This window comes from Hevea brasiliensis, chromosome 4 (genome assembly GCF_030052815.1).
Source record: "Hevea brasiliensis isolate MT/VB/25A 57/8 chromosome 4, ASM3005281v1, whole genome shotgun sequence".
NCBI lineage: Eukaryota > Viridiplantae > Streptophyta > Magnoliopsida > Malpighiales > Euphorbiaceae > Hevea > Hevea brasiliensis.
Window position 1 is genome coordinate 108623734 of NC_079496.1, and position 144179 is coordinate 108767912.

A 144179-nucleotide genomic window follows, 5' to 3' on the forward strand; every position below is an offset into this window, starting at 1 on the left:
AAATATGGTGTCGACATATATATAATGAAGGGTCACATTTTCAAGTATGCAAATTAAACAAGAAACTCAATGAAATCCAATTAGAAGAGAAAGTTTGGAGTAGAATATAAGCTCTTCTAATGGAGTCCTTTGAGTCAGATACAACACATTCAGAATTCTTTGAAGATTTAAAACTTTCTTTGCTGCTTTGGGTTTTTTACGATTCCTTTTGAGGGAAGCTCAACATTTTTGTCTTTAAGGTAAGACAGATCTCCTATGAAATGCAATGAGATAACATAAATCAAAGTTGCCACTACATTTTGTATTTGTTTCCCTTCTTCATCATTCATTGTTGGCATTCAATTTGACTACTCCAAAGATTTCCATTTTCTCAAGTGTAGTTAAGTTAAATTATATATATATTAGTGTTATAAAAACTAGACCAACTTGACGGATTAGCCTGAAGAACTAGTGAACCAAATTAAAAACTGGGCTAATTATATAATTAAACCACATAAGAAATAGAATAGAAAAAATCTACTGACCTAGTTGGTTTTCATGTAAACCTTTCAACTCGGTTAAACCTGCTTGACTTGGACAACCTCTTTCGTTAACCTAAATAAACATCCATCATATAAGAAATTATTCTACTCAACCAATTTATGTACAATAGATAGCTTTTGACTGCTAATTATGATGAGAATTATATGGGATCCATTCTAATCAATAATTATAATAAAACATTGCACATGCAATTGATGTTGTTCTTGGATTTTTTTTTTTTTTTTTTTTTTTTTTGCGAGTCTATACCTGTAAAACAAGAGAGAAAACACCAGGTGGGGCAACCTCTTCGATGCTTATGTCAGTAATTGGAACTGAGATTGAGAATAATTAACTAGAGAGAATAGCGTACCTGACTATAAAGGCTTGAACCCCTTTATATAGGTATCAAGTAGACTCCTATTTGGATGAGAAGTGTGATTATAGTAGTTTCCTATCTTAAAAGAAGTCCAATTAGAGTAGAATTTGGGATTTAGATAAATAGGGATGCTTATCCCTAGTGGATAATGTTTATATTTTTAGAGTACTATTGTATCAATAGTTCCCTCCTTCAAGTATAAATCTTTAGGTTCGATGTCAAATGATGTATTGTATGACAAAACTCTGGCCATGTGATTAAACTTTTTGAGATTTTTGGGAGAACCATTATCTTAAACATTTTCATTAGTATACTATCGCCTTAAAGAGTGGCTTGTCAATGCCTCTTTAGGTAGAATTATGCCTTGAATGGCTTGTCAATGCCTATTTAAGTGGATGTGTGCCATGGTAGGCTTATCGACGCCTTTTAGGGCAGACTTATGCCTTAGGCTCTTTACAAGTGAATAAATGCCTTGAGTTCTTTGCAACTATTGGCTCTTTAGTAGGCATTGTATCATTTAGAGATTTTCTCAAATACTTTGAAGGAATTATTGAACAACAGTGGTAAAATTTTTTTGGTAGATTGTCACAAATCACAAACTATCCACCTGCTTGATTTCTTCCCTTGTTCTATGTTCAAAATATAAATAATATGAGGAAAAGACAAAACCTTTTTTTTGTGTCATTCTCACAGACAGTGCCATTGATGTTGTTCTCCTCTTCTGCTGGTATAAAATGATGGATCTGGGTGTTGGATCTGTAAAATAACAATGGAAAAACCCATTGGGTTAGTTAACCACCGCTTTGATGCTTAAGTCAGTAATAGGAACTGGACTTGCGACTTTATGTAGGCTTTGTTGTAGATTCCGATTAGAATTAGGAGTTTGTGATTGATTAGGGTTGGGAGTCCACTTTGTCTGAGAGTCCTATGAGTATTGGGACTGTTACTGTAATTATTATCTCAGAGTCCACATCTTTTTAGGTGATCCGAGTATTGGAAAATGTGTTGGGCAAGTGACTTTTAAGCAAATGTGGAAGTGAATGTCTGAGCTATTATGAGTAGTTCAAACTCAAGCTGGCCTTTTAGGTGATCTGAGTATCAGAAAATATAGTTGGGCAACTGACTTTTAACCAAATGTGGAAGTGAATGTCTGAGCTACTATGAGTAGCTCAAACTCAGTCTAGACCTCATTGCTTATTACTCGGTTATCCATTACTCGCCTTTTAGTACTATTTTTAGTAGCATCAGCAACGGTGGTATTTTAAAATTTCTACCATTATACATGTTTGAAAGGAGTATAAAAATATGAAATCCATAATTCCCAAACCATAATTCCAAATTATATTCATTTTACCTTCATTTAATCTTCATCATTTGTTTATTAAATGCTAACTCTTATTCATTCATGTTGCTTTGAAAGAGAGATTGTCTCACACATCCATACTTATCATCCAATTAATCATTTGTTGTTCATCATCCTTAATAATATTCTTCATCTAATGATATTACTATTATGTTCAAGAACTTGTGATTTAATTTCCCATTTATGATTGAAGTTTTCTATTAAAAATCCGACAGAATCTCTCATATAAATAGAACCTTCAACCACACATAAATAGTAATATGTTGACCAACAAATCCTCAATAATCATTGTCATAACTATAACTATGTCATTTCACCACGTAAATCATCAATAACTATTAAATATAATTTAAATAAACTTATTCCTTTGAAAGAAACTTGTTATATTAATAAACTAGAAAATTTAAATTAATTCTTAATAATAATAAATTTTATCTAAAAATAATGTTTAAGAAATAAAGATTTTTTTTTTATTTTTGGTTATTAAGTATATTTTGAAAGTTAAGTGTAAGTGAATTTCAATTATTAAAAAAAAAAAACAAAGTGAATTATAAAGACTTCAATTGAATTTCATATTTTAAGTTGTATCATACTAAACATAAAAATTTATTCCCAAATGAATTCTAATTAGAATTCACTCTAAATAAATTATACATCTGTAGTTCATTTGAACCAAACATGGTATAGGTTAGAGTTTGAGAGAGTTGGATTTGGTTGCAAAAAGCTTTGAGAGAGTTGTGTTTATTTGATCTGCCGAGCGGAAGGGGAAGCTAGAGTTTTGACAATGCCAAAGTGAAGGGAGACTATTGTGTTTAACTTTGCCCAAGCTTATACTTGATTCAATTGATTCAGAATTCCATTGAATTTCATATTTTATATATTTGCTTTGAAAAATAAAATTTAGACTTCAATTTTAGATATTAAATTTTATAAGATTACTTATAACTAAACTCAAATTCTATCAAAAGTGATGTTTGGTTGAATCGGGGATGGCTTAGATGATGCCATGTGTATAAGAATAGAATTACTTATAACTAAACTCAAATTCTATCAAAAGTGATGTTCGGTAGAATAGGGGATGGCTTAGATGATGCCATGTGTACAAATGCGAGTGCTATGATTGCTAAAGGTAAACAACTTTTTTAGCAGTCGCACCGACCTCTTACGAGACTCCATGACCTTCCTAGAATCTTTGAACAACCTACAGAGCAAACAAGGTTAGAGAACCATGAGGGGTCTTCTCCTACTAGCACTCTGATTGTTAAGTTAATATAGGTAATGGACAGAGAAAATGTGGGTAGTAAATGAACTGGAAGTTATGGTTCAAAATCCTACTTGCCTCGAACTCACAATTTATATACCATTTGTCCTCCAATAAAAATAGGCCAAGTGATTGTAATAGGAGATGACTATTTTAGGTGAGGTAGGTCTCTGCCTCTAGGAGTATAATCCTATTAGTAGACTAGTTTTGTCTAGTCTACATACTCCTAAGTGATGATGCTTGGAAGGTGTCAAAGTGAATCAAGTAAGGAATATGTTATAGGGCTAAGTTTTTGGTGTATTAAATACAGGCAGTCATACATATTCTTTTAGCTAGCTTAGCGCGATACAATGAGTATAATACCAACACCTTAGGTTTTAGGGCATTGATTCATTATTCGTAGACTTTTCGGTGGCATTAATGAGATCGTATTTAATCTAGTGAATGTTCAAAGTGTTTGAGCTATTCAAGTTGATCAAGGCATTTGCCTCAACCTCTTTCGATCTATTAGAGGTCAAGCAAGTCTGTGGGGGTCATATTAGACGACAGTGATTTTTTCAAAGGTTGCATAATGATCGCGAAGTATGGGCACTGTATATAAGGACACTTGTCTTCATTAGATTAATTAAGTAGTTAGAATTATATTAAAAAGAAATAGAATTTCAAATGAATTCTACGAAATTAAGAGTATTTTTTTTAATTAAAATATCTATTCATCCTCACACACACACCCCCCACCCTTCCTTTTTTTTTTTTTCCCTCCTCTCTCTTTTCTCCCTCTCTCTTACCTTTCTCTTTCTCTTTGGTCTCTCTTTCTCTCTTTCTTTCCTCACTCTCTCTTAATTTTTAAAATAAATGTTTAAAAATTAAAAATTAAATGTAATTTATGTTTAATTAAAATAAACTTATTGCTTAAAAAACTTATAAAGAATATTTTAAAAATAAAAACAACTTAAGTTTAAATTATAAAATAAAAATAAAATTTATCCAATATAATATCTAAGTAATTTCTTTTATTATAAAATTATTTTAAAAAATAATAATAAATGAACTCTATAATAAAAATTAATAATATAAAATTTAATGAAATTTTATATTTTAAGAATTTATTCACAAATAAATTTAATTAGAATTCAATCTTGGTTAAAGAAAACCAGAATTCAATCTTAATTTAGATGTAATTTATTATAAATTTAAAACTAAGATTATGTGAATTTCATATACTTCACACATCAAACTCCACAACAATTCATGATTTATGTTGGGTATACAGTGGACCGGTCGAATTTCCCCAATTCCATACCCTCTACTTCATTTGAACCAAACGGGTCAAATAGAACTTGCGAAGACCCTAGAGCTTCTGTAAGTGTATCTGGTGGTGGTGGATAATGTCGTCGGTGTATGTGCTCGAGCCGCCGACGAAGGGCAAGGTGATTCTAAACACGACGTACGGGCCACTGGACATCGAACTCTGGCCTAAAGAGGCCCCAAAGGCCGTCAGGAACTTTGTCCAGCTCTGCCTGGAAGGGTATTACGAGAACACCATCTTTCACCGTATTATCAAGGGCTTCCTCATCCAGGGCGGTGACCCCACCGGCAGTGGCACCGGTACTCCCACTTTTGCATACAATTTTTACTTCTTTTAATTGTCTTTTTGGAATTTTGATTGATGATTTTTCTGTTTTGCTTTGACTGATATGAATTGTAAGTATGGGATTTCAATATGTGGTTGGGCTCTCCAACCTCAACTGGGGTGTGGTTCTCCTAAGTTCCGCTTAATGGTTATAGAGCCGTCCACTATGCCTCCGGGTTGCAATTAGTGCGGCGCAGGTGGTGACGTTGGAATAGCAGCCAGCCTGCGTGGACGCCGTGGCTGCTGAGTATGGTGGAATGTTACGGTCTCATTGCAAGGAGACTTGTGTCCCACATTGTAAGGATGGGATTTCTACATGGCATATATGGACTTGAGCTGGCCAACCTCAACTAAGTTGGGGTTGTTGTATTTTTTAGCGTACTTGTGTTGTAGAAGCTGTGATTTTTCTCTACTGATTGAGTTTCGGTGCTGATTACCGGTTTTAATTTTCTCATTTTGGTCATTTCTTTATTGCAATTGAAATTTAATTACAGGTTATTGGATTTGATACTGGTGCGTTTGCTCCTCTTGAACTGTGGTTACTTTTTGAGAGAGATGAAATTCACTTCGTAATTCACAAATTATGGAATTTTAAATTGAATCCTACTAGTTTTTGGCTCATGAGTATTGGAATGTTACCAATCTTCAGCAATCAAACAGTATTTTTTTAAGGGGAAAAAAAAAAAAAACCTTCTTGGAACTTCCAGTTCTCTGGCATTATCCTCTCCTAATATTCCCAGCGCCGCTGTAATCCCAAGTTTATCTGGATAACGGTAAACACAAAATGCCCTTGTCTAGAAAGGTGATGTGGTGGGTTGCTTAAGGGGAGCAATATATGTTAAGGTGATATGGTGGGTTGAGCAATATATGTTAAGGTGATATGGTGGGTTGCTTAAGGGGAGCAATATATGTTTATCTAGAATATAAAATGCTTTTTTGGATTGCATGTTACATGCATGATAAAATACAAGCAAAATACAATAATGGATAAAAATAACCACAAAAACTAATATTACAAGTATAATAATTGAATTTTACTTCAAAATGTTGTTTAACCACTCCAGTGCTATAAAAAAATATTCAAATCTGAAAATTTGTAGATTATAGTAGCAAAATTATCTAAAATTTGTATGACTAAGATTTTTTGATTCTCTGAATTTGGGTGTTTGCATTTTGGTATACTTGTTTTGAACTTACAAATTGCTGTCAATCCATAATCCAGATCATATCTTCTGGATGCAAATTGCCAGGAGTTTAACATTTCTTGTAATGCTTAATTCACATTGGTGCTTATTGATATCTGCAGGTGGTGAAAGTATATATGGAAGTGTTTTTCCTGATGAGTTCCATTCACGTCTAAGATTCAACCACAGGGGGATTGTTGCGTGTGCAAATGCTGGTACACCACATTCTAATGGGAGTCAATTCTTTATTTCCTTGGATAAGTGTGATTGGCTTGATCGAAAGAGTACCATTTTTGGAAAGGTAATGGTCATTTTGATTTTGAAATTTTTTTTTCCTCATTCATTTGGCTTGATCAAAAGAGTACCATTTTTAGGAACATAATGGTGATTTTTATTTTGAACTTTTTTCTCATTCATCTAGATTGTCAATGGAACTTTTTTTTTTCTTTTTCTTTCTTTAGGTGACTGGAGATTCAATATATAATCTTTTAGCCATTGGTGAGGTTGAAACTGATAAAAATGATTGGCCATTAGATCCATCCCCAAAAATCAAATCAGTTGAGGTATGCTTTTCTCTGTGTTTTGAAATGTACGTCTTTCTCTGATGCAGATGCATAGCAATATCTAGTGCCGTTAAAGCTTTGATGCTTATGGCATTTGAGATCAATGATCCTGCAAATGCTTGCAAGTTGTATAGTTGTTAATGTTTTTGAGCACCATAGACTTATATACAACATTATCTAGATGTTATAGAGTTATGATCTTGTTCACCATGGATTTTCATGCATCTGTTATTTAGTCTGTCTTCTATCTTTTATTTTCATATTTTTGGTATCAATTTGTATGATTTGTCATAGTCCTGATAATATTGTTTTCACTAAGAAGTTTTGAGGGAGTTTAACCACCTTGACTTATTCTTCAAATCTGTCTTTTAGGTATTATGGAACCCTTTTGAAGATATTGTCCCTAGGGCGCCCTCCAAGCCTTTAACACAATCTGCAACTGATATCGAAAATAAAGATTCAAAGAAGAAACCCGTGAAGTAAGTTCCTCCACCCTTTGTGAGCTCATGTAATGTCTTATTTTGGAAATGGAAAAACATTTATTGCCATCAGTGTTATTATTTAAGGTGTGCTGTATCTGCGCATTGCAGAAAGTTGAACTTACTTTCGTTTGGAGAGGAGGCTGAAGAAGAGGAGAAGGAATTAGCAGCTGTAAAACAAAAAATCAGGAGTAGTCATGATGTATTGGATGATCCTCGTCTCCTGAAGGGACAACATCCAAGTGAAGAATTGGTGATGGTTCAGTATTCTTAGTGTCTAAAACTTTTTATGGTCATACTAGGCTGTGAGTGTAAAATTGATAAAATTGATAATGTCCAATATTTAGTATTTCACCTTTGTATAATTATAATCATAGAGAACTAGGATATGACCCAAAATTATGGGGAACAAAAACTGCTAATAATCAAGACCAACGTTCATGAATTCATGTCTGCATATATTTCCATTTTTTAAGATTAATTGCAATAGTCATAATGTCTTTAAAGAAGGAAACAAATGTGAGACCACTAATTATGCTTAAGCCTTTTCTTCAATGTGTAACACCCTCATAATCCTAAACACTTTTGGCGTAAATTAAGGTGGATTCGCATACGGTTTTTGTTTGTGTCAGCCTAGAACAGGTTAATAGCCTTTTATTTTCCCTTTTTCTCATCAAACATGGGTGGGCATTTCATGCCCTTGAGTATCAAACATGTTGAATTTTCAGCAGGAGAAGTGTCATATAGATTGCAGGCACAATGAAATATATAGGTCTAGAGTTCAAGCTGTCTCTTTTGCTTGGTAAATGGACTGTACTCGGTGATTATACTCTTAGAATTGATATTATCCTCAGAGATTGATTGGCAAGTCAGATATTATGCAAATGCAAATGCTGTCATTTTTTATTTGAGATGTATTCAATGATCTACAGTACATGTCCTTAAGACTACTTCAATGCAGAATTCATCTGAAGCCAAAGCAACAAGGGATCTGCAGTTATCTGTAAGAGAAGCATTAAGCTCAAAGAAGGATGTATCACAGAAAGATTTAGATGCCGAATTTTCTAATAGTGATGATGATGATGATGAGGTCAACTTTGATGCACGAATGCGCCAACAAATACTTAGAAAAAGAATGGACCTGGGAGGTCTCTCATCTAAGCAAAAGAAAAATGGTACTGTAATTTATCTTCGCAAGCTTTTCACTTTAGTAAAATTTTCTACGATGATGAATCAGCATGGATCTTCTCTTTTCTTCTGATTTCATTACATGTTCTGCTGACAGTACAAAACTTGAGTTACATCTGCTCCCTCTCTCTAAAGATTTTGAATTCCCCTTTTGCTGAAATAATTAGACAGCAACTATGATATGTAAAATGAGGCAGGGAAGATCTTGCTAAGTGAATATGTCCTGATATATTGATGAATTCATTTTGAAAGTCATTTCTCCTTATGAAACTCTAAATGAATGGTTGCTTGAGGCACATGAGCATGCATACTTATGCGCACAGATACATCGGAAGAATGCTGAGCTCACAGATCCCTTGCCAAGTTTTAGAAATTTGTGAATGAATAATTTGTAAATTGGATGACACCAACTAATATGACACTTGGTTTTTGCACATAATAAGTTTTGTATACATTAATGCTATTTCAGTTTTCTGAGCAAAAGTTGTCTTTCTTAAGAAAATTGGCTGGGCCTAAATCACCCTCAAAAGCTAGCTCAAGAGGGAAGGAGTGCTTAAGGCTTTATAAAGGCACATTACCTCTTATCTCAAACCGACGTGGGATATTAACACCCCTCTCACGCCTAAGACTGAACATCTAGAGCATGAAACACTTATGGGAGGCTCAATATTGGTTGGGAAGGCTCTGATACTATCTTAAGAAAATGGGCCAAGTCTAACTCCCCCCAAAAGCTAGCTCAAGGGGGATAGAGTGCTCAAGGCTTTATAAGGGCACATTACCCCTATCCCAAATCGATGTGGGACATTAACAGTCTCAAAGGAGGATTGTCACTCCTGGAATTATTCTTCACTAGATATTCCAAATATGTTTCGAAGCCAATATCCTTTTCAGAATTTTGGTGCTAACTCATGAAAGTGGTTTAGTTTTTTGTAATATTTTTCAACTTTTGCTCTTCAAATTTGAGCCACATCCTAATATGTGCTCATCATTACTTTAAAATAGCTTGGGTTTTGGATATCATGTTTATGTGTTTGGCCATTTTGGCATTTATCTCATCTCCTCTATATGTCCTTTCATTTTTTATTAATACCTTTGAACAATGATTGCCTTTGTTATTAATGCATATCTGTTGAATTTATTTTTGTGTGCAGGGAGCACTAGCCCAAAAGATCATCAAATTTCTGTGCCCAGGTAAGATGACTTTTTTTGGGGGGGGGGGGGAAGGTTGGGGGGGAAGGTGGTTCATTGTTGTCTTTGAGGTAAAATGTCATTTTCTGGGCACATTTTGTGTAGGAAATAATATATAACTTGCTTGCAGGAGTTTGTGATTGCTAAACAGATTCCATTTCTCAACACTTAGGTGGAGAACTAGCACTCCACAAATATATCACAATGGACTCATTAATCAAAAGAAATAAATGACACCTTGCACTGTCAAGAAGATGGAGCAATGCTTTGAATTTTAATGGCATACCACAGATCACTTTCAAGCAGTCAATGAATTTTGAACATAAAACATGAAGCACATTCAGAAAGTAACTGTAAATTTCATGGCTAACTCGTTCATTACTTTTGTACGTGAATTAAATCATATGAGAAAATTTTAGTGTCTTGTTGAAAAACAGAAAGACCATTGCTTAGGCATTTTCTCATTGCAGAAAATTTTAGTATCTTGTTGAAAAACAGAAAGACCATTGCTTAGGCATTGTCTCATTGCAGCAAACTCTTAGTTACTTTTTCTTGTTGTACAAAAAGAGATAAGTTCTGCAGTGTTTGGTCGGAAAGTGTCATAAACAAATTGATGCACAGCAACAGATACCATAAAACACTCAAAAATGAAATTCTTGTTAAAAGTTTCTCAAATAATGAAGTGATGGAATTGTAAATTTGCAATCAAAGGGGAAACATTCATCTTTTTTTTTGCACTTAATTCAGAGAAAGATTTATGTATGAGTTTCTATCTTCTTGAACGAAGAAGCATTACTTTTTTAAAATGTTAATAATACTTTTCCCTCTTTGTGCAAGGCTTCATTTTCTGCTGTGCTACAGAATTACTTTTATACCTAATATCGTTGCTTGTTATCTTTATTATGTTTATTCTTTGGGATCAAGAGCATCATTGTCTGGTCTTGTTGATGGCCTTTTTCCTATTATACCACTTAAAATATTTCTTGGATTTTCAGTCTGAGCCCAAGGTTGAACCATGTGCAACTGAATGAAATAACCATTCTGTGCTTAATAGACCTGTTTTATTCTTGCCAGGTCTACTGCTGAAAGCATTGATGATGACCACCCAAGGGTGGAAAAGCTGTCACTGAAGAAAAAGGGAATAGGATCTGAAGCCAGAGCTGAACGCATGGCTAAGGCAGATGTAGATTTACAGTTATTCAGTGAAGCTGAACAAGGAAGACTATTGCAAAAACAGAAGAAGCGCAGAATTCAAGGACGTGAGGATGAGGTATGTTACATGATTGTGGTAATCTTAGCCTTTTTTAAAATCTATTCTTTTTTATTTTATTTGGCCGTAGGCAATATCCCTAGTGATCCATCTTGTTAGACTATCTGATCTTAATTGATAGGGAAATGAGGAGGCTAACAAATTATGCAGAGGCATAGGCCAGGATTATACATCCTTGGTAATTATTACTCAGTCTGGGAACATTCAAGGAAACTATGTCTGGGAAGCAGGAAGTGGAATGAAAATGTTTGGAAACTTATAAATTATGGGGTTTACATGAATTTTTCAAATACTAATTGTACATAAAGGTATATGATGTAGAATAATCTCTAATACCAAATTGATGTACAACAAACTCTGATACCAAATCGATGTAGAACAAGAAGAACACAAAAGGTAGAGAAACAAATTTTCAGAACCAAAAAAAAAAGAAAAGAAAAAAAGAAAAAACAGATTTTCGAATTTTATTAATTATCAACAATAATATCATAAGAACTCTAATAAAATACCTAAAAGACATAGTTATTTATAGTACAATATTAATTCTACTATTATTAGAATTTGGAATTCTTAAACAAGAAAATCCTAATCAAGTTACTAATTAGGAATCTCAAATCAACACAAAATTCCTAAATATAAGAAATACTAAACCTAATAGAACTCTATAAATATTCCTAAATAATAATAGAATTCGTAAATAGTAGAAATCTAAACTTCCTAATTCTATTATGAATATAATTCCTAAGTTGAGTCATCTTTCAATACTACATTAGTATATTCTCTAAATGCCAAGTGAATGCTTCATTTGGTTGCTGGGAGGGGAGAAAAATAAAAGAAAAATTGAAATAGAAGGACTATTATCCATATTGTTTATAATTTGTAAAATTGCCACATTTCCTTCATCTTCTTAGTTGTTATCCACTCAGCTAGCAAATAAATATGTATTAATTATTAACCTAAACAAATATGAATTAAAGTGGACGTATAGAGGGAAAACTTTATCTGCTTCAGTTTTCTCTGAATCCTCTGTATATTCACATATAATGATCTTTATATTAAATTGGGATGTGTTTATATAAATCTTTTGTTTTTTATTCTGGTTTCATTACTTCTAGGTTTTAGCAAAACTTGAGAAGTTTAAGAAGGCTGTTTCTGCAAAGGCTGATACCTCAAACAGTGAGACCGGAGGTGCTTATAAAGAGGATTTGTCTGACTGGAGTTCTGTCCGCCTAAAGTTTGCACCTGAACCTGGCAAGGTAAGCTTCTCCTTGCCATATCATTTCTCCAGTACATGTTTTGTCATTTCTTGGAAAAATTTTTAGAGACCACACGAATGTTTTTCCCCCTTCAATCAATGAAATTTTTGTTATTTAGTTCATTTATGAAGGTACTACAGATAAATATGATGTTAAAAGCGGTACAAGTTCCCCTCAGAGAATTGGATTTAATTTAGTTTGAGTGAGAACAGTACATAGATTATGATCATCACAGCATGAAATTGAAATTGCATAACACTTTTCCAAAATATTTTCTATGCATGACAAGGGGTAGGCAATATTATGAAGTTCTCCACTTTTTAAATTGTAACAGGATCGTATGACTCGCAAAGATGACCCAAATGACTATGTTGTGCATGACCCCCTTTTGGAGAAAGGGAAAGAGAAATTCAATCGAATGCAAGCCAAGCAAAAAAGGCGAGAACGAGAATGGGCTGGCAAATCTCTCACTTAGTGTCGTCTCTGCAAAGTACGCACAATGGAATTGATGAGTCATTTTAGGGGGGTCTCCTTGTCTTTGCTATGTAGTTTAATTGCTAAACGTGTTAACCCAAAAAAAAGAAAAAAGGAAAAGAAAAAAATAGCCCTATCTTGCCAGCCAAATTCCCAAGAAACTGTGGAAGCTGGTGGTGCATTGTTGACCTATACTCCGTTCCTATACTCTAGGTTCATTTCATCTGGAAGGGCATCTTTTACCAGTAAACGAAGTTTACAGAGGAATATTGCCATCATCTATGGTGTTTTGTGCTCATATACTGTTCCTTGACTCAGCTTTAATCTGTCTAATTTATCTTCTGTAAGGGTACCATTCATTGTAAATATCTCTGCTAAATATGTCATAATCAAAAAGGTTTTAAGAGTCAAATTAGGTGCTTGATCAGTTGTAGTTTGTCAAATTGATTGGAATGATATATGGATGCTGGCCAACCCAACTAATTTAGTTCTGAAATTTGAAAATAATTGCTTTGGAATTAATATTGGAGAATTGACATTTCTTCATCTGAACATGGGAACAGGAATCCAATGTCTTTATATTTTAGACTCTTAAAAAGGCTTGTTAAAGGGCTGAAACCCGTGTAGAAAGCAAACGCACGTTATGTTTGTTGACCAACTCCAATTTTAGACCTGACCTTGTGGTTTTAATTTTCTTTTTCTTTCAAGTTTTGCGGCATATTTTCTGGAATTCTTGCTTTCACACTGCAGAGAAACACAGGCTGTGATTTTCACCTAAAAAATCTCTTAACTTGGGCTTATCCATTTTACTTTGTTTCTAACAAACAGCCAACTGCAACGTGTTTCTTCTTGTGGGAAGCTAAGCCTTTGGTTTTTGACTGCTGGCAGGAAACGCCTGGCCACCTTTATTCTATTTAATTTTAATCATTAATTATGATAAAATTTATATAAAATTTACTATAATCAATAACTATAATAAACTTATTATATATATAAAATAAAATCATTATATATACATTAATCGGATAGAGTTGCTTTCACTTAATGAGCCAGTACTTATCGGTAGTGGCAAGGTCAAAAGCAGTGGATAATGTTGAATTTCTTAGCATACTTGTCGAGTGCTACCATGGCCCCAGAAGTCTATATTTTTTGTTTTGTTAGCATGATTACACTTAAGATTACAGCCATAGAAGCCATTAAGTAATAGATAATTTTTTTTATGTATCTATTATCTAATATCATCAAATCACTTGTGAATTCCCCTTGGAAACTACTGTTACCAATTTGATAGATACTCTTTTGTATTCGTGGATCGATTTTCCCTCAGTAACAATAGAAAATGAAACCTCAAATCTAACAAAGTTCAAAACTGCTTATTACATCTCAATGAGAAATAAGCTTATTGATATTACTCTACTTTTAAAGTATAGAGAATGGGAAAACCTTGAATTCGAATATCTCATTGACTTATTTTAAGATTTTAATTTATAATTTTTTTTAAGTAAAAATATAAGTTCACCCCAAAATTCTATTAAAAAAATTTCGTGATACCATTAATTTTTCAAACGTTTCATAATACATATTAACTCTTATAAATATTTCATGACATATAAAATTAAGATATCTTTTAAATTGTCAGTGCTATTGGACTTCATATCTTAATTTCACTTTATAAGAGTTTAAATATATCATGAATATTTTAAAAATTTTACGTGTCGTAAATTTTTTCAGTAAAATTTAAATGTGAAAAGATTTATTCAAAATTTTTTTTTATAATGAAATTTAAATTATTGAATACTATTAAACTAAACCTTAATAATTTCGTGTATGTTTTTAACCAACACAAGTAAAGAATAAAATCTTCTAGTTGCCCCCTTTTTCCTTTTAATTTACCATCATATCGTATGTCATTTTTTCAACAAAACCCATTTTTCCAAAGCAAAAAAGGCATTATCACATCAAGCGATGTAGAAAAACACATCCGACAATAAAACATTGATTATAACAAATTCTAATCAAAATACCTTGCTTTTCTTTTTTAACTCAACATGAATGAATATATTGATCATGAAAGAATGCCTTCACAATTTTCTTTTTCTTCAAAAAAAAAAAAAAAAAAACTTGTTAAAAATTAAAACCAAACACCCCCTTATTCATGAGAGATTATTGAATGTAGATTAGATGTAATATAATGAAATCATATAATTTTTTTAATTATAATAATCTTATTATATTTTGAAGTAAAATGGTAATAAGATCAATCAGAGGCAAGAATTACTGCTCTCATCGCTGCCCCATAAAAAATTAGAGTCAGAGGAAAAGTTTCTCGTTGAGGTGTAGAACAAAACGAGTTTCTTTACGAATATTATCTTTTTTTTATTTTAATTTATTATTATACAATATAAATGTCTAATTCATTAAAAAATAAATTATAAATTTAAAATATAATTTTAATAATATATATTAAAATTATAATATTTAGATACTTAAATACATAAAATAAATTAAAATTTTCTTAAAAATTATATAATATATTATTAAGCAAAATGGATCAAGTGTGAGATGAGTTGCGTCGGTACCGACAATAATTGTCATCCCTATTTCAAGCCATCCATGGTCGGCGTTTAGGCCCAATAAATTATAAGACCCCACATGGCCTACATGGCCCACAAATAAGCGGCTACACTTTGACAAATTCCAAACCGCAACACTTGTGAATTCCATGCCAGCCACGGCAGGACACCGAACCTCTAAACCTTATAGCCTCCGGTCACTGTCCCACAATTATTGAAATGTCTCTAAATTTTGATACCCTTCAAAGCCGCGTTCACACTAGAACATGTACCCTTCAGGTAAATATATTTTGTAAGATCTACAATGACGTGTTACCGCCCATCATATCTCAAAAGTATTTGACCCTTTCCGGACAAAATTGTTGTCGCTTCTAAGAACCATCCATACCCAATAGTCAAAGGAGTAAAATTTGATTTGTATTTGCAATTTTGAATCAAACCCAGTTGTCATTCAGTGTGTTATGATCAAATGTGTAATGGGTTAGAGCTGGAATTAATGGAAATGATAGAAAGATTGGCGCTTTATAATAAAAATTAGGGGAATTGCCAAATTAGTGCTCAGCAATTTCAGGTCATAAACCATTATTGTCAATGGATTTGTGTTGTGTTCACACACTTGGCTCACACATTCTTTGAAAAGCCAACAAGAAGAAGACTTTACTATTTCTTCTTCCCTCTCTCTTCTTCTTATATGAATCTCTCTTCCTCTCTACCTAACTCAGAACAATTTACTCTTTTTCTTATACCTTGCTTCCCTATTCACTCAACCAAATGAATGAATCCAACACCACCAGGAAGAGGCAAAGGAAAGATAGGCAAGAAAGCGATGGGGAGGACACCAATTCTTTTGAAGAAGGCAACAATACTAGCATTAGCAACAAGAAGAGAAAAGAGTTGAAGGGTATAATCACATCATGGATGTTGCTGGAAGAGCAAGAAAAGTGCGATCAAGATGAGCAAAACAAGGCCACATGTGAGGAGAAGCAATTACTCGAAGCAAATCATAAGAAAAAGACTAGAACAATGGTCGAATATTATTCCAATATTCAAGATTACTACACAGAAATTGAAGAAACTGACCGAATGAAGCGCAAAAAGTCCAGGGCAATAGCTGGTGCGGTCGCTGTTTCTGCTGCCTCTAATGGGCTCGCTAGTAAGGGAATTGGTGATGCAAAGCAAGGGAGTGGTGGTCAACATAGACGATTATGGGTGAAAGACAGAGACAAAGAGTGGTGGGATGAATGCAATCGGCCAGATTATCCTGAGGAGGAGTTCAAGCAAGCGTTTAGAATGAGCAAGGGTACTTTTGACATGATATGCGATGAGCTACATTCATTTATTGCCAAAGAGGATACCACTTTGCGAAACGCCATTCCTGTCAAGCAAAGAGTTGCAGTCTGTATTTGGAGATTAGCTACTGGTGAACCACTTAGACTCGTCTCTAAGCGGTTTGGTTTAGGTATTTCTACTTGCCATAAATTGGTTCTTGAAGTATGTTCTGCTATTAGAAATGTTTTAATGCCCAAGTATTTGCAATGGCCTGATGAGGATAGATTGAAGAAGGTAAAAAAGGACTTTGAATCAATTTCTGGGATACCTAATGTTGTTGGGTCCATGTATACTACTCATATTCCTATTATAGCTCCAAAGATTAGTGTCGCAGCTTATTTTAACAAGAGGCACACTGAGAGGAATCAAAAGACATCCTACTCCATAACTGTTCAAGGTGTTGTTGACCCAAAAGGGGTCTTTGCTGATGTGTGTATTGGTTGGCCTGGTTCTATGCCTGATGATCAGGTGTTGGAGAAGTCTGCTTTGTATCAAAGGGCTAATGGAGGTCTTCTAAAGGATGTTTGGGTTGTTGGGAGTTCGGGGTACCCTTTAATGGATTGGGTTTTGGTCCCTTACACACAGCAGCATTTGACATGGACTCAGCATGCTTTTAATGAGAAGATTGGGGAAATTCAAAAGGTTGCTAAGGATGCATTTGCAAGATTGAAAGGGAGGTGGAGTTGCTTGCAGAAAAGAACGGAGGTGAAACTACAGGACTTGCCAGTGGTTCTTGGAGCATGCTGTGTGTTGCATAATATCTGTGAAAGGCGTAAAGAGGAACTGGATCCAAAGCTGAAGATTGAGCTTGTTGATGATGAGATGGTGCCTGAGGTTGCCTTGAGATCAGTAAACTCAATGAAGGCTAGGGATGCTATTGCTCATAATCTTTTGCACCACTGTCATGCTGGCACTGGTTTTCTATAATTCAAAAAGTTTCATTCCTCCTGCTATTGGAATTCTTTTGCCTGTTTTTTCTCTATTTGTATTGTAGAATTTCACATTTGTCATTTATCATATTTGTCAAAGGGGCTTTGTAAGCGATGTGTGCCCCCCAAAACAAATAGCTGATGGTAGACTTGATAGGTTTAAGTTATACATACAGGTCACGGTAACAGCAAGACACATTACTCAAATTAAAAATAAAAAATGGATGAAGTTGACTTTGTAATATTATTTTAACATGACCTTATTTTTAGTGCTGATGTCAAATCTTAAGAAAGTTTGTTCCATGACTCTCACTTCTTGTTTTCTTGAAAGCTTTGGCTTAAATAGTAAAGATCTGCAGGAGTGTAATTGGTGATATTAGACTGGCCTACATGAAAGTTATGTGGAACTCAATATGCATTGTACCTTGTTATAAGTTTGATGCTAATACTTTTTCCCTTTTATTGTTAATTTCTAAGCAAATGTATTCTTCATTCTACCAGGAATCTTTCTATTTACATGCTTGCAAAAGCTTCTATCCTTAACTGTCAGTCACTGAATGATGAAGTTGCATAAACGACTCACAAAATTCCAGTCAGTCTTGTTTCTCATTTCTTCTGATTGCTACACTGAATGAGAATGTCAAACTGTGACACTGTTTCTTTTTCCGGATAATCAAATAAGCTGATATTTTCTACACTGCTATATTATGCAGTGGTTAGTTGATCATTTTGAATTCCATGATGTGTTAATTTTGCATCTGAGTTCATTGAGATGAGGCACTATTTGGATGGTTCATGTCCTCAGAGCCTGTTGATAATCAGCCGGATTTTTAATGTCCTTCCTCAGTTTTCAAGATCATGCAACCTGGATAAAATGTTTGTGAGTGCTGTGGGGGAATAGGTGTAGCTAGCTTGAAAATTACATTTTATTAACAGGTTCATTCTGATTTTCTGCCCATATATCTATTCTTTTTTGTTTACCAATTTGAATCATGGATTATTGCGAGCATAGCTCACAAAATGATGAATGATTTCAGAATTTGTACATCTTATGTCTTATTAAACTATGTACGGATCAATCTGCTTGTTTGTCAGGAGTAGAGGGATGCTTAATATAACTGTAATCTCGATCTTCCTATTCTGCATAACTTATTCTGCATAACTTTATGAATTCATTTATCTTAGCTCCCTACCATACCTATGATCTGTCAAGTATCTTGCCACAATGATTTTGAGAATAATTGATAGTAGACAGATAATCATCAACAGTTCTCAACTGCCTTGACCGTTATATTGGATTCAACTAGAATGTGTTATGCAGATTCGATTTATTTGACAATATAATACTTAGTGCATCATATTCATCAAGTTAAGAGATTCAGAGGGTCCTTTGTTTTACTACCGTATAAAGAGAGAGATTCTAATTTTTAGATGATATTAGGAAGACTTGTTCTATCATATTTTAATTTTGAGAAAAGCAAAATATGATGATGGACTTACTGGAAGAGATTGGTTTTGTATTGTTTATTACTAGCTGCTACGGTCTACTACAGGGAAACCATTAAGAGATGTTTATGTAATTGATTTGGTTGCTTGGTGGTTGGGATTGCTTTCTTTTTTAAATGTCTAGAGATAATGATTTGGGTAGCTTTTTGTGCTTTTTCTTCGTTGCTTCATATGCACCTTCAAAGATAATGGATTGAAAAAAACAAATCATTTGATATGTATTCATAAGCTAGTAGACAGGTATCTAGGGGACCTACCAAGTTACCCACCTTAATAAATCAATATTGGCCTGCAGAAATGCAATGTCTTTGCTTCTTGCTCAGATAGCCTGCAGTGAACATATCAGGCATTATGAGCCATGCAGGTTCTGCAGTTTTGAATACCCAAACTTAATAAGCCTTGGAAAGATTCTAGTTGCTAGTTCTCCCCTCGTTATAACAGTTTTGAATCCCTGAAAAGGTACTTGGGATGCAAGCTTAAAACAAACAAGCATTGTGACCTGAATAGTTAAAATTTCTAATACCAGTTAATCCTATCCTTCTCTAGATCAAGTCCATATTGCCTTAATGGTTACTTGAACAAATCACAACATAAAGGAGAAATCACCAAATGGGCTTTGGACAGAAATATCTTTGACTCTCCGATGTCGATTTGATTAAAGTCTAAATCAAACCAAATCACCAATTACTGTAGAAATAGTTAATTCACAAGATTATTGTCGCGTTAAAACTAGCTTATTTGCAGCCACCGCACAACAAGAATGTAAAACTTAGTGCAGCATCAATGGCAAGAGGATTAGCTAAGCTAACCCCTGATTGTTCTGAATCCAGGCTTTGCAGTCATCTAATCATACAACAAATATGTAAACCAAACAAGGAAAAAAAGATAAAATCATAATAGTACGATAAACATTTAAACTCGCAACTGGGAAACATTGACCATACCTTAAAATTAATTCATCAAAATGAACTGAAGTAACACAGCAAAGTTTAAGGTCCACAATATCACAAGATTGAACCTTCAAATTCTACAAAGTACTGTGTAGGCTGCCCACAGCACACCTGTGTGAGAAACAAGCTTTTCCCTGGATGCTCTAATCCTTAGAATTTGCATATACAACAGTAGCAAACTATCTATGTAATTTAGAAAAGGAAGGCCTGCATCTTTTTGCATCATATCAAATGCAAGGCAACCAGTTCTACTCTCAATTCACCAATAAAGTTGTGATTAACGCGGGATTCCAACACACTGCTCATCCCGATCAGCTGGAAGACGGAAAGGAAAGCTCGCAAAGTGGATCGTCAAGACAGGGGACTCAGGATTTTTATCATCAAACTTGTACCCTGAAAAAATCCACATTCCAGATCCTGATATATGAATTATTTCCATGCAGAACTTTTATTGGTTGAGAATTTTCAATATCTTTAAGAAGATTACTGCAAGTTGCATATCAAAAGAAATTATCTGCAAACATGAAATATGTGATATTGAATTGAAATACACATGTACTTCAATTGCATACCAACCAATCTAAAATTATATGGACTGAAGACATTGGCTACCTTGTTCCATAATTTCCAAAAGAAAAGGTACAAAATGTAAAATATTTCAACCCTAAAAAAGTCAGTTGAAAAATTTAAACCAAAAAGAAGCTTATTCTTATTTTCGGTGTACCTTGAAGAGATTCCATAGCAGTGACAGCAAACTTTGCATCAATGAACTCCACAAAGCACAAGACAGCAGCCCTATCTCCACTCTACATTGTAGTATTATATACAGAACATTATTTTAGATAATAATAATAATAATAAAAAGAATCAAGGGAATACATCGTTCGAAGAAAGTAGAATTAGGCAAGATTTGCCACACAAAAAAAAAAACCTGCTCTGGAGAACATCTTAGAGTATCTACACTAAACTCCTAGTTTCAACTAGGCAATGACATAAACACAAATATTAAGTACCTTCAAAATAGTAATCAAATGCATTTATATTCTATTCCTTTTAGCACTGTAAACCATGCATTGAATCATACTGAATAAAGCATTGGGAAGTAGAAAACTTACACGTCTGGGCTCCTTGTGAATAACTTTGATGTCTTTGTAGCCAATAAATGGACGGAAAAGATCTATGATTATAAATCAAGGAAATGAATATAGAAATAATAAAATGAAACAATTTTAATTAATAATTTTTCAGATGTACTTGCTTCTTGCAGGTATGGTCCCTTCCTTTCAGATAGAAATATTGCCCAAAAATAATATCAAACAGGTAAATTCTAAAGCACTTTAATTGAAATGTACAAATTTCATCTCCAAATTCCCCTAACGAACTACAACAAGGATACGGCCTACTTCCCTTCTAGTGCAATTGGTAGGGAGCCCATCAACAAACAGAATGTTTGACTCTGCCCTTGGGGCTGAAGGACCATCAACATTTCTCAAAGAACTGGGCCTGTCATTGATCTTGTCAGGAATGGCTGGAGTAATGTTAACTGATGCATCCCGTCTTTGGCTTGGCAAATTTGGATCTTCTAGAGGAGATGGGTACCGCTTTCCACTAGCTCCTGCTATTACTCCACCAATAAAAGGCTCAGAATGAACCCCAATCCCCGAAACATTATCCAACCCATAAGACCCAGGCTGCGATGGATTTATTTGCTGTTAAAATTAAAATTTTAAAAGGGAGACAGAAAGTTTGTGCAATTCAAGCACACTGAAAAGTGAAGAGTGAACTTCTGACCTCTCTGTGCGGAAAACCTGCAGCAGCATCCCGCAACTCATTAGAGAATGGAATATGACGAGAAGCCAAAGATGGTACTTCTGATGACATGTAGCCATGAAAATTAGGCATACCTGTAACAACCAAGAGATCTGTGTCATATGTAAAACAGCGAATGAGCATAGTTATTAAAGGCTCAAGGCGCACTAAGGCGCAAAGAGGTCCTGAGGCCTAAGCACAAGGCGCAGGCACGCGCTTGAATGAGATGAGGCTCAAAAATATAAAATTTAATAAAAAATTAAAATTGAAATAAAATAATAATAGATGTAGCTCTATTTAGCCAAACTTATCAATACCTTCTACAAAGCATTAAAAAGTATAAAATAAATATAGACATTACCATTAATATCATTTTTTTAGAACTTGTTAGAAAATAAAACAAACACAAATTTTGGACATTAAAAAAAACCTAGATTTTTTTATATTTACAAACAAATTCAAATAGTACTATTAGTATTGTTAGAAAAAATGAGAAAAAAGCGATTTTAAATAACCTAGAAATAGATGACCCAAATAACACGTTAATACATCTTTTCTTTACAAATAGATGGCAAATAATAAAGAAATAAATTACCTAAATAGCATGTTAGTGTCCTTTTAGACCAAAATAATAATAATAATAATAATAATAATAAAGAAGCAGTATCCAAAAAAATTACTAAAATAAAGGACCAACGTAGCATTGTCAATTGTATTTAAAAAAGGAAAATTTCAGATAACATAGAAACAGAGGAGCCCAAAAGGTAGTTAAGATGAGAAAATAATAACAACGTATGAGGAGAGGAAATAAATGGACCATGAATGTTAAAAATGAAATGTGGGAGGTTTGCAATCCTAGGAGTGGTGGGTTGATAAGATTTTGATGACTAATTATCACTAGTAATATTAATTCCAAAAACTTCCTTAGAAAATTTTGAGTAAAGAAGTAGTGTATTTTGTCAATGGAAGTGCTCACTGAAAATTGAAATAAAGAATGCGTGCCTTTCTAAAGCTGCACACTTGGAATAAAGCGCACGTCTAGACACATAAGGAGAGTGCCTAGTGAATGTTGTGTGCCTTTCTCCTTTAAAGGCATTAGGGTTGGAGCTTGGTGAGCCTTGAGCCTGAGGCACGCCTTTCTTATGACACAAACAAGGAATGAAAAACAAACCAACGAGGCATCACAAGCACACATGGAAAAGGTTCAAAGTAGAGTAACTAAATTTGGCAAAAAAAAAAGGCTGGAGTCATCAGTTGTAATGTCTCAAGTTCAAGTTCCAATCAGAGCCAAATGAACCCAAAAAAAAAAAAAGCCCAAAAGTAAAAAAAGACTGCACTTTCATGAGTGGAATTGTAAACAATGGTAACCTTCAATTGTTTGTTTATCCATCCTTTCCCTTAGTTATATCTGCTACTGACTGGCAGGGTGTAAATTGGGTATCAATGAACACTGATCCCTCCTCTTTGCAGTGCCCCAGAGCCACTATAAACAGACACTCACTCAAAAACCTTATCCCTCTACATAGGTGGAGTTGCCCTTCTAAGAAATATACTGATTTATGGTTATGTATTTTGGTAAAATAGAGACACAAGCCTCAAAATTCAGCACCTGAATATAGCCAATACACAAAGCAGGCTAACAGCTTTTGCTTCAACAAGGATGAAACAGAGTGACTGAATTACCCATTACCCATAAATTGAAAATCAACAACCCTAAACCGCGAAAATTTATATATATATATATATATATATATATATATATATATATATATAAGATGATGTTTCTGAACCCAAACTGAACCCCAAATCCGCTACGGCACATAATCTATGATATGGTGATTCACTGTTTCCCCAAGATTTTCGAAGCATTTTAATCATATAACAATCAAATCGACAAAAAGTAAACCATCAATAGTTTCAATAATCAAAATAGGACGTTGAGTAAAAAATTTCCCGCTCTTTTCTCGCAGTTGCTTATCAGCCAAGCGGACAAACATCAATTTCAGTATTCGTAGAAAGAAATTTCGAAGAACAGTGAAATTCTAGAGTTAAGGAAAAGTGCGAGAGATAAAGATTACCTCTGCCTGCGAAAGCACCATATCGATAGTAAGGATCGGCCATTGTGGTTTTTCTTTCAGGTCACTCGCTCCCCACTTGTCTTCTAACACTGAAGTTAATCGCCTTAGACCACGTATGTGTTACAGGTAAATTAGATTAAAAATGCTAAACCCTCACATATTTACACTATTCAGTTATTAAGTATAAAACTAACATTTTACAAAAATTATCCAAACTAATCCTAAAAATTCTATAATCATATCCTACAGTCCTAACAATGCCATTTTACTATTATAAAAGGAATTATATTTTTCTAGCTGCCCACGAATATTTTATAAATTTTAATTCTAAACTCAATCTTAGGTGAAAAATGACATTTGGAGTTCGGGTTTATCTACACTAATTTGGATGTCTAGAATGCATCCGAGGCATTAGTGGGAAGCATTGTAATATTGACCCACTCTTAAAGTGGGTTAAACAGCCCACATGTTTGCTCTGAAATTACAGTCTTGGTTGCTGATGGAATTTCCTCGAAACGAAAATATCTACACGAAACCCCCAACACTAAGAGTTATAATATAATTTTTATTTAATTAAAAATACTCATTAAAAACCTGACAAATTACTGATAAGTTCATGGGGCTTGCCAAATTTTTAGTGTTAGAAAAATTCCAAATTGGTGTCGTTGTAAAGCTATCGACGAGTAGGATGCACTAGTAGTCTTAGAATTTCAGTGGAATTTATGGTTTGGGAGAAATCTAGCTCAAAAGTTGAAAATGGCTAAAACTTTCCAGACTCGATTCACACAAATCACCTGATGAAAATTTATAAAATAGGTGTCTATGGAAAACTCTCAAATAGTATAACAAAATAGGGACCCAGTCTGATTGATGGCCGAAATCGTCGGAAACAGCAAAAGAAAGTGAAACGGCATGCATGGAAGAGGGGGGTATTTTGGGCCATGATTCTGGCTGGAAAAGGAGGCGGCCACGGTAGGGAAGGCGTGCCGGTGGTGCCCCAGCGAGGGAGGGAGGAGGGAGAGGTGGTGGCCAACAGTGGAGAAGGGGGAGGAGAGAGAAAAAGGAGAGAGAAGGGGAGGAGGGCAAACGCGCGAAGGAGAGGAAGGGAAAAAAAAAAGGATCCAGTCCGATCCGATAGGTTTGGTTTGATTCAATTGTTTCGATTCAGGATACTCGAAATTTGATTTTTGTTCTACCTTGAGGCCCAAAATTAGACTCGAAAATTCTAAAAAAATTATAAAAAACTCAAAAAATTATAGAGTTCAAAAATATTTTTAAACTTGCCATGTGATCTTTAAATTAATTTTTAAAAATCAATAAAATTAATTATCTTCAAAATTAAAAACCTTATTTTAAAAGCCCAGAAAACTCAAATTAAATATCATAATATTTAATACATTAAAATATTACATTTTACACATAAAATAATTATTTAAAAATTCTGGATATTACAGTATAAACATAGGCACTTTGTTATGCCACTATCAACCCAAGTTCTAATTGTGATTCTGTAACACCCCCTTACCTGATATACAGTATGGTCAAGTAAAGGAATGCCACATCTTGTACCAAAGCACCTAATCTTGTCTTATTTAATTGAATATCAATTTAATTTCTTCATAATTTAAATCAAGGAAATTTTAAATAAAAACTATAAGAGTTTCCGTGTATTTTTAACATTCGACCTGTTAAAGAGTTGATCTGTTTAAAAATATCCATATGGGAAAATCTCAATTATACAACAATTTCCAATCACAATTCATATTTCCATTTCTAATCACATCCATTTCTATACATAAAATTTTTCCTTCATTACATTCATTTACAAAATGTGTACATTTATCATACATCCTAAAATTTAATTATAACTTTGTGTTTGATTTCAATACACATAATAAAGCACTATTGTGGGCCAATAGTCTATACCAAAATAATGTGTTGAGGTGACGAAGACTACTACTGCAGATCCAACCAAAATCCCCATCCAACTTCTATTGGGTCTTATCGTCTGGACCTGCACAAGGAGAAACCATCGCGCTAAGCATTTCTGCTTAGTGGTGCACTAGCATAATGAAAATACTATATACAAATAAAAATAATTTCATGCTTGTATGAAATAAGAAAATGCATGTTTAAATATTTATAAATTATTTTAAGGAGAATGTAAAGTTTATAACATCAAAATTTTTGTAGTCATCTCATGTGTTTAACTACATAACTAATTTGGATACCTTTTACAATATTTATTTCTTGTTTTTTCATATTTCTATATTTTCACAATCTTTGAATACTATTTTGCTAAAACTATTCAGGTGACTAATTTACAGTTTTCAGGTCACTTTCAGAATCTAAGCAGATTTCTATACTCACTTTGCCAAGCAAATTTGGATAGGTTACAGTCATAATTTACTATAATGGTCTTCATATGAATTGTTTTTCTGCGTCTCAGGATTACACAGGTTCAATAATTACTCAATTTGGAGTTTTTTGGAGTAAGTTATGCTCAATTTAGTGTGTACTATTCATTTAGCCATTTTTCAGGGTTTCAAATTTGTATTTCCGGATTTTAGCCCTAATTCAGGTATCTTCTAGTCAGTTTCAAGTCAAGTGTTCTTCATGAAAATTATTCCTCTTTGTCATAGCTTTCCAATAAGGTAAAATTTACCTCATTTGAAATTATATACAATGAGTTATGTCAAAGTAAACAAGACATGTTCAGGTGCATTCTTTACTAATCGTAGGACAGAGTCTGGGCAATTTTTGGAACCCGGATTTAAACAAATAGCAATTAGAATTTTTCATTTTGTTCTTCATAAACGTTTTTTTTTTTTATGTTTTAGCTTTTCAATAAATCCATAATCACCTCATTTGGAGTTTCCTAGAGGGATTTATACTCATTTAATCCGGACTGTTCAGGGTGTCCTACTCCTAGGTTCCAAGTTGTGTAACTCAATTTCTAGTAATTATTCAAGTTATCTACACATAAAATTGGGGCAACTTGTCTTGATAAAAGTTTTAGTATATTGTCTTATTTTTAATTTGCCATTAGTTTCACATCATTTGGAATTATGTAGCTCAAGTTATGAGCATTTAATCTCACTAGACTCAAGCTGTCCAGAATTCCCACTCAATGTAAATTCCAATTCATTTGGTTTCTTCACCATGTCTTTAATGCATCTCAATAAATACACATTAAATAGTCATAACATAAACATAATAGCATTAAAAAGGCTTCATGAAATAAAAACCCTAATTGTATAAAACCCTAACTTAAGGAGCAAAAACTTTGAAAATTCAAGGGATGTCTTAGAACTAACCTTGATTTATAAGTTCTAATCCACTTCAATCCACATTCAATTCACCAAAACTTTGATTCTACTTCTTGTTCTTCCCTAAACCGAATTTTCCTTCCTCAATAACATACATGATTTCAATCAATTCTCATAGAAATCCCCATAATTAAACTTAAATTCCATTAATTCATAACTAAATAAGCTTAGATCACAACTTACCTCAATTGGCCAATAACCCTTCTTCTCTAATCTTCCAATTTCCTTGTAATCTTTGCTTGCTTTCTTCAATTTAGGGCTTATTTTCTCTTGATTTCCTATGAAAATTATGGGAGAATTTAAGGGTTTTGAAGCTTGGAATGAAGCTTTAATGGAGGATTGGGAGAGAGAATGGGGATGGCAAAGTGAAGAAAGAAGGAGATGAAGATGAATTGATGATGATGGTGATGTATTTTAATGAGAATTTATCTGAATTAATAACTTTTATCTTATTTACAGAATATCTAAATAATTATAATTTTAATTACAATTGTTACAATTTAATAATCTCATTTATGTCCCCATTAAATTTTAATACTCCTTTCAATTAATTAAATCCCATTCTAATACACTAATCTCATTAAATTTAATTGACATTTTGGTCAAAAGTCAACTCTTCAAGTGAATTCACTAAAAATGCCCTTAATCGGGTTATAGTTCATCAATACTAATTAAATCCATAACCCGATGATCATTTCGGTTTTTATTCTGTTAATCTTAATTAATTTCCATTTCATTTTTAGTTCTCAAGTTGACTTTAAATAATATTATTCACAAATCGAAAATAGTACTATTTGGAGCTCAGAACTTTCGGGACATTACAGATTCGATGATATGAGTAACTCACAATCTTAATTATTTGCTAATATTCAATTTATCCATAAACATGCTGAAAATACATTAACAGAAAAAGAAAAAAAAAATCTCAAGACTTTGAAGTTAATATGCCTATTTCTAAATATAAAATTTCTTCTATGTTATCTCTCACCAATAAGGAAGCTCTGATATACTTGAGATTTTAAGGAAAAATTAAATTAATTATGATAAAATTAAAATATAAAGAGTTTATTTAACCAAACTGACGTATGAGAGAATTATTTAATGATAAATATTTTTCTTGATTCAAGGATTATTAATCATAAATTTAGTGCCCAAAATAGTAGGGCTGAGCAGAATTCGGTTCAAATCGAAAAATCGAATCAAATCGAGTCAATTCGATTCAATCGGTTTGGTTTTAAAATTTAATCGGTTCGATTCGGTTTTAATTTATAAAAATTTCGGTTATTTCGGTTCGATTTGATTTTGAAGAGAAAAAATAGGTTAAACCGAACCAAACCGAATAGTGATTTATATAGTCAAATCAAACCGAATCGATTTTTGAATTAATTTATTTTTATAGAAAATTTATGAATTATATTTAATTTTATATATATTAATTGTTTAATTTTATTGATTAATGGTTATTAGGTTCAAACCAAAGTTAAAATTAGACCAAATAACTTGAAAATCAAGTCTAAATTAAAAAATAATCAAAAATCAAACCGATCGGTTTAAATCAAATCGAATCAAAATAAAGCGGTTCAATTCGATTCGGTTCGATTTCTAAAATTGACAATTCGATTTTTATAATTTAATTCGGTTCGGTTCGGTTTGAACCGATTGCTCACCCCTGCAAAATAGTGGACTATGAAATTAATTTATACATCGTGTGCATCTCCAATACATATATAGACATATATATGTGTTCAATTAGTTGAAATTCGAGAGTTTTACTCACTTCAATATACCCCATATATTGACCCATTCAAATGATAATAATAATATTTTAATGCAAATGTTCATGATGTGAAATATATTTTCCTTTTAAAAATAAATTTATCAATAAATTAATTTATTAATATAATAAAATTTTAAATACTATATTATAATTTATCATTAATTTTTTCGATTTAATTTCATTTTTATAATTATAATTTAAAAAATTTAAATATTTCATATAAAATTAAAAATTTTAAATATAATCATCGTTTCATATAAGGGCTTGACATTTTTATCCAATTGTGTGTGATTTGGGGATTCGGTTTTCAAGCTCCGCCCAATTTGTCTCCGCTTGGAATTTGGAGCGGAAGGCCTGGCCCAGCTTGTTTACTTTGGGATCTCATGTCTCTAAAACGCACCGCACACAAATTAACCAAATTGAATTAATTTAATATACACAAATACATATATGCTAATACTATGTTATTTACTGTCATTAATTTTTTTAAATAATTTTTATTTTATTAACTTATTTTATGGTAGAGAGTTAGAAACTAATTAACAGATTATCAAAATAAACTTAAAATAATTTTATTTTGATTAGCTTAAAAAAAATAGCAACTCAATTAATTGACCCATTCAATTTATTTTTTTAAAAATCTCTCTCTCTATATTTATATATAATTATTTATAAAATCATTTTTTCACACACTAAAATTTTTAAAATATTATTATATTTAATCAATTTAAATTTGTTAAAGCTTTATTTATTATTTTAATTTTTTAAAATAAACTAAGAAAAATTAAAACATATTAATTTTAAAATATTCTATTATTTTATTGAAAAGACATTTTCTATGATAAAAGTTTGTGAAAACTTAGTTACGAAATCAAATGAAAAATTAATTGTGAAATGATTATCAAAAAAGATGTATTTGATAATGTTATAAATAGCTTGTATGTTAAATAATAGAAAGAGAAATAATTCACACATTATTGAAATACATGAAAAGAAAGAAGTGAAAAATATATATAGAATCATATATATATATATATATATATATATTATTCGGTTATGGCACTTAGCACGCATGTGTGTGAAATAAAATAATTATCTTATTTTAATTCTCATAAATAAATTACGAACAGATGTATTTGTTAACAAGTAGATGTGTCTGCTACTAAATAGACATGCCTATTACACATAAACAATTATAACTGTTAGAAGATGTGTCTTTTAAGGAACGAATATAGCTACATCTGTTAGAAGATATACCGATTTAAATAAACAGTCATATCTGTTAGAAATAGACACATATGTTTGTCTAGAATAGGTGCCATGACTTTTCATCATCCATAAATATGGATGAGTTTTTCATTCAGAAATATACTACTTCTATTTATTATTATTCTTCTTCTCTTCTAGTCTCTTTAAATTCAGTTCGTATAAATAGTTCTTAAGGGAAACCTTCAGGAGTTGCTGTCTGTAGATTTTAGGCTTTGTTGTATCATGGAGATATATTGCCATAACCTTGCAGCAATCTAGTAAGGGCAATTAATATATTAAAGATAGTAATTCATCATGCCTCAAAGTTTATTCTATATCCACTGCCTCAACAATTTTAAGGTATTAATAGCAATAGAGTTGAAAGCTATTTCTATGATGAATCAAGAATTCGTAAAACTGGTTCGTTTTAAAGGAACAAATTATATTAGCTGAAAAAGTGAAAGCAAATAAAAAAAAAATGAAGAAGATGAATTGCTGTGCAGAGGTTATATTCTCAACAACTTGTCAGATAGGATGTATGATCTATTTGCTTCTATCAAGTTTCTAAAGGAAATTTGAAATTCGCTAGAGTTCAAATTCAACACAGAAAAATAAGGTGTGAATAAATTTCTTATCATAAAATATTTTTGAATTCCAAATAGTTAATAATGTGTCTATTATCGATAAGTAACATATCCTTCCATGAGTTACGTATCCTTGTTTCAAAACTTAAGAATTTGAAAGTAGTGGTTCCTAAGTCATTGCAAATAGGAGGAATAATAACAAAACTTACTCCTAGTTTAAATGTTTATAGGAAGAAATTTTTGCATACTACATAAGACTTTTTTCTTAAACAGATTCAGAAACACTTGCACATTTTAAAAGTTTTTTTATGTGATAAAATATAAAGCTATAATACAATGCTAAAGCTCACGATGAATGTATTAAAAAGTTAATAAGATTTATGTGTATAAGTTGAAAGACACATTTTGTATGTGTAAATATTAATTCGTGTTGATTGTATTTATTACTAACAAAGTGGAGAATATTGTTAGAAATAGTTAGTAATAGGAAAAGTTGTCCCATAATTGAAAGAGTTATGTCTGTTCATTAAAAGACATCAAAATGAACTGATATTATCAATAATTAAATCTCTTCTAAGAGATATAAGTAAATAAATATAATTGTTCTAAGAGATATAAAGTGAACGGTTGTATTTGTTCTAAGAGGTATAAGTGAATAGATATAATTTTTCTAAGAGATATAAAGTGAATAATTATTTTCGTTCTAAAAGGTATAAGTGAATATATATAATTATTTTAATAGATAAAGTGAGCTGTTCTATATATTCGAAGAGGTACAAATGCTTTATAAAAAGCAGGCTGGAATATCAATTTATTAACTTTTCTCTTTTATCTCTTCTCTTCTCTTCATTTCTACCCACAATCAATATTATTATTCTTTAATTTATTCTTAGGAGAATTCTAAAATTTATTGTCTAAAATTTTGTTTTGGCTGTTATCCTGAGGCTGTTATCCTGAAAGGATTTGCCAAAACTATCCCGAACATAGGCATTGGTCTATAGTGATGACTGTTGTGGAACCTCTGCAAGAATTAAGTTACCATCCATGACCCTATCAAAAATTGACGCCTCAATTAGATGTCTCTCGAAAGAAATAATGAATTTGTCTAGTTATTATTCCGGTGGCAACTCCTGTCTATGTATGCCTTTGTGGCATAAATCCTTAGTACCGTGGTAGTGGTATGGGAAGACGGTACTTATCAGTAGACTTGATTCTATTAAGATTATATAAATTGCATGTCTAGAAAATGTTGTCTAAGGAAGTAATACTTAAGTGAGACCGATGTGACTCTACCATCTTTTTTGGGCATTACCTGATGCACTTTATGCGATTCTAATAGATAATCTTTCACCTAATGGCACATGACTGCCCATGCCACATAAGATATATTAGCAACCATAGTATTAAACCTTGGAAAAACTTTCAAGGGTTTTTTGGATATTTAAAAAGAACTAAACTACGGATTGTTTTGTAATAAACTTCAAATTGTGTTAAAACCATATAAAGAGTTGTATCCATGCAAAGAGTTGTGTCTATTGGCTAAAAGATATAACTGAATGAAGAAATGCAATTATTCTTCATAGTTATATGCATGAAGGGATGAATTTGTTAGTCAAAATGTTGGTATACTTTGAGTAATAAATATAAGAGCTTTACAAGTCATCTATAAGAAGTGACAAAAGGACAAATGAGTGTGTATTTGTGTATGTATAAGTTTGGCCTGTTTCTTAATTTTTGGAGACTCTCATTTTAAATAAGTTGTAGAGCAATTTGTTTTTACAAATAAGATACACATCTAAATTGTGAATTATTTATGGTAGACTAGTGAAATAAATATAGTAGAGATTTTAGAGTTACACAGATGCCAGTTAGATAACTAGTACAAAGGATAATAAGTCAACTTTCGGTTGAGTGTTCACCTTGGGTGAAGTTGTTAGTTCTTGGGCATCAAAGAAACAAACTTGTATAACTCATTTTACAATGGAATCTGAGTTTATAGCTTTGGCAGAATGGCTGATAAATTTGTTATAGGATATTAAGTTGTGACCACAACTACTGCCATCTATTTCTTAACATTATGATAAACATGAATATAAGAGACAATTAGTTTCTGATGGTGTTATTACCATATTTATGTTAAATCCTATAATAATTTAGCAGATCCTTTAATAAAAGGGCTCTCGAGAGTTATAATCATAAATACATGTGTTGGATTAGGATTTAGAATATTCCATTAAATTTAAGAGTGATAAGAATCCTACTTTATAATATTATTACTGAATAAAGTTTAAAGGGTAACAACAAGTCATTAGTAAATATTATAATTAAGTACTTAATTTACTAAGTTAATAAAATGAGGATGAATATTTACACTCTTAATGAAGTTTAATATTATTATAAATGAAACTTCACCTCTATGAATATAGGAAGTGGTGGCCCTTCAACAAAAAGTGAAAATAACTTCTGTAAATATTCATGAAAACAAGAGGTAGCACAAGGCCGTATTCGTGCTAAAATTTTGGTGAACTTTTAATTCGAACTAATTGATTCATGTGTGTAGTATTTCCGATTTTATTTAATAGGAATCTAGGTTTAAGCTAAGGCCACTATGATTTATTTAGAATTTTGAAATACTTACACTAAGAAAAAGTTTAAATCAAAAGATACTTTTCATTATACATGAAACAATGGGATCTAACAATACAAGCTAAGTGGGGGATTGTTATAAATAGCTTGTATGTTGGATAATATAGAGAGAAATAATTTCCACATTATTGAAATACATGAAAAGAAATAAGTGAAAAATATATATAAAATCATATATATATATATATATATATATATATTATTTGGTTATGGCACTTGGCACGTATATGTGTGAGATAAAATAATTATCTTATTTTAATTCTCATAAATAAATTACGAACAAATATGTTGTTAATAAGTAGATGTGTCTATTACTAAATAGACATGCCTATTACACACAAACAATTATAACTATTAGAAGATGTATCTTTGAAGGAACGAATATAGTTACATCTATTAGAGGATATACCGATTTAAATAAACAGTCATATATATTAGAAATAGACACATATGTTTGTCTAGAATAGGTACTATGACTTTTCATCATCTATAAATATGGATGAGTTTTAAATTCAGAAAGATACTACTTTTATTTTTTCTTCTTCTTCTCATATTCTAATCTCTCTAAATTCGGTTCGTATAAATAGTTCTCAAGGAAAATCTTTAGGAATTGCTGTCTACAGATTTCAGATTTTGTTATATCCTGAAGATATATTGTCATAACTTTGCAGCAATCTAGTGGGGGCAATTAATACCTTAAAGATAGTGATTCATCACGCCTTAAAGTCTATTCTACACCCACTGCCTCAACAGATAATATTAATAATGAAGCGATCATGCAATGTTTTCAAAAATTTTTAAAAAAAACTTATCAAGTATAATTATAAATTAATTTAATATTATAATAAAAATTTATTATTTTATAAAATTATTTTACTCTTATACTCAATTATAGTTATATATTAAAAATTTATATGTATTATTATATTTTTTAAATAAACAATTTATTATTGTATATAATATTTTTTTACATTAAAAAAAAAATTTTTTTAACTCCACTCACTCAATTTCTTGACTCTGTATATTAGCAAATTATTTTTTCTTAGAAAAAGAGTTATTATCTAAGAAAATTAGAATGGTGTCAATTGGGGTAACTGGTTGGTTTTCCTTTCCCTTTAAGAGGTAGAAAGTGAGAATGTTTCAAATTTGAATTTCTATATCTACTTATTCTAGTATTATTCACAACGACGAACCTAAAAAAAAAAAAAATCTTTTTAGAGGTCAATATACAGTCAAATTATACAATATGTTCAATGTACTAAAAATTAATACATTGAATGCTTGTATAAAAACAATTAACTCTTAAATTTAAAAAGATGAGAAACACACTTTTATGACTGAGGATATACATACACCAGAGTATATAATAATTTGCTCAATATATAGGTGTCAATTGACTTTTTATTAGTAAAAATATATTATTTATTAAAAAATATAAATTATTTATTAAAAAAAAGAGTTCCATATTTAAATTTCTAAGGGGTCAGCTTAAATTAATAAATGTATAAATATATAAAATTAATTTAAGAAAAAAAGAATTAATTAACCCTCTTTTAACATAGCAAATCCATGAATAATTATTCATTTTTATTATAAAAAAAAATTACTTTTCAAGACACTAATAAAGGTTAGTATGTTTGATATGAACATGGTAAATTATAGTGAAGAGAAGTAGGTAGGTAAGTAAGCAAGCTTGCTTCTCCGTGCTTGTAGCTTCTGAGGCACATGTTAGCATTGTTTGTAATGCATATTTTTAATAAAATCTACTTTATCTTTGGGGGAAAAGTTTCCCAACTCATATTCTGTTATTATTATTATTAATAGAAGTCAGTCAATTAATTTGGTTATGGTATCTATGCTTGTATTCTTGTTGTGTCCGCTTTGGGACACATCTCTAAAACCCACCAAACCCAACAGCTGTTTAGTCTTTACACCTCTCCTCAAATAAATTCTGCTTTTCTTTATTGTCCACTCAAAAGACACCCCATGTTAAAAGCTTTAAAGTTTAAACAAGTAGAAGAATTAAAAGTATGAGTGCCCAATCTCAATAATATGTTGTAAAATTTTTATTTAATATTAGGAGAATTAAAATACTAGAATTAAAATTTTACATGTATTATTATTCTTATAATAATAATAATAATTATCTATGGTGAGACTCTAAACACCTAACGCTGAACAATGGGTTTAGATGTGAAGATTAAGAGCAGAGTGAGAAAGAAAAAAAGAAATATGTAACCCAATACGCATTGGTAGAATTTAATTACACAAATCATATAGCTTTTCAAAAGAAGTTATTGAAAGAAAAATATACGATATGTAGATGATAATATTGATACCGCATGAGAGGTAATGGCGAACTAGTTAGGAAGGTAGCAATGAATATAATTGGCAAATTTAAAGATAAAAGGCCATGTGTATAGGAATCTTAGTGGTGAAGTGAAATATTCAAGAAGCTATTAAAATGAAAAGAGAATGCTATAGAAATTTACCAATGACAAAACATGAAGAATCCTTAAAAAATTATAAATTAACAAAAGAAAAATTAAGAAAATAATTAGTGAAACTTGCTCGTTATAAATCTCTAATGAATTTGTATATAAAACCTAAATCAAATACAAATATTAATATATAAATTTAAATTAATTTCAAATTTAATTATATATTATAATTACATATCTATTTAGTCATATTAGGCATAAAAATATTAGGCATAATTGCAATATTCTCAATTTTCCTAAATTTTTTACAAACCCAAACATACGAGCAAGCAGTGATAATTGCCATTTATTATTTATTTATTACAAAAAAATATTATTTAATTTTATATTTTAACAAAATTAACTATTTAATTTTTATATTTTAAAAATATAATATTTTATTTATATATTTTACTTTTATTATATTATTTAATTTTTTTATTAATTTTTTTTGTTAATTAATATATATGAAATTACTATTTAATCATTCTACTTTAATAAAACTAATTAATTAGTTTAGTTCATTTAGTTTAATAAAACTAATAAAACTTTAAATTTTTCTATTTAGTTTATTTATTTTAAACTACTATTTAATTCATTTATTTTAAATTTTTCTAAATTACTCTATTTTAATAAAATTAATTAATCAGTCATTGTATTTTCAAAACATAATATTTTAAAAAAATATTTCTAAATAAAAATAAAAATTTTAAAAAAATATTCCTAAATGAAAATAAAAATTTTATTGTGTAGAGAATAAATTTAAATTTAAATTTTTTTTGAAATTGTTCAATTATTTTTATTCAATTTCCTTATCATCATTTTTGTACACATATAATTACTTAGAGATTTTAGGGAATTAATTAATTTATTTTTACACATATAGTTTATTCAAATTTTTATAAAAAGAAAAAAAATAAAAAAATAAAGAGGAGAAGTAAGAGAGAAATTAGGAGGACAAAATCCGAGTAATTTAGATATAAAAAAATAACAGAATGCATGATAACTAATTAATTAGTAATTTTATTAAAATAAAAAAAATTAAATAATAATTTAATTAATATTAAAATTATTTAACTAATGTTAAATTTAATAAAATAAATAAATAATTAAAAAAATATAAAAATTAAATAATATATTTTATAAAATACAGACTTTATATATAGTTAATTTCATATAAAATATTAAATTATATTTCCCCTTAAAAAAAAAAATATTATAACAGGTTAGGTGGTGATTATTTTTGTCCATTATTTGCAAGCAGACCACTCCGGATCTGCCAGATCAGAGGGTGGAAAATAGAAAAACGGTCAGCGTTTCAGAGGATCTGTCAACACAGCGCAATATGACATTATAATGGCCACATGTTGCCTGTTCACAGCTAGATTTGTCTGGAAATTCCGTATTTAAATCACAACTTGTGTGCGCACACTGATTAATTTTAATATTTTCCACACAATTCATAAAAAATATTTTTTATATATAAATTATTTTTTATATATTATTATTATTATTAAGTTAAAAATATATTTTAATTAAAAATTCTCATAGCTACATATTAATTATTAAATTATCATAATTATTAAATAGGTTTAACTTTAAAACTATTTAATAAATTTGATAATGAATTTATATTTTATTTATTAAATTTTAAAAATTTTCTTAAGTAATTTGTTGCTTGTAAAAATGATAAGAATTTATATAATTTAAGAAATTTATCATTTATTTTATTTGTGGTAAACTTAATTTTGTGCTTAAACTAATTTTTTTAAATTTATTATTTTTCAAGAAGTATTTTTTTTAATAAACAAAATTATTGATAATAAATAATAACATATTTTAATTTTAAAGCAAAAAAAGATGCTGATCATTTTTACCATTTCATTTAATTTCTATTTTAAATATCTTACAATTAAAATTATTTATAAATGCATTTAAATTATTTAAAATAGTTTAATGTTTTAGTGAAAATTCATATATATCCTTAGCTTTTTCCTTTTTTTTAATAACAACACAGTAGTTTTTAATGAACATTATTTATATATTATTTCTTACGTTACGTATTTATTTATATTATTAAAAATCATAAGTAAAATAAAAATAATTAAAATTAAATATATTTTCATTATTTAAAATTTTGATATATATTAATGTAATTTTCTATCAAAATTATAATTTGAAATGGTTAATAATTGAATTCCAATAAAGTACTCTAAAAAGAATTAAGAAAAACCAAAACAATTGCGAATTGCATAATTAATTAGGCATTTTGTAATTTTATTTTAATTTTTCAAATAATTTTATTTTAATATATTTAGGCCTTATTTAGTATTAGATTTTGAGTAAAAAAGCACTTTTCAAAAAATAATAATTGAAATGCTATTAAAAAATAAAAAATATATTTTTAAAAATTATCAATTTAAATATTGTTAAAAAAATTGTTTGAGGGTTTTTATAATTAGAATATATTAAATTTATTTTTAAATTAATTTTTAATAATTTTAATTAATATATTTAGAAAAATATTTTTTTAATTGTACTTTTAATAATAATTTTATCGAAATACCAAACATGCCCTTGCGTATTGGAGAAAAATTTCATTTATAAAGTGGGGGAAAAACCGAAAGCCCCGAGATCGCACCCAAGCAAAGTCAAATTAATAGACCAATTAAATGTGTGAGCACATAACAGAGGATACAAACTCCCACAATTGTGTAGTATAAATTGTCACCCAATCACGGGCCAGTGAATTAATATATAAACATCACACTAATGGCACCTGTCAGACACGCTCCAATCACGTTCAACAACGCGGGCCCTCCCTATACTTCCCCAGTACAAAAATGCGCTGAAAAGTCTTTCTTTGATCTGAAAGCGACACTTTTCTCCACCTCACACTGAATATTGGCGCGCGTGAGTTCTTCACTCACCTCTGATGACAATTGTCGTTAAACTGACTGGTTAATTTAACAAAAAGTTTTTTTCTTCTACTTTTCTTAACACTGTGCTAGCATGCCACGTCATTATAACAAAGCCGAATGTTGATGTGGCGGTGGTTGATTCGTGGATGTTTACAGTGTGTACGGAGTCGGTGCAGAGGATCAAGGGGCCTTGCATTTGGGGGCTTTTTGGGGCTCTCCCTTGGCATCGTCTCCTCATTGTTGCAATAAATGAGTTGCAGAGAGAGTGTGTTTGAGGGAGAGAAAGTGAGGTTTTAGAGAGAGAAAATTCGAAGACTGAGCTTGAGAGATTTTAAGAGAGGAAAGGAAACTTCTAAAGGAAGTACTGCTGTAGATAGAGAGAGATTCTAGGGAGAGAGAGAGAGAGAGAGAGAGAGAGAGAGTGAATGGAGGATATAGAGGAGGAGGAGAACGGAGAAGAGGAGGTGTTGGGATCGAGCTTGACGATGGAGAAAGTGGCGGCAGCGAAGCAGTTCATAGAGAATCATTACAGAGCTCAGATGAAGAATATTCAAGAGCGAAAAGAGAGGTATCTCTCTCTCTCTCTCTCTCTCGCTCTCTACTATCAATTGAATGATTAGAATTCGCTATGCTACATGCTTTTTAGTGCTCTGTTTGGCTGTGGTAAGAGGGTGAATTGAGATATTGTGCATGTTAAAAGTGTGCATTATTTGGGGAACAGAGATAGAAATCGAGAATGAGTACTTAGCTGGAGCTATAGACAAGTTTAGGCTTAGTTGATTAAGTGATTTGCCTTCTCGTTGCTTTGAAATTTATTATTCAAAATCTTAGTTTGCGGGATCTGAAAAGTGAAATATACATTAGTTTGTGACTTCTGCTTGATGGTGGGTTAGTTTATGGCTCCCTTTTGATTTCAAAGCTATATATCGGTTTGCTTTGTCTGGTACCTGGGAAAAAGAAGGTGAAAGAAATAAGGTAAGAAATCTCCTGTAAATTTTGGATAGCCAAACACAAAATTAGATAAAGGCAACTATTCTCTTGGTTGTAAATTGGGAGTTCAATAAATTTCATCTAGTTAAACTTATAACCTAAAATTCTTAATATATGCTAGTCGCTAATTGTGATCAAGTCTTAGTTGAGTTGAGTTGAGAGCAATACTAGTTGCTACATTAGCTTTCTTTTTTCAATATCTAATTATTTATCAACCAGAGTAGTTTAAGAAGGCCAATTAACCGAGATGATCAACATTTCTTTGAAGGTCATACTATTATTTTTTGTTCTTTTTCTTTTTTCCCTCACAAGAAGATATTGAAGCTTAATTTGTCACTCCTATAACCAGGTGGTTGCTTAAAACAAATGCCATCAAGTATAATTGATTAAGGCCTGTCCTCACAACTGAATTTATTTTTCTCAAGGGAAAAAACTATCTTAAAAAATGGGGAAAACAGAAGAAGGATTTCGATTTTTTTCAATTGCACTTGAAACAAGGCACTATCTAGATGATCTTCCTAAATGAGTGGGATTTTTGCCTCCCCTAACTTTTTTCTTGCAAGAAAGATTGACAAACTAATGCTTTATGGCTTTCGTTCTTTCTTTTGTTCTAGAAAGATTCACATCAACTGACCAAAGTCTTGGGCTGGATAACAAGATAATTGATAGAAAAGTCACAACCTAAGGCTTTCTGGCTTCCTTTTCTTTTTGACTTAATCTTGATGCCTCATACATTACACACTCTGTGTAATCATTATTTTATGATGAAGTGGCTACTAACTTCTTCTTTTCCTTCAACCTTACATGATTTCTCCTTGTGTGTTTTTTTTTTTCTTCTATTATCTCTTGTGTGCATTTTGAGTTATTTGCACTATATAGATGTTAGAAGCTTAATGGAAAAATATAGAGATGTGAAAAAAGATCTACACATGGTTTTTATTGATTTGGAGAAGGTTTATAATAGTGTTCCAAGAGATGTCTTATGGAGAGTGTTAGAACAAAAGAAGATATCTATTAGGTACATACAAGTGTTGAAAGATATGTATGAAGGAGCAACTACTATTGTGCGCACAGTGGGAGGGCACACAAGAGATTTTTCTATCTCAGTTGGATTACACCAAGGTTCAGCTGTAAGCCCTTACCTTTTTACATTAGTTTTAGATGAATTGACGAAACATATACAAGAGAGTATCCCTTGGTGCATGATGTTTGTGGATGATATAGTTCTGATAGATGAGACGCGAGAATGAGTCAATAGAAAGCTAAAGCTTTGGAGAAGTACTCTAGAGTCAAAGGGCTTTAAGTTAAGTAGAACGAAAACAGAATACATGCATTGCAAGTTTAGTTAAGGCCGAACTGGTTATAGGGAAGAAGTTAGTTTGGATGGGGTGGTAGTGTCCCAAAGTAATCACTTTAAATATCTCAGCTCAGTTCTTCAAGTAGATGGGGGATGTGTTAGTCATAGGATTAAAGCCGGATGGCTGAAGTGGAGATGTGCTACGAGAGTTTTATGTGATTGCAAGATTTCCAATAAGTTGAAAGGAAATTTTACTGTACAGCCATATGACCAGTTATGGTAGTGAGTGTTGGGCACTGAAGGAGTCTTATATGTCTAAGATAAGAGTTGCGGAGATGAGAATGTGAAGGTGGATGAGTGATCATACTAGACTAGTTAAAGTCCGTGATGAGAGTATTAAAGAAAAGATAGGAGTGGCTCCAATTGAGGATAAGTTGAGAGAGGGGAGATTGAGGTGGTTTGGTAATGTGAAGCGTAGACGTACGGAGGCTCCAGTTAGACAAGTAGAGCACATTAGGTTAGATGATAGAAAGAAAAGAAGGGGTAGACTTAAACTGACCTGGAGGAGAGTAGTACAACATGACTTAGAAGTATTACACATTTCCGAGGATTTAACCCAAAATCATTTAGAGTGGAGAAAGAAAATCTATATAGCCGACCCCAAATTTTTAGGATATAGGCTTAGTTGAGTTGAGTTGAGTTGCACTATCTAGATGTTTTTATATTAGTTAGAATCATGGCCATGTGATGCAAACTATGGGATCAATCTCTTGGCATTATGCTGGAAGGACTGCAAATAAAATCCTAATTTAGAAACTCTCTCTCTCTCTCTCTCTCTCTCTCTCTCTCTGCGTCATATTTGGTGAACATGAGATTTGTGTGATGCGCTCAAACAACTCAAGGTTGCGGTAGAATTCTCCTTTGCATGGTTCAGTAGGTTTATTGTAATAGTAAAGGCATCATGGTTGATATTGGGTGAATAAAGTTAAATTCTTTTTTTTTTTTTAATTTTCTTTCTTCACTTTTATGAAAAGCTTCATTTAATCGATGGACATCCTGTAATAAAAGGTGTGTCACTAAAAACATCAAGTTTTGAATCGTCACTTCTCGAAGATGAGTCCTAGATAATACAGTTCAAGTTGTGATCAACATTTTCATTTGTATTCTCACCAAAAATGCCCAAGGGGAGGATAAAACCTGGATTTAAAGATGTTGTTTCTTACTCTTTATTAACATGCTTGATTTAAAGAAGCAGTATTTGACTCTTGCCATCATGATTGGTTCTACTGCAGACGTTGGGTGTTAGAAAGGAAGCTAGCTTCTTCTGATGTGCCCAAGGAGGAACGGATCAATCTAATTAAAGACTTGGAAAGAAAAGAGACAGAATTTATGCGACTCAAAAGGCATAAGATTTGTGTTGATGATTTTGAGCTTTTGACCATCATTGGTAGAGGAGCCTTTGGGGAGGTTAGTAATGCACATGATACATGATCAACCCATTGAATGATTCATCATTTTCTTAGATTCTCCTTTTTATTTAACTATTATTCTTTTTTCTATTCCTATTATATTTTTATCATGTTTTGACAGTTTGCATTTTGTAATATATTTGTTTATGATACTTCCTCTAATGACAGGTTCGCTTGTGCCGGGAGAAGAAATCTGGCAATATTTATGCCATGAAAAAGTTAAAGAAATCAGAAATGCTAATGAGAGGACAGGTGAAATGAGACATACTAATACTATCACTTGTATATCTTTTTACCTCTAAGCCTATCATGAGGAGTAACTTTCTTTTTTCTTCTTCAACTGTTGGAATGTAATAGCAAATGCTTATCGCATTTCTATTATAGAAAAAGGGTGCGCTCTCTTTTTATCTCTTTCCATCACTCTCTCCCTTCCTATGTATACTTGTTATTTTGTGAACAGTTAAACAGTTTGAAGGAGCTAAGGGCTTGTTTACAATGATGAATATCTCTCTAGTAATTTTTGTTTTTGGAGAATAGTATGGTTGCTTATTGATGTTTCCATATGTTGGACATATATGGCAAGCCTCAATTAGTTTATTGCTAGAGTGTGTATGCAAAATAAAATTTGCAGGTATGAAGTTGTGGGAGAGAGTTGTGGAACATTGACTACGTCATGTTACTTCTATCTCTCTCAATCAATTTGGCTTCATGCCTAGTCGTTCAACTATGGAAGCGATCTTTCTCGTTAGAAGCTTGATGGAGAAATATAGAGATGTGAGGAAAGATTTACACATGGTTTTTATCGATTTTGAGAAGGCTTATGATAGTGTTTCAAGAGATGTCTTATGGAGAGTATTAGAACAAAAGGGGTATCTATTAGGTACATACAAGTGTTGAAAGACATGTATGAAGGAGCAACTACTATTGTGCGCACAGTGGAAGGAGACACAAGAGATTTTCCTATCTCAGTTGGATTACACCAAGGTTCAGCTGTAAGCCCTTACCTTTTTATATTAGTTTTAGATGAATTAATGAAACATATACAAGAGAGTATCCCTTGGTGCATAATTTTTGCGGATGATATAGTTCTGATATATGAGACGCAAGAAAGCTAGAGCTTTGGAGAAGTACTCTAGAGTCAAAGGGCTTTGAGTTAAGTAGAACGAAAACAGAATACATCCATTGTGTAGAAAGAGATGATTCTCATATATTTCAATTAATCTGTACATGGGTATTTATATACAATTGATTCCTATAATTGTGTTATACTAATTAGGAAGAAATCCTAAATAAGAAATCCTAAATAGGAATACGAATCTGAGAATATACACAGAAATAATATAATGATTGACTTTCCATAACACTCCCCCTCAAGTTGGAGCATAGATGTTAATCATGCCCAACTTGTTACAAATGTAGTCAATCCTAGCTCCATTCAGAGCTTTTGTGAAAATATCTCCTAACTGCTCTCTAGTTTTGATATGTCCTGTTGAGATGATCTGTTGTTGAATCTTTTCATGAACAAAGTGACAATCAATCTCAATATGTTTGGTCCGCTCATGAAATACCGGATTAGAAGCAATATGGAAAGCAGCTTGATTATCACACCACAATTTCGCAGGCAGGGGGGTCTTAAAACCCGTCTCATCTAGTAATTGAAATATCCACATTACCTCACATACTGATTGTGCCATGGCTCTGTATTCGGATTCAGACTAGATCGAGAAACTACACTCGCTTCTTGCTTTTCCAAGACACCAAATTTCCTCCAACAAAACGCAATATCCAAGAGTTGACCTCCTATCAACCTTAGATCCAAATCGGTATCGAAAAACATTCAACATTTAAATGCCCATGATTACCATATAACAAACCTCTTCTGGAGCTCCTTGGATAGCACAAGATTTGTCCCAAGGCTTCCCAATGAGCAACGGTTGGGAAGACATAAACCGACTTACCACACTAACGGCGTAAGCAATGTCGGAGACAGTGAGTAGTTCAATTTTCCTACCAATCTACTGTATCTCTTTGGATCTTCAAACAATTCACTATCCCCTGCTAACAGTTGTAAATTTGGAGTCATTGGTGCACTGCAAGACTTACACCTAATTTTTCTGTCTCTGTCAATAGATCGAGGACATATTTTTTTTGAGACAAGAAAATACCCTTCTTACTTTTCATAACTTCAATACCCAAAAAATGCTTTAACAATCCCGAGTCTTTGGTCCGGTTTGGAGGAAGATTTTAAGAGATGAAATACTGCAGAGTCACTCCCGGTGATGATAATGTCATCCACATAGACTACCGGGAGAATTAGACCACCTCAGTTGCTTATAAAATACTGAGTGATCACACTTACTCTTTTGCATACCAAATTCCTATACTGCTTCACTGAATCTCCCAAACCAGGCCCTAGGACTTTGTTTCAAGCCATAAAGAGACTTCCGAAGCCTACAAACTTTACCCAACTCCCCCTGAGCAACAAACCCAGGTGGTTGCTCCATATACACCTCCTGAAGATCACCATGAAGGAAGGCATTCTTGATATCCAATTGGTGCAGGCCAATCATATGTAGTGCTAAAGAGATAAACAAGCGAGCAGTAAGTTTAGCTACAGGAGAAAAAGTGTCAGAGTAATCAACCCCATATGTCTGAGCATATCCTTTTGCTACAAGGCGTGCTTTTAATCTAGCCACAGAACCATCAGGATTTACCTTTACTGTAAATACCCATTTGCAACCAATAGCTTTCTTACCAGTGGGCAAAGGCAACAGTTCCCATGTACCATTAGCATCTAAAGCCTCCATTTCCTCTTTCATAGCCACCGATGAGACTCACCAATGATATTAGGGATGGGAATAGAGTCTAGAAGTAACAAAACACCGAGAACAAGAAGACAATTGATTATAAGAAACAAAAGAAGAGATAGGGTAAGTACATGAACGTTTACCTTTACGAAGAGCAATGGGTAAGTCTATATCGTAATCATGATCGATGAGTGCAGGATCTCCCAACGAAGTAGGCGGTGGAGGATCTGAGTCGAATCTCCAATCTCTGGAATAAACATGAACAACGGAGGTCGAGTAGGTCTAGAGACGGAAGAAATAGTGTGAGAGAGGACTAGACATTGGTTGGGCAAGATATATTAAGATATCATCTTCCTCCCACGACTCTCATACACGATGATTGAGAAAAAATGGAGTGGACTCAAAAATGTGACATCTGCAGAAACCGGATAACGATTAAGAGTAGGAGAGAAACAACGGTACCCTTTTTGGATCCGGAGTACCCAAGGAAGACACATTTGAGAGACTTTGGATCCAATTTAGTAACAACATCACGTACAAAACAAGTACAACAAAAATACGGGGTTCAACGAGAAACAAAGATTTTGTAGGGAACAAAGCGGATAAGGAATATCCCCATTAAGGATGTAAGAAGGCATACGATTGATCAAAAAACAATGCCTAGAAACTGCATCCGCCCAAAAGTGTTTAGGAACTTTCATCTGAAAAAGAAGAGCACGAGTTACCTCAAGAAGATGCCGATTTTTTCTTTCGGCCACGCCATTTTGGGATGGGGTATCCACACAGAAGAGATGAAGAATGCCATTTTGTGTCATATAAGACTGAAATTGTCTTTGAAAAATATTCTTTAGCATTGTCACTTCTTAATATGCGCATGAAATATTAAATTGAGTTTTGATTTCATTACAAAAGGCACAAAAGATAGAAAACAACTCGAGCGATTCTTCATTAAATATAACCGGGTAACACGAGAGTAATCATCAACAAAAGTAACAAAATAACGAAATCCAGTTTATAAGTAAACAAGGACCCCAAACATCGAATGAACTAACTCAAAAGGGGATGAAGCGTTTATTGACTCTAGACACGAAGGCAAAGCGATGATGTTTTGCAAGCGACACGACTCACATTCTAGTCTTGATAAAGATCGAGGACACAACTTCTTCATGGTAGACAAAGAAGGATGACCCAATCTACAATGAGCTTCAAGAGGTGTTAAGGTACTGGAGCAAACAAGCGATCGCGGTACATGATTTTCTAGAATGTAGAGACCACCTGACTCACGTCCTCTACCAATAATCGCCGTCGTAAGATCCTGAAACAAACACGATCGAAAAAAGGAAATAGAACAATTTAAGGTACGAGTAAGTTTACTAACAAGTAGATTAAAGAGAAATTTGGTAGACACAAAGCAGATGACAAAGAAATTGTGAAGTCGGTTCGCGATTCAACCCATGACACAAGAAGTAGAACCATCAAAGTAATGAGGAAGTGGGATTAGTGAAAAGTAGATAGAAGACTAGAATTACTGTCATGTGATGCATTACACAATCAATAACCCATTTGGAAGAGGAAGACACAAGCCATGTAGTGGATTTACGACTCGTGATCGCGATGATAGGGGAACGTAGGCTTTAGAGATGCACGATCTTTGGAAAAGCGTGCAAAATCCTCTGCGGATACCAAAGCAGTTTTCTCGGAGGAAGATCTTGTAGAATCCTCTGCGCCATATTTGCCATCTGTGATCACTGATTTTTCCTCTGAAGTTGCGGACAATTATATTTTGTATGGCGGGCTCATGACAATAATAACAAATGACTCCTCTTGAGTGCTGATTAGAACTAGGCTGTCCATTACGCTGTTTACTTCTGTTGCCTGTAATTCATCCTCTACTTCCTCTTATATTACCCTGTTGTCCATTTGGATTACGGCTAATAATAGCACTACTTGCAGGCTGAGAAGATTGGGTACTAACTGTAAGAAGGACCCGTGTGAATGTTTCATGAAAAGAGGAAATCTCGAAAGAATCGAGATTTAGCAATCTCATACTCAAGGAAGGCACAAGAAAACTCATAACTTGCTCCGTTGGGCTCTTGAACTTTCACATCGAACTAAAAGGCAACAATACATTAAGTTCCTCATATACGTTTAAAATCCATAAAATAAGCCGTGAGAGACTTATTCTCTTTCTCAACGGTAGAATGCCTTACAAACATCATAAATACGGAGATATTCCCTTTACGAATCTGAGAAAATCTAAGTAATCCATCAATTCCTTAACAAATTCCACAGTGATTAATTAAACTAATTACCTCACTGTGAATCGAGTTCCGAAGTTGCAAAAACAATCGAGCATCCTCCCTTAGCCAAGTTTGTTGTGTATCATCAGTAGGTGGAGCTTTAGTAAGGTGATCATCCTTATCAATGCTACGCAAATAGACCCTAATCTTACTCCACTCCGGATAATTCGAACCATTAAGTTTGTGTTCCGTGATCTTAGTCATCATCGGAATCACATCGAAATAACATTCTTATTATCCGCCATTTGTTGAGACAAAGAAAACTAACCAAACGCTAATCCAAAGTCTTGTGACAACAAAATAATCCAAAATCACAAATCAAGCAAATCGAAATAGGATCGAGAGCCAAACCTCGAAGTTCTTTAATGGTGTCTTTGGATCGTGGTGGAATGAGGGGATTGAGGCGGCGTTGGCAATGTTGATCGGTCGAAGCCAAGGTCTCTCTGGTGTGGTGAGAACAAATAATCACCCTAGATAGATGACCTGCTCTGATACCATGTAGAAAGAGATGATTCTCATATATTTCAATTAATCTGTACATGGGTATTTATATACAATTGATTCCTATAATTGTGTTATACTAATTAGGAAGAAATCCTAAATAAGAAATCCTAAATAGGAATACAGAATACAGAATATACACAGAAATAATATAATGATTGACTTTCCATAACACATTGCAAGTTCAGTGAAGGCCGAACTGGTAATAAAGAAGGAGTTAGTTTGGATGAAGTGATATTGTCCCAAAGTAATCACTTTAAATATCTCAGCTCAGTCCTTCAAGTAGATGGGGGATGTGGGGAGGATGTTAGTCATAAGATTAAAGCCAGATGGTTGAAGTGGAGACGTGCCACGGGAGTTTTATGTGATCGCAAGATTCCTAATAAGTTGAAAGGAAAATTTTACCGTACAGCCATACGACCGGCCATGTTATATGGTAGTGAGTATTAGGTACTGAAGGAGTCGTATGTGTATAAGATAAGATTGCAGAGATGATAATGTTAAGGTAAATGAGTGGTCATACTAGACTAGATAAAGTCCGTAATAAGAGTATTAGAGAAAAGGTAGGAGTGGTGCCAATTGAGGATAAGATGAGAGAAGGGAGATTGAAGTGGTTTGGTCATGTGAAGCGTAGACATACGGAGGCTCCAGTTAGACAAGTAGAGCACATTAGGGTAGAGGATAGAAAGAAAAGAAGGGGTAGACTTAAACTGACTTGGAGGAGAGTAGTAAAACATGACCTAGAAGCATTACACATTTCCGAGGATTTAACCCAAAATCGTTTAGAGTGGAGAAAGAGAATCTATATAATCAACCCCAAATTTTTGGGATAAAGGTTTAGTTGAGTTGAACTATAACTTTATATTATAACCATTATTGCTACTAAAACTCTGGCATGACCTTGTTGTTTACTTATATATAGTTTATGAACCGATGCTATGGCTGCTGGTGCTAATATAAAGTGCTTGTTTGAAATGGGAGCAGATTTTAATTTGTTTACTCTATTGATGTAAATATAACTTACAAGTTACAAATAGCTTGAAGGCAAGCTGTTGGTTTCTTTTTTATGTCAATGTTTTAAAATGCATTATGTAGTTGCTATTATCTTTTTGCTCTGATTTGTTAGGATCTGCACTATTTTGTGAACTGCTGGCTGTGCTATTGTGTTGGTCACAGTTGGTAATAGTTTATATGTATTTCTTTACTGTTCTGACAGAATGTGTTTTTTCCTCAACAGGTGGAACATGTTAGAGCTGAAAGGAACTTGCTGGCTGAAGTTGCAAGCCACTGCATTGTCAAACTCTATTACTCATTTCAGGATGCCGAGTATTTGTATCTGATTATGGAATATCTGCCGGGTGGTGATATGATGACTCTGCTGATGCGGGAGGACACATTAACTGAAAATGTGGCGAAGTTTTACATTGCTCAAAGTGTTCTCGCAATTGAGTCAATTCACAAACATAATTACATTCACAGGTTGAAAATCAGCTGTTGTAAATTTGCTTCAAATTAGCTTGAAATTGGATTATTTGGTGACTTGTCCTGCTATTTTCTTTATGTTGGATATTTGCACTTTCTTATTATATTTCATTCATTTTCGCTCCAGGGATATAAAGCCTGACAACCTTCTTCTGGATAAAAATGGTCATATGAAGCTATCTGATTTTGGCCTCTGTAAGCCTCTTGATTGTACAGCTTTATCTGTGATTCCTGAAAATAAAACGATTGATGATGAAAATATGACCGAACCAATGGATATTGATGGAAGCATCCCAGATGCGGACAATAAAAGTAATTGGAAAAGCCCCCTTGAACAACTTCAGCACTGGCAAATGAACAGGAGGAAGTTGGTAAGTAACTTACTATAATAGATATGTGATACTTCTAAAATATGAGAATGGCAAATGAACAGAGGAAGTGCATTCCAGATTATATGTACATGCACCAATATGAGAATGGCTTAAATTACTTTTGCGAAATCATAAAAAAGTTAATATAATTTTGTAAATGATGTAAAATTTTATCCATTTTTTTTGTGAAGAGGTACCTTGATCCATTAAGAAATCAGTTAAGGACCAAAAATCCTAACTTTTGGTCAAATTTTACAATTATGGTGAATCCTTTTGATTTTGTTGAGTATATAACTGATGCTGAATAACCGCAAGGTTGGAGGTTCAACCCCTTCCATCTAGCACCAAATGATGATGAGTCAATCCAAATCAAACCGCATCATATCTGCACCTCAAAGTATTGTCCGGTTTGGCTCTTCAATTATTAGTAACCTTTCACACTGGTGTAAATTATAGCCAAGCTTGGATGGGCATATGCTAAAATCTTAAATTGCTAAATAGCATATATTTTGTTCTAGAAAATTTTCATATTTTCACACACACACACACACACATATATAAATAACCCTTCAGAAATTCTATATCATTTTGTTTTTGCCTGTCTTTTCAAATACACGAATAATACTTCTTTTGGTTTGGTTTCCAATAACATGTTGAGCTGATAATAATTGTGGCTGAAATTGAAATGTACTTGCTTCTGTTCTTCTTATCTATATGTTTTTAATTTTGACCAAGTTCTGTTATTACCACCTAAATAGTTTTCTATGTTAAGTTAGTGGTGACTTTAAGTCTGTATACTACTACCAGCCTCTCCACATGTTTTAATGGTTTTGATTGTAGATTGAGCATGGCACATGACATCTAATGGTGTGTCCACAGACATTGTATGCATTTTTGGCTTTCAGAAGGGACTCACTGGTTATCACTTAGTGTTACCTTTATAAACTCTGTAACCTAGAGGCTAGAAAGGAACACATGTATAGAAGGTTTGCCTATAGCTTCATCTTATTAAACATTGCACACGATTGATATTTAGAACCATAGGTATTGAGATATTATGGCACCTTTTCTTGAATATAGTGGCTAGAAATTTCTTATGTTTCTGTGAAGGCATTTTCTACCGTGGGAACACCAGATTACATTGCTCCTGAAGTATTACTGAAGAAAGGATATGGCATGGAGTGTGACTGGTTAGTTTTCCTTTTCTGCTTTGATTTAGTTTTTAAAATTCTCTTAATATTTTTGGTTCTTTAATTCATTGGTAGTTTTAAGTTTTTATTATTATAATATTATTATTTTCTTTTTCTTTTGACTCATTGGTCATCTTCTTTTTGTTCATTGTATTGTATATCTGTTCCATTCAAGAAAATGTTAATCATAAAATCTAGTATGTCTTTTATAGAATTTTGTGGATGCACATACATACATGCATACATGTATGTCTGTGTGTGTGATTGTGTGTGTGTGTACACATACACGCACACACATACACGCACACATATCTATCTGTTTTTGTGTGCTGTTCTCATCATCAGTATCTTAATGGTGAATATAATTTATCTGAATCCCTGCCAGGTGGTCACTAGGAGCAATAATGTATGAAATGCTAGTTGGATACCCTCCTTTTTACTCAGATGATCCCATAACCACATGCAGAAAGGTAACAAAACCATCTGCTTATATTTGTTATCTTTTCTCAGCTTCAGCTGCTCTTGTCATTCTTTTTTGTGCTCTTCTTCAATACCAGATAAGGTTTTTAATTTTTTTTTTTCAAAATTTCAGTTGAGCATCTCTAGTTTGGGCTATTTCTTATCTTTTCTACCAGAGATAGCTTGTCAACTAATTATACAGTATTAAGATGGACATGTTGTTTGTCACTTCTCATTAGGTTGTTGGTTGTGTAGTATTTTCTGGAGAAACTAGGATGATGTCTTGGCCCCATGGTGATTGTGCCATAGCTATACCAATGCTTTGTTACAAATTGTTCTTCATAAATCTTTATAAAACGATGGTTCTCTTACTATGAATTAAATTAATTTACTATTTTTGCTGGTACTTTGTTCATCAATTACTTTCAGATTGTTCACTGGAGAAATCACCTTAGGTTCTCAGAAGATACAAGGCTGTCACCTGAGGCAAAGGATCTCATTTGTAGGTTACTTTGTGATGTTGATCATAGGCTAGGTACTGGAGGGGCACACCAAATTAAAGTAAGAAACTTGAATTTATTTCAGGCCTTTTTTTTTTTTGGTTTAAAGCATGTCTTCTTCTGTACAGAAATTATGCTTTTTCTGTGTCAGGCTCATCCTTGGTTCAAGGACATTGTATGGGATAAACTATATGAAATGGAGGCAGCATTTAAACCAGAAGTCAATGGAGAGCTGGACACCCAGAACTTTATGAAATTTGATGAGGTATACTTTTGTTGATCTTTACTTCTCTTTTCTTGTACTGTTAATGTACCATCTTGTTGCTATTTCTTCAGAATTTAGATTTATAATTTTCACTGTTATTAGACCAACTTCTGTTCATTTATTCAAAGAAGGCTTATTTTAATTACAAGAAACTAGTAGCATGATCCTGAACTCATAACAATTAATGATTTATGACTATTTGTGGTGTCAGTGAGTGGACCTGATATCTAGCAGAGCTAAATGTCGAGAAAGGATCCGTGTAACCAACCCTAACTAGTTTGGGATTAAGGCTTAGTTGTTATTGTTGTGTTGTTGTGGTGTCAGTAAGTATGCTCATAAACTATTACCAGGTGCAGCAAAACATTCTTTTGTCAACTTGATTAACAGATAATATACTTACGAATATCATAGATATTGCATCTAGAATTTTGGGTCTTTTACAAATTTTAGGATTTGCTTATGCAATCATTTGGTCAAATCCTAAATCCTACTATACTTATGATTATTAAGAATCTTGAATCAACATGTTTATTTTGACAAGTGGCGTGTGAATGTATATTCTTAAAAAAGTGATGTCCTCTTTAATATAGAGTAAAAGTAAAGCATGCAGTGAAAATTTCAGATGTTCAACACCCTGTAAATATTTTCTGAAAATTGTGGAAAATAATATCCGCTAAACTATGGCCACAAGAATGGTCCATTAAATAGGAACCTTCTTTGATTCTTTCTGCTGCTTAATCATATGTATTTTTTTATTATTTAGATTTTGATATGGTGATTTTTTAGAATTCTGTATTATAAGTTGCAATTTTCAATTTGTCATCAGTTGGATCCTCCACCAGCAAGAACTGGTTCAGGACCCTCAAGGAAGGTATGTTGTTATTCAAGTTGTCAATTAATCATAATGCATTAATTTATACCAGTTGGTGTTGTTATCACCTTATTTCAGCTGCATATTTTTTAGCAAATTTCTGCATTTGCTAGGTAGATTGCTTCTGATTTAGTAAACAATTGAATTTAAACATAAATAGGTGTTTTACGAATTATCTAAGTAAAACAGTGCAAATGTCTAGGTATTGGGCATTCATGTGTTAAGTGTGAATTGTTTTCATGCAAGGCAGGAATAGATAAAAGGATGCCGTATGTAAAAAGGGAATTGCACAATGTGTTCTTTCAGTAATTTGGTTAGAGAGAGAGAGAGAGAGAGAGAGAGAGAGAGAGAGAACAATTAAATTAAATGCTTACTGTAAAATTTGTTTCCATGGCCTTTTGATGACTTTATAATTTATCTTTTCTTGCTTTTCCCTGAGTTCTCATTTCATAGTGTTTATTACTGTTCAACTTTCTCTGGCAAGAAATGCGTTAATTGTGTAATTGTAATTAAATTTCTTTGAAATTTTTTGGTTATTTGTTGGACTGCCTGCTTTCCTATTTTGTAGAGATTAATGTTGCAGAAAATCAGCTGTTCTGCTAATAGAACAATCCCTTCCATTATGGAACTACTATTTCTCATATAATCTCTGTGGATTTAGAAAATATTCTCTTTTGATGCAGATGCTATTAACTCCGAAAGATTTAAGTTTTGTTGGCTATACATACAAGAATTTTGATGCTGTCAAAGGGCTACATGCTTTTGGTATGCAATTTGATTCTGAAAGTCAATGTTATTGAGTTTCTTTCTCTACAATTGCTATATTTAAGTTCACGGCCTATATGCATTCTTTAGATGCAATTTGTTTCTAATTTTTTAATCATTGAGGATAGGAATATCTTTTTGCTCATATTCACTCTGTGTTCAACCATGAAGAAAATTTCTTATTAGCATATCTACACATGGATGATGAAATACCCTTTAGGCTGGACTGGTGAAATGCTTTATACTTATCTGATGTCTATATCAAATTTTATTTTGTAGGGTACATTTCAGGCCTAGTTTTTTGTTAATATGCCTGCACTAGTAATGAGATTTGAGCTAAATTCCTTTTGAAAAGAAAATATTTTGGACCAGTCCAGTAGGAGAGCACAATGGGTTGGGAGACTTGTTAGTCAGATGGGTGAAACAATTCCTAATCTCTATTCTTCATTTGTGTTATAAAAATAGGAAAAGCAATGGATTGAGATATAATTGCGAGAATCCTATCTACAACCTTTCGTTGACCTTTGAAATTGCTTGTGAGAGGTTTGGCTGTTTAAGGTTTCTGATATGGCTGAGAATGGACTGGAAAGTTCCAAGATCCACATACACGAACTCAAAACATTTTGTTTAAGAACATACAAGGTTTAAGCATTTAGGTTTATCTTTTGATGCTTAGTTTTGGATACTCAGCCTTTAATAAAAGAAAACCCCAATTGACCATCCAAACATTACATATTGTCTGAGGCACTTGAAGACCTGATGTCTTTAATTCATGTAATTATATTGATCTCTCACATTTGGATATTTGAGGGTATATAATCTATAATTATGGAATTCTAATGCATAACCACTGCAGCAATTATCATAAAGTAAAATATTCTAGGAAACATAACTTCTTCTTGGCTTTATAGGTTAAATTCTAGTGAAAATTTCGTTGTGTAATCATCCTGCAAGAGTACAAGAAACAATAGTTCTCAAGGATTGGAAACTAGGGTATCAAAATCTAAATTAAACTAGACTCAGATTTGGAATGAGTTTTCCGGAGTATATCCTCATTATCATGGTAATGGGTGACCTTACATACAAATACTCAGAATTACGAGCTGAAGTCCATGAAGTAAGCAGAGAACAGGATAAGTAAAGAATATCAGTTGTATAATAAGTAAATATATACACAAAGTAAAATGAAATCAATTTTTTGACGATAAGGTGCCATTTCTTGGTCAAAGAGTATCTGATTGGTCCAGTGTTAATTTTGAATTCCTTGTTTCTGTTTATGCTCATGCTTCTCTAAAATGTAAATGTAAAGAAATTAAATTTTACAAACCATTTTAATGCTTGCAGATCTCAAAGGAAGTATGTCACTAAAAGGGCCATCCATTGATTCTATATTCAGTATTAGATCTTACTATTTTTTTACCATTTTATTGATGGTTGTCTTTGTGATTGTTGGATGTTTTGTATATTCAAATGAATGAAGCTTGGTTAATAATTTGTGCAGGTGGTTCTGCAGCAGATTATCATACCAAACGGCCTGCTGAGGAAACGGAAGTGCAAATGCTTGCATCATCAGGCGATCCCATGCTACCATAATATAACAAAATCACTATCCTACAATGCGGATGCTTGCTTATCCCATTTTGAGTTGGGTGTTTCTCCAAAATCCATAACATGTATGGGTTGGCTTCCATACATCTTGCAGAACCACTGCTCAAAGTGTACAGCAGTTATTGAGGAACTTCTTAAAAGCCCACTGATGGGTTAACTGGTAGGACAAGTGAGATTTTTATTTTTATAGCTGAAAAGGCTCTGTGTATTAGATTTAGAACAGACCTGTGAAACTTAGGCCCTGGCTGCCCAGGTAGGCTATGGTAAAACATGCCTTCTCTAGCGGCAGTTTCTGGTCAAATTTTAGTGGAAAGCAAACTACTAAGCAATTCGATAGATGTTTTAATGAATTATTCCTCGTTACTGGTTTTGTGTGTATGTTGTGGACAAAGTGAATATTCACTGAAGTTTAGGTCCAGGTCGTTTAATTACTTGTTGAAGTTTCAGATTAACCCTTTTGTGCTGTTACTTTCTGGAATCGTTTTGAAAGTTGCAAAATTTTTCCATTCTTGGTAAGGTCTAACGTCCTTTTTTTTATTTGTTACTTTGTTAGTTATGTTCTGAAGATCTTGCAAGTTGCAATATCAAGCTATCTTACCTTTCTTCTTCTTCTTTTTTTTTTTTTTTTTTTTTTTTCATTATAACCTTCAAGAAACCAAAATGTTCCCAATTTTATTCCAGGCCTGGCAAAAGATGTATTGGAAAGTTACATCTCCCAGGCATCGTACGTTCAGGTTCAGGTACCCATTCTATAATGCAGATTTCCTCCTTTACTTGAATTACTAATTTAAAACAGTAATTTTATCATATTTGAAATATCAAATTCACAAGATTTTGTTCTTTGAAAATATGTTCGTTAAAAAAAAAAAATTCTTATATCTTCTAAATAATTTCTAACATTGAAATATGGGATTTCAGTGTGAATGTATAATCTTAAGCTGTTTGGTTAGCTTTTACCTGAAATTAGGTATGAAGAACTCATTATTATATAATTAGTTTGTCATTTCACAGGGAATAACCTATGTAAAATCATTGCTATATGATACTCTGATCTTCCTCGGTTTTACCCAAAAACAATTGAATCATTGCACCTAGAAAATAAAATATAATTTATTGAGGCCACATCACAATATTTTGACACCAAAGATGGAGGGTGTCCATCTAATCATTATCACTTAACATGGGGTTTAATTTTGACCTTTCTGTCATTGTCAATTACCAAGTCCTCGCAGGGAAAAGGAAAAGAAAATGCTTTCTATATTATTATTATTATTATTATTATTATTATTATTATTTATTTTTGTGTAACAACAAGATGAAAGGAACACAAATCTAAAAAGAGATAACGCGAGAAAGGCCACACCCACAAGGCCACAATGTCGCTTTGCAATAGAGGAATTAAGACCGAAGGAGAGTTGAACAAATTGAACAGGCCAAAAGAGAGGGAATGAACTATATATATTAATTCATAAGCACAAATGTTTGCCTCGCTCTATATATTATAAATTTAAGATATAAATATATATATTTAATAGATAAATTTTATTTTATATTTTATATTTTAAATTTACTATAGACAAAATTTAACTAAGAAAATCTACCAACATATGAATGACTTGAAGTTGTTAGTCCTTAATTAGAATGAAATAAATAAAGAAGAGATAGAAGAGGTTTTATTAGCATCCATAAAAAGCAAAATAATTTCCACATAAATGTAGACACATTATTTTAGCAACCAAGACAGATTCAATTTCCGGTAAAAAAACTGTGCATAGCTTAAAATTTTAAGAATTAAAGTGAAAAGCAAATTAAAAATGTACTCAGCAGCGGCATTGAGCTGTTTAGGGGTAATTTTTACCAGTCATCCGCCAATTTTAAAAGTTATTTTATCCTCATTCTTCATCTTTAATTTGATACGATAAAATTCATGAACTTTTATTTTATTTTATAAAACTTTTTTTAACACATAATAATAAATTTTCAGATTAAAAATAATAAAATTATTTTTTCACTTTTTTCTTTTTGCCCCTTCATATTCTCTGTCTTTTTTACCTTTATGATTAAAATAATATTAAATTAATATTTAATCAAAATAATTTTACAAATTATTATTCTATTTTATTTTTTATATGCAACCTAAAATATTGGTAAAATATCATATATTAATAAAATAATATTTAAAAATTTAAATTTATTATCATTATTTTTAGGTTGTTATAAATTAAATTTTAATTAATAATAAATAATATATATATAATTAATAATTAAAATAAAATAAATTTTTTTATTAATAATTATAAATTAATTTAATAAAATAGTAAAAGAAAGAAAAAAAAATTCCATCTCAAAGAACTTCGCACATTGCACCATGTTGATTGATTAAATAAGAATTAAAACTTATATAATTAGAAAAATCAAATTAAAGAATGCAACGCAGCGGATTGAGGGTAGGGAACTAGGGATCACCCGCCTCATGGAGGATCAAGGTCAAGGCAGTAGGATTTTTTTATTTTAATTTATTATTATATAATATAAATTTTTCATTAAAATAAATTATAATTAAAAATATAAGTTTAAAATCATATCTTAATATTGTGTGCATATATATATATATACATGTATATATTAAAATTATAATATTTAAATATTTAAATACATAAAAATAACTAATTTTTAACCAAAAAAAGATTATATTATTGTCAGGATGAATTTGGAGAGACCTTCTTTCCATCTTCATCTTGTAAAGTAAGAGAAAATTAATCTATTACATGTCGGATCGAAATTGAGACAATTACCATCCCTAAATATGAAGCTTTCATCAATTAGTCATATAATTTTTTTTTTATATACACAATTGTAATAATTATTTCTATATTTTTCAATTTTTTTAATAATTATAATCGATTTAAAAAAAAAAAAAAGATGGTGAAGATAGGCAGTTGAATGATAGCAACATTTCTTATTGTGGTAGCATACATGGCTTTGTGCTATTATATTGCTCAACAAAGAAAAATATATATTTTTTTAATTAATCTCAATTATAATTGCTTTTTGGTAGGAAATGGAAGAAAAAGGAAATAGAATAATCAATTTGATTATGTAAGTATTTTATAACTCTTTAAAATTAATCAAGTAAATTGCATCAATTTGTTTATTTTATTTCAATCACTTAACTTCAATTTGTTAAAATAAAATTTTTTAATTTTAATTTTATTTTAAAAAAAATTTCTCTTTATTTTTAATAACAAGTTTTCATGTTAAAAAAAATAATTACTTCTTTTGTAAATATTATTAATTATATATAATATTTATTATTAATTAAAATTTAATTACTATAAATATGGAAAAAAAATAACAGAATAAAAATAAATTTTAAATTTAAAAATAATATTTTATTAATATATGATATTTTATCAATATTTTATTTTTTATAAAAAATAGTAAATAATAATTTATATTTTCATTTTGATTAAATATTAATTTAGTGTTAATTAATAAAATAAATTCAAATCAATAAATTGAATTAAATTAATAAAAAAATTTCAATTTAATTCAATTCAACTCTTATTTAAATTTGATTCCATTAATATTATTTTTAATTTACCTTTTAATTATTTAAATTCAATTTAATTCAAAATCAAACCTATTCATATATATATGTATATATATATATATATATAATGCTTTTAAATTTTATATGAAAATATTAAAAATATTAAAAATTTAAATTTATAATTAATATATAAAATAAAAATATTTTTATAAAATGAATTGTTAATATTTATGAAACATTAATTATATATTAAAATAAAAAAAATAAACATATCATTTTATAAAATTTCTTGCATTAATATAAATAAAAAGATAATAACTAAATGGCATTTTATTAATTGATTAAATATAAAATTAAAATTTTAAATATTAAACTATAAATATTGATATTTTAAAAAATTTTAATTTAAAAATTTTAAATTAATCGGTGAATAGGTCATGGGTTTAATAAGTCACTGATTCAATCATCGGTTTAGCTAATTTTTTTTTCATTTAGTTTAATAAGATAATCAACTTCATTTAATGTTTGAGTTACCGATTTACCGGATCAATCCATCGGGTCGATTTGGATTTCATAACAGAGTGTGTTTATGAGTTTCAGGTTTTCTGCATGTTTAAATCTTTTTATTTATTTTATCTTTTCATATATATTTGCTATGAAGTTATACAATTTTTTAGTTAGAGAAAGAATAAAACCTCTATAAAAGGCTCAAATTATGTAGCTTTTTTTTTTTTATTCAAAAGAAGAAAAATAAAAGACTGAATAAATAAATTAATTTTTAACCTTAATTTAAGAAGTTGAATATATAAATGGGATAACTGTAAAAAAAAAAATAAATTGTACTTTTTAATTTTTTTTAAAATTTTACTCTATATTACAAAAATTACCGATTAAATTTTGAGCTTTTTAATCCTTATCAATTTTATTCTATTGTTACCATAACTATTATTCACAGTTACTATATCAGCTGTCATATCATGCTAATAATAGGATATAATTAGTAAAAATTGAAAAGTATAATATTTAATTGATAATTTAATTAGTATAAGATATAAATGTAAAAAATTAAAAGTATAAGTTTTATAGTAATTTCTTTTAAAATTATTAAAACTAAAATGTAAATTATTAATTATTAATTATAAATATGTTTTATATAGATAATTTTTACGAATAATTTATACATTATCATTCTTAATATAATTTTAAAAAATAAAAAATAATTTTTTTTAAGTATTTACTATAAAAATTATATATAATTAATTAAAATATATATAATAACAATTAAGTTTCTAAAACTAGTTAAATGGTCATATAAATTATTTTTTGTATGTTCGAAATTAATATCATATTAATATTTAAAAATTATAAATTTTTTGTTATTACTTCTTTTCATTTCATTTTAGGTATTTTTATTTTCATTTTCATTTCCTTCACCACTATTTTATTATATTTTAGTATTAAATCATTTTTAGGTCAAATAAATTAATTCAAATTAAATTATTAATTAGCTCTCAATTTTAAAAGCATTTTAAAATTTTGTAAAAATTAAAATAGATTGAAAATTTGCTAAAAAAAATCTTTACTTGTAAGTTTTTTTATAATTTTACCTCATACTAAAAGAATTATCAATCAAATATATACTTTTTAACTCTTATTAATTATACCTTATTACAGTGTGATGTGACATTTTCGTGGTAGTGATGTGGATGATTTTGTTAATTGTGAGGTAGAATTAATAAGAGTTAAAAAATTTAAGATTTAATTAATAATTTTTATAATATAAATAAAATAATAAAAATTTAAAAAATATAAATATTTTTTGCAGTTATCCCTATATAAATTAACTCTGACTTCTATTAAAAAAGTTTAATAACTTGTTTAATTAGTTTAATTTTTCCTAAATTTTATTATGAATTAGCATTTAAGTTTTATTTTTTAGAAGTTAAGGTATGAATGAACTTTTTAAATAAAATTTAAGAGTTATAATGTACTTTCTACTAAAAAAACCCATAAAATGGGTGAAAAAAGTACTATGGATTGGAGGATGAAAAAGAAGCAGCTGGATGGGTGGAGATGATTTAATATGCCCTTCTCCATTTGACACCTGTTCATCCCTGTCACTGACTTTACATTGTCTTTTTCTAATTTTTTTTTTCTCTTTTCATTTTCCTTTGCAATGTTAATTTTTATTTTCTGCTCCACTCCCTTTCTAAACGCCCAGATATGATTAAATATATGATTATTAAATATAGTAATGAAAGAAAAGAATCAAGAAAGTCTTCAGTGATCACACTAGAGGTGTTAATTTTTAAATGGTAAGCAAACCCCTCAATATCTTGTTTCTAGATTCTCTTTAATGATCTTTCCATGGCTTTCAGAATTTAGAAAGAAAGGCAATTTTTTGTTCTGAAGGACATGAAGATAGAAAGGAGAGGGAAAAGGAATGCTTTCTTACAGTTGACAAAAGTATCAGGTAGTGACTCTTTTTCTTGCTTCTGTTTCTTTTATGGTTTCTACTCTTTCTTTGTAGATTAATTGTGATAATTACAAGAAAGAGACGCAGAAGGAGAGGTTGAGGGTGAGAGTGAATTTACAAGAGGCTGAGATGCGTTGCCTCAGATCCAGGGAACTCAAGAAAACATGTGAAAATTAGTGCTATCTTTTTAAGTTTTTCTTGTGATTCTTGCGACTTCAGCTTTCTTGGGTTCTTTTTCATGACTCTTTTTTCTTCATCTTTCTTGTGTTTTAAGATAAGGGGTTGGTTGCATATTTAGTTTAATTTTTCTGTTCAAATATTTTTCGAAATTCTGTTGTATTTTTTGTGGATTTAAAGTTACTTTCTGGCTGTTTCTCTTTCATCGTAGTTGATGGAAGTAGTTAGAGAAGAGTCTGGAGAAGAAGAAGCTGATAAAGCCAAGTAGGTGTAGTTTATACCTTTGTTACTTATTAGAGCTGTAATTTCCACAAATGGAAGTTTGGGTCTATTCTTGTTGACTGGATCTGATTATACATTTTTCTTTCACCACCTTTTGAGATTTGGCTTACCCAAATCTTGCATCTTCCGAATTTGCTTCCTGATTTAGTAATATCGAGTTTTCTTTTTTTTTTAAGGCATGGAAAATCTTCTTCTAAATCCTGCTCTTCACATTCCAAAATCGTTCTTGATGAGAGGAGTTGATCATTTAGTTGAACAATGACCGGTTGTATGATTTTAGACGAGTCAGAGGGTAACCTTTTGTACTTCTCAGATAAGGATTTTGATGGAGGAGATGTCTCCGACGGTTGCAGTGCCCATTAGAGTAGGTAATTCAGTCTGTGAAAACCCAAACATAGATACCCATTTGGATATCGCCAGACTTAAGTTGATGGCAGACAAGGCTGGCTTTTTATCGGACTCTGTGACTAAGGTTTCTGCTGTTGGCAACAATGGTTGTAATTGTGGTGATTTGGATAATGAAGTTAGTGATACAGCTGTTGCAGTTCCAGAAGAGGACAAGGGGGGAGGAGCTTCTTTCTTGGATATGATCTTCGAAAATAAAAGCAACTGGGTGGTTAGCGATGATGTGATAAACCAGCAAAATGAAGAAGATGATTCCTTTTCCTTGGAGGGTGATCCTATTCTTGATAGTTCTTGTTCTCTTTCAGTGGCTAGTGAGACTAGCAGCTTATGTGGAGAGGATTTCATTGGTTTTGAAGCCATCTCTGAGATAGGAACGCCATGTTCTGTGGATACTGGGAAGAGCATTTGCAGTGTTGATATTATTGCTAATGCCACCGATTTGGAGTCAAATGTTGACACAGAGGTTGTGAGAGATTCTGTTTCTGTTGAAGTGAGCCTTGAGGAAGAGATTGGAGATGGATCTGATCCAAAGCCATCTGCAGTTGTGCTAAAGTTGGCTTTGGGCAAAGGAGTGAGCGGAACAGTCACACGCAGTGTTTTTGAGGTGGATTATGTGCCCCTTTGGGGAGTTACATCTATATGTGGAAGGAGACCTGAGATGGAAGATGCAGTTGCAATCGTGCCTCATTTTCTAAAAATTCCTATTCAAATGCTAATTGGTGACCGGGTGCTTGATGGTATGAGCAAGTATATAACTCACCAGACTGCTCATTTCTTTGGAGTTTATGATGGTCATGGAGGCTCACAGGTAACATTTCTTTTTTCTTCCTTATTAGTTTCTTCTTATCAACAAATCATGTATATTTTCTTCCTTCTGCAAATGAACATCCGAAATGAGTTTTGTGCGTTGCTTAGGTTGCAAATTATTGTCGCGATCATATCCATTCTGCTTTGGCTGAGGAGGGAGAATTCATTAAGAATGGCCTGAGTGATGGAAGTATAAAAGATAGTTGCCAAGAGCAGTGGAAAAAAATATTCACCAATTGTTTTCTTAAGGTAGATGCTGAAGTTGGAGGAAAAGGCAGCGCTGAACCCGTTGCCCCTGAAACTGTTGGTTCAACTGCTGTTGTTGCCATTATTTGTTCATCCCACATTATAGTGGCGAACTGTGGAGACTCACGAGCAGTTCTATATCGTGGGAAAGAACCTATGGCTTTATCAGTGGATCATAAAGTAAGAGGCCTTCAAAACTATAAAGCCTGCTTCTTCTGTTAACAGTTGAGTAGGGAAGCTAATGGTCACTTGTTTCATCCTGTTTGTGTTTGTTTCAGCCAAATCGGGAAGATGAATATGCAAGGATAGAAGCAGCTGGAGGCAAAGTTATACAATGGAATGGGCATCGTGTCTTTGGCGTTCTTGCAATGTCGAGGTCAATCGGTATGTGTTCCATACCATTATCCTTGTTTTCTTATGTTCAAGTTTAACCACAGCATCATCAACTTCTGTCACCAGGATTCTTTTATTTGTAAGTTATTGTCATGTTCTTGATGCCTAATCTGAAAGTTCTAAATGCAGAAAGAGTACATTCAATTTGCATGGACTTTACTTGAGGTGTTGTCTGATGACCATTGTGTCATAGGCTCGTAGCTGTCTATTCTCCTTACCATTGTTTTAACATGTGATGTGATGAGAAAACAATTCTGTTTTCCACTTGCTGCCCATGAGATGATTGTACATTGTCTGTCATCATAAATTTTAAAATTTGGTTTTAGGTAAGGGATTAGGACCTCCAGAAATGTACCTGAGCCTTAAAAGATTCTTTCTTTGACTATGTCATCAAAGACGAGTTAACAGAAAAATCCCGAGTATACACTGTAAAGATAAGTAATGCTACCATCAATGTTTGCTTATAAAACCTTGCATTTTGCAATGTGGGAAAAAGTATATTTCTTTTCTTATAGTTCGATGATGGTTTGTTTGATATTGAGAGTTGAGATGCTTACATGCCAACCTGCGTGAGCAATGAATTCAATATATCAACAACAACAACAACAGTTAAGTCACAATCCCAAACTAGGTGAGGTTAACTATATAGATCCTTTTTCACCGTTCATTGTTCACTAAATGAATTCAATATATCAATTGGATTAAATTCATTTTGACCTGCTCCAACCCAAAAATGATCAGTTGATGGGGACATTCCTTTCTTCTCATCGAGTGCTATAGAACTGATTGTTCTGACATTCCTTTCTTTTCAAACAATTCATGCAAGGGACATGTTATTTGTGTTTTGGATTTTCGAAAACCATTTACTTTGTGACGTGTGTGTCTGTATTTGACGAATATATACAAAAGACAATCGGCTGAGCTTCATTATGCTGGTAACATATCTTTGTAGCTTTCTCATCTGAATATATCACTGCATTTGTTCACAATGTTTTGTCAGTGTGTGGAATAGTCCTGACTCTGCATGTAAATTTGTTGGGATTCGATTATGATTAATGAAGTGGATCATATAGTTAAAACTTTAAAAATACCTTACCCGAATGCAGGTGATAGATATTTGAAACCATGTATTATTCCAGAACCAGAAGTTATGTTTGTTCCTCGGGCAAAAGACGATGAATGCCTGATTCTGGCTAGTGATGGTCTATGGGATGTCATGTCAAATGAAGAGGCGTGCGATCTAGCTCGGAGACGAATTCTTGTCTGGCATAAAAGGAATGGTGCTGCAGTTCCCTCCTCAAGGGGTGAGGGAATTGATCCTGCAGCTCAGGCAGCAGCCGAATACCTCTCAAACCGTGCTCTTCAAAAAGGAAGCAAAGACAACATCACGGTCATTGTGGTGGATCTGAAAGCTCAAAGGAAGCTCAAGAGCAAAACATGACAGTTCCTTTATATTTCCTTAAAGCAGCTCTTCAATTTGTTAAATTTCATGTGGTACGATAAAATTTTCGCCCATCCGCTTTTCATATGGGCGTTATGACTACCTGGATGTGCTATAGAACGCGCGCCATCGTATAACTCATTCATTGATTTGAATGATTCACGCCATCCTTATGTAAATGTTTTAGCTATTTGTTTTAGGGATTAGGAGATTGTCATTTACATGCTTCGACATTATGAGCTGATGTATTCATTGTGCCTCCGAGTTTAAAGAGGCTCTGCGAGGTATTTACTTCCTATCATTTTAATTGCATGGTTCTTGTAAAGGAAATACCACATCAGTTGTTATATGATGAAGTAGAATAAGGATGATTTCCACATTCTGTTAAACACCAGGTCTGCTCTGTTAGACACCAAGTTTGCCTCTATATCTCAAAACTTCTTGTAAATCCATGTTGAGAAACAGACCTGATTGTCATTTACTGAAAACACATGCAAACTCAAAGGTTAGACAATAATGCAGGAGAAAGATTAAACATTGAACCATACAGATTAAAGAGCACAGGCTCAAGATCCATGATATATTTGTTGTGATGAAGGATTGCTAATGCGTGCATATCCACAATCACATACAATTTTTATTTTGGCAGCTTGTTTTAAAGAAACCGAAAACTTCCTGGAAAGAAACTGCATCCTTAGTATTTCCTCTCTGCTAATTCTTTCACTGCCTCGGCCAGTTGCTTCTCATTCTGAATGCTCTGAACCCACTTTGCATTAATGTTGACACGCTCAATGCTCTGCTTCAAGGTTCTAACAATTGAAGGCTTGGTGCGGCTTGCAAAGAAATCCTCTACTTCCTTGGCCTTCTCAAATGAAGCAAACTACAGAAAGAGGACAATGTTAAAGGAAAAACATTATTAATGATTTCTCTTTTGCATTTTCAGGAGACCAAAGAATTTATGCACAGAAAACCAAAAGCAGAAGTCGATAACTCAACCAAAAGCAGAAGTCAATAACTCAAGAAACAAATAATAACACACAGGAAAGGAAGCTAACCGGTGAGACAACTGCACTGATGAAGCGAGTTATTAAAAATCCAGAACCCCAAGTTTTTGAAATGTGATCCCACTTATCCTGTATTCCAATAATTTAAATGTTTTTAACTTTAATATTAAAAAAAATGAAAAAAAAAAGAAGAACAATTGCAGGCGATGAACTAGTATTTATATCTTCGAGGACAATGTCTTCAACGCTTTTATAGGCATTACCTTCAGCCATGTCCAAGCTGTTTCCCGTCCTTCCTTAGAAACAGCAAGTCCAAAAACAGCATCTTGACTCCGAACCTTAGATCAAGTAAACTTAGGATCATTATGCTTCAAGAGACTCAATTTAAATGTTATCATTGACATCAATAAGGTGAATATAAAAAACTCTACTCTACCTCAGAAGACAACACAAAGTTAAGAACTTCAAGAACTATATTGGGGTCTGGACAAGATGCCAATGAACCTGTGCAAGGCATTCATATATGGATAAATAATTACCAGAAGAGAACTCATTAGATTCATATATTCTAAAAAAAATTCATAAAAGATTTATCATTACTCAGAATGCGAGTCTTCTCCTGGCTTAGATCAGTCTCCCTATAGACTCTCAGGAGAGATTCATAACCCGATCTATTTGAAGTGCTAACTCTCTGCATTACTGCCACATATGCTGCCTGCACCCATTGTCCATAACATTAGGGGCTTGTAAGTAGATAACACTGATATTTAATAGATATATTACTTAACAACCTTTCTTATATCAGGTGGAAGGAGTGGTGTATTTCTGTCATCTACAAATGCATGAAATCTCCTACTTGCTTCATTTAATGTCAGATCATGTCCAAACACAGCAAGGGCAGTCAAAATTTCTCCTCTCAACATTGAATCAAGATGGCTTTCACCTTGTTTAGGGTCCCAACCAAGCTTCCTGTAAATAAAATTCAAACAATGGAATAGGATGGAACACAAAAGTGTTAGAACAGAAAGAGCCTGTTTGGTATTATGGTTCAAATATGCTTTTTGGAAAATCACTATTTTACATTCCTTAAAGGAAAAAAAAAAAAGTTTAGCTATTTAGATTTCTCATGACTAAAACATGTCAAATTTAACTTAAAATCAATTTTTAATAGCCTATAACTAATACATTTAAGGGGGTGCATTTTTCAACAAACAACTCCAACAATGATGCCAAACAGACTAAAAAAACATGATGTTGCTGAAAAGCTTGCTTTTTGAACATAGAAAATAGGAAATTCTTGCTATTTGGGCTACCATATACCTGATAAATCTTTACTCATGAAGGTCTGGTATAACTCAATATTTTGCTATCATCATGTCAAGAGTACCTTCAGTCCTAAATCCTGTTGCAATTTTATAACCCCTCTACCTAATTTATTGCCAATAACTTAATGCAATAAATGCCAACATACTATATCTTGGGGAAGAAGTTTTCCACAAAAAACTTGAAAACAGTTCACAGCAACTATTTCAAGAAAGGAATTGAACTTCGTATGTGTTTTCTATCTCTTTTAGTATGATATTTGCATTTTTTTGAAAACCCAGCATCATTTTTACAAATTTGCCACTTGGTATTACATACAATTCTTAAAAGCAAGAGAGTAATAGTCACAAAATCTTATGACCTACTTAAAATTGAAATGAAATAATAATAATAATAATAATAATAATAATAATAATAATAATAATAATTGACCCAAAAAAAATAGTAATGTGCTAGAAATTGTTGACAAAATAACTTACTCTGCAGAATATTGGAAAAGATTAATAAAAAATTGGTTAATGTAATCCAATAATTCAGGGGCTGCATCTGCTGCAATCCTTGTAACTTTGTAACTTATCTGTGAACAGTGGGAAGTAAAATTAGGATTAATAGAATTCTATCTGAAAAAAAAAAGTACAAATAAGATCCAAAGGTGAAGATTACCGTAATCAAGTTAGAGAGCACAGTATACTCAAGTTCCTCCCTGTAAGCACCCATCAGAGTAAGCAACAAGACCAAAGACTGGTGACGAGCCATGCAAAGGGCAAATGAATCATCCAAAATGCCTGTCAAAAGGTACAACAAGTTGTTAACTTCTCTCCTTAAAAAATCAAAGAGGTAAGCAAGTGCAAGCCAATTCATCCTATTTACCAAATCTGTCTGTTTCAGTCAAATATTTCTTCTCTATGGCATATCTAAGTCTAGCTGCAAGATCCTCGTCATATTTCACCCTATAGAAACCGGTTTGATGTACATTAAGTTTTACCCAAGCACTTCTGATGTCTGCAAGACTGGCTTCCTTAGCATCAAGAGTTTCAGATTTTGTTTGCAATAAGAAATTCTTCTTCACATCATATGAGCCACAGCATAAAGTTATTGGGACAATCCACTGTCCATCTCCATGGGAACCACTTGACAAGAATTGTGACTGCCATTTATTACATTAACTTGTAAGAGAGTACTGTAAATTATCATGAAACTGAAACGAATATAAATGCCAGAGACCACTACACATTCAAACTAGAGGATGTAATTTCAAAGCTTAAATATATTATAGATCAAACATTGATAGAAAGAAGCATGCGTCCAGCAGAAAAAAGAAGACCTGTTCAAATTCCAATTTCTGATCTTTAAGTTTGACAGATACAACAGGGTATCCCTTTTGCCTCGTCCATGAATTCATTAGCTTGTTCACAGGCTCACCAGATCCTTCCTCAAGGGCAGCCCACAAGTGTTCTGTCTTTGCGTTTGAGTAAGCATATTTTTTGATGTATGCAGCAAGAGACCTCTGATATCATAAGATCAAGTGTAACAAGCCATGTTAACTTTACAAAAAGAGGTAACTGAACTTGTAAAGTGACAAAGAAAGACTCAGAGAGAGTAGAACAGAATAGTCTCAAAAGGGCAATAAGAACTAAGAAGACACACAATTATGGCAGTCACAATATCAAAATTTCTCAACAAAGCAGCTATGACTATGCATGTTAGTATCATAAATGGATTTAGTAATCATTGATTATCATGAAGAAATAATGTCAGAATCCCTAATTCATAGTATGTGATTCCCATTCACATAAATCCAGGAGATTATTAATTAGAAAAGCAACTAATGATTTTACTCTTCTAAGCAACGTCTTGCAAAAAACAAAATAGGTAAAGCTTATTAAAAGGATCCGGACAGTAACAGTAAGATCACCACATATCATTTTAACAGTTCTCTCTCTCTCTCTCTCTCTCTCTCTCTCTCTCTCTCTCTCTGAGTGAATGAATATGCGTAATATAATGACATAAACAAAGTTACTCTAATGATGAAGAAATTTTGACTCAGATGATATTAGAGCACAAACCTGAAAGCATTCAGCACCAAGATAGCTTTGCAGCATTCGGATAACAGAGGCACCTTTTCTATAGCTTATAGCATCAAATATTTCATCAATCTCAGAAGCATGATTTATCTCAACCTGAAAAAAACAAAAGAAATTGATACTTCTATATGCCATAAATAAATGATACTTCTATTTATGTATGAAAATGAAACCTAATCTTTGTACATTTACCTCAATCGGATGGGATTCTTCAAGGCCATCAAGCCTAAGACCTTCAGTAGTTTCATCAAGAAATTGAGTCCATATCTTCCATTCTGGAAACAAGCTATCAGCTGCCAGATAGCTCACCTGCACAAATAAAATTCCTTTATATATAAAATGTTAAACGAGATGTCCTGAACAAGTGTGAGAGTAGACTTGATAATCAAACAATATACCCATGTTGCAAAACCCTCATTAAGCCATAAATGCGTCCACCATTCCATCGTTACAAGATTGCCGAACCACTGATGTGCCAGCTCATGTGCAACAACAGTAGCAACCTTCACAGCAGCCAAACAAATATTAGTAATTAATCATCCCATATTGTCAATCATACATATGCAAAAGTCAATTTTGGTGGTCAAACCAGTAGTTAAGAATTGTACATACTCTCTGCTTGTTAGCTGCAGCAGAATGCTTATCGTCAAAGAGCAGAGCTGTCTCACGATATGTAACTAAGCCATAATTCTCCATTGCCCCAGCAGCAAAGTCAGGGATTGCAATCATATCCAACTTGGGAAGAGGATATTGAACAGAAAAATATCTGCATAACGTGGAATGTAATATAATTCTAAATGTCCATTAAAACTGCACATGAAGTAATATTGAAAATGAGTATTGATTTACACCCATCTGATTCAAACTGGATGACTGTGGAAAATGATCAATGCACTGAGCAAATAAGTGATGATAAAACATACTCTTTATATAATTCAAGTGTCTTCACAGCCACATGCAATGCAAAATTCCCTTGATTTGCCTTTCCAACTTGACAATACACTCGAACTTTGATCCCTGTGTAGATTTTGTAGAATACAAAAAATCAGAACAAAGGTTGTACTATCATTAACAAACAATTTAATGGGTGTAAAATGGTACCGTCAGATGTGTGATCTTCAACATAATCAAACAAACCAACGACCACAGCTACCAAATAAGTAGACATGATAGGTGTTTCCTGATACGAAACAGTCTTCAGAGGTCCATCCACCTTCTCCTCTACAATTGGCATATTTGAAAGTGACACCAATTCAGATGGCACATCCAAAGTTATCTTGAATTTAGCCTGCAAAACAAACATTCAATGCCACTAAATAACAAAAATACAAATAAAAAGAATCGGAAAATGCAAAAGAGTAATACGAAAGCAAGAACATAATCCTGAGACAGACCTTGCAAGCGGGCTCGTCCCAACATGGAAAACATCTCCTAGCATCGGCTGGCTCAAACTGAGTAACTGCCATATTCTTCTTCTCACCTTGATGCTCATAAGTACTGAAAAAAAAAAGAAAACAAAAAACAAAAACTAATGAAAAAATTTTAAATTGAACAAGTGGGATTATGGAATTTAACAAGTTATCGTACCTTTTGTAAAATCCCTTCATTTTGTCGTTCAAAACTCCGTCGAACTGAATAGTGAGAACTCCCACCCCAATTGGAAGTGTCTCAGCAAACTCCAGCACCAGAATCTCATCTGCTTCCACTAAATCAACTTTCACAGGCTCAAACACCTGATTGAAAATGGAAATTAGTTCCAGTTGAAATAAATTTCGAATCTTAAGTAAAAGCTACGAGTTGTTTAGATCGAGCGAATGAATACCTTAGAGGAGGTGAAGAAAACGGAGCCGGAGTTGACGGAGAGGTCGGCGGCGTTTAGGACAATAAATTTGGTATCGGTAACGATGTCGAGGTCGATAGAGACAGAACCGGCGAATGTGCAGGCGGAAAGGTCGGGTTTCAGGCGGATGTCGTAGCGTTTAGGCACGGCAAATTTCGGGAGGTGAGGCTGGCCTTTGAATTGATCCATTTCTATTCGAGAGTTTGAGAAAATGAATCAGATGAGCCTGAGAGTAAAGATGACTGGAAATTTATAGAAATGTATTGGGCAGGGCTGTGCACGGTTAGTGAATCTCGGATTGAATTCCAATAAACTAATAAAAATTGTATGAAGGTGAAATTATTTGGGTATTTTAATTTAATTTTAATATTTTATTAAAAATTATATTAAAATTATATTAAATTAAAATTAAATTTATATATATATTTTTTAGATGTATCATATATTTTTAATATAATTATATAAATTATTATGAATTAAATATAATTTAATATTATATTTTATTTATTTATATTTTTTAAATATTTTTAATTATAAATATATTAAATTATCTTATAATTTATTATACATATATATGTTAATTCATAATTATATATAATTAACATAATCGATAAATAATTAAAATATATATCATGTGATATATTTATACTATTATATTATATATGCACATTATATTTGAGGATTATATGATATAGAAATAGTTAAAAGATATAAATATATTATATAATATATTATGTATTAATAATTTAATTTAAAATTTAAATGCTAATTTAAATATTATTTTTTTAAAAAAATAATTACATAAAATTATTTCAAAAATAAAAAATTGAATCGAAATTATACCAAATCAAATAGGAATTGAAGAACAAAAAACTGTAACAAATCGAAACTGAAACAATGAAGGATCGAATTGAAATTATGCCGAAATTTTGGTTCAACTTTGATTATGATGCAATCTCTGAATCGAATCAAAATCACACACCTCTAATATTGGGAATAAGCTTCTTCACTTTGAGCTCTACTCTCTCATACGACATTGTTACAACAAGAGCTGGGTTTAATTAAGGCTATAAATGAACCATGTTGTTCACAAGTTGCTTAAAATTCGGCTCAATCAAGTTTGAATTCTGCAGTATTCAACTCATTAAAATTTATTTACAAACTCGTGAGCTAATAATAAAACATTATTCTATTTTTTATATAATAAATATTTATTATTTTATTTATAAATATTTAAAAATAATATATTATTTAAAACTATAATATAATAAATATATAAATTTTTTTAGTTATTTGTAATTTAAATTTAATTTCTTCTATAAAAATTAAATTACTTTTATACGATAGTTAATTAAAACTTCATAGTTTGAACTTTATAACCATAAATCTATACATTAGGGTCGTAAATGAGTTGAACTACTCATAAATTACTTAAGACTTAGTTCGATAAAAACTCAATTAGGCTCAACTCATTTAGAGTTCATTTTTTAAACGAGTCAAACTTAAACTTATTAATATTCGATCAGAGCTCAACTCGAGCTTGAAAAAATTTTGATAAATTAAGTCTAAACACTTCAAAACTCGACTTAGCTCAACTCATTTACATACTTAAGTTTAAGAAAGAAATTTTACTTTTTTCCATTTATAAGCAAAATATGAGTAGATAAGAGTTTTCTTTATCTGGGTTTTGTGAGGAAACGAGAAAATGAACTGAATAAAGTTCTCTCTTATTGATTAACTGCACTAAGAAGGGTATTTACACAAGTAATATATATGCCAGCTGGCTAAATTAAATAAACTAACTAATCTCTACCTTGGTGCTCCCCCCCCCCCCCCCCCCCAACCCTTCAACTTGGATCTGGTGGAAGAATGTCCAGTAGAGACAACTTGGAAATTAAACGAGAATAAGCAGGAGTACACAAAGGCTTGGTAAACATATCAGCCAGCTGAGAAACTAAAGAAACATGAGATGGAATCACAAAGCCTTTTTGTAATTGATCTCGGACAATATGACAATCTATCTCCAAATGCTTAGTGCGCTCATGGAAGATTGGATTACTAGCAATGTGTAATGCTGCCTTATTGTCACAGTAGAAAGGGATGGGAAGCTTAATAGAAACTTGAAGATCATGAAGCACATAAGTGATCCACAAGAGCTCACACACAGTAGCAACCATGGCATGATACTCTGCCTCAGCAGATGAATTGGAAATAGTGGCCTGCTTCTTAGTTTCCACGAAATAAGAGCACCCCCAAAGAATACATAATATCCTGTTAATGACTTTTTACTAAATGTACAGGAAGCCTAATCCGCATCACAAAAAGTGGACAATTAAAGATCATTAGAGACAGGGAAAAATAAACATTTAAAGGAACAAAACTTTAGGTATTTGACAACATGAAGAGCTACTATCCAACGAGGCATTCGAGGAGTAGACATAAACTGGCTAAGGTGTTGAACTGCATAGTTGATATTTGGCCTGGTAAGATTAACATACAATAGGCGTCCCACCAATCTTCTAAACTGATTCGAATCAGGCAAAAGATCCCCTGAGTTAGGAGAAAGATGCAAGGCAGTAAGCAAAGGACTAGTAATAGCCTTGGCATTAGACTAACTAGTGTCTTGAATTAGATCCAAAATAAATTTTCTTTGACTGACAATAGAGCCCATATCTGAACGTGCCACTTCAAGACCAAGGAAATACTTAAGTGGACCAAGATCATTAATTGTGAATTTATCATGAAGTGCCTTTTTTACAGAAGTAATAGCAGTTGTGGAAGTGCCTGTAACTATCACATCATTAATATATATAAGTAAAGCAAAAAATTCATCATTCACAGATCTTGTAAATAAACAATGATCATGTTGAGACTGAATAAATCCCAATGAATGAAGAAAAGTTGTAAATTTAATGTTCCATTGTCAAGATGCTTGCTTGAGACCATAAAAGGACCACTTGAGTAAGCAAACCTGACCAGGTAAGGCTTTATCATAGCCTTAAGGTGGTCACATATACACCTCTTCATCTAAGAAACCATGCAAAAATGCATTATTAATATGCTGAAAAATAGGTCAACACTTAGCAGTAGCAAGAGCTATAAAAATTCTAATAGTACCCATTTTAGCAACTGGGAAAAATCTATCATTATAATCAACACCCTCAATTTGATTATACCCCTTAGCTATTAACCTGGCTTTCAGTCTATCCATTTCACTAGAGGGCTTGCATTTAACCTTGTAAACCCACTTTGATCCAATTGTTTTTTTTTTTTTTTTTTTTTCCTTTAGGAAGCTCAGTCAACACCCAAGTCTCATTTTTTTCAAGGGCTTGCAACTCTTGTTGCATAGCTTATACCCACCTAGCATCAGTAGATGCCTGAAAATATACGCTTGGTTCAAATACAGTTGACACATTATGTACAAAAGATTTATAAGCTGGGTTAAAAGCAATGGAAGGAAAAAATATACCTGAGGTGGACTGATCTGATGTAGCAGTAGAAGAGGAGTGTGTTACTGCCATATGCACAAAATCATTCAGCCAAGAAGGTTTAGTAGTATGTCTAGTGGATTTCTTACGAGGAATAAAAGGTATGACAGTTGGAGAAACAACAAGGGAAGAAGGATGTGAAGAAGAAGGAATAGTGGTAGAAGAAAACAAATAAGGAGAATTAGAAGTGTTATTTGCATGAGGAACAAAGTCCTGAGACTAAAAGGAAGACTCTGATATAGGAATAGGAAGAGAAGGAGAATCTACAAAAGCAAAAAAACTGAAAAGGAAAAACATTCTCATAGAATAAAGCATCTCTATTGACAAAGAAAGAATTTGCTTCTAAATCATACAACTTGTAAGCTTCATTGGTCAAAGAACAACCCATGAACATAGCTTTGATGGATCTTTGGGAAAACTTACTCTTAGAAGGTGTAAATTTTTTGCAAAACACAAGCAGCCAAAGGTTTTCAAGGAATCATATGCTGGCAGCTTATGGTGAATGATTTTATAAGGTGTCTTACCTCCTAACTTCTTGACAGGGAGTCTATTAACAATGTATGTGGTAGTTAAGATGCATTCTGACCAAAACTTATCAGGAATATAAGCTTGAAGTTTCATAGCTCTAGCAATATGCAACAAATGCCTATGTTTACGTTCTACAGCTCCATTTTGCTGAGGAGTGTATCGACAAGTAAGTTGATGGCCAATCTCTTTGAGAACAAAAAATTCTTTAAACTGAGTATTGACAAACTCTTCCCCATTGTCAATCCTAATGACTTTAAGAGATGTATTATATTAAGTTTCAATGTATCAGACAAACTATTTGAGAGTGCTAAAGGTTTGACTTTTGGTGTGTAACATGTAAGTCCAAGTTGCCTTGCTATGATCATCCACAACAGTTAGGAAATAATTGGCCCCTGTTACTGATGTAGTATTATATGGTCCCTAAACATCAATATGCAACAAATCAAAAAGATGTTTTGCATAAGAAAGACTATCTAGAAAAGGCATGTGATGGTGCTTGGCTAATGGACAAATCATGCATTCATGTTTAAAGAAAGGATAACCAGTAATTTGTTTGATTTTATTGATAGAAGCACGCCCTATTCTGGCATGTAACAAAGAGTAATCACTTTGTCATGGATAGTAATTTGTGAATAGATAAAAATTATAATAAAAGTTGGGAACAAACAAAGTATCAAGCAAAGTAAGAGAGGATGAAACACAAATAGTTCAAGACTTATTAACTTGACACAAATTGCCATTAGGTAATTGAACTGAAATTAGGGAGCAAGCAAGGAAAAGGTTGTAAAAAATGTGTGAAGTGGAGTCATATGATCAATGGCACCCTGTTAGTAATATGCTCTAGAGCATATCATTTAGTATGTATCTTGTACATGTTTTATTAATAAGAAGGCATTTTCACTTTTCCGTTTACATAATATATTTATGTGCAATAGAAAAAGTCCATTGATATTTTGTTAGAAATTCTATTCTTAAGTTGTTAAGAATATGAGTGACAGTATTTCTAGCACAAAGTATCATAAATTAGTTCACAATTGAGGATACTTCACACAGGACATGACTTATCCAGAAAGATTGTATTCATGATTGTTCTCAATGTATTTATATTAGATATAAATAAGATGGAATGGTGAGTCTCATGCCATATAACAAACATGATAGGCACTTATGCATGATAAGTAGGTCGAACCAGTGACATTTATGACAAGCATGTGGAGTTTACTCTTGTCAATGCATTATCATAAATCATATCAGTGCATATAATCTTTAGACCTGAGATAGCACAGTTATCTTGTATATAGGTGGTTTGAATTTGATACTGTTTTCATACTTATACTGTATATGGGTATATGGGCTTGTGTTGGCTCCTACTAGTTATATATGGAGGTAGGTGTTGATCAAGATGTAATCTGTTACCCTAAGTAAATAGGGATAAAATCCTATGTTCATTTAATTGTTCTTGATGTTTCAAGTTCTTGGTCAGGACAGATAGATTTAATCTGAAAAGAGTTTCTGATGAGAAAATCTTTTTAATCAAGAACTGGAATTAAAAGAGAACATAATATTCATAGCAAATGGAGTTTTGACATAAACCATGACTCCAGCTCGAATTGGGATTTTGTAACAGAGAGATTCTAGTGCATGGTAACATATGATAAAAGGTTCATTTAAGGTATTCTTTATTACTGATTGGGTGGCCATGGCATGCTATGCTAAGTGTTAACTATGGTCTATGAGGCGTCTAAAATGATTTAGAGAAATCATTTATGGTAAGAAAGAGTTCTGATGATATTAAGAGTTGATATCATATCTCATTGCCAATTAGTAATGAGTCTAGTGAGTCACACACATACACAAGTAATCACCAAGTTAAATGTGATTTAATTAATTAGTTAAAGAGTTTAATTAATTAATTAAATAGGTTTAGTTTGCAATTAGATTGCAAAGTCCCTAGCATGGCTTGAAACCACATCTAGGTTATTTGATGTATAATATAAGTTAAATTTATATTTAAAGTGTTTAAATATGAATTTAATTATGAGAAATTAATTAATAGAGTTTAATTAATTAATTTATATTTGATATAAATTGATTAGAAGAAGAGAAATAATTATTTTGGGTTGATAACTCAAAATTAAGACAAAAGGGTAATTTGATCATTTCATAGGGTGACATGTGGCACCATGAGATGGTGACACATGGCACTATACATAAGCTTGCCATTTGTCTTTTAATCATGTAAGATGATCAAAGTCAAGATTAAATCTAGGTTTACACTTGGCACAATGTGATTGGATCAATTAAACTAAGAGCCAATCAGAAGATGAAATGTGGCAAGGGTTTTAAGTGATAACCTAGTTATATAAGGGAAAGGATGAAAGAACAAAATAAGAATTTGATTTCTTTCATTGTGTGCCGCTACCCATTGAGCACCTCTCCTCTCTTCTTCTTCATTTCTCATTAATTCAAAGAGAAAACAATTGTTTTCTTTGAATTAAAATTGCTAGAAATTATTTCTAGTGTCCAATATACATCTACAACCTCTCTAAAAGGCAAAACCTCAATTTCTAATTGATTGAAAAGGCTTGAGAAGCTGTTCAAGGGGCTGCCATTGGTGATCTTAGTGTGGACGAGCTAGAGGGACAACATCTGGTGTCCTAGGTGCATTCCAAAGGTACCAAACACAACTACAATGCATCAAAATGTTAATGCATATGTTCTTGAATTAATCTAGGGTTCTAATGAATTAATCTGTTAATTCTAAAATCTTAAATGACAAATGTAGATCCAAAAACATATTAAAAGTGTTTTAATATGCTATTGAATATTGAAATCAAATAGGTAAATAATAAATCTTGCATGATGCATGAGACCCTAGAAGAAAATTTTTGAATTTAATAATCTAAACTAATATTTTTCATGCTTCCGCTCCTTCACACCCGTGTCAATGATCCAAACACAATCCACATATTTACTTGCATTACTTCTACTAGAATAGCTAGAGTTACCAGCAAAGTGAGTATCATGATTCCCTGAATAATTCCCTATGTATTGATTCACATGCTGCTGAGAAATAGCTGAAGCAACTATCGGAGCTTTGCCCTTCATCATTCTTTGAACTTCTTACTGCAAATTACCAAGTAAGGCACTTATTTCTCCAATTCGATTAGAGTTATAAGGCTTCACTAAAACCTCTCTGTCAATAGGAAGTTCAACTACATAAGTAGTAGCATGTTTAGTAGAAACATTATAAGGTTACTTAGACTACTCAAAATTACTAGCAAAAATGCCTGTATTCTTTTTGTTTTTGTTCTAATCAGGGTACCCAATTGGATTGAAACAGGTGTCTCGAACATGTCCATCTTGTTAATAGTAGTCACAATGACCCTTCCTCCTGTCATTTCTTCTCTGATCTTTCTTAAAACCTTGTGATTGTGCTTGTAAAGCCACAGATTCAATTGGCGCAACGTAAGAACTCGTAACTTGTTTACGTGTCTCTACTTTCAACATCGTAGAATATGCTTTATCGATTAAAGGTAAAGGATCCAATAGTAAAATCTAGTTTCTAGCTTGATCAAAACCATCATTCAAACCCATCAAAAATTGCATTAACTTCCCTCTATTATCAATCTCCATAATTTCTTTAGAAGCACCACATGTACATGTTGGAAGTGACTCTACACTAGCTAATTCATCCTAAAGCTTCTTCAATTTTGTAAAATAGACAGAAACTAACATATTCTCTTGTACCATAATACTAATTTTCTTCTGGATTTGAAAGATGAGAGGACTATTTCCCTCTCCATATCTTTCCCCAATTCATCCCACGACTCTTTGGCAGATATTATGTATATAAAAGCCTCAACTAACTCCTTAGATAAGGAATTCAATATCCAAGAAATCACCATAAAATCACACTTCCTCCAAATCTCATACTCATTCGTATTTTCATCAGGAACCCTAACACTTCCATTTATAAATCCCAATTTCTATTTAGTACCTAGAGCAATTCTCATTGCCCTACTCCAAGACCAATAATTGTTGCCTATCAATGGAGCAGGACCATACTTGGGTTATCTGAATTTTGTACCTCATAGAATTAGAACCAATTCTTTGAATCGCCACTCCATTTCATTTTATAGTTGCATTTCTTGAATTTCTAGCTGGAGCTTGATCAATCTCTACCTCCATGATCACAAAACTTCACTTCTCTTTAAGTTCAAAGAAGAAAGAAGAAAAGGAAATTGGAAGCAACCATCACAGATTTGAGAGTTTTTTAGGTTTATTTTTCCACTCTGATACCATGTGAGGAAACAAGAAAATTAACTAAATAAAGTTCTCTCTTATTGATCAACTGCACTAAGAAGACTATTTATACAAGCAATATACATGCTAGCTGGCACAATTAAATTAACTAACTAATCTCTACAGGTTTAATGATATTTAAAAAGAAATGATAACATCTCTTCAAACGAGATTTTCCCTTACTTTAATGTAAATATACTAAAAAAAATAATAAATATATAATTATATTTATCATTTTATTAGTAACAATTATTTAATATACAATCAACCACCACTCATAATAATTGCAGTTATCAAATTAAAGGAAAAATTATTATTTGTTCTCACATTCTGTACTCACATTTTAATGAAATTTTATTTTTATATTTTGATAAATATATTATTTAATTTTTTTATTTTATAAATTATTTAGTCTTTCATTAATTTTTGTGTTACATAAGTTAATGAAAGGATAGAGAATAGTTATAAATAAAAACTGAATAATTGATTAATTTAAAATTAAATGTAAATGTGAGTACTCATTTAACAAAACTGAATTTTAAACTAATCGAAATTTTACTCGACTCTCATTATATTAATTAAATTGAATCAAAATTGAGATAAAAATATTTAGTCGATAATCAGTTATAACCGAATTAATCAAAAAAATTATAATATGTATTTTATGTTATTAATTAAATTAATTAACTATTGATAAAAAATAAAATTTAATATTTTTATTTACATAAAATAATAAATATTATTTATTATTAATAATAAAAAAATTACAAATTAAAAATTATTAATAAAATTATGAAAATAATTATAAATAGTATTTATTAATAAAAATATAATTAATATATTAATCATTGTAAATTCAGTTAGCAAATTAAAAGCAACGGCAGTGACAACTGAAAATAGAAAATTTTTAAAATTATTAATTAAAAGCTTACTCTTATTAAAATAGTAGAATTTCATTGGTTTGGTTGACTTGGTTATAAGTAAATAATGCACATCCTAAATTATAAAGATTGAATAATTGTGTTATTTAAATTATAGGGATTGAATAATTGAGTTAAAAAAAAGTTTACTTTAAAATAGCGAGAGGAAATAAATAATTTATAAAATAAAAAATAGAGTAATTAAATAATATATTTATAAAATAAAAAAATTAAATAATTAATTTTATTAAAATAAAAAAAATTAAATAATAATTTTTTCAAATTAAGTAGAGCCTAGATACCTATTTCATCGTTTTATTTGATTAGAGGTAAATGGCATCTTGTGTAGTTATTTTAAGTTTGTTACCGCATGAGAATCAATTCAGTAATTTTTAAATTAAATATTTAATAAAAAAATTATATATATATATATGAAAACACGAAAATTTGAAAAGGACAGGACACAGTTACGCAAATAACAAGACAAAAATTCGATAATTAATTTTGCAATTATTCATTTTTCATTTTAATAGACGAGGAAAACCCAGAAACATAATAATCATTATTATTAGACTTTATCTAATTCATCTAACTTATGAATTGAAAGCACTATATAACTCACGGAGTATTTCATTCTGACCTAAATATTAATATTTTATAAACCACGATAACTTTGTAATCCTATAACTAAAAGCATTCGATTCCTTATTGGAGCCACAAAGTCATCGTTCTCAAAGTGATAAGATTTCGAGATTGAATCTCATCAAAGCCAATATTAAAAGTTGATCCATATTAATAATTAACAGAACACTTTCAATGGGGATTACCCCAAATCACAAGACCAAAGACAATAAAATACATACCCAAGCATCAGCAAAGTTAGTCTCACACTCTATATTCCCAAGTTATTATAAATAATCACTTTATGATTATTAGATTCCTTGCTTGCCAAGTGATTTCCTTATCGAACAAAATTATTTGTCTTATCACTGTACGAGTTATCAAATTATGAAGTGACGAGGACGTGATAACTTATTCCAACGAACGTGGCTCTTCTTTTATTAATTCAATTGATTCTGGTTTAATATCGTTGCAACTGACACTTCATTCCTTTTAATTAATTACAAGAATGGAATATAAAATTAGTTCCACAAACCTGTTTGTCCAGTTCACGGGCAATAGCTGTGTTGGACTTGGGATAAAGGGGTGAGGGAATTGATTCTGCAGCACAAGCAGCTGCTGCGTATTTCTTAAACCGAGCTATCCTAAAAGGAAGCAAAGGACAACAAAACATCAGAGTCTGTGGTGGATCTGCAAGCTCAACATCAAAACATGGCAATTTATTTATATATCCTGCATAGTTTCATTTCACATCTTATCTTATTTTTTATTTTTCAGTACGTACTTCATCCAAGAACACATTTATCTTAAGAGTGCATGCATCATCCCTAGTATTTCCTACACGCTAATTCTTTCACAGCCTCAGCCAAATGATTTTCATTCTGAATGCTCTGAACCCACTTCGCGTTAACGTTAACCCGCTCAATGCTCTGCTTCAAGGTTCTAGCAATTGAAGAAATGGTGCGACTTGCAAAGAACTCCTCTACTTCCTTGGCCTTCTCAAATGAAGCAAACTGTAGGAATCAAACAATGTTAGGAAGGTAAACATTAGCAATGATTTCTCTAATGCATTTGCCGGATGCCAAAACATTTGTGCTAGAAAAACAAAAAGCAAAAGTTAGAAATAATAGAGAAGAGGCCAAACCGGTGAGACAATTGCACTGACAAAGCGAGTTATTAACAACCCAGAACCCCAGGTTTTTGAAATGTAATCCCAATTGTCCTGTATTCCAATAATTTAAAGGTTAACTATTTTCCCCTGGTTCAACTTAAATAGTAAAACTGAAATATAGCAAAAAGTGGTAGGCAAATAACTCGCATTTGTAACTATAGAATTAGGATTTAGGACAATGTCTTCCATGCTTTTAGAGGCATTACCTTCAGCCATGTCCAAGCTGTTTCCCGTCCTTCCTTAGAAACAGCAAGCCCAAAAACAGCATCTTGACTCCTAACCTAAATTAAGTGAGAAATAAACTTAGGATCATTAAACTTCAGTAGACTTTTGTCAAACAATTTAAATGTTGATATTAACATCAATAAGTAGAATATACAAAACTCTTATTTTTTTCTACCTCAGAAGACAAGACAAAGTTGAGAACTTCAAGAACTATATTGGGGTCAGGACAAGATGCCAATGAACCTATGCAAGGGAGACATAGACAAATAATTATCAAGAACTCAAATAGATTCTCATATTCTACAAATTTTTCATAAAGGATTTATCCGTACTCAGAATGCGAGTTCTCTCTTGGCTTAGATCGGTCTCCCCATAGAATCTCAGAAGATATTCAAAACCCGATCTATTTGATGTGCTGACTCTCTGCATTACTGCCATATATGCTGCCTGCACCCATTGTCTGTAAAATTAGAGGATTGAAGTAGAAGAACATTGACATTTGATAGATATGTTGCTTGCTTAAAAACCTTTCTTATATCAGATGGGAGGAGTGGTGTATTTCTGTCATCTACAAATGCATGAAATCTCTTACTTGCTTCATTTAGTGTTGGATCATGTCCAAACACAGCAAGGGCAGTCAAAATTTCTCCTCTCAACATTGCATCAAGATGGCTTTCACCTTGTATAGGATCCCAGCCAAGCATCCTGTAAATGAATTTAAACAAAAGAAAAAGTTGGAAGACAAAAATGTTAAAAAAGAAAAAAAAGCATCACGTTGCTTAAAGAAATAGGAAAAGCTTACTATTTTTTTTTTGGTTCGCAAGGAAAAGCTTACTATTTGAATCTACTTAAGGAAATTGGAAATGCATGCTATTTGGATTTGCATATATCTAATAACTCTTTACTCATCAAGATCTTGTATAGCTTGGTGTTTTGCTTCCATCATCTCGGGTACCCTGGGTCCTAAATCCTTTGGCAATTTTATAAGCCAGCCTCTATTTAATTTATTGCAGATTATAGGATGAGTTCCGTGATGTTGATTCACAAATGTGTGATTAAAACATTTTAAAGTGAAAGTTCAGTGGTAAAAGTGTGAAGTATGATAGTTTCATACAGACTATTCATGTGAGCAACTTACAACTACAATTCAACTCAACTAAGCCTTTATTTCAAAAATTTGGGTTAAATCCTCAGAAATGTGTAATGCCTACTTTCCTCCAAGTCAATTTAGGTCTTTTTTTTTTTTCTTTCTATCCTCTAACCTAATGTGCTCTACTTGTCTAACTAGAGCCTCCGAATATCTACGCTTCACTTGACCAAACTACCTCAATCTCCCTTTTCTCAACTTATCCTCAATTGGTACTCCTACCTTTTATTTAATACTCTCATTACGGACTTTATCTAGTCTAGTATGGTCACTCATCCACCTTAACATTCTCATCTCTGTAACTCTTATCTTAGACGCATACGACTCCTTCAGTGCCCAACACTCACGACCATATAATATAGCCGGTCGTATGGTTGTACAGTAAAATTTTCCTTTCAACTTATTGGGAATCTTGTGATCACATAAAACTCCCGTGGTACGTCTCTACTTCAGCCATTCGGCTTTAATCCTATGACTAGCATCCTCTTCACATTTCCCATCTACTTGGAGGACTGAGCCGAGATATTTAAAGTGATTACTTTGGGACAATACAACTCCATCCAAACTAACTCATTTCCTATTACCAGTTTGGTCTTCACTGAACTTGCAATGCATGTATTCTGTCTTCGTTCTACTTAACTTAAAGCCCTTTGACTCTAGAGTACTTCTCCAAAGCTCTAGCTTTCTATTGACTCCTTCTCGCGTCTCATCTATCAGAACAATATCATCCGCAAACATCATGCACCAAGGAATACTCTCTTGTATATTTTTCGTCAATTCACCTAAAACTAATGTAAAAAGGTAAGGGCTTATAGCTAATCCTTGGTATAATCCAATTGAGATTGAAAAATCTCTTGTGTCCCCTCCCACTGTGCGCACAATAGTAGTTGCTCCTTCATACATATCTTTCAATATTTGTATGTACCTAATAGATACCCTCTTTTGTTCTAACACATTCCATAAGACATCTCTTGGAACACTATCATAAGCCTTCTCCAAATCAATAAAAACCATGTGTAGATCTTTCTTTACATTTCTATATTTCTCTATCAAGGTTCTAATGAGAAAGATCGCTTCCATAGTTGAATGACCGGGCATGAAGCCAAATTGATTGAGAGAGATAGAAGTATCATGACATAGTCGATGCTCCACAAACTCTTTTCCACAACTTCATAGTATGGCTTATGAGTTTAATTCCCCTATAGTTCGAGCAACTCTGTATGTCTACCTTATTTTTAAAAATAGGTACTAAAATACTCCTCCTCCATTCATCAGGCATTTTCTTTGAGTTTAGAATCTTATTAAATAATTTAGTTAACCATGCCACTCCCATATCTCCCACACTTCAATTGGTATTCCATCGGGGCCACAGTTTTTACCCACTTTCATTCTCTTAAGTGCTTCCTTTACTTCTAAAGATCTAATCCTTCTAGTATAATTCACATTCTTTTCTATTTTTCTATAGTCTATATTCATGCTATTACCATTTTAACTATTATTAAAGAGATCATTAAAATAATTTCTCCATCTTTCTTTAATGTCCTTGTCTTTCACCAACACTTTTCCTTCTTTATTCTTAATGTACCTAACTTGATTGAGATCTTGACATTTCCTTTCTCTCCTCTTTGCTAATATATAAATATCTTTCTCTCCTTCTTTAGTTCCAAGTTTCTCATATAACTTTTCAAAGGCTTGTGCTCTTACTTGACTAACTGCCTTTTTTGCCTCTTTCTTTGCTATCTTGTACTGTTCATATGCCTCATTATTATCACATTTAGGTAATTTCTTATACCATTCTCTTTTTTTCTTCACTACCTTTTGTACTTCTTCATTCCACCACCATCTCTCTTTTGAGAGTTGTTCATGTCCTTTAGACTCTCCAAATACTTTTCTAGCTACTTCTCTAATCTTTGATGCTATCTGTATCCACATATCATTGGCCTCCATATCCAACTTCCATGCTTCGGACTCGATAAGCTCATTTTTGAACTTCACTTGTTTTACTCCTTTAAACTCCCACCACTTTGTTCGAGCTACACTATTTCTTCTGACCTTACTTGAATTGTTCCTAAACTTCACATCCAAGACCACTAACCGATGTTAACTTGTTAAAGCCTCTCCTGGAATGACCTTGCAATCCTTGCATAGAGCTCTATTTGTCTTTCTGGTTAAGAGGAAGTCGATTTAGCTTCTATGTTGCCCACTTTTGAAAGTCACTAAATGTGACTCTTTTTTTATAAAGTAGGTATTTGCTAGTATTAGGTCATATGCCATAGCAAAATCCAGGATGCTTTTTCCCTCCTCATTTCGACTGCCAAAACCAAAACCTCCATGAATATTCTCATAACCTTGCCTTTCACTTCCTACATGTCCATTCAAATCTCCATCAATGAAAACATTCTCTTCATTCAGTATGCTTTGCATTAAATCATCTATATCTTCCCAAAACCTTTGTTTACTCTCACTATCTAGTCCTATTTGTGGGGCATGAGCACTAATTACATTTATTGTTTTTCCTTCTAGTACTAGCTTTACTAGTATAATTCTAACTCCTACTCTTTTCACAGCTATTATAGCGTCTTTCAATGTACTGTCTATGATTATGACCACTCCGTTCTTATTTCTCTCCTTTCCGGTAAACCACAGTTTGTACCCTGAATTATCCACTTTCTTGCTTTTCTCTCCTATCCATTTAGTCTCCTGAATGCAAGCAATATTCACCCTTCTCCTTTCCAAGGTATCTACAAGCTCCATTAATTTTCTTGTAAGTGATCCATCATTCCAAATACTAACTCTGATCCTCCTCCTATCCTGTTCCTTCCTAATTGGTCTCCTTCTATGATATCTTCTATTGTTTTCTATATCTATCTTGTGTTCTGTTCCACTATCTGTTCTACTATTTGTCCTATGGACTAACTTCTTTATCCACACCCTTCCATGATGTGGGAACCCTTGCTCACTTTTGTTCTAAATATATAATAATGTAAACATACCTGTATTTGTTTAGACCTCTAGGCAATAAAATGCTTGTTGTCATGTTTGTGAGTGTGACTATATAGAAACAACTCACTTGCAGTCGGAGGTTGACCCAATTCTTTCTACTGAATAAATATATACATTTTGATAATCAATTCAAATTCTCAACTTGCTATTTTTCTTTACCACCAGAATGATGTTTGGAAGCCATTTCACATACTTGGTTAGCCTTATGAAATTTGCATCAAGGAGTCATTTGATCTCTTTTCTTACTTTGTCTTTGACTTCTCCTGACATTCATTGCATCGAAGATGATTGGTTTTTGAAGTAGTTAAAAAGAACATAAACTAATGTCTCTGTTTAGGAGCTACTCATGGAATTTGAAAAACACTAAAGTGCACTCACCAAAGCACTAAGTGTGCTAAATGTTTTGATCAATGCTACACAAGAAGAAATAGCCAAGATAATACTAGTTGAAGAGAAGGGTTAAATAACTTTCTCAAACCAAGATTTGCCCATTGAAGGAAAAAATTGCAATTTACCTTTGTTTGTGATAACTGAAGTGCAAGGATGTCCCTTGTGTAATTATGGATGCATGATAGGTCTACCATTAACATTTGCCCTGTAAAGTTATTGTTAAGGTTAGGGATCACTCCTTTAAAACTCAAAGGTTAGGACATCATAATTTGGGGCCTATAACGTATCCAAAATAGAAGTTATTAGGTCTTCAAGACTACTATTAAGGTGGGCCCCATTGAAATGGAGGATAAGTTCATAGTGCTTGATATAGCCCACCCAAAATTAAGTCAAATGGTCAAAAGGCTTAGTCAAATAGTCAACACAGTGTATAGAAGGCCCAGTCAAAGGGTCAACTGGACAAGAAGACTAGTAAAAAAGACAACATAATAGATCAAGAGATCATTGGAGGATCAAATCGAACAATAGATGGCTCAAAAATGCATGATAGCCATCCTGAGCTATCTATTGTTTAGATGCCTAGACCCATGATTAATGTGTCCCAACCGCAAGTGCACGGGTCGTTCAAGTAGTATAGAAAAAAATATCATTCCCATGAGGAGTTGTGTTAATGATTGAATTTTTGATATAAAATAAAATATGTTAAAATTGTATTTTAATCAAATTAATAAAAGAAATTTAGGAATTTGAAGCATAAGGTATGAAAATGCAAAACTAAATTCAAACAATGACTAATTTAATAATTCGCAAAATAAAGAAATTGATAATAATGAAAATTAATAAAATGAGATTAAACTAAACACTCAAAAGTAAAATTCCAAGCAATAATTGATGAAAGACGATTCTGGAGTTAAGGGTTCATATTTAAGTCATTTTGGGATTTTTCCTAGCTAGCCCAATCTATGAAATTTATGAGTTTAAAGGAGATTAATTCTAAAATCCTTTGAAAACTCTTTCGAGTGAGACAAAGAGTGCCTTAATTAACTTAATCCTACTTTCGTGGAGTTAAAATTAACCAAGACCCATTAGGTTCTTTAATCAATCTATTAAAACCCTCTTAACCCTTAGCCTATTTCTAGATCTAAGTTAATTAAGTCTAATTTCTTGATTAACTATCACTTGGTTTTCTCCTTTCGGTGCTTCAACCAAGGATTAAGAACATAACTTAATGGGGCCCTTCATTAAGCATGTGAATAAGCACACAAGAAATTGATTAAACCTCATAAATTCATTAAATTGGGACTAACCCAGTTCAAATCCACAAAAATAACTAAATATTACATCCCTTACTCCAGAATCAAAGTAAAACTACTCACTATCCATAATATTTAAAGATATTCTGATTTAATATGGAAATAAAACTTTAATCTAAGCTAAGAAACAAAAAACTCAACACTAGAAATGTAGGAAAAATGTAAGAAAAGAAAGAAATCCTCAAATCTGGTTGAAAATGGTGTGGGAGGTGATTGTGTCTCTTCAGTTGCTGCTGCTCCTTCTTCTCCTCTTCCTTCTCTTTCTTTTTTTCTTTTTTTTCTAAAATGGGAAATGGGGCTATTTATAGCATTTTCTGACATGGAGCCCTAAAATGGTGTGTTTTAGGAGGGATTTTCTGAGGGAATCTTCTGCCAGCTCATTAATGAAATCTTTGTGGGACTGCATAAGTCATGCAGTCCCTTATGCAGTTTTCGGCTGGTTTCTGGCTCACTTATGCGAAACTGCATGACCAGGTGCATAGGTTATGCACAATTCCGTGAGATTGCATAAGGGGGCATGAATCCGCATAAGCCATGCACTCTCCTTATGCACAATTAGGCAGGTATTGGAACAGTGATTTTTCTCCTTATGCAGATCTGCATGGCTTATGCGGCAAGTTATGCGCAATTTGGCCAATGCATATTTCAACTTTGAAACTTGTTTTTGACATCTTTGGCTGTAGAGATCACTCCTCAATGGCAAAATTTCTTTTTAGTCCTTCTAAAACACCATTTTTCCTACAAAACAAAGTAAAAATTACAAATTAATCCAAAATTGACAATTATGAAAAACTAACTAATTAACTAATGAAATTAGCTAAAAATGACTAATAATCAAATAAAATGGCTATGAAATTAAACTTAAATGATTATGCAAAATGTATGCATCAAATACCCCCAAACTCAAACTTTTGCTTGTCCTCAAGCAAACTTTAAAATGTGATGCAAAATTTTTAGGAGTGCCTTATCCAAAGAGCTATGAAAATTACCTATTAGAGTAACTTAACACACCTTTAGCCATACTAGCAATCCATATACCCATCCTTCAAAATGCAAAGAATTTAATGCTTATCCAAGCTTTCACCGCTTAGCCATCAAGTCAATTATCATTCAAAATCCCCAAACCAACCAATCAAAAGAGAAAGTCATGCTCAAAAGGAATTCTAGGACAATCAATAACCAAAGTGTCTCTATATAGAATGATGGAATTAAATGAATGAATGGATAATTTTCCAATCCCATAGGCAAATTCCCTACTCCTATCTCCACTAATGTAGCAAGTACTATCAAGAGATCAAAGGTCTTTTTAGGGATGTAATGGGGCAATGGGGTTCAAAATGAGGCTTAGAAGAAAGATGGGTAAAAAGGATTCAAAGCATGAGAATATTTTCAATCTTGACAATATAAGGTACATTTCTTATTTTATTATATTTTTTCTTTTTCTTTTCTTTTTTTTTTTTATATTTATATAGGAGAGAGAAATATACAATGAGGATTGTCAAGTACTAGCATAGTTTACAAAACACATAAAAATGGAGGGACATTTTGATACTTTAAACTTGTATCTTGCATTTTCTTTTGATGATTGTCCCTAAAAATGCCACCCCCAAACTCATTCCTTTTAATACTTTGGGTGGATTTCTTTCAATTTGAATGACAATAATGAAAAACACATATTCTAGCACTTTTACAAGATGACAAGCATTTCTTCACCCTTTTATTGTATATATTTTTTTCTCTTTTCTTTTCTTTTTCTCTCTCTTTTTTTTTATGTACCTAATATTCAATTATCCTCATAAAAAGGGTTGGAGTGTTTGGTTCATTGGCTAGGTAGCAATAAGGATTTCAAGAAAAATTAGGAATAAAAAGGCTCAAAGGGGTTTGCAAGGGTAAATTTTAATTAGGAAAAGGGCCAAAGGTTTAAAATGAGAAGGTTTAAATCAAAGAATGCCTAATCATCTCTCTTTTCAAGTACAAGCTGGTATTTCGTCTCGAAAGGTTTAGAAAATTTGTTCTAGGATTGGTGAGACATCATTTGACTACCTTATATCCAATAACTCCCTCTAAACACTTCCATCTCCAAATGACTAGTTGGGTAGCTTTTTGGCAAAGAAGATATAGGCAAGGGATAGACACTTCAAAACCTTGCACCTCTTAGGAAACTTTCAATCCACAAACCCAACTAAAGGTAAGTCAAATCACTCTCATAGGCACATTTTCAATACTCAAGGGATTTGGCAAAAGATTTTAATGCATGATGCATGATTCCTAAAAATGAGCAATGCATTAACTAAATGGAGGAATCTATTTGTGTGCAATGTGTACAATTTCTAAGTGATGTATAATGTGTGTGTAAATGTGTTATGTATATGTATGTATGGATATATACGTAAAATATTGCCAATATATGTAAATGGAATGGGATGAGATATTCCTATACTCAAAATGTGAAAAATGTAACAAAAATGTAGCAAAAATCAAAATGTGCACCCCCAAACTCAAAATTAGACATTGTCCTCAATGTCTCAAGCAGTGTATTATAAAAACTTAAAGTAAATAGGAATTACCAGGAATTGTGAGATTTAAGAGCAAAAAGAAGGAGTTACCTAGTATAGAGCAGATGAGAATTCAAGAAATAATGGAGATGCATAAGAAGCTGCACAGGTTATGCAGAGTAAAGTACTGTCCAGAATAGATGCATAAGGAAGGTGCATAAGCTGTGCGGTTCTACATGAGTGGCAATAAGGACTGCACAGACTATGCAAAATATTTGCATAAGGGGATTTACAGCCTGTGCAGTACATTCAAAAGCTGCTGCATGATGATGAGCAAGGAAAAATGCAAACACCAGTAAAAGCATGCAAATATATACAGAGTATGGATAAGTATGCACAAAAGGGCAGTAAAGGCAATGAAAATCAATGAAAAACTAATGTAATAGTTATCCAATAAAACTTCAAGAAAAACAGAATTCAAAACAAACTAAAATTCTTTCAACATATCTACAAAGAAAAACTCCTACAAGTTTGAACAAAAGTAAAGCATAAACTAATCTAATTCTATTGTTTTGCCCTTGTCCAAAGATCTTTGCTAAGGGGGGTTCTTTCTTTGGTTCTTTGTCAGTGATGGTCTTTGGAGGAGGTGATGGAGGTGGAGGAGGAGTTTCTTGTGGAGGGGAATTGGGGTTGGGAGGCCGCATTGCCAAGGGCGAAACTTGGAGATGGGAGGTTTGAGGGGAATGAGGAGGCGACTCCATTGGTTGCCGATGGTGAGGATGGAGGAGATGAGGGAGAAAATGAAAAAGGCAGAGAGAAATTAAGGCAAATGCGGCGAAAATAGGAGTGGAGAAGAAAAGGAGAGGTAATGCCGGGAGAAATGGAAGTGGAGGGACAGTCATGAACAGAAAAGACGGGAAGAGGAGGTGGGAAAAATTGTTGCCGAAAAGAAATTTTGATTTGAACAGGGTTTGTGTAAAACTACATAAGTGAAAAGTGAGTGTGCATAACTTATGCACTCTCTTATGCATGTTTCGGTGGGTGATAAAAAAATGTGAAAAACTAATTATGCAAGAGTGCATAGCTTATGCGCTAACTTATGCAAGAATTCAATCTTAAACAAACAACTCCTCGGCAACGGCGCCAAAAACTTGATGTGTCCCAACCGCAAGTGCACGGGTCGTTCAAGTAGTATAGAAAAAAATATCGTTCCCATGAGGAGTTGTGTTAATGATTGAATTTTTTATATAAAATAAAATAACTTTAAATTTGTATTTTAATCATTTTAATAAAAGAAATTTAGGAATTTGAAGCATAAGGTATGAAAATGCAAAACTAAATTCAAACAATGACTAATTTAATAATTAGCAAAATAAAGAAATTGATAATAATGAAAATTAATAAAATGAGATTAAACTAAACACTCAAAAGTAAAATTCCAAGCAATAATTGATGAAAGACGATTCTGGAGTTAAGGGTTCATATTTAAGTCATTTTGGGATTTTTCCTAGCTAGCCCAATCTATGAAATTTATGGGTTTAAAGGAGATTAATTCTAAAATCCTTTGAAAACTCTTTCGAGTGAGACAAAGAGTGCCTTAATTAACTTAATCCTACTTTCGTGGAGTTAAAATTAACCAAGACCCATTAGGTTCTTTAATCAATCTATTAAAACCCTCTTAACCCTTAGTCTATTTCTAGATCTAAGTTAATTAAGTCCAATTTCTTGATTAACTATCACTTGGTTTTCTCCTTTAGGTGCTTCAACCAAGGATTAAGAACATAACTTAATGGGGCCCTTCATTAAGCATGTGAATAAGCACACAAGAAATTGATTAAACCTCATAAATTCATTAAATTGGGACTAACCCAGTTCAAATCCACAAAAATAACTAAATATTACATCCCTTACTCCAGAATCAAAGTAAAACTACTCACTATCCATAATATTTAAAGATATTCTGATTTAATATGGAAATAAAACTTTAATCTAAGCTAAGAAACAAAAAGCTCAACACTAGAAATGTAGGAAAAATGTAAGAAAAGAAAGAAATCCTCAAATCTGGTTGAAAATGGTGTGGGAGGTGATTGTGTCTCTTCAATTGCTGCTGCTCCTTCTTCTCCTCTTCCTTCTCTTTTTTTTTTTTTTTTTTTTTTCTAAAATGGGAAATGGGGCTATTTATAGCATTTTATGACATGGAGCCCTAAAATGGTGTGTTTTAGGAGGATTTTTGAGGGAATCTTCACGACTCATTAATGAAATCTTTGTGGGACTGCATAAGTCATGCAGTCCCTTATGCAGTTTTCGGCTGGTTTCTGGCTCACTTATGCGAAACTGCATGACCAGGTGCATAGGTTATGCACAATTCCGTGAGATTGCATAAGGGGGCGTGAATCCCCATAAGCCATGCACTCTCCTTATGCACAATTCGGCAGGTATTAGAACAGTGATTTTTCTCCTTATGCAGATCTGCATGGCTTATGCGGCAAGTTATGCGCAATTTGGCCAATGCATATTTCAACTTTGAAACTTGTTTTTGACATCTTTGGCTGTAGAGATCACTCCTCAATGGCAAAATTTCTTTTTAGTCCTTTCAAAACACCATTTTTCCTACAAAACAAAGTAAAAATTACAAATTAATCCAAAATTGACAATTATGAAAAACTAACTAATTAAATAATGAAATTAGCTAAAAATGACTAATAATCAAATAAAATGGCTATGAAATTAAACCTAAATGATTATGCAAAATATATGCATCAATGATCCGAGCATTAGTATATTGAGCGTGGGTTATGGTCCGAGCATCAGGTGCCAACATAAGAGGAAGGCTTAGAGTGTGCAACTGATAACAACCATGCTCATTGGGAATCTTTGGATCACAAATGAACAGCCCGAGATTCTCGGTACCACTTCCAGTAGTCATCTGAAGCTCTCACTTATTAGAAGACACAAATTAGATACGCTTACTCTGGTAAAATTCCTATTAAACTCTACTTTCATTCTCTCAAACACTCCCTCCATCAAGCACTAACTTAAGCGTTGGAGTAGCTGGCCAATAGGCCGCCAATCTTACTTATTTTCTCTATGTTATTTATAGGCTGACAAAGCAACTAAGTTGGTTAAACGAAACTCACGATAGCATCAATACTGTATATTCTAGTCACATTCTCCTTATTGCTAAGGATGATATGGTTTCATCCCTTAGTTCCATTGAAACTTCATTAGAAGATTAAGGAGCCTTATAAGGATAGGATGATCACTGTCGCAAGGTGTTTTGCGGTCGCCTGAACGAACCCTCACCGAAGTGGGAAAGAGTGAGGAGTCGCCACCTTAGTTTTGAGGGAAACTAAAGAAAACCATTTGTGAAAATAGATTGAAATGAAACTACTTCAAGACAGAGATTCTAGGTTCGGGGTCCGTAAACGGGTGGGGAAGGTGTTAGGCACCCCACCTCGTCCCTTAATAAGGGTAAGTAGATTTAATTTTGCATTAGTTAGGAGGGCTTGAACGGACATGTTAATCCTTTTGACTAAAGGAACATTTGATTTTTCACTAAATTTGGATCACCCAGATACATAAGTAAATGGGACAACCTTAGTGAGTTACTGTTGTATGTTAATTTTATTTGAAAGGAATATTTTATTTAAAATTTAATTTAAGAATCGGATAAGAACTCTTCTCCGAACTCTTTAATATTTATTAAAATTCTGAGTTGAGACCGGATAAGAACTCTCCTCCGATCTCTATTCAATATTTATTAAAATTTTGAGTTGAGACCGGATAAGAACTCTCCTCCGATCTCTATTTAATATTTATTAAAATTTTGAGTTGAGACCGGATAAGAACTCTCCTCCGATCTCTTTTAAACTATTTGTTAAAAATTTTGTTTGAGGAACGGATAAAGACTCTCTTCCGACCTCTTCGAAATTTGGACACAGCCATATATCATAGGAGTCTAAGTTTAAGAGTTCTAGTATTTAAAGGTGCCAAAGGTCGAAATAAGACTTCTTTTAACTCGTTGGTACTTCGAGACTAAATAAGGGACGCCGGACTGAATTTTGCTGACCTCCCCTAAGGTCACTTTACCAGTATCCTATCTGTACCCTTTTACTTATCCGGGTTTTGATTTTTTATTCCGCCTTATGGCATTATGCCGGATTGCCTTCCATGTCAGCCTAGTGATTCAATTTTGCTATTTCCCTGACGTGTTATTTAGACCCCCTTTTTTTAAAGAGACACTTTAAACACGGTTACCTACATTTTGCCTAGCTACTTCTACGTAACTCGGGACTAGATGACTTGCGTTCAGAAATAATAAAGATTAACAAAAGTATGGGTTAGCCAGCACGGGAGTAAACTAGAGCATATCTTTCCTTTGTATTTTTTTTAGCGTGACATCAACTTAAAGAAAACAACAGGCATAAGAAAGAGGACAAAAGGAAATACGTGAAATGAGAACTAGACTTAATAAAATGACAATATTAACACTGACCTGTAGGGAGTCGAGTCTATTGAACTAACTACAGAATCGCAAAAGTAGCAAGATTGCAAGTTGGCAGCCGGAGGACTATGATTTGCCTCGAAATGAAGTATTCTTTGTTAAAATGTAAACAAGTCAAAATAACCAAGCTTGAGTGGAGTTGAGCTTAGACAATATGAATGGAAATAGAGGATAACAAAGACAGAAAGTGGGAGTGCCACAGGATAATGAACGAACTGAAAATGAAAAATTTCAGTATTCAAGAATCCCTTTTTACAAGAAAACACTTCAGAAAACTAGTTTCAAAAGTTTTTTTCCTACGAAAACTCCAAAAAATAGCAGAGTAACAAACTGAATTAAGTTTCAGAGTTATTCCACTATAGTTACTGCCTCTTGTCTGTATATTTTTTTCGTCCTTTTGAACAGTTTTCAGGCAGGTATTTATAGGAATCGGGTGCTCCCCATGAAGGGTCAGGATTTATTTTGAGGGAGATGGAGGGTCTGGATTTTGAAGGACATGATCGGATGCTTGAGAATTAAAGAGAACCAAAATGAACGGCTGAGATTATTCTTCAGAATATTCGTCCTTTTCTTCTTTCAATCTGACGGTCTCAAATCCTCTTGTCCGGAGTGATCTGAGGGCTAAGAGCGAAAGACGCTGGTCTTGTCGTCTTGTCTCTTGATCCAAGGGTTCCGGGTTTGTCCTTACAAGTGAGATCAACGGTGGAGATTGGGATGTACAGGACTGTCATGACATACCCTGGCACCTGTCAGCATTGCGGGCGATTCTTAGGCGTGCGGTGGAGATCTCGTCTGCCACGCTTTAACTACCTCGGCTCTGATTCTGACGACGGTTATTTGGGATTTGTCTTATTCTTTTTGCCTTCCGATCCCTCCCACGCTCCTATTCCGATCTCTCATGCTGATCTCCCATCTTCCGATCTCTATTATTCCGATCCCTAGAGATCGCCCAAATGATGTAATCCGATCTTTTGGAAATAAAAGTCAATTATCATCTTATTATTATTGCCGATTATTTTACGATCTCGATGTGTTTATCCGATCTGGTTCCTAATCAACAACCCTTAAGCGATCCGCAATTGAAACATTTATCTTGATATGTCGATCTCTAATTATTTTTCTCTTTATGGAATTTGGAGTGTTAGAGACGTGTCGAGCAGTGGCGAATCCGTTACCGATGCATTGCACAGGACATCGTGAGCATTAAATGCTCGGACGAGTATAAATAGGGGTAAAGGGTTAGCCATTTGCTCCTGTATGTCATTTTCAGTCTCTCGCAAGCAATTCTAAAACTCTCCCGATTTTCAAGCTCTTCCGACTCCGTTCAAGCTCCGGTAAGGGTTTTAATCCTTCTTTTAGCTTTAAGTTCTTTGTTTTCCTTAAAAATGAGCGGCGCCGAAGGTCAGAGAGCGGCAAGCCCACCTTCCGTCCATGTTTCATGGTCGTCTGATGAAGTAGAGGAGGTTGGGCCAAGCGCACGACCAGAACCTTCTAGGGTCTCCATTCCAGCTCGGGGGCGAACCGCACCATCGAGGCTTATACCTTCTCAGGGAGGGAGAATCTTCCTATGGATGAGCTGCCATCGATCTTGCAAGTAATCGATCTGCAGTCGTTTAGCCAGGAGTACAACATTGAGCCCGATTCATATGAATTTATCCGGTGTCACGGCGATCACCGAGCCGATCACTTCTTTGAAGAGAATGACATGGTTATGGTATACGAGGAACAGTTAAAGGTCGGTCTTTGGTTCCCTCTGGATGACTTCTTCAAAGAGGTCCTAAAATATCACCGAGTGTGCATTGCCCAAATTCACCCTAACTCGTGGCGGATCTTGGTAGCCTTCCGAGGCTTGTGCCGAGCTAAGGGAATCAGACCTACGGCTAAGGTGTTCGCCGAACTGCACAGGCTAACTCGCCGAAAGGACGATGAGCACTGGTTTTTTCAGGCGAAGCCTCATTGCGGGCTCTTTACCGATCTGCCCTCCTCCCTTAAGAATTGGAAGAACCGCTTCTTCATTCTGAGGAGCAAAAATCCGAAATGCTTTGAGGACTTCCCCCGTAGCTGGTGGCACCAGGGGCCCTTGATTCCGAGGCGTATTACCCTGAACAAGGAGGAAGACCTAATAGTGATGGAACTGAAGACTCAAGCTGCCACTTAAAAGTACTCCTGTTTAGATGCGGTGACTGCCGAGCTGCATCATTGGACGATGGAGTTGATCACGGGCGAAAATCGTGGGCTTCAGCTCTCTGATCTTGGCATCGGTATTTTCTATTTCTCAGATCTTTGGACCTTAGCGATCTCACTGACCTCTTTTTTGTGCAGGTATGGCGGGTGGTGAGGGTTCCAGGAAGCGGAAGAAAGAAAGAGAGATTTCCCGGAAGGTGAAAGAGATGAAGCATTCGGCACTGCTTCAAACACCCGGTCATGAACTTGGGGAGACACAAGGAGGCCCGCCCCGACCTTCGGGACCGCCGATCGCAGAAGCTGTCCGATCTCCTCCTCAACGAGAAGAGCCGCCTCCACCTCCTCCAGTTGTTCCAAGCACAGAAGGGGGTCGTTCTCGACCTTCTGCGAGGCTCCCTTCTCGTGGCGCTCAAGTGCTGATCGCTTCCCTGGAGAATAACCGGACTGTTCGGGAGAACCCCGATTTTGCCAAAGTCTTGGGGTCTTCTATCTGCCTTCGGGAGGATCGGGACAGACTGTCTCCGGACAATCTTGACGACATCCTAACCCGATCCATGAGTCTGAATGTAGAGTGCACAGTGAACCAAAGACTTAGTCAGGGAAAAGGCGCACCGCCTGGGTAAGGAGGTCGAGAAGAAGAGTCAAGAAGTGGCATCCCTCCGATCCCAACTCTCATCCGCTCAGGATTACATATCTCAAATTGAGGGGCGCATGAAGTACTATGAGGAAGCTGGCCGAACAGACTCATGTTCTGGCTGAAAGGGATCATGCTCTTAGAGAAGTCCAGGCACTCCGAGCCAACGAAGCTGCTCAGGTCGCTCACCTTACTGAGGAGCTTAAGGCAAAAGATGAAGAGATGGTGACAGGAATAGCCGGTGCTTATGTGAACGCTCACAAGGATCTCTTGACCGAACTCCAGAAGCGTTACCCAGAGGAGGACTTCTCTTGGATGGCCGACCTGGCTCCCGAAGGCGAGGGTGAGGATAGCAAAGAGGAGGCCGAGGATGAGAGAGAAAATGAGCAAAATGTAGATCAGGCTGGGGGTGATCCCCCAGCCGAATGACTTGTACAAATTTTTGAAATGAAATGAAGTGGAATGCCCTTTTTTGTTCGATGAATGGTTATGATCGGAAAATTTCTAAATTATTAAACACTTGATTGTCTGAGTATGTTGAAATAACTGAAAATTATTATTAACCTAAGTGTGAGAGATCAGAAAACACATTGAGCATGAGATCGGTAAACGGGACTTGGTCAAAATCGGCTTAAACACTTAGGATCGGGGTCATCATTAAACCGGTATGGAACCTTTAATCATTCTTAAACTTTAAAAAGAGAGATCGGCAATAAAACTGGTAAAAAGAGATCTATTGTCAGTTTATTTCGTTTGCTAACAGAGATCAGGAATATACTTGACTGGTCCGGAGATTCGACAATGGGTTTGAGAGATCGGTGAGCGATCTAATAGACTGGTAAGGCTTTGACTGATGTGAGGACTTAGCATTGATTCAATTCTTTGTGAGGAGAGATCGGAAATGTGACTGTCTATCAAAGAGGGATCGGAAATGTGATTAGCTGTCACAGGGAGACTTAGTACTGGGGGTTGGTTTCAAAGTTTTATTGATTTTGGGGATCGGCCAAAATATGGTGTCGACAGCTGCCCCTCTTTACATAATTTTTATCAAAGGAAAAAGAATTTCCCGTGTAAAAATTATGTAAAGATTCAGACCCATATTTTGGACGATTAAGTGTTCGAAGTTAGGGAACTAAAGCATACCCAAATTAGTGACCTAGAAATCGACAACATAAGTTAAATTAAAATCAACTTGGATCAAGGAACCAGAGGTTGATAACAGGAAATTTAAATTGCAGGAAATTAAAATCAACTTAGATCAAGGAACCAGAGGTTGATAACAGGAAATTTAAATTGCAGGAAATTAAAATCAACTTAGATCAAGGAACCAGAGGTTGATAACAGGAAATTTAAATTGCAGGAAATTAAAATCAACTTAGATCAAGGAACCAGAGGTTGATAACAGGAAATGTAAATTGCTGGAAATTAAAATCAACTTAGATCAAGGAACCAGAGGTTGATAACAGGACATTTAAATTCTTTGGAAATTAAAATCAACTTAGATCAAGGAACCAGAGGTTGATAACAGGAAATTTAAATTGCAGGAAATTAAAATCAACTTAGATCAAGGAACCAGAGGTTGATAACAGGAAATTTAAATTGCAAGAAATTAAAATCAACTTAGATCAATGAACCAGAGGTTGATAACAGGAAATGTAAATTGCTGGAAATTAAAATCAACTTAGATCAAGGAACCAGAGGTTGATAACAGGAAATGTAAATTGCTGGAAATTAAAATCAACTTAGATCAAGGAACCAGAGGTTGATAACAGGAAATTTAAATTGCTGGAAATTAAAATCAACTTAGATCAAGGAACCAGAGGTTGATAACAGGAAATTTAAATTGCAGGAAATTAAAATCAACTTAGATCAAGGAACCAGAGGTTAATAACAGGAAATTTAAATTGCAGGAAATTAAAGTCAACTTAGATCAAGGAACCAGATATTGATAACAGGAAATTTAAATGGCAGGAAATTAAAATCAACTTAGATCAAGGAACCAGAGGTTGATAACAGAAAATGTAAATTGCTGGAAATTAAAATCAACTTAGATCAAGGAACCAAAGGTTGATAACAGGAAATTTAAATTGCAGGAAATTAAAATCAACTTAGATCAAGGAACCAGAGGTTGATAACAGGAAATTTAAATTGCAGGAAATTAAAATCAACTTAGATCAAGGAACCAGAGGTTGATAACAGGAAATGTAAATTGCAGGAAATTAAAATCAACTTAGATCAAGGAACCAGAGGTTGATAACAGGAAATCTAAATTGCAGAAAATTAAAATCAACTTAGATCAAGGAACCAGAGGTTGATAACAGGAAATGTAAATTGCAGGAAATTAAAATCAACTTAGATCAAGGAACCAGAGGTTAATAACAGGAAATGTAAATTGCAGGAAATTAAAATCAACTTAGATCAAGGAACCAGAGGTTAATAACAGGAAATTTAAATTACAGGAAATTAAAATCAACTTAGATCAAGGAACCAGAGGTTGATAACAGGAAATTTAAATTGCAGGAAATTAAAATCAACTTAGATCAAGGAACTAGAGGTTGATAACAGGAAATTTAAATTGCAGGAAATTAAAATCAACTTAGATCAAGGAACCAGAGGTTGATAACAGGAAATATAAATTGTAGGAAATTAAAAATCAACTTGATAACAGGAAATTTAAATTGCAGGAAATTAAAATCAACTTAGATCAAGGAACCAGAGGTTGATAACAGGAAATTTAAATTGCAGGAAATTTAAATCAACTTGATAACAGGAAATTTAAATTGCAGGAAATTAAAATCAACTTAGATCAAGGAACCAGAGGTTGATAACAGGAAATTTAAATTGCAGGAAATTAAAATCAACTTGATAACAGGAAATTTAAATTGCACTTACAAAGCAAGCCTAATCCGGACACGAGCAGTTCTTCCCCAATGAAGTGTACTTAACAGAATCCCGAAGACCAATGATGAATGGAGGACGAGTTGCAAGACTTAACCTATGACCCCATTTCTTCAAATGCCCCTTTTCTGTTTTTTTTTCTTTCTCCCGAAAAGGGCCTTGCGGGTTTTTACTTCCCCTTCGTCTACATGACTAGAAATGCCCTTCCGGGTTTTCACCTCTAGTTTTTTTTTTTTTTTTTTAGGTCATTCCCTGCAAATCTCATAGTAAAGTATGTGAGGTTATCAATTGTCAAATCTTAATCTTATGGCAAAAATTTTAACTGATTTAAATAGCGCATTAAATAAAGAGATTGCAAAAAGATAAGTATAAGGGAAAGATAGAAACATGGGGAATGAAGTGTGATTTTATTACGGTTTTAATAAAAACAAAGAAGAAGTTTCACAGAAGAAGGGTACAAGGATAGCTCTCACATATTCCCTGTGGCTGATTTTTGAAATCCCTTAACTGCCATTATTTCAAGTTCTCTGAAGCCTCATGCAGTGACAGTTTCCTCTTCATCCTGGTTTCATGCCCCCCATTCCTTATTTCTCCCTTTTTATTCTCGGGATGCCCTTTCGGGTTTTCACCCCTAGATTTTTTTTTTCGCGCTCTTTCAGGACGCCCTTTTGGGTTTTCATCCTTCACTCATTTTACAGAAAGCGCCCCTTTGGGGTTTTCGCCTTCTTTCACACATTTTGCTAGGAGCGCCCTTTCGGGTTTTCACTCCTACTTTTTCTCTTTTTTTTTTTTTTTTTTTTTAGGCATAGTATCTCTTGACGGTGTCAGCATTCACAGGTCTTGGAAACTCTTCACCGTCCATGTGGGTCAAGATCAAGGCTCCTATAGAAAATGCCTTTTTAACCACATAGGGTCCCTCATAGGTTGGTGACCGGGGATAATTTTGATTCGGCAGCACTTTCTTTAGAACTAGGTCCCCGGGTTGGAATTCGCGTGGGTGAATGTTTTTGTCAAATGCTCTAGCCATTCTCATCTGGTATAACTGCCCATGACATGCTGCTGCTAACCTTTTCTCATCCAGCAAGTTTAACTGATCCAACCTTGACTGGATCCATTCTGACTCATCAATCCCTGATTCCTTCAGAATCCTTAGGGAAGGAATTTCAACTTCAATAGGTGATACCGCTTCCATCCCGAAAACTAGTGAGTATGGAGTTGCCCCGGTTGAGGTTCTTACAGAAGTCCGGTATGCGTGGAGAGCGTAAGGAAGCATATCATGCCAATCCCTATACGTGACCGTCATTTTCCAGATTATCCTCTTGAGGTTTTTGTTTGCAGCTTCCACTGCTCCATTCATCTGGGGACGGTATGGGGAGGAATTGAGGTGTCGGATTTTGTATTGATCAAACAATTTCTGAATCCTCGGACCATTCAGATTCTTAGCGTTATCAGTGACGATTTCATTAGGGAGGCCATGCCGGCAGATGATATTGTTTCTGAGGAATTTGAGAAACGTGTTTTGCGTGATATGGGCGTATGACGTGGCTTCGACCCACTTAGAAAAATAGTCGATAGCTACTAGGATAAATCTGTGCCCATTGGATGCCTTAGGGTTGATGGGACCGATCACATCGATGCCCCACATTGCGAAAGGCCATGGTGAGGAGAGGTTGAACAATTTGTGAGGCGGCACACTTATCGGATCTGCATAGATTTGACACTTATGGCATTTTCGGAAATACTCGATGCAATCCTTTTCCATTGTAGTCCAAAAATATCCCCGTCGCATGATTTGCTTAGCCATCATGTGCCCATTGGCATGGGTTGCACAATTTCCCTCATGAGTCTCAAAAAGGATTTTCTTCGCCTCTTTTGCATCCACACATCTCAACAGTTCACCATTGGACCCTCTCTTGTATAGGGTTTCACCACTGGGGAAGTATCCCAATGCTAATCTCCGAAGCATCCTCTTTTCGTTTCGGTTTGCCCCTGAGGGGAATTCTCTGGTTCTGCAGTAGACCAGGATATCATGATACCAAGGTTTACCGTCGGGTTCTTCCTCAATCATGAAGCAATAAGCTGGCTCATTCCTTGCCTTAATCTTCAATATCTGAGCCATCTGCCCTTCTTCGATTTGAGCCATAACGGCTAGAGTAGCTAAAGCATCAGCAAATTGATTCTTGTCTCTACTAAGGTGAGTGAAAGAGATCTCTTCGAATTTCTTAATCAGCTCCAGTAAGTACTTCTGATATGGGATTAGCTTGGGATCCTTGGTTTGCCATTCTCCCTTGACTTGGTATATAATCAGGGCTGAGTCTCCATATACCTCCAACTTCCTGATTTTCATTTTGATTGCAGCTTGTAGACCCATCATACAATCTTCGTATTCCGCGACGTTGTTGGTGCAGTCAAATCTCAACTTGACAGCTATCGGAAAATGTTTTCCATCCGGGGATATCAACACAGCTCCAATTCCATTACCGGACAAATTGACAGCTCCATCGAAATACATTTCCCATACATTGGCTGGCCCCTCTTCTTCGCAGTTTACTTCATTAATATGCTCATCAGGGAACTCAAAATCCAGGGCTTCATAATCCTGGATAGGATTTTCTGCTAGGAGATCAGCGATCACGCTACCTTTCACCGCCTTCCGGGTCATATAGACTATGTCATATTGGGAGAGTATAACCTGCCACTTGGCTATCCTTCCTGGCACGAATGGGCTTTCGAATACATATTTGATAGGATCCATCCTGGAGATGAGCCATGTCTTGCGATTCAGTATGTAGTGCTTGAGGCTAATGCGCAGCAAGTCTTTTCTAAGAAAGAGTATCTTGACTCACAATCATTGAACTTTTTGCTCAGGTAATAAATAGCCCTTTCCTTTCGGCCAGTATCGTCATGTTGTCCCAAAACACATCCCATCGAGTTCTGTTGGACTGCCATATACAGGATCAAAGGTCTCCCCGCCATGGGTGGAACCAACACTGGTGGGTTTGATAGATACCGCTTGATTGTCTCAAAAGCCTCTTGACAAACTGAATCCCATTGGGTGGTGTTGTTCTTTCGGAGTAGTTTAAAAATAGGCTCGGCTTTAGCGGTGAGATTGGAAATAAATCTTGATATGTAGTTCAATTTTCCCAGGAAACTGCGCACCTCCCTTTCTGTTTTTGGGGATGGCATTTCTTGAATAGCTCGAACCTTGTCTGGGTCTACTTCTATTCCCTTCTCACTTACTATGAATCCCAACAATTTCCCAGATCTAGCTCCGAATATGCATTTGGCAGGGTTCAGTTTCAGCTGATATTTTCTGAGTCTCTCAAATACTTTCCTCAGCACCTGCACATGGCTTTCTTTTCCTTTGGACTTAATGATCATAACATCCACATACACTTCCACCTCTTTATGCATTATATCGTGGAATAATGTGACCATTGTGCGCTGGTAGGTAGCACCAGCATTCTTCAACCCGAAAGGCATGACCCGATAGCAAAACACTCCCCATTGAGTGATGAAAGCAGTCTTATCCTTGTCTTCCTCGTCCATCGGGATCTGATTGTACCCTGATGCCCCATCAATACATGAACACCTGCCTAATCCCGCAGCATTGTCAACTAACACATCAATATGCGGGAGAGGAAAATCGTCTTTCAAGCTTGCTTTATTAAGATCCCTGTAGTCAACGCACACCCTAACTCTCCCGTCCTTCTTCATTACCGGGACGACGTTAGCCACCCATTGGGGGTATTTGACCACTTCCAGGAACCCAGCGTCATACTGTTTCTTGACTTCATCCCGAACTTTGAGCAGTGTGTCGGGGTTCATTCTTCTTAACTTCTGCTTTACCGGAATTGTCCCCGGAATCAGGGGAATTTTGTGTGTCACTATCTGAGAGTCCAAACCCACCATATCATCATAGCTCCAGGAAAATACGTCGAGGAATTCTTTAAGCAGACTGATCATATCTCCCAATTCTTCGCTCTCCACTACCTTAAGTTCCCTTTTTAATTCTTCTGTGCCTAAATTTATGGTGTGTGTTTCGTCTCCACAAGGCACTAGGGAGGGTTCATCCTTTTCATTGCTTTCTTCTACAAGGTCTTCCTCAGAATCACTTGAAGTAATGGCAGTTATAGGGATTTCAAAATTAACCAGAGGAATTTCTGAGTCTATTGGATTATTAGGTGTTAATTGACGAATGGTCCTGAATGAATAAAAATAGAACGTATTATAAGGATGGAATTCAAAAGGAAAGAATTGGATTTAAAATGCGCTATTAATTCATTAATATTTATGCCATAAGAAAAAGGTCCATTTACAGTATTACACTTGTCACCATGGACAAAATGATCAAGTGTTAACAACCAAAGGTACTTTACTCGAAATTGAGTACAGAGATGTCTTCTGCCATCCAGTTGTCTAGTTCCTGCCCCTCAGCTATTGGTGAGACCAGAGCCTCATACAAGGAATCCAGGTAGATGACATCGATGGATGGTTCATCAGGCGATTCTTCCACCTCTGCCGGATTTTCAATGACCGATTTAGTGAAGACTTCTGTGATTCTCGGGACTACTTTCATCTTTCCCATTTTCTGATCGAATCTCTGATCCCGAAATGTTTTCCTCATCCAGAATCGTCCATCCATAAGGGCATCTTCCTCATAACCCAAACCACAGCGACCTATCTTCTGAATAGCCGGTATAGGTTCAACGATCCCTTGCAATGCGGTGCCCAAGCCTTTGCCCTCCTGATATCCATTCTTTGACATCACTTTGGCCACCATAGCCATAGCCTTATCATTTCCGGTGTCTTGTAACTCAAGGGCCTGGAAAGAACTTTCCAACGACTCCTCGGCCGCTTCCACATAAGGGAGTGATTGCGGCTTGGTGACTAATATGGCTTCTTTTCCTCTCACCGTGATGATTTTGCTGTCCATAATATATTTGATCTTTTGGTGCAAAGTTGAAGGAACGGCGTTCGCAGAATGGATCCAAGGCCTCCCCAACAATATAGTGTAAGCTGGCTCAATGTTCATCACCTGAAATGTGACGTTGAAAGTACATGCACCGACTTGGATTAGCAAGTCAATGTCTCCCAGCACTTCTCTCCTTGTACCGTCGAAGGCTCTCACCACCATAGCACTCTGACGTATATCAGATTGGTCAACCGACAACCTGGCCAAGGTGGTATTAGGCAGTACATTAAGAGCTGACCCGTTATCAATAAGTACCTTGGCTACTATACAACCCTTACACTTCACTGTTACATGCAGAGCTTTAGTGTGCCTTAAACCCGCAGGGTCTATCTCGTCCTCCGAGAAAGTAACAAAACTGGATGCCTGGATTTGTCCCACTATCTTCTCAAACTGCCCCGGAGTAATGTCGGGGTTTACAAAGGCCTGATCCAGGATTCTCTGCAAGGCTTGTCGGTGCACTTCCGAACTCAAGATCAGCGACAACAGCGAAATTCGGGCAGGTGTCTTTCTCAACTGCTCCACCACATCATACTCGCTTTGTTTCATTATTTGGAGCAGCAGTTCCTCCTCTTCTTTATGCTCAGCAGGCTCTACTTCCTCTGTCTTCTCAACCTCCTCTTCTGCATTCTTCAATGGCTCTCCCATCTTTACTTTCCCTTTTCTCTTTTCTTTTTCTTCGTTCACATAACACCTCCCACTTCGAGTTATAAACTCAACTTCTTGCTCATGCGAGGAGGATTTTGTGGTAGTGACAGGTTGAGGATTATCCTAGGGAGTAGCACTGGCGGTAGGTCCTACATAAGTAATCTGAAAGTGTTCATGAGGAGTAAAACATGGCTTAGGAGGTGCCGGGGGTGAGGCAAGGCTAGGAGCCGGTGTACTGCTTGACGCTCCTTGGGTGAAGACTTGGAAATTGTAGTTCCAAGGTATGGCATGGGTGTTGGTAATAGGGAGCTGAGATGAGGCTCGGATAACCGTTACTGGCGGCGAGGCTACTGGGGGTGAGAAGGTGATTCTGGGTTTAGAGGTAGAAGCATTATGGCTGTATCTAGTTGTGTTCACTCCCTCTTCCATCTTCGACCTTGTCTGGTATCTCAGAACCTTGAGAGACAACAAGTTCTGAACCTCTTGCCTGAATCCCTCACAGCCCTGCAGCTCATGATCAGCTGCCCCTCCATGATAAGGACACCCCGTACCTTCTTCTAATCCCGTTACCTGAGGGCAAAGGTAGCCTTCCCTCATTGCCACAGCAAAAATTTCTTTAAAGTAAGGAACCAGCTTGTCTACTTCCGGTGTTGATCCTTCTCCATCAGACTCTATTATATTTACACCACTGCCCGCATTATAGTTAGGCAGTGGGTTTGAGGTAACATTGGGGAGGAAACCATTTCCCTCAATTTTTAGCCATCTATTCCGGATTAAAGCGTGCACTCTTCCTCTGAGTGCTCCGCAATTGTCAGTTGAGTGCCCTTGTGCCCCCCCATGATACTCACAACGGGCAGTGGCATCATACCACCGGGGATATGGAGGCTGAATTGGGTCTAGGGGGACTGGTACAATTTGATTGATACCGACAAGGTATCGGTATATTTCACTGAGTGGGAGGGGAAGAGGTGGATCAGGGTTTCTTGGGGGGCTTGGGTTGTTTTGTGGTGGTCTTGGTTAAGCAGGAGGAGAAGGTGGTCTCGGTTGGTAATTTGTAGGTGGGGGATATTGTGGGCGCAGGTGTGGATAATTAGGGAAAGGAGGTGGAATGTTTGCGACTGTTTGGCCATGAGGGGGAGGATATGGCCGATAATTGTTTTGAGGGAATGGGGAATAATTGTTTTGACGGGTGACAGAATGCACATCACCCTCCTTCTTCTTGCCAAAGTCGGTCTTTTTCGCGAGGTTCTCGGCCAACTCACACCGTCCCATTCTTAGATTGGCCTCTATTCTTTCACAGGCATGTATGATGTCAGAGAAGCTGTTGGAAGTGTTCCCAATCATCAAATTGAAATAGGGGGCTTTCAACCTCTCAATGAGCAGAAACCTGACTCATTGTCGATCCTGGAGGGTGTACTTCTGCCGCCTTTTCTCTCCATCTCTGGGCATACTCCTTGAAGCTTTCCCTGTCCCTCTGCACCAAGTTTTGAAGATCCCTCCTTGTGGGGGCCACATCGCAGTTAAATTTGTACTGCTTTAAGAAGGCATCAGCTAAATCCTTCCAGGAGCGCAATTTGCTCCTGTCCAACTGAATACACCACCTCAAAGCTGCCCCTGAGAGGCTCTCATGAAAGAAGTGGACCAGCAGTCTATCATCCTCTGTCAGAGCAGACATCTTGGCGATATAGGTGGCCAAGTGAATGCAAGGATCTGAATTCCCTGTGTACTTGTCGAAATCAGGGACCTTGAACTTGGGTGGCACCACCACATCGGGAACCAATCTAAGTGATGCCACATCAACTGAGCCATACATATTCAGCCCCTCTATCACTCTCAATCTCTCTTCTAGAGCAGATAGTTTCTTGTTTTCTCTCGTCTTATTTTCTCCTCCCATTGCATGAAATGCTCTGCCAGCTGGGAGATGAGGGGTGGAGTGAACTGGAGGGATTAGAATGGATGGGTATGGGTCGGTGTTTGAAACGGTTGGGTAATGAGAGTGAGGTAAGTCATTATTCATGGCGTAGGATTGGCCGGTGATTGTCGGTCGGAATTGGTGAATGGAAGGTAAAAGAAGTTGAAGCTTGGTGTGGATCATTTGTTGGAGGTGGTGGAGGAGGTAGCGGTAAGCTAGTCTCTGCTCTGGGTTTATTCTGGGACATTTCCCTCATTAGTCTCATAAGTTCTGAGACCTGATCTTTCAATTCGGAAACCTGCCCTTGTAGGTTCTGTACTTGTTCCCGATCTTCCATTATCTTCTTTGTTTGAGATCTTGTTAAGTACACTCGCTTGGGTTGAGCCGTGTGTTTGATCAGACTTGCCTTGTTTGAAGCAATGTTGATTTCCTGTAGGAAGTAAAAAAAAAAAAGGATTTTTAATGAATTTTGAATTTCGTAAAGAAACTAAAAGTCCTGGTCTGAACGAAGGATACAGTGGCATTTGGGAGCCAGAATGAAATCTGCGAAAGGATAATTGCATCAACTTTATCATGGCATCGTTCGATAGTCTGACTGTGAATGACTGGATTGAACGCGCATCTATGATACCTGTCCATATGGCGCATCCAATTTTTTGCATAACCCTAGCGAGGAGGTTCCTACGGGAGTCATACTATTCATTCACAATTTTGCTAAACCATGGCCCGAACCGCCTCATAGGTTCAACAATGGTTTAGCATTCTGTTCTGGTCTAAGAACTTCTTCTGCCGACTGACTCGAGGATGCCATGATAAAAATGATGCCTATCCTTTTTACAGACTTTTGGTTTGATGATGCCTGCGGAAAAACTCGTTAGCAAGATAAATTTGGGTAATTTTGAATCATACTGTTGGCAGGGTGACACATACACATTTATCAAAGTAGGAAAACGTGTAGGTGTTTCAGTAGAATTCAAGATTACCCTCACAAAAAAGAACGAAAGGAAATTAAAGCAGAACAGGGTAAGAGTAAGTATGCCCCTTTTTGTCCTAGCATAGGAGACTCACGATCTGGGATGAGTGCTACCTAATTGGATAGTTCTATCTTATAAGGTAGCTTACTACGGCTTTCAGCTATTGTGATAGTTTAGCTCAAGGTCTAATTTTCTAAAAGCCACAGGTTCCCAAATTGCCCCTACTGTAACAGTAGAGCCCCGTTCTATAACCATGATATTATCGGGAAAATTCCACGAGTATCACAGTGGATAGAATGAGTTTCAATCTGAGCAGAAGCCTTCACGGATACTAACGGGGTAAAACCCACGGGTACCGCTACATGACCCCCTCCTACTTTCCTAAAAGGGTAAGAAAGCCCGGGTATAGGACCGAAGTGTGTGAGTACATAGTGTGAGTGTTCAGTGTGTGAAGGGACACCTTTACCTCTTCCCAATTCAGGGGGATTTTATTCTTTCCATTTTTCCTTTTTCCTTTTTTTTTTCGAAACGAAGAGCACTGTAGGGGGATAAAACAAGCAAAACAAGCAAAACAAGCGGAACAGTTAGCAGGAATAAACAAAAATTAACACATAAACTATCGCCGGGTGAGCCCACCTAACTATAATTTGATTGGAAAATTAAATCTACTTTTTAGACCTCTAGACCGGGGTTAAATTCGGATATGATGTCCCCAGCGGAGTCGCCAAGCTGTCGCAAGGTGTTTTGCGGTCGCCTGAACGAACCCTCACCGAAGTGGGAAAGAGTGAGGAGTCGCCACCTTAGTTTTGAGGGAAACTAAAAAAAACCATTTGTGAAAATAGATTGAAATGAAACCACTTCAAGACAGAGATTCTAGGTTCGGGGTCCGTAAACGGGTGGGGAAGGTGTTAGGCACCCCACCTCGTCCCTTAATAAGGGTAAGTAGATTTAATTTTGCATTAGTTAGGAGGGCTTGAACGAACATGTTAATCCTTTTGACTAAAGGAACATTTGATTTTTCACTAAATTTGGATCACCCAGATACATAAGTAAATGGGACAATCTTAGTGAGTTACTGTTGTATGTTAATTTTATTTGAAAGGAATATTTTATTTAAAATTTAATTTAAGAATCGGATAAGAACTCTTCTCCGAACTCTTTAATATTTATTAAAATTCTGAGTTGAGACCGGATAAGAACTCTTCTCCGATCTCTATTTAATATTTATTAAAATTTTGAGTTGAGACCGGATAAGAACTCTCCTCCGATCTCTATTTAATATTTATTAAAATTTTGAGTTGAGACTGGATAAGAACTCTCCTCCGATCTCTTTTAAACTATTTGTTAAAAATTTTGTTTGAGGAACGGATAAAGACTCTCTTTCGACCTCTTCGAAATTTGGACACAGCCATATATCATAGGAGTCTAAGTTTAAGAGTTCTAGTATTTAAAGGTGCCAAAGGTCAAAATAAGACTTCTTTTAACTCGTTGGTACTTTGAGACTAAATAAGGGACGCCGGACTGAATTTTGCTGACCTCCCCTAAGGTCACTTTACCAGTATCCTATCTGTACCCTTTTACTTATCCGAGTTTTGATTTTTTATTCCGCCTTATGGCATTATGCCGGATCGCCTTCCATGTCAGCCTAGTGATTCAATTTTGCTATTTCCCTGACGTGTTATTTAGACCCCCTTTTTTTAAAGAGACACTTTAAACACGGTTACCTACATTTTGCCTAGCTACTTCTACGTAACTCGGGACTAGATGACTTGCGTTCAGAAATAATAAAGATTAACAAAAGTGTGGGTTAGCCAGCACGGGAGTAAACTAGAGCATATCTTTCCTTTGTATTTTTTTTAGCGTGACATGAACTTAAAGAAAACAATAGGCATAAGAAAGATGACAAAAGGAAATACGTGAAATGAGAACTAGACTTAATAAAATGACAATATTAACACTGACCTGTAGGGAGTCGAGTCTATTGAACTAACTATAGAATCGCAAAAGTAGCAAGATTGCAAGTTGGCAGCCGGAGGACTATGATTTGCCTCGAAATGAAGTATTCTTTGTTAAAATGTAAACAGGTCAAAATAACCAAGCTTGAGTGGAGTTGAGCTTAGACAATATGAATGGAAATAGAGGATAACAAAGACAGAAAGTGGGAGTGCCACAGGATAATGAACGAACTGAAAATGAAAAATTTCAGTATTCAAGAATCCCTTTTTGCAAGAAAACACTTCAGAAAACTAGTTTCAAAAGTTTTTTTCCTACGAAAACTCCAAAAAATAGCAGAGTAACAAACCGAATTAAGTTTCAGAGTTATTCCACTATAGTTACTGCCTCTTGTCTGTATATTTTTTTTCGTCCTTTTGAACAGTTTTCAGGCAGGTATTTATAGGAATCAGGTGCTCCCCATGAAGGGTCAGGATTTATTTTGAGGGAGATGGAGGGTCTGGATTTTGAAGGACATGATCGGATGCTTGAGAATTAAAGAGAACCAAAATAAACGGCTGAGATTATTTTTCAGAATATTCGTCCTTTTCTTCTTTCAATCTGACGGTCTCAAATCCTCTTGTCCGAAGTGATCTGAGGGCTAAGAGCGAAAGACGCTGGTCTTGTCGTCTTGTCTCTTGATCCAAGGGTTCCGGGTTTGTCCTTACAAGTGAGATCAACGGTGGAGATTGGGATGTACAGGACTGTCATGACATACCCTGGCACTGTCGACGTGCGGCGATTCTTAGGCGTGCGGTGGAGATCTCGTCGCACGCTTTAACTACCTCGGCTCACGATTCGGCGACGGTTATTTGGGATTTGTCTTATTCTTTTTGCCTTCCGATCCCTCCCACGCTCCTATTCCGATCTCTCATGCTGATCTCCCATCTTCCGATCTCTATTATTCCGATCCCTAGAGATCGCCCAAATGATGTAATCCGATCTTTTGGAAATAAAAGTCAATTATCATCTTATTATTATTGCACTGATTATTTTCCGATCTCTGATGTGTTTATCCGATCTGGTTCCTAACTGAACAACCCTTAACTAATCCGCAATTCGAAACATTTATCTTGATATGCCGATCTCTAATTAGCCGTTCTCTTTATGGAATTTGGAGTGTTCGAGAGATGTGTCAGAACAGCTAGCGAATCCCGTTAACCGATGCATTGCCTGGGACATCGTGAGCATTAAATGCTCGGACGAGTATAAATAGGGGTAAAGGGTTAGCCATTTGCTCCTGTATGTCATTTTCAGTCTCTCGCAAGCAATTCTAAAACTCTCCCGATTTTCAAGCTCTTCCGACTCCGTTCAAGCTCCGGTAAGGGTTTTAATCCTTCTTTTAGCTTTAAGTTCTTTGTTTTCCTTAAAAATGAGCGGCACCGAAGGTCAGAGAGCGGCAAGCCCACCTTCTGTCCATGTTTCATGGTCGTCTGATGAAGTAGAGGAGGTTGGGCCAAGCGCACGACCAGAACCTTCTAGGGTCTCCATTCCAGCTCGGGGGCGAACCGCACCATCGAGGCTTGTACCTTCCTCAGGGAGGGAGAATCTTCCTATGGACGAGCTGCCATCGATCTTGCAAGAAATCGATCTGTAGTCGTTTAGCCAGGAGTACAACATTGAGCCCGATTCATATGAACTTATCCGGTGTCACGGCGATCACCGAGCCAATCACTTCTTTGAAGAGAATGACATGGTTATGGTATACGAGGAACAGTTAAAGGCCGGTCTTCGGTTCCCTCTGGATGACTTCTTCAAAGAGGTCCTAAAATATCACCGAGTGTGCATTGCCCAAATTCACCGTAACTCGTGGCGGATCTTGGTAGTCTTCCGAGGCTTGTGCCGAGCTAAAGGAATCAGACCTACGGCTAAGGTATTCGCCGAATTGCACAGCCTAACTCGCCGAAAGGACGATGAGCACTGGTTCTTTCAGGCGAAGCCTCATTGCGGGCTCTTTACCTATCTGCCCTCCTCCCTTAAGAATTGGAAGAACCGCTTCTTCATTCTGAGGAGCAAAAATCCGAAATGCTTTGAGGACTTCCCCCGTAGCTGGTGGCACCAGGGGCCCTTGATTCCGAGGCGTATTACCCTGAACAAGGAGGAAGACCTAATAGTGATGGAACTGAAGACTCAAGCTGCCACTCAAAAGTACTCCTGTTTAGATGCGGTGACTGCCGAGCTGCATCATTGGACGATGGAGTTGATCACGGGCGAAAATCGCAGGCTTCAGCTCTCTGATCTTGGCATCGGTATTTTCTATTTCTCAGATCTTTGGACCTTAGCGATCTCACTGACCTCTTTTTTGTGCAGGTATGGCGGGTGGTGAGGGTTCCAGGAAGCAGAAGAAAGAAAGAGAGATTTCCCGGAAGGTGAAAGAGATGAAGCGTTCGGCACTGCTTCAAACACCCAGTCATGAACCTGGGGAGATGCAAGGAGGCCCGCCCCGACCTTCGGGACCGCCGATCGCAGAAGCTGTCCGATCTCCTCCTCAACGAGAAGAGCCGCCTCCACCTCCTCCAGTTGTTCCAAGCACAGAAGGGGGTCGTTCTCGACCTTCTGCGAGGCCCCCTTCTCGTGGCGCTCAAGTGCTGATCGCTTCCCTGGAGAATAACCGGACTGTTCGGGAGAACCCCGATTTTGCCAAAGTCTTGGGGTCTTCTATCTGCCTTCGGGAGGATCGGGACAGACTGTCTCCGGACAATCTTGACGACATCCTAACCCGATCCATGAGTCTGAATGTAGAGTGCCTGGTGAACCAGCACATAGTCCGGGAAAAGGCGCACCGCCTGGGTAAGGAGGTCGAGAAGAAGAGTCAAGAAGTGGCATCCCTCCGATCCCAACTCTCATCTGCTCAGGATTACATATCTCAAATTGAGGGGCGCATGAAGTACTATGAGGATAAGCTGGCCGAACAGACTCATGTTCTGGCTGAAAGGGATCATGCTCTTAGAGAAGTCCAGGCGCTCCGGGCCAACGAAGCTGCTCAGGTCGCTCACCTTACTGAGGAGCTTAAGGCAAAAGATGAAGAGATGGTGACAGGAATAGCCGGTGCCTATGTGAACGCTCACAAGGATCTCTTGACCGAACTCCAGAAGCGTTACCCAGAGGAGGACTTCTCTTGGATGGCCGACCTGGCTCCCGGAGGCGAGGGTAAGGATAGCGAAGAGGAGGCCGAGGATGAGAGAGAAAATAAGCAAAATGTAGATCGATCCCCCAGCCAAATGACTTGTACAAATTTTTGAAATGAAATGAAGTGGAATGCCCTTTTTTGTTCGATGAATGGTTATGATCGGAAAATTTCTAAATTATTAAACACTTGATTGTCTGAGTATGTTGAAATAACTGAAAATGATTATTAACCTAAGTGTGAGAGATCGGAAAACACATTGAGCATGAGATCGGTAAACGGGACTTGGTCAAAATCGGCTTAAACACTTAGGATCAGGGTCATCATTAAACCGGTATGGAACCTTTAATCATTCTTAAACTTTAGAAAGAGAGATCGGCAATAAAACTGGTAAAAAGAGATCTATTGTCAGTTTATTTCGTTTGCCAACAGAGATCAGGAATATACTTGACTGGTCCGGAGATTCGACAATGGGTTTGAGAGATCGGTGAGCGATCTAATAGACTGGTAAGGCTTTGACTGATGTGAGGACTTAGCATTGATTCAATTCTTTGTGAGGAGAGATCGGAAATGTGACTGTCTATCAAAGAGGGATCGGAAATGTGATTAGCTGTCACAGGGAGACTTAGTACTGGGGGTTGGTTTCAAAGTTTTATTGATTTTGGGGATCGGCCAAAATATGGTGTCGACAATCACCATTAATGCTAAAAGGGATAGAGAGGTTGTCGAGATGTGTGTAGAAAACTCAACTTCGCCAATGACTAGGTTTTAAGCGGTAGGAACCTATGAAGACTTGATGGACACTAAGGTAGCCAAGCTTAAGAAGGATATGAAATTCTTTTCTAGTATGGGTCTTAATTAGAATGCAAAATGATACGATACCTTTTTGGAAATAATTGGTCAGCTTACAAGGCATGGACTTAGATACAAGCTAAAAAAAGAGGATGAAGATATTGGCTTCTAAAAGATCAAGTTTGTCAAGTAAGGAGCCAACACTTAGACCAAAGATGAGGAACTGTGCAATTTACTTGAAGAAGCTGGAAAGGGGATAGGAGAAGTAAGCATGAAGGATTGCATTAACTAGTTATAAGCCAAGCACCTGGAATTGTAAACCAAAAGACATAGTTTGTCTTTTGTTATGACTAGTTGGAAAGGAACTACAAATGATTCAATAATTTCTTTAGAAACTATTACCAAACCATTAAAAAAAAAAAGTTTTCCATGCCCCTACAAGGTAAATATTGTTTAGTTGATTATGGGAATACCAATATGCCTTGTTTTCTTACACATTGTTTAGAAGAAAGTTTTTAGAGGTAAGGTATGCATTTTTAAAGTAATGGATGTATAGATCACTTGTTTGGAAGTAAGAATTATAAGAAGGGTAACGTTTTGAGGGTTTTTAAAAGTTTTCAAAATCTCAAAAGCCCTCACTTTCTTAACGCTCTAAAATAGTGGTTTTTGGAGATTTTGATAAGTAATTATTTCTTTATTACCTCTATTATCCTCAATAAATTTTAAAATTTTCGTTTTTTTTTTTTTTTTGGTAATAAGGGGGAAGAGCAAAGCTCAACTAAACACAAACTCTAACCACTGGAATCATGCAGCAACCAGTGAAGGACACCTGGTGGAGGAGCCTCCAGAATATGCAGACCAATCGGAAAAGAAGCAACATAATTCATAAGATAATCTGCACTAAAGTTAGCCTCCCGGTAAACATGCGTCAGCTCACATTGCCACTCCAAGGAAAGAAAACGCTTAATCAAAAACACCAAAGGCCTCAAGCTGTTATGAAGCAAAGCATCATCTTTAACCATATTAACAACTAACAGACTATCACATTCAATTTGTAGTGAGCGAATTCCCAATGTCCAGGCCAATTTAATTCCTTCCAAAAGAGCCCAAAGTTCCGCACAAGGCACTGAACAAGATCCAATATTATAAGCAAAGCCCCTAATCCATCTACCTTGATCATTTCGTATCAAGCCACCTCCAGTAGCAAAACGTCCTTTTACAGATCCATCTATGTTCAACTTGAAAGCTCCAGGCGTGGATAACTGCCAACAGATCAGACGCTCAACTCTTAAGAGACAAACTCCATTTGTTTGTTGAAGAGAGAAAGATCTAGACACCTCGGATACAAAATGCAAAATTCATTGTACAATCGTAGAAACAGAAGAATATTCCTGGGCGAAAATAACTCGGTTTCGACGCATCCAAAGCATCCAGCATGTAACACCAAAAATTAGAGCCCAAGAATGACCACTATGATGAAGCTGTCGAGAAGAAATATTATAACCAATCCACACATCAATAGAATTAGTAGCCACAAAATTGTCCCAAGCCCCAGGAGGACAAAGATCAAACCAAACTTGCTGTGTAAAACTACAATCACGAAGAACATGAAGATGTGACTCCTAACCCAACACAACGGTCACAATTAGCAGAATTAGCAAGGTGTCGACGCTGTCTCTCCTCATTAGTAAGGAGACGATGACGCAAAGCTAACCATAAGAACACACGGATCCTTTGAGGACCCTTCCAATGCCAAGCTGAATTCCAAAAACCACCAGGGTGCGCCTCATTAGACCCTCTAGCCATTCATAAGCTGTTCTCAAGGAAAACAGCCCTGAAGAAGAAAACCTCCACACAACAGAATCAGGACCCTGAAAAGGGGAAGGGGGAAGGACTGCTGCTATACAAGTAATAATAGAAAAAGGCAAATAAGTAGAAAAGCGAGACCAATTCCAAGAGCCATTCGACTGAGTATAAGCAGCTACTGGTTCATTGATTAACACCATAGGGACATCTGAAGTGGCAACATCTTTCAATATCACACCATCAAATAACCAACAGTCTATCCAAAACTTAACTTTAGTACCATCTCCAATAATCCAGCTAGCACACCTTGAAATTTCACTCCAGATCTCAGCAATACTCCGCCATAAAGGTGAAACATTATTCCTGTTTATTATGGAGTCAAAAGAAAGATCCCAGCAATTATAGTTAGAACGAAGCACACAACTCCAGAGGTCAAAATTTTAAAGGTGAAAATTTTTGTATTTATCATATTTAAATATTAAAACATATTCCTTTATATGATAAGGATATTTAAGTAATATTATACCTAACCTTATCTTCCCATACCTTCTTCCCAAACAATACAAGATCACTAAACCATCATTCACCATGTCTTCTTCCCAAATAAAATAAAATTAAAGAACCCTATCTTACCTTCTATTACTCTACTTTTCTTTACTTTTGAAAAACTTTACTTACTTTTTTACACTCCTCCCATACATAGTGTTAGTCCATTTCTTGGAGAGCATTATGATTTACATAATTACAGAATGGACCAAATCCAAAGAGTCTAAAATAATTATTTAATTACATGCGTTCTTTGTTATGCAACGTCATAAAACATTATTTTGGAATCTTAAAAGCATGATTTCCTATTCTTAAAAATGCTTTTATATAATGTTAAGCTACAAAAGTATATATCTTTAACTTTTTATATTGTTCATTATTACCCTATTTGTTATATATGTAAATGAAAATATCACCTTGGAAATTAATAATAAAATTAATACTTCAAAGACACGTAAAATTATTAATATTAATTCAAATCAACTTCATCAAAAGGTCAATGTTGTAGACCAAATCATAGCACAATATTTATAACAAAAATATGATAATCAATCATTTTATTTTGCATTTTATGATGGATTTGATATATGCATATAGTCGCAATCAATTTTTTATTATTAATGTCATAAACTTTTGTAATGATAATCACCATGAATTTTTATTCTTAAATGTGACAAATCTTACTCTAAATACATATTTATTTAATTATTTTTTTTATTATTTTCATGTGATAAGAGTTTCTAAAATGATTATTAGAAAGACAGTTTTTAGAAAAATAGGCAATAAAAATTAGAAAAAAAAAAACAAAATACCAGCAGTAATACCAAAGGTGCTTTAAGTTTCCTGCTTTTCACGAGAAAATATACATTTTTCTTTGGTATGTAGAAAAAAAAAAAAAACCTACCCCAGGAGACAGCCTACAAACCATTAGGAATTTATAATAAGGTGTCCATATCGCCATCGTAGGATAATTATCTCACACGATCATTCAGTTTTATGAGTATTTTCATAAAAATTATTAAATTTTAATTTTTTTTTCATAAAACTCACTAAATTCAATTTTAATTTAATTTCATAAAAGTTATTATAATCAAAAATTAAAGATTTTTAGGTTAATCTATTAACATGTCAACTATTTTACAAATAAAATTATGTTACTGTGGAGAGAAATGGAGAAAAGGGAGGGGTTGATGGAGAGGGGGTAGATGGATAAGTTTTATTCAACCTATTTTTTTTTTAAAAAAAAATAAAATAAAGTGATTTTATTTATAAAATAGTTGACAACATGTTAACTTATAAATCTTTAATTTCTAATTACAGTAACTTTTATGAAATCAAATTAAATTTTAATAAGTTTTATGAAAGAAATTAAAATTTAATAATTTTTATAAAAACACTTACAAAATTGAGTGACCTTGTATGATATTTACCGCATCACAAGGAACTTCAATAATAGTCCATGGGATTCAAATTTAAGATGTGCATCAAAAATTAAATTCTTAAAAACTAAGTCCATTTTTCATGGGCAAAATAAACAAAATTTCATAAGTGGAAGTTTTCTTTTTTCCATTTAAACGCTAGATTTCATATGTGATGGGGAAAAAGTTAAAAAAAAAAAAAATCGTTCTCTTACTATAAGTCAATTTCTTATAGACCTAATAAGAAACCTTATCCTTTTAAGATAATTAGCTCAATTCCTATAAAATAGGAAAAAAAATTTAAAAACCTTTTCCATTTCTAAATTTTCCTTATTCATTTGCTTATGTTTGAATATTCGCATCCTAAGTTTCTTTTATAGGTTATATTTTATCTACTATGAATGTTTTCATATTCGAATCGATCATAAAATCGATATATATAGAAAATTAAGAGTTTAAAATTTAATCGAGATCGAACTAGGGTTAAACTGGTATACTATTAAATAAATATTATAAAATTATTAATAATGATATTTTATTATAACTAATATTTTTTTATATTTTATAAATAATTATTAAAAAATTTAGTTAAATTTTAATATGTAATTTTTAAAAAATAATTTAGATATTTAATTAAAAGTTTTAAATAATAACATTTAATTATTTAGAACAAAAAAGTTTTAAAATGAAATTTTTATAATAATTGTGTTCATATTAATAAAAAATAAACATTGATATATTAATTTATATAAAATAATAAATAAAAACATTTATATAATAATAGAAAGATAATTCAATAATTTAAGTTGACATACTAGTATAATAAATTAATAATATCTTTAATTATTAAAATTGCAAGTGAATGAAATTAAAAAAAGTTATTAATTATATATATATATATATATATATTTGAAATAATTACAAGATAATAGTGTGGTGTAGTAATACTAATTTTTTTTTTTAGTAAATCAAACTAGTTCATTTATTTAATCCTATTTTAACCTTTAAAATTATGTCAAATAGTTATATAAGTTCTTAAAATATTTTGAGGCTTAAATAAATGCTTTGAATTTTAAAAAATGTCAAATAAGTTTTTTAAATTTTAAAAATAAATCAGATAAACCCTTTTACTATATTGGAGATAAATAAGTTTTTTAATTTTTAAAATTAGATAAAAGAAAATATTGAACTATAACTTATCTCTAATGCAAATCTAGTCAAAACTGTGCATAAAAATCTTCTAATACACGAGACCTCATCAGCAATACTATTATATTATTTATAACATCTTAATAAAGTACCCGCTGTGTCATAAAATAAATTAATAAAGTTGTTCATTATCAAATGATTTAAGAAGGATATTACAGATCAAATACGCAAAATGATCAATAGAACTTCTTCGTGCGGAATTTTAACAAAATTTATATTAAAATTAAATTATGATTCAATCTTTTTATATAATTTTAAAAGTTAAAAAAACTTATTTAATTTTTGTAAAATTAAAAATTTTAATTAAATTCTAAAATATTTTTAAAATTTATAAAACTATATAGCATAACTTAAAGGTGGTATCTACTTTTTTGCCTTTGTTCTAATTCAATTGCAATTCAAATTAGTTACGAATTTAACTGATTTTAATTCAATTTCAATCTTATTTAAACCGGTCCACTTCCGGTCTTGACCCGGCCCACAGCCTGGTCTAGTCTGATCGCAGATGGATGGATCCCGTATTGACAAAAGTAAGAGTTGGTCACATCGCATCATAGCAGATGTAAATTAAAATCCACGCGATCAAAGTTCACCTACTACACGCTACACTTTATATTTTCCGTCAGGCTTCAGCACAAGACAAAAAAAAAAAAAAAAAATCAATTTTCTCGCGTTAGTCTCGTGAAATTTTCCGGGAAAGCATTGGCGAGTAAACTACACGATCCCGAGAAATGCTACAGTTAGCTTAACCAGCTACGCTCATCAAGCCTCTTATCTTCTTCTTTCTTTTCGGTCTTTGAAAGCGCAGAAACTGAGCCCATGAAATGAAATCGAGCAAGTAAACACTGGAATTTTTTCTTTGCTTGATTTCCTCCGGAAAAGTGAATTCTGATCTCGGTAAGTGTACTAGCGTTCGATTGATTTATTAGTTTTCGCTATCTGGGAATTTTTCCTGTTTGATTTCTGAGAAATTGCTGTGAGAAGAGTGATTGTTGGGGTTGAATTAGCACTATGTTGGATTGATTTTACACTTTTTGGAGTTTTTTGTGATTTTATGGTGATCAGACAATGCAGGATTTTGATAATTGATTTGGCTGTTATTTTATTTGATTTATTGAACATATTTCTGATGGTTTGAACAGTGAATTCTTTTAAAATACATTTTTAATTCTCTTACTATTTTGTGGTTTATGTCTTAGAATTGTGATTCAAGAGAGACTTTAAGTTGTATGCTGAACTGGCAAGCGGGTCTATGGTGAATTGGGTTATGTGTGTAAGCTTGCATTTTTCTCTTTGGATGCCAAGATGATGCTGTCAAAAATTGGTTCTACTAATGGTGATGGCGATGGAAATTCAAATAATGTTCAATTGTTGCGTGACATTGAGGCAATAAGCAAAGCCCTATACCTGCAGAAAACCCCACAAAAAGCTTTAATTTCTCCATCCTCTGTTCGATCTAAATCAGTTGAGAAACCTCGGTTATCAGAATCAAAGTCAAGCCTGCACCCAAGAACTGTTGATACAAGGGTGACGTATGAGAACAAGAAATTATCATCAGTATGGAATTGGAAGAATCCCTTAAAAGCTTTAGCCCATATTGGCCGTCAAAAGTTCAATATCTGTTTCTTCCTACATGTGCATTCAATTGAAGGTTTGCCTCCAAGCTTTGATGATATGAATTTGTCTGTGCATTGGAAAAGAAAGGATGAGGTTTTGCAGACCCGTCCATCAAGGGTCTTGAAAGGAGTTGCAGAATTTGACGAGACTTTGATGCATAAATGTTGTGTTTATGGTAGTAGAAGTGGACCTCACCAGTCAGCAAAGTACGAAATGAAGCTTTTCTTGATTTATGTATCTGTAATTGGGGCTCTGGGTGTTGATATGGGGAAACAGTGGGTAGATCTCACAAGGCTGTTGCCACTCACTTTGGAGGAATTAGAGGGGGAGAAAAGCACTGGTAAATGGACTACAAGCTTTAAACTTGCAGGCAAGACCAAGGGTGCTACCCTAAACGTTAGTTTAGGTTTCTCTGTAGTCAGGGACAACTTAATTGAAACCAGAAGGAATATGAATGTCTCTGAGCTTGTAAACTTAATGCACAATAGGTCATCTATGGTAGAGAAAATAAATGATGTTGGGCAAACTAACAATAATGGGATGCTTCGGCGGGTTGGAAGTGTTCCCAGTGATTTAAACCACAGTTCTTATCTCTCTTCTCAGTCTGTTGATGTAAAGATTTGTGATGAAGTTTCACCAAACCTGGGGTTGGAACTCTCCAAGTCAATAAACTCTCTATATAAGAAACTGAATGAGGTGAAATTGCACAGTTCAGAAGATATTCATACCATACCTGTACATGCGCAGCCACTCAAATTAAAGACTGGTCTGGAGTTTGAGTCTGACAAAGATATTAGTCGAAATGATTATGATAGCATTGAGTTTACTATAATTGAGAAGGGAATAGAAATGCCTAGAAAGGAAGACTCGGAATCAGAAGAGTTTGATGTTCAACTTGTTGATGGTCCTAGAATTGAAACTATTAATGTGGATGAAATTATAAAGGATGATGATATAGAGCTTGATAGGAAGACTAAGCTTCATTTAGAGGATAACTTCTGTGATAATTATGTGGATATGGTTTCGGTGGATGACTTCAAACATGAAGGGAGTAGTTTTTGTAAAAAGGGATCTAGCATGGAACATCTGGAGTTAGCTTTCAATAGCTTTTTAACTTCAGAATCTGAAAAATTGGAATCCCCACTTGCAATTGGTGATTTTTTAGAGCAGGAGAGTTACATGGAGACTAAAACAAACTACAAGGCTGGTAAAGCGGTAAAGAAATCTCTCAGCTTGGATGAAATCACTGAATCTGTAGCAAGTGATTTCTTGAACATTCTGGGGATAGAGCATAGTCCCTTGGGTCTGACTTTACATGGTGATCCTGAGTCTCCTAGAGAGCGTCTATTAAGAGAGTTTGAAAAGGAGGCCATAGCTTCTGGAAGCTTTATTATTGAATATGATGCAGAAGGCAAGCAAGAAGAATTTCGTTGTATTGCTCCAGCGGGGTCTGATTGTGGAGATCTTCCTGAAGATTTTGATTTCCATAAGGCTATTCAGGCTGCTGAGGAGGAGCACCAAAGGACTAGCCAATTGTTTAACAGAAGAAGGAAGGCCAAGTTGCTTGAAGATTTGGAGACTGAAACTCTAATGAAACAGTGGGGCTTAAATGAGGAAGCTTTTCAAAGCTCTCCACGCCATTGCTCAGATGGATTTGGGAGTCCAGTTGAGCTTCTCCCTGAGGAGCCTGTTAAATTACCTCCACTTGGAGATGGCTTTGGACCTCTTGTCCAGACAAAGGATGGGGGTTATTTGCGGTCTATGAATCCTTCTATTTTCAGAAATTCTAAAAATGTTGGGAGCTTGATCATGCAAGTTTCCCACGCAGTTGTGCTACCTGCAGAAATGGGTTCTGATATTATTGAGATATTACAACATTTGGCATCAATTGGAATCAAGAGTTTGTCTCAGCAGGCAAAGAAATTAATGCCTTTGGAGGATATCACTGGGAAGACATTGCAACAAATAGCACATGACGCAGCTGTGCCTTCTAGGTTTGTGAGACATTAATTAGGTTGAATTAAGTAAACTTGCATTTTTATTCAGTTCTTGAGCTTTTACTTGAGACCTTGTTTATTGATTCGTTGTTTGTTATTGTTGTACAGGCAGACTTCCCTGTGTCATGAATCATTGTCTGGTGCTAAGATGGGCTCAGACTATGCAACTCTTGAATATTTTACTCCCTTGGCAATGGATAATATTGAAGCCATGTCAATTGAAGGTTTGAAAATTCAGTCTAGCATGTCAGAGGAGGCACCATCAAGCATTTGTTCCAAATCTATTGAAAATATGTTGGCTTTTGAAGGGAAGAGTGCCAATCTTGGTTTGTTTATCTGTTCAGAAGGGGCTGCAGAATCGCAAGCTCTTTATCTTAGAGATAGTGGTAATGATGTTGACAGATTATTGGAACTTTCTGTAACACTAGAGGAGTGGTTAAGGCTTGATGCAGGTGCCATTGGTGATGAAGACAAAGTTAGTGAGCGCATAAAAAAGATCCTCGCAGCCCATCATGCTAGGTGCATTGACTTCAGTCATGGAAAATTTTTGAGAGAGATTAATTGGGATGAAGCATGTGGAAGAAGTCGTGGTTTGTTGGATAACAACCTCACTTTAGCTCTAATGGTGTTGCTTAGAGATCCTTTTCGAAATTATGAGCCAGTTGGTGCCTCAATGCTAGCAATTGTTCAAGTAGAGAGGTCTTTCTTCCACCTTAAGCCGAAAGTGTATGCAACAATGTCAGAGAGAAGCAACAATGAAGAAGAGGATTGTGAATGGATCCAAGAAGAAGACACTTGTGGCAACAGATTGGACGAGGAGAAAGACGAGGAGGAAGTTTCACATGGCTTTAAAATCACTGAAGTCCATCTTTCAGGGTTGAATTCTGAGCCTGGGAAGACGCACTGGGGTACCAAAACGCAGCAACAATATGGGACGCGCTGGCTGCTTGCTAGTGGCATGACCAAGTCCTCAAAGCATTCATTTTCAAAATCCAGCGCCATTGTAGCATCATACCCACAGTTGAAGAGGAAGGTGCAGAATAATGATTTCTTGTGGAGCATAAGCTCTCATGCTAATGCCACTCCAATTTGTCGGAAGGAGTTGGCAGGTTTTGTTCCCCACATACGAAATCCCAATGTCATCTTTCCTAAATGAAAGCAAGCTAATTCTGGAGAGATTACATTACAGGGTGTTTTTTTTTTTTTTTTTGCCTTAAATTTCATGGGTGAAAAATGCAGATATTTAGATTCTTTTATAAATATAGCTATAGCTAAAGGCTGTATAGCTTGCCTTTTCTCCCACCATCATCTTACTGCAATCCCCTTTCTTCTTTTTGCCCACATTCTACTTATAAGCCATTTTACAAACTAGCCGCTTTCATCCAAATACCAACCTATGATCCTTTCCAAGAAACTCAACAGAAGATTAAACAGATTTCTCATCTGATTCTAATTCTAAAAAGAATTTAGCACACATCACAAATTTGCTCATGGCAGTCTCTACAGGCTCTACTGATGGTATTACAGAACCCCATATTGCATATATTACCTGCCACCTTCATCTCAAATCACAGCCTCAAGATCAACTCTATTCCGTCGACATGGCTAGATTGAATTTGGCATATATCAGTTGCATATATTACTTGGCATATATCACTCGGCCTAGGAGAGCGATGTATATTTTCTTTGAATTTGTGTTTATTCTTTGTTGCTTAGGAGTGCGATTGGTGATGCAAATCGACCCATGAGTGTGTAGATTGGTGGAGATTCGATCTTGCGGTCTCAGAACGAGTGTACTTCTCGATGTTCAAATCTGGGTTGATGTTCATATTTGTTATAATTTTTTTTAAATAATAAATAAATTTTAATAAAAATTGAAAAATTATTATTTTAATTTAAAAAAAAAAAGATTAATTTAAAGTTAATTAGAAATGTTTGGGTTCATTAAAACAAAATCGAATGGAGAGCAACTCTCCCTCAATCCAAAATATAAAATCCAATGTTTGGGTTAATTAAAACATTATTAAAATATTATTTTAATTTACTTGTCCATTGAACAGAGTGTGCATTTGAATATATATATATATATATATATATATTTCAATAAAAAAGAGTATTTTAATTAAAAAAAAAAACATAATGTAAATATACGAAGTCATCGTATGCTTATATTTTTACATAAGTAAATTCAAATATTTATAAAGAAAATAATTATTATTTATTATCTTATTTTAAGGTCTAATGGTGTTAACAAAAGCGTTTAATGATCAAATACCAATAATATGCTTCACTGAAAGGAATAAATTCAAACACTTGTACATCTCATGCCGTATTCCCATCCAACAAACAAAATAAATCATCAAAAATACATAAAAAAAACCACTTCATTTAGAGGAATAACTCTATAAGAAGGACATGAAATCATAATTATTAAATCTGGAATGAATCGATAAATTAACCCTTAAATCAATTCGAATTTATAGTTGAACTAAATAAGAAAGTGATCCGGTATAATTTGGTTGACTTGATGGTTGAACTGGTGTAATCTAATTGATTTAACTGATTCAATTAGTCAATCAAATCAATCTTTTTATTTTTTTATTTTTAAAGCTAGTATAGAAAATTAAACTCAAAATCTCATAAAAAAACTTTTAAAATCAAAACCACTTAAACTAGCTCGATAGGAATGTGTTATTTATTTCAATACATTTATTTTTTACATATATTTAATATTTCATAAATATTAAAAAATAATTATACATTTATAGAAACTTTTTATATAATATATTATTTGAATACTTTTATGTAAAATTTAAAAATTCTATTAAAATTTATGTAAATGTAACTTAATAAATGTTAAGATTTTATTTTAAATAATTAAAATTTAATAAATTATTTTTATTTATATTAATAAGTATCATATTTAATTGATTTATGTATATATTTAATTAATTTTTTAATAACTCACTGATTGAACTATTAACTCATTACTTAAACCATTGACCCATCAATTCGATTCCTGCATTGGGTCAATCTCTGAGCCAAGTTTAATAATATTGGACAAAACATAACAATCCTCGCTAAGGGAGAAGTAAATACACTTAAAATTTATCAATAAGAATAGATCTAAGTATTTATACCTAAAATTTATTCAACGTAGATATAAATTTGAGAGTTATTAAAAAAATAAAAAAAGGAAGGGTAGCTATTAGTGAGAACCCCACACCAGTGACCACTCAAAAAAGAACAAAAGAAAGGAAAAGAAGATAAATAAAGAAGAAGATAAGAGGAAGAAGACGAAAAGGAAAGGAATTTTCCTTCAAGTTTATGGGGATAATTTAGACCTAACCTTTGGAAAAATAGTAATTCAATATTAGTGGGCGCGTCCCATGAGCTGATCTTCAGGATCCTACATCAGTTGTGAACTGAGTATATGAGTGATTTATATGAGAATAAAGATTCTCTCAAAATTGTTATAATTTTAAGATATGATCCATTTTCGTTATTGACCCATTTATTATCTTGTCTCCATAAAAAAAAATATTTTTCTTCTGCTAAAAACAGTCCTTACCTGTTTTTCATTTGTTCCCCCTTAAGAATAAAAGTAATATATATATATATATATATATATATATATATATATATATATATATATATATTATATTTCCATAAATTGAATTAATGCAAGTGTCCAAAAGCTAGTGATTCTAAAAACTTTTTTTTTTTTCCCAATAAGCACATATCAACCCTTTTTTCATCCTTTGAACTCATATTTCCAAGCCATAGCAGAATATCAATCTCAATTTATTTACATCACCAAAGCACCAAAAGAAGCCATGCACGAGCCATTGCAGCAGGTGTTCAATTCTATTTAAAAAAAAAAAAAGGGATTTGCAATGGACTTTGTCCGTTGCTAATCCCTTCAAATAAGTTGCTAATCGATCTCAGTAAGGAATTTGTAACCGATTCAAACCGGCTTGCAACAAGCTTGTTGTTAATTATTTTTACAACCGATTATTATTTCCATCGCTATTAATAACAAAATATTTATTTATATATAGTAAGGAAAATTATTTAATTTAAAAAAATAGAAAATTTACAAAAAAAATTAATTTATTATTATTAGCGACTAACTTACCGATGATAATTCTTTTCTATTAGGATACCTTAGTTGATTGTAAATTTTGAAAGTTTTTAATTAAGCATTAAAGCAATGGTTTTTAATATATATTGCTATTTATAACCGATTTAACAATGAAATTTTATTGCTTAATAGCAACACTATTTCTTTAAAAAACATTGCTAATAGAAATTAAAAATAAAAATTCACATAAATAAATTGTAATAAAAATTTACTAAAATAATAAATTATTAATAAAAAATTAATAAACAGATATTTTTAAAAACAAATTATTAAAAAAATGGTCATAAATATATTATAATAAAAATTACTAAAACGTTAAATTACTACTAAAAATAAATTAATTACTAGCAAAAAATACATTTGGACAAAATTGTTATTTCATGACTAACAAAAAACTATTATAAATACATTATTGATAAATTAGATTATTACTTTATTAATAAATAGTAAAATAAAAGAACATAAATGAAAAAGAAAAAAAAAGAATAAAATGAATAAAGGAGAATATAAGTGAAAAGAGAAGAAATAAAGAACTGAGAAAAAAAGAAAATGAAAGAGAGGTGAGGAATAAAAATAAGTAGGAGTTTATAAATGTGAATTAACAATCGATTTTGCTTGCTAATTAAAAAAAAAAAAGACGAGATTTTTCCCTCCACAATTTAGCAACGTATTGCAAGACTTGTTGCTAATAAAGAAAAAAAAAAGTGGAGTCTCAAAAAAATTTATAGAGATTTTTTTTTTCAACAATTTAGCAATAGAATTAACAATTTGTTGCTAAATTTAGCAACGGATTCAAAATGACTCTACAATTTAGCAACGACTTCAAAATCTGTTGTTAAATTTAACAATAGATGTCATTAGCAACGGTTATCAATTTCCATTGCTAAATGTAGTGTCAATTAAAAAAAACTCTATAATTTAATAATGGATTTAACAATAAATTTTGCCAATGAATAAAATTTTTATTACTTATAGCAATGAATTTAGCAACGTAATCTTTATTTCATTGCTAAAGTATTACTTCACACAATTTTATTTTAAAATTATAATAAGATAATATATCCATTGTAAAATCTATTGCTAATAACAAAAGATAAAAATTCGTTGCAAATTATTGAGCTTAATTCTTTAGTTTTTGACTTTTAATTTTTTGTTATATAAAAAAATAAAAAAATATAAAATAATAATAAATTAACAAGACTTAACTAGGTTACATATTGATTGCTTAATTAATATCTTTTCATGGTTGATAAATAGTTGAAATTTTATTATTTAAAACTTGGGATAATAGAAAAATAATAATTTTATTTTAAAATTGTAAAATATTTGAAATTTAAAGAATATAAATATTTAAATTTTCATTTTAACTTTCTTTTTTTTTTTAATAATTAGGGTATCTAAAATGTTTAAAATTTAAATAATAAAAAATGTCTGAAACATTTTAAAAGTGAAATTAATTTTGCTAGATAAAAGCTAATTGAATTTGAAATTCTATTTTAACTTACCCTTTGTAACAAATCTTATAAAGGGTTATTCATTAGTCAAATCGAAGAAAAGTTTGAAGAGTATTTTTTTTCTCTTTAGCAAGCTATTGTGATTAGCTTGCTAGAATTAAGGGCTTGATTATATCACATATTGGAATTAATCAGAATCGAGTAGAATTGAAAACGGAATGATAAATTTTTATTTATATTTAGTTTACTATAAAATTAAAACTATATTCTTTTTTAAAGTGATTTACATATATAAACTGCAGAATCGAAATTAAACTTATTTTATACTTAATGAAAAATAATTTAAAATTATTTTTTAAAATTTTATATTTTTACTTTTTAATTTTAATTATTATAAGAGAATATAAATTAATATTTTTAATATGAATTAATTATAATTATAATGATAATATTTCTATTTTATTTAATTATAAGTAAAAGTAAAAATAATATGTTTTATCTTTTTTACTTTAAATAATTAAAGTTAATTATATTCAAAAATTTTTATTTTAATCAATTACATGAAAATATAAAAATGATTTTTTTTCCTGTGTTTCATTCTAGTTAGGTATAATTAATTATAATTATAATGTTTAATTTTAATTATTTATATGAAAATATAAAAATAATATTTTTATATTTTAATTATTGTTATAATTATTTTATTTTTATTTTAATTATAAGATTATTTTAATTATTGTTATAATTATTATAATTATAATTATTTTAATTATTTAATAAAAATTATAATTTTTAATTAATTATTTGAAATATAAAAATATTTTAATTACTATACTTATTTTAATTATTATAATTATAATTATAATTATAATTTTTATTTTTTTATTTTTAATTAATTATTTAAAAAATAAAAATATTATTTTTATATTTTTATTTTAATTAATAATATGAAAATATAAAAATTGAAACATCCTAATAAAATTCATGAGTAAAATGGGGCATTTAACCTTTAATAAGATAACCATAACCATTCCTGTAATTTGATTCTCTGGTTGAAAAAGAAAATGGTGATTTCCTTAATTAGAGGAATTGAATTCTCTAATTTGTGAGAATGAGAATGAAAAAAATGAATTTTCAAATGCTCACAAAGGAAATTATTCCCCTTGATTCCCATTCACGAGTCAGTTTTTACTAAATCAAACGAGGCCTAGGAAGTGACACTTAGCAAACACCCATCATCAGTTCAGTAGTGATGAATTTAAGATGGAAAGATTTGTAAGTTGTAACCATATTAAAACATTTTCTCTCTCTTTTTTTTTTCCCCAGCTTTTCTTTTGAAAGAGAATGCAAATCCAAATATTTTGTGTGAACATATAAATAGGGTCTAACTTAAAGGTTGACTTGTGAGTTAGAAGTGCTTAGTTGATATATAAGCTAAATTGACATCAAATATTCAAGCGATGTAAGATATTTGCTCCACATGTCCTTCACTCTCCCTCGGAAAAAACTTGAGTTTTGATACAAATTAAGTCTTTTGGCCTAACCTAAAAGCTGACTTATGAGTTAGAAGTGCTCAATTAGTAAATAAGTTAGGTTGGCATCAGGTATTCAAGTGATGTGGGATATTTGCTCCATATGCCCTTCACTATGTAGAACAACTAACTGATACTCATGATGGAGAAAATCCAAACATAGACGAAACTTAACCTCTAAAATAGATAACTTGATTGAAATTTCATGCACACATGATATCCTAGCCATTAAAAATGGAATCAAGAAATTTAAATTTCATTTTATTGGCTATCATTTTCTGATAGCGATAAATAATACACAACAGTGAACAATTTGTGTACATATTTCAGGAAAGAAATGAAGAATAATAATATACAAGTACTTGCTTTGCAGCTCTACTTAATAAACTTCAACTTAGCTAAGATAATCATTCAATTTATGAAAACCAATATATATATATATATATATATATATATATATATATATATATATTTTAAATAAATTTATTTTTATTAGATAAAGTCTAAATGAGTTTAAAGTTTCATTTTGAACTTTTTTTAATTATAAATTTAATTATTGATATTAAATAATTTTTAATTTCATAATTAATTTTATTTTAAAAATTATTGATATGAAATTAAAATAACATGTTGGCCCCAAAAATAAGATAATAAAAACAAAATCACTCACGGAAATGCCTATTCTCATTTCTGTCCCTTATTATCCACTGGCAAGAACAATAATGCAATATTAAAAATTTTAATATAAATTTAAATTTCTTTCACATAATTAATTAAAAATGTAATCATCAATAAAATTTTAGCATAATTTTAAAAATATAAAATATAAAAATAAATATTATATTATATTACGTTATATTATTAAAATAAAATAAAAAATAAATCTCGTAAATACGCGAGAAAATGGCTGGTTATTTATAAATATGATGAGCCATATATATACATTAAATTCCTCTTCAAACACACAAACCAACCTTTTCCATTCCTTATAGACCAAGTCCATTTGTCTACCCAATCAAAAATCAATACAAATTATTGGAACAAATTAAATTACATTATGGTTGTCCTTGAGCCAATAGGGCTTTAATGAAGTATAGCAGTGGAATTATCATAAACCAAATTAATCTTTAAAGACTAATTGCATTTTGCATGCCATTGGAGTTTTCTTGATTAATTGATACATAAATTTTAGCATAATGTTACTGAAATTATGTTCAGAAACGTGAGATTTCGAGTCGTTTTACAAAAACTATAATGAAATATTAATAATATTATAATTTTTTTTCAGTTCATTAGACTCAGATTGGAGACAACCCAACATAATTGTATCATATCATTAAGAAAGTGAAAGTGGGGTTGTGCAATGCTAGCCAGAAACTCAATGAACTGAAAGCAACAGTAAAGCTTGAAGCCTAAGAAGAACTTGGGTGATTGTGGACACCCTCATAGGTTGTTATTACATAGCTTTGATCCTCTCGATCTCTTTCTATTCTCTTCTTGACATGGCAGCCTTCAACCGAGCACCGATAATAATTTCTGCTAATCACATATAATATGAAGTCATCACAAACGGTAGACGTTTCCTTTGATCTAGTCTTCTATATACGTATAAAATTCAAAGCAATAATAATATAATCATTATATATACCTTGGGTTTGGGCTATTCTTGACCATCTTCTTCCCATACTTCCTCCACTTAAACCCATCATCTAGTATCTCAACTTCTGTTTTTGTCTTGAATGCCACCCTCTCTTTACCTTCCTTCTGTTCCCTGCCCTCTGCTTGGTAAAAACATATACAAGATAGACAAGTTATCCATCAATATATATGGCTGGAGTTCTATCATGCATGTTACTTAGTGACAAATTTTTGCTTACCGATACTAGGCCCTCCATGGGTGCTGGTAGCTAAACCTGAATCACCGATTACATGAGCTCGATAAACAGGATTTTGGGTAGAAGCAGAAAGCAGAGAAGGTTGATCATCTTCTTCTATCCACTCATCAAACTTCAAGAATTCTGAGAGCTCAAAGTTTGTAGGCTCACCATAGTCGCTGTCTGGAGTACCAGAAAAATTAGAGCCAGAGTGAGACATATAATCCCAGTATCTAATACAAGGTAGCATAGTTTTCCTCCAATGTAATGAGATCATATATATATATATATATACACACACACACGCAGAGGTAGGCGGCTTCTCTAAGACCTTCCTGGGACATTGCAGGAAACTTCAATGTTAATGCTAAGCGACCTGAAACAGATTATAGGGCCCAGCATTATGTACCTTTCATGAACATTTAAAGGAATATGTGGGGTATGCCATGGATGACTTGAGGGTGGACTTCTCCTTTTATATTTATTTTTTGTGTGTGAACAGCATTGGATCTCGTGGTTAGACCAACCCCTTCACAACGGGCAAGGACCACTGGTCAAATTAAAGATTGCTGAGCAATACCATTGATGTTGAGCTAATTAATGAGTGGTTCCAATACTTGCTTACTGCTATTATATACATGGAACAGACTGTTTTTCTCTGCTTGTTTGTTTTATACTTTAATTTGTGAACAACTTGAAATCTGAACGAAGGAAGACTAGGCCATAGATTTTTTTCATATTTTTCATACTATGACTGTTTGAATATTCTTCTTCAATTTCAACTCAAAATTAGTTTTGAAATGGATACCTTTTAAGATAAGGATAATAGGAAAATTCTTAGAAACATAAAGGTTTCAATTATTTTACATATCTAGTCAATATAAAAAAATTAAGAAATTCTATTCTATAATAGGACCTATCAGATTTTGTAGTAGGTGGTGTTTCATATTAGTTTAAGATGAGGTATTTGTGCAATTGGACAAACCTCCTCTTCTTAAACTAACTTTTAAAGTAAAGTTTAAGCCTATTTTATTTTTTCTGCATGATATTAAAATTTATCATATTTTAATATTAAGTTACCCACACAGATATATTTATTTATAAATTTTACATTTCAAATGATCATATCTAAATATGAGTGAGTGTATTATCTCATATTAAATACACATAAATATAAAGAAAAATCACTCATAAAAATAGACTAGTCAAATATGAAATTTAAGATTTGCTTATTTTTTAAGGTTTTTATTTTCTCATGATTAGGGTGCAGAGATATATATATAAAACTATTTATCAATTAAGTGGGTGCTTTTTTTATTATTTTTTAATAGGCAGGAAGAATTTTATTATTGAGAAAAGATATACAAGGAAGAACTTGACAGGGCACTGAAGTTGAAAATCTCATAAATATGACTAATTGTATTTTAGCCCTGACATATATAGAGGTACATGTATTGGTGACGGGCACCATAAAGGCTGTAGCCTGTTCATTTTCTTACGGGACTCATACTCTACAATCCATGCATGGGATAACTGAAATTTTTTGAGTATATAACTAAATGAATTTTATTTTAACAGTATTTAAATATTTTTAAAATTGTGAGATATATTAATTGGAATTGAATAAAAAAATTATATATTTATTATCATCAAAGCAATTTTTTTTTTCTCAATTTTATAGTAAAGATGAAATTATTGAACTTAATTCATAAAAAAAAAAAAATTACAATGTACAACAGTTGTATTTTCAAATTCAAAATAATCCAGCCAAAAAGTAGCCAACCCTGTGTTGTGTAATCCATCCAAGAAAAATATTAGTCAAAGGATATTTTCATTTACCCAATTCCATAGAGCCAAATATAAAAAAAAAAAAAAAAAAAAATTGATGAAATGATGATCACAGAGAGGAGATGTCGTCACCTCTCCAAATCAACATTGGAATCTTTGACAGTGAAGACTTGCCTTCTTCAATGCAAGAGAAGGACATTATAAGATGAGACCAACCTGACTTACTCGCCTCGCTCGAAGTTCATCCGTAACTTCCAAATCCTTGTGTCCATGACCGGAGTGTGGGCCCTTGCTGGCTGTGTATTTCTCATTATTAGCGTTCAGAAGTAATTAAGAAAACTAGAGATGAGTCAATTATATTTATATATATATATATATATATATATATATATATATATATTAAAAATGATTAATTAATGGGTAAATTGTAGGGATCGATTAATGAATTAATGTCTTCCTTCGTCTTTCCTCATTCCTTAACACTATACACCATTTTTCTCTCCCATTTGCAGCATCCACCTTCATTTCTTCCCCATCTTCATTTCTTCCTTTTTTATTTTCTTTGCATCACAATGACTAAATAGTGAAATTATTAAAATTTGAGGGACTTAACAGTAATTGGTCCGATTTTGAATTAACAAGGGATATTTTAATTGCCTCTAAGAATTGTAGGACCAACTAATGAATCTTGACAAAATCTAGTAACCTTCTAGTAATTCACCCTTAATTAATTAATAGAAAAACAATAATGGTGGGTGGCAATCTGAAGGAATGACCATAAAGTCGTGGTTTTTAACGACTCTGTGGAAATGTAATTAGGCAAACATCAATATCTGTTCGTTCCTTTTCAAAAATGCTATTTTTCCAGGAAGTCGCATACAGAGCCTTATTCTTATATTACTTTCCTATGTAATAACAAATAAATAAGATACACTCTTTAGATATTAAGTGGTAATTAATTGATTAAATTAAATATTTTTCTCTTATCCAAATCTGTTTGAAGAATGGAGTCTTTCTTTTTTCTGATGCCAAAAGTCAATATTCGCATATCTCACTGTCTGTTTTCTTTGGCCAATTATCAGGGCGAGATTATTCATGGGTCACAAAAATATCAAATTATTTTGAGAAAATTATTATTTAATTTTTTTATTTTAATAAAATTAATTATTTAATACTTTTTAGGACATTTTAAGTGTTATTTTAAATTTTATTCAATTCATATAATTTAAAAATATAATTATATAGTCCTTTCATTTTTTAAGTCTTAAATTATTTAATTTTCATTTTGTGGTAATTTTTCTTTTCTTTAAATATATTGAACAATGTAAAATTTGATTTAAACTGAATAGATGGATTAAAGAGTAAATAAAATAAAAATATAAAAATTAATTAATAAATTTTTTAAAATAAAAAGTAAATAGTTAGTTTCCTTCAAATAAAGACTAAATAATAAAATTTTCAATTATTTTTATATATCCCCTTAATTTTATGAATTATTTTACTTCAATTACTCAACTTTAATTTATTATAAGAAAATTTCTTAAACTTTATTTTTATTTAAAAAATATTTACCTATCCTGCCACAACAGATTTCTAAGTAAAAAAATAAAAATTATTATTTTATCACTCTTTTTTTTTGAAAAAAAAAAACATTTTATGTCTTTTGTTTGTCTTCATTTCTCTTTCAATTTTTATTTTTATGATTAAATTAAATAATAATTATATATTATATAAAATTATTTTATTTTTAATAAATTTATATTTATTAAATTTATTAATAAATTATTTTAAAAAACATTGCACGTGCATCTCTATTTGCAAGTAATTTTTAAGTAGCATATTGATTATATATAGAAAGGATCGGTGGAATGGTAGAAAAATTGAACATGTGAATTAATACAATTATTAAAGTTTATTTCTAGGGTTTACTTCTATATTTATAGAATTCAATTTTATTCATTTATTAAATTTTTGTCAATTTGCTTTTACATATAAGGTTGCCTATGTAAAATTAGGGTTTATAATATAATTTCTCCCTATTTGCACTGTTGGTTAATAAATAGAGAAGGTAAAAATATATTTTAAGATTTCATATTTTATTTTATAGCCCCTAACCCCTATTTATATTTAATACAACATGATTTATTAATGTTTCACATTGTATTATATGGTATGATTTTTATTATTAACATATTTGGAAAGATAGTGTAGTATATGATAGTTTAGTAACCATTTCTAGTTAGATGGTATGGTATGATAAAATAAATATAAAAATTACTAAAATGCCCTTAATTATTGTTTTAAATATATAAATAATTTTAAAATATTTATTTAAATAAAAATATTAATTTATAAATAATATTATTATAATAATAATTAAAGACACATTTTTTTAATTAATCTTTAAATATGTCTTATAAATATATAACATTCAATTTATATAATTAGAATTTTATATATTGTGTAGAGATAAAATGAAAAAATAAAAATTATAAATCATGCCAAACCACTAATTTAATGTTTTGAAAAGTTATGATAAAATGATGGTTAGAAAATTATCATTTTACAACTCCAAACTTTTTTTAGAAATAATCTTTCTAAACATATAGAGTAAGCATACTACACAATATGAAATCATCCGATCCAAACATAGTGTATGTACCATCTTAAATTTTTAAATAATTATTTTATATGGGAATTAACTGGTTTGCGACCTAGGAGGGGCATTGTGTAGTTGTTGTATTGTAGGCCTGAGGCATTTTGGATTGATAAGTGTTAGTTGAGTTATTTTACAGGTTGGGTAGGTCCTAGGTACAGGAGAAATTCTGCTGAATTTTCGACATAAACTCAGGGTGTTTTAGACTCTTTAGATATTTGTTTTGAGTTACTATTGATAAATTTCTTGAATATGATTGTTTAGGTGATCTGAGTCAACCTTCCTTGTAACATCCCTAATTTTCAAATAATAATAATAATAATAATAATTATTATTATTATTATTATTATTATTATTATTTGAAAATTAGGGATGTTACAAGGAAGGTTGACTCAGATATATATATATATATATATTCTAAACCTGGTATTGTGGACTTTGCGTATGTACTTTCATTTCGTGGAAATTCGATCGTCGTCCGAATCTGCAATTTCGAGCCAAGCAAATAAGCTGCTGAAACAATTTCAGAACTGGGTCAAGATTATAGGCTACCCCACTGTTTTCAGACATTCTGGACGTATTCCAGTTGTTAGATTTGACATAGGTAAACTCGAACTCTACATTACTCAATTTTTGCATTGTACTGGGTTAGAATAAAATTTGTAAAATATTCATGGATGATAAGAAAATTACGATTCCTATTGTAATAGCCTTATAATATTGTTAAGGAAGTGTTATTTGAACCATTTTGCAGGTTGGGTAGGTCATAGGTATAAGGAAGACTCTGCCGGATTTTCCGCACAACTTAAGGTGTTTTTGGTCTTTTCTAGACTTGTATTGAGTCAAATATATTAAATAATTGCAATGAAATTGTCAGGTGAGCCGGGACAACCTTTCTTCTCGGCCCAGCAGCCGCAGTGACCTTGGTTCAAGTTTGTGAGTAAAATATTAATTTTAATTGTAATTTCGATATTATTATATGTTCAAGCATGCCCATGCATCACTTATAAATATATATCTATGTAGTTAAACACTATGTACGTTTTATATTGCATTCATGATTGTTGAAGTGCCATGGATGTTGTTTGTGGTAATTTGGAGTAGTGCGTGTGGTATGGTATTGGATATGGACAGGACGGGTAGACATGGCTTGAGAGACACTCGTTGGGACCCGATCCTTCGGGGTAAACACAGCTTGAGAGACACTGGCTGGGATCCCGCATTTGGTTTATTAAGCGAAAGTCCGGCTTGAGAGACACTTGCTGGCAGAGGTTGGATTAAGAGGGCTGTATAAGGTATCAGCTCCTATATATGTATTGCTTGACAGTGTTGGGTGTGTGAGTACTTCAAATTGCCTTTTTGCTGTTATTATATAAAAATTATGACGATATTGCATTTTACTCCACATGGTGTATTAGCTTTAGATAGTTATAGAGATTATAATTAAAATTGGTATTTTATTCTCTGAGTAGAACGCTCACTCTTATTCATCTATTTTTCTAGACTACAGGAGGATTATTTGTTGTGGCTAACCTACTCTTCTTCTTCGCAGGTCCATTAATAGCATTTAATATATTTTGTACAATTGAGTTAAATTTTAAACTCCGCATGTGTTAGAAGCACTTTTTTTTTTTTAGCTTGTATTATAAAAGTTATATTGGATCTGTAAAATTATTAACTGTATGCATGATGAGATTGGATGAGAGAGCTGAGCTCCTATTTGAGTTATGACATTTTGATTATGTGGAGGGTGAGTTAAGCTCTCCAATTTATTATATATTGTGTTTACAGGTCCGGCGAGTCAAAAACTCCCCGTTAAATGATCTATTTTATAGTCGGATTCTATCCGGTTGAATTCTTAAAATTGGGCCCAAATGGACCTTAGAGTTGGGTTGAGGAATAGTTAGGCTTACTACAGGCCTCGGGGGCTTTAGTCCGGCCCAGGTCCTAGTGCCAGTCCGGCCCATAGGTTGGGTCGTGACATTCCTCATCTTCTCAGCCGCCCCAGTGACATTTGGATAATTTATGAGTAAATATTGATTTTATTTATAATTTCAATATCATTAAATATTCAAGGCATGTCCATGCATTCACTTATAAATATATGTATATAGTTATTATTAGGCACGCCTTATGTTGCATTCATGTTTGATGAAATTGATGTGGGTGTAGCTTTAAGTTAATTTAGAGCTGTGTGCGTGTGCCGTCATAAGTGTGGTGTGATACTGGTTATAGGTAGGATGGGTAGATCGGTTGGAGCTAGTCTTGTTAGGCCCCGATCCTTTTTCTAATAAGTCGGGGTAAGTACAGCTTTGAGTTGATCTTGCTGACCCACCCATTTATGTTATTAAGAGAAAGTCCAGCTTGAGTTGATCTCACTGGCAGATATTAGATTAAGAGAGCTGTATAAGGGATCAGCTCATATATATATATATATATATATATATATATATATATATATATATATATATAATTTGATGTGTTATAAGGGTGTGTGAATGCTCCAAATTATCTTTTGTGCAAATATTATTGAAATTGGTTGACTTTGAATGTATATGTTGCACTGCATGCTTAGGGATGTATTAGTTTTAGATAGTTATAGAAATTATATTTAAAATTAATATCTTACTTTATGAGTCGAACATTCACTCGTGTTCACCTTATTTTGCCAAGCTATAGGAGAATCTCTTTTTTTTTTTTTTATGAAAACTTGTATTTTTCTCGCAGGTTTAGTCAAACAAGTTCTATTATATTCTTCTTTTTCTTTATCTTCATTATAGAACTCCGCATTTATCAGTAGTGTAATATTTTTTTTAATTTGAAATAACTAAATTTTGGGGTTATAATATTATATATGTGATTGTGTATGGGTATATGAGATGGACTGTTTTATGAATGAGAGAGCTGAGCTCTTATTTGATTAATTTGTGATTGATTGAGAATGGTAAGGGTGAGCTGAGCTCCTCAATTTGATATATTTTGTATTTATAAATCGAGTGAACTAAAACTCCCTGTTGGATAGTTTAGTTAGGTCGAACTCTGTTCGATTATTTTCTTGAAATTGAACTATAGGAATGGGCCTTAGAGTTAGGGTAGAAATAATAAGTTTATTATAGGCTTTGGGGGTCTTATGCTGACCTAAGTTTTAGTGTCGGTTCGAACCGAAATTCGGATTGTGATAATGTAAAAGCCATATAATTTATTTTTTTAATAAAATAATATATAATTTTTATTTTATTAATTAATATTTTAAAATAAATATATTTAAAAAATTATTAATTAGTGTCTGTATTTTAAAAAATTAATGATTTAATCCTCGTATTAAACTAGTATTAATTAGTCTTTAAATTTTGATTTTATAATTCAGTTTCGTTTATTTATTTATTTTTTTAATTTTTACCATCAATAATAAATACTTTCTTTCTGAGTTTTTATTATTATAAATAATTTTTATAATTATTAACATTTTTATCTTTTATTGATTAATTTTTCGTTCCTTAATCACATGTCAGATCTAAATTTGAGCTTATAATTTCCAATTTCTTACTTAAAAAATAGTGACCATTTTGTTCTTTTTTTTCTAATAAGGATTAAATTAGTTGTTTTGCCCGCACGTTACATTTGGCTTCTTTTTTTTTTATTTTAATAACATAATTTAATATTTACTTTTTAAATTTTAAAATCATTCTAAATAATTATGTTAAATGCAATTTAAATTTTATTACAATTTTGAATAATTATGTCTATCAAAATCAAATTAAAATTTTATTTCTTAAATTATTATTAATTATTTTCCTTTAAATATTCTTTCATAAGGGTGTAACGATATAATAAGAAAGACTAAACCTTTTGAATATTTTACATTTTTTTAAACAACCTTTATTTAACTAATCATAAAAGTTATATAGTTATTTGTTATACTTATTTAATTTTTAAACTCTATTTTTTTTTATAAAAACATTTATTTTTAAAGTATAATCTATAATTATGCACATAAACATAAAGAATTAGAAAAACAAAGCATAATAAATAATTAAAAATGTAATTATACACATTTAAAAAATAAAAAACAAATAAATTATCAATATAAATAGGTAAAAAAAAAAGAAGATTTTAATAAGCTTTATGCTCAATATTTAAGAAAAGTGAGAAATAAATTTATTTTAAGTATTAATATATAAATTATCTGTAAACACCATTCAATTTTAAATTTTGAAGTTTAATTATTAATAAATTATTTGTATTATTTTTTAAAACTATTTCATATATACCAATCAAAGCATAAAAAAGAGTATAAAAAACAAAAATAAAAATTTTACAACATTTAAAAGAAGTCAAATAAATAAAAAAAATATAAAAAAAGATATGAATTTTAAAAATTAGAAAAGATACCTTGAAATTTAAATAAATTAATATTTAATATCTAAGTGAAAAATATTTGACAAGTCAGCAAATTAAGTGTATCATATATATATATATATATATATATATATATATATATATATATATATATATATATATATAATTTGAGAGAATAAATTATTTATTTTTTTAAAATATGAAAAAATTATTAATTTTAATATAATTGGGAAATTTATATAAATCTAATAAAATAATATCTTTTGAAAATATCTTAAATCTAATAAATAATAGAAAAACAATTAATTATTTTTAATAAAAAAAAATGCAAGATTAAAGACGTTAAAACATTTATCTCGAGGGCTAATCTTGGATTTCACAATGTATCAATGCTACCGGTGCCGTAGAGAGCCAAATGGTGAGAAAGAAGGCACTTTAAAACATCGGGAGTTGCCGAGAAATTGGTAAACCGGCTGCGGAGCAACGCCGAGAGGTCAGCTTACTTTGCAAGGAGAAAGGCGGCCAAGGTGTTGAGGAGCATGCTCCAAGGAGACTTCCCGCGCCAAGCTGTCGGCTCCATCAAATCCCTCGTCTACAGCCCTTTCCGTAACAGAAAGGCTACTTTGCCCTCGTTTGCCAAACCCTCAAGCGTATGTTAGCGTCAATTCTTTGCCACATGAACTTGTTAATATGTTGAAATTTCATGTCTTGATTTTTCTTCTTTTCTTCTTCAAAACAAGAAAAGGTACAGCTCAAATGCTCAATCTTTTTTCTTTTTCAGATCTACCCATTATCAGTGATGTCTTGGAGTCTGCTGCCATTCTCAATAGCAAGTAGAAGGTTACCACTTACAAGCACTTGCTTTGTATGGAAGATTTATTATTATTATTATTATTATTATTATTATTATTATTATTATTATTATTATTATTATTATTATTTTGAATTATTAATGATTTGATTTCTCTTAATCAACTTCTTTTTAAGTATTCATACTGCTGTACTAGTTTCTCATCTCTTTGTTCATCCTAAACCTAATTATGATTGAAAATTTAGATAGAGCTATTAGAGTGGTAGCACACCAGATGGATTTGACTGTTTGTTCCATTTTCCTTTACCATATTATTATCTTTCCAAGGTTAATGTGAGATATTAACACATTCTATCCAGGCCATATATGGCCACATTACCTGTCCCAACTCTCTGGGATATTAAGAAAATGAAACATCAGACAGCACCACACAGGAGCATATTGTGTTTCTTTTCTGTCAGCTAGGTTCGGAAGGATGACATTGATGCTCCCTCCACCAAGTGATTCACACAATCATCCTCCTCTGGTCTTGAATGCAAGTGTCATTTTACAAGTAAGAATTCAGTGTAAGTTTACACTGATGTTGCTTTTAATGTTTTTATTAAATTCTACAAGACTGTTTATTTCAGTTCTTATCTCATAGAAACATCAAGTATAATGTAGGGCAGTAAAGAAGGTTGAATAAATCCATCAAATTGATATATTAGGACTCTGGTTAAGTGGTGCCTTTTAGGTGGAATTTTGAAGGTTTTGGAATAAAATGGAACCCATAGAAGAAGGGAAAATCAGAATTTGGGGCCTAGCAGAGTTGCATTGATAAATGATAATTTACAAAACCCATAAACAGTACCTGGGTTTTCCTTGAAGGAACAGAACTATCAGCATACTATTCTGGACGCATAA

General features: G+C 33.2%; 10 protein-coding genes across 22 annotated transcripts in view; 5 read left to right on the top strand and 5 right to left on the bottom strand.

Annotated features, from left to right (window-relative positions):
• Positions 1 to 4782: 4782 nt before the first annotated feature.
• On the top strand, positions 4783 to 13055 carry LOC110643956 (peptidyl-prolyl cis-trans isomerase CYP57). Its single transcript, XM_021796493.2, has 10 exons — positions 4783 to 5130; positions 6462 to 6640; positions 6801 to 6902; positions 7275 to 7381; positions 7493 to 7634; positions 8343 to 8556; positions 9721 to 9760; positions 10832 to 11027; positions 12143 to 12283; positions 12618 to 13055. Exons 1-10 carry the CDS (start codon positions 4911 to 4913, stop codon positions 12756 to 12758), a joined length of 1482 nt encoding a protein of 493 aa, XP_021652185.1. The 5' UTR covers positions 4783 to 4910; the 3' UTR covers positions 12759 to 13055.
• Positions 13056 to 15771: 2716 nt separating this feature from the next.
• On the top strand, positions 15772 to 17830 carry LOC110643957 (protein ALP1-like). The gene has a single exon (XM_021796494.2). It carries the CDS (start codon positions 16102 to 16104, stop codon positions 17584 to 17586), a length of 1485 nt encoding a protein of 494 aa, XP_021652186.2. The 5' UTR covers positions 15772 to 16101; the 3' UTR covers positions 17587 to 17830.
• A 2189-nt stretch (positions 17831 to 20019) lies between these two features.
• On the bottom strand, positions 20020 to 24090 carry LOC110643963 (RNA-binding protein 2). 4 transcript variants are annotated; one of them, XM_021796507.2, is made up of 6 exons: positions 23932 to 24090; positions 21836 to 21948; positions 21441 to 21735; positions 21160 to 21221; positions 20769 to 20850; positions 20020 to 20437 (listed from the first exon to the last, which is right to left on the bottom strand). In XM_021796507.2, the coding sequence occupies exons 1-6, from the start codon at positions 23972 to 23974 to the stop codon at positions 20322 to 20324; spliced, it is 711 nt and encodes a 236-aa protein (XP_021652199.1). In that variant the 5' UTR covers positions 23975 to 24090; the 3' UTR covers positions 20020 to 20321. The 4 variants fall into 4 exon arrangements, with proteins under 4 accessions (XP_021652199.1, XP_021652197.1, XP_021652196.1 ...); XM_021796505.2 differs by having other exon boundaries at positions 21441 to 21753; XM_021796504.2 differs by having other exon boundaries at positions 21441 to 21753; positions 21836 to 21966; positions 23932 to 24052.
• A 15054-nt stretch (positions 24091 to 39144) lies between these two features.
• On the top strand, positions 39145 to 56161 carry LOC110643954 (uncharacterized). 4 transcript variants are annotated; one of them, XM_058145852.1, is made up of 12 exons: positions 39146 to 39484; positions 42496 to 42670; positions 42841 to 42924; positions 49518 to 49759; positions 49890 to 50133; positions 51244 to 51323; positions 51709 to 51793; positions 52212 to 52343; positions 52434 to 52547; positions 53374 to 53418; positions 54102 to 54183; positions 55697 to 56161. In XM_058145852.1, exons 1-12 carry the CDS (start codon positions 39342 to 39344, stop codon positions 55774 to 55776), a joined length of 1506 nt encoding a protein of 501 aa, XP_058001835.1. In that variant the 5' UTR covers positions 39146 to 39341; the 3' UTR covers positions 55777 to 56161. The 4 variants fall into 4 exon arrangements, with proteins under 4 accessions (XP_058001836.1, XP_058001835.1, XP_021652183.1 ...); XM_021796490.2 differs by having other exon boundaries at positions 39147 to 39484; positions 55685 to 56161; XM_058145853.1 differs by lacking the exon at positions 53374 to 53418 and having other exon boundaries at positions 39145 to 39484.
• A 5225-nt stretch (positions 56162 to 61386) lies between these two features.
• On the top strand, positions 61387 to 65960 carry LOC110659418 (protein phosphatase 2C 50). 6 transcript variants are annotated; one of them, XM_021817340.2, is made up of 7 exons: positions 61387 to 61659; positions 61723 to 61817; positions 62209 to 62261; positions 62456 to 63492; positions 63600 to 63917; positions 64016 to 64121; positions 65237 to 65960. In XM_021817340.2, exons 4-7 carry the CDS (start codon positions 62605 to 62607, stop codon positions 65569 to 65571), a joined length of 1647 nt encoding a protein of 548 aa, XP_021673032.2. In that variant the 5' UTR covers positions 61387 to 61659; positions 61723 to 61817; positions 62209 to 62261; positions 62456 to 62604; the 3' UTR covers positions 65572 to 65960. The 6 variants fall into 6 exon arrangements, with proteins under 6 accessions (XP_021673032.2, XP_021673033.2, XP_058001837.1 ...); XM_021817341.2 differs by having other exon boundaries at positions 61757 to 61817; XM_058145854.1 differs by having other exon boundaries at positions 61387 to 61817.
• Positions 65961 to 66025: 65 nt separating this feature from the next.
• Positions 66026 to 72115, bottom strand: LOC110659417 (aminopeptidase M1). Its single transcript, XM_021817337.2, has 19 exons — positions 71805 to 72115; positions 71570 to 71715; positions 71377 to 71479; positions 71084 to 71270; positions 70906 to 70999; positions 70595 to 70748; positions 70381 to 70485; positions 70175 to 70291; positions 69965 to 70078; positions 69223 to 69405; positions 68769 to 69045; positions 68562 to 68683; positions 68378 to 68475; positions 67367 to 67544; positions 67176 to 67290; positions 67012 to 67079; positions 66839 to 66913; positions 66627 to 66704; positions 66026 to 66451 (listed from the first exon to the last, which is right to left on the bottom strand). Exons 1-19 carry the CDS (start codon positions 72009 to 72011, stop codon positions 66266 to 66268), a joined length of 2607 nt encoding a protein of 868 aa, XP_021673029.2. The 5' UTR covers positions 72012 to 72115; the 3' UTR covers positions 66026 to 66265.
• Positions 72116 to 82382: 10267 nt separating this feature from the next.
• Positions 82383 to 84222, bottom strand: LOC110659402 (aminopeptidase M1). Its single transcript, XM_021817319.2, has 6 exons — positions 83608 to 84222; positions 83413 to 83527; positions 83256 to 83323; positions 83062 to 83136; positions 82829 to 82906; positions 82383 to 82697 (listed from the first exon to the last, which is right to left on the bottom strand). The coding sequence occupies exons 1-6, from the start codon at positions 83782 to 83784 to the stop codon at positions 82512 to 82514; spliced, it is 699 nt and encodes a 232-aa protein (XP_021673011.2). The 5' UTR covers positions 83785 to 84222; the 3' UTR covers positions 82383 to 82511.
• A 37451-nt stretch (positions 84223 to 121673) lies between these two features.
• On the top strand, positions 121674 to 125839 carry LOC110659416 (protein PLASTID MOVEMENT IMPAIRED 1-RELATED 2). The gene is made up of 3 exons (XM_021817336.2): positions 121674 to 121941; positions 122244 to 124655; positions 124767 to 125839. The coding sequence occupies exons 2-3, from the start codon at positions 122350 to 122352 to the stop codon at positions 125812 to 125814; spliced, it is 3354 nt and encodes a 1117-aa protein (XP_021673028.2). The 5' UTR covers positions 121674 to 121941; positions 122244 to 122349; the 3' UTR covers positions 125815 to 125839.
• A 7187-nt stretch (positions 125840 to 133026) lies between these two features.
• On the bottom strand, positions 133027 to 133975 carry LOC110659415 (probable WRKY transcription factor 50). 2 transcript variants are annotated; one of them, XM_021817333.2, is made up of 3 exons: positions 133666 to 133975; positions 133437 to 133566; positions 133027 to 133327 (listed from the first exon to the last, which is right to left on the bottom strand). In XM_021817333.2, exons 1-3 carry the CDS (start codon positions 133937 to 133939, stop codon positions 133201 to 133203), a joined length of 531 nt encoding a protein of 176 aa, XP_021673025.1. In that variant the 5' UTR covers positions 133940 to 133975; the 3' UTR covers positions 133027 to 133200. The 2 variants fall into 2 exon arrangements, with proteins under 2 accessions (XP_021673025.1, XP_021673026.1); XM_021817334.2 differs by having other exon boundaries at positions 133027 to 133324; positions 133666 to 133946.
• Positions 133976 to 144059: 10084 nt separating this feature from the next.
• LOC110659413 (17.3 kDa class II heat shock protein) overlaps positions 144060 to 144179 on the bottom strand; it is a 1396-nt gene continuing 1276 nt past the window's right edge. Inside the window, exon 1 of the mRNA XM_058145855.1 lies at positions 144060 to 144179. This exon is cut by the window's right edge and continues 1276 nt beyond it. The gene's annotated coding sequence lies outside the window, so the exon portion shown is untranslated.

What these genes read in the sequence shown, in the direction of transcription:
- LOC110643956 (XM_021796493.2), top strand. Translation starts at nt 4,911, where the DNA reads ATGTCGTCGGTGTATGTGCTCGAGCCGCCGACGAAGGGCAAGGTGATT. An exon ending in AACATCCAAGTGAAGAATTG is followed by an intron (nt 7,635 to 8,342) that starts GTGATGGTTCAG and finishes ACTTCAATGCAG; the next exon opens with AATTCATCTGAAGCCAAAGC. An exon ending in CATCAAATTTCTGTGCCCAG is followed by an intron (nt 9,761 to 10,831) that starts GTAAGATGACTT and finishes TATTCTTGCCAG; the next exon opens with GTCTACTGCTGAAAGCATTG.
- LOC110643957 (XM_021796494.2), top strand. Translation starts at nt 16,102, where the DNA reads ATGAATGAATCCAACACCACCAGGAAGAGGCAAAGGAAAGATAGGCAA.
- LOC110643963 (XM_021796504.2), bottom strand. Translation starts at nt 23,974, where the DNA reads ATGGCCGATCCTTACTATCGATATGGTGCTTTCGCAGGCAGAG. An exon ending in TGGTGCTTTCGCAGGCAGAG is followed by an intron (nt 21,967 to 23,931) that starts GTAATCTTTATC and finishes CATATGACACAG; the next exon opens with ATCTCTTGGTTGTTACAGGT. An exon ending in CAGGTTTTCCGCACAGAGAG is followed by an intron (nt 21,754 to 21,835) that starts GTCAGAAGTTCA and finishes TAATTTTAACAG; the next exon opens with CAAATAAATCCATCGCAGCC.
- LOC110643954 (XM_021796490.2), top strand. Translation starts at nt 39,342, where the DNA reads ATGGAGGATATAGAGGAGGAGGAGAACGGAGAAGAGGAGGTGTTGGGA. An exon ending in GAGGGGCACACCAAATTAAA is followed by an intron (nt 52,344 to 52,433) that starts GTAAGAAACTTG and finishes TTTCTGTGTCAG; the next exon opens with GCTCATCCTTGGTTCAAGGA. An exon ending in CAAAGGGCTACATGCTTTTG is followed by an intron (nt 54,184 to 55,684) that starts GTATGCAATTTG and finishes TAATTTGTGCAG; the next exon opens with GTGGTTCTGCAGCAGATTAT.
- LOC110659418 (XM_058145854.1), top strand. Translation starts at nt 62,605, where the DNA reads ATGGAGGAGATGTCTCCGACGGTTGCAGTGCCCATTAGAGTAGGTAAT. An exon ending in ATGGTCATGGAGGCTCACAG is followed by an intron (nt 63,493 to 63,599) that starts GTAACATTTCTT and finishes TGCGTTGCTTAG; the next exon opens with GTTGCAAATTATTGTCGCGA. An exon ending in CTTTATCAGTGGATCATAAA is followed by an intron (nt 63,918 to 64,015) that starts GTAAGAGGCCTT and finishes TGTTTGTTTCAG; the next exon opens with CCAAATCGGGAAGATGAATA.
- LOC110659417 (XM_021817337.2), bottom strand. Translation starts at nt 72,011, where the DNA reads ATGGATCAATTCAAAGGCCAGCCTCACCTCCCGAAATTTGCCGTGCCT. An exon ending in TGCTCTCTAACTTGATTACG is followed by an intron (nt 68,476 to 68,561) that starts GTAATCTTCACC and finishes CACTGTTCACAG; the next exon opens with ATAAGTTACAAAGTTACAAG. An exon ending in CTTTTCCAATATTCTGCAGA is followed by an intron (nt 67,545 to 68,377) that starts GTAAGTTATTTT and finishes TTTTATTTACAG; the next exon opens with GAAGCTTGGTTGGGACCCTA.
- LOC110659402 (XM_021817319.2), bottom strand. Translation starts at nt 83,784, where the DNA reads ATGCTTGGCTGGGATCCTATACAAGGTGAAAGCCATCTTGATGCAATG. An exon ending in ACTTTGTCTTGTCTTCTGAG is followed by an intron (nt 83,137 to 83,255) that starts GTAGAAAAAAAT and finishes CACTTAATTTAG; the next exon opens with GTTAGGAGTCAAGATGCTGT. An exon ending in TCAGTGCAATTGTCTCACCG is followed by an intron (nt 82,698 to 82,828) that starts GTTTGGCCTCTT and finishes TGATTCCTACAG; the next exon opens with TTTGCTTCATTTGAGAAGGC.
- LOC110659416 (XM_021817336.2), top strand. Translation starts at nt 122,350, where the DNA reads ATGATGCTGTCAAAAATTGGTTCTACTAATGGTGATGGCGATGGAAAT. An exon ending in GACGCAGCTGTGCCTTCTAG is followed by an intron (nt 124,656 to 124,766) that starts GTTTGTGAGACA and finishes ATTGTTGTACAG; the next exon opens with GCAGACTTCCCTGTGTCATG.
- LOC110659415 (XM_021817333.2), bottom strand. Translation starts at nt 133,939, where the DNA reads ATGATCTCATTACATTGGAGGAAAACTATGCTACCTTGTATTAGATAC. An exon ending in CCATGGAGGGCCTAGTATCG is followed by an intron (nt 133,567 to 133,665) that starts GTAAGCAAAAAT and finishes TTTACCAAGCAG; the next exon opens with AGGGCAGGGAACAGAAGGAA. An exon ending in AAGAATAGCCCAAACCCAAG is followed by an intron (nt 133,328 to 133,436) that starts GTATATATAATG and finishes ATATGTGATTAG; the next exon opens with CAGAAATTATTATCGGTGCT.